Consider the following 144,179-nt stretch of genomic DNA (forward strand, 5'->3'; position numbering starts at 1 on the left):
TGACTTACAAAGCCATGTCTGACCCAGCTCTGTTAGAAATGCTACATCTAAAGAAATCCCAATCCCTCCACACCACATGCTCCAGAGACCTCAACCTCATTACCACAATCAACAGAACAAGCTGGAGGGACAGGTTCATAACCCAGAGATTACCTATGCTATGGAATAGACTTCCCATACATGTCAAGCGGAGCACCTTACTGTCCCTCTTCAAAAGAAATCTTGATGAGTGGATGGGAAATAAAAACTTCACCCCGGGATCACTCCAGTGGCTCTACTCAACAGAGGCACTGGGAACTAAGGTCAGGTGGCAGGATAATCCTATGGGCTAGGCTTGCAAAGGCTCCAGGACCATTAGCCTAGTACACACATATGAACCTATCATGAATCTGTTCCCTCAGGTTTTCTGTCTGGAGTGGTGGAGAACATCATTGCCATTGGACCAAAGAAATGATGGTACATGCTGGTCATGGCAATGCATCATTGTAATCATCATCCTGATGTCTGCCCAGGTCCTCAGAGTCAGACTCTGCCAGAAGCAGTGGTCTAGCACATCATTATATTCTTTGCTGGATAGGTGGACTAGCACAGGTCCTGCACTTTGTAACATGAGAATAATTGTACATCCTTACATATTCCTAAAACAGCATTAACAGTAAAAAAAAACAAAACAAAACAAAAAAAACTAGCAATATACACAGCAATATAAATAATTTATATGCTGTGTATGGTGTCTAAGTATTATGTATGTCATGTGTTACTAAGGTGAGAATTAATCCATCTGTATTGCTTTTGTTAAAATGTGCAATACTTCCATCCCTAATATGCTACAAACTTGTATGTTATGTAAGTCTGATGGTTATAGAAAACACATTTGCAATACATCCATATCATATGTAATGCATTCACATAACTGACTCAGTATATATCAATCAATGTCATCATCTCCTTATGTAGAAACACACATAATGTACATTGTGTGACAGTGTAGTGTCTGCCACTATCGGAGCTGTTTAGGAATACCTGCCAATAATAATATGTGAATTGGAAGTGTCACAGAAGAGAGCTATGAGACATCAGAGTACATGTTAGAGCAGCATATAAAATGGCCTGTAATGGAGGACACACACACACACACACACACACACACACACACACACACACACACACACACACACACACACACACATCAATATTGTAATCCATCTGTATGTAATTCACATGGCAAGGATTATTATAGACCAAGGAATAATGTCTGCAATACAATATGTAGTTACATGTAGCAAGGTATGCAAACATCATTGAACAATGACAGCTACACCATCTACTGAGTGCAATTAGTTGACATGTGCATGCAAATAAAGAGAAAAAATATATGATGTGCAATTAGCAACATTAGCAATGTCTATACAAGATGTGTATAATGATTGCCTAAACATTACTGTATTGTCTGGATGTACTGCAAGTGTAAAGGTCACATTGTTGGCCTGTAAAGATTAGAAAATGCAGAAGAAAAACTATAAAGGTTTACTCATCACATGCTGACATCGGGGCATATGCAGCAATGATATGATCACTACATATGTATAGCAATAATCTAGATACACCTACATAAGTGACTGCACATGTCCATCAAAATGTTAAACCAAATTACACAGTGATATCCACTGGAATAAAACACATGGGAAGATGATGACATCTGTTATTGCATATGCATGTTTGGCAATATCAGGATGTTGTATGTCTGCACAACACATGCACTCATGAGTGTTGTATATCTACAGCAGTCTTTAAAGATATGCTATGTCATGTTCTGCAGGTGGTGAGTAGCATTTCATGGTATTAATAACTGCCACATATAGAGAATCTGACTACAATTATTAACACACATATATGTTGAGGTGTCACTGCAACAGTAACATGAAATGATGTAGTATGTACAGCTTCTAATACATGTGGCTATAACCAGCGTCAGATCAGATATGTAATCTTATGAAAATCACATCATATACACATCCAAGCATATTGCTGAAATATTTATGCAAATGAGTTTAGCAGTGTTTCATGGGTAACACATGACATGACAACATACTTGCATCAGAATGGGAATTGAATGTATGGGTCAAATCTTTACACATTGCCAATTCAAAATACAACATGGACTTGCTATGCTGTATGTACACAAGAGACATATATATTACACTGACATATGTAGCTACCAGTATATGCTCATAATGAACATATGTTGTACAGGCACAGTAACACAACAAAATGAAGATTGGCATCTGAGACAGTAAGTTGCAAATATGTATGTAACGTAATGCTCTAACAGCCATAATTGTGCACCTAAATGTTGCAGCAAGAAGATTGGAACTCAAGTAGTTCAAAGCAGTACAACTGTTTCAACATTAATGATACTGACAGACAGCAGACACCCATTCAATAAATGAATAGACAAGGCATGCACACCATGAATTAAGCTGAGAACCACTACCATACACACAACATTGCTCACTGCATGTTGTTCAAACAAGTGAAACAATAACAGCTATGTCACATGTTGTTAGCAGCAAGGAAAAAAAATACATTAAATATACATAACTTGTACATAAACAATTTACATATAAAACCTTGTACAAGAAGAACACAGATTCCTATCATTTTGGTTGTGTAAGAAAACATCCACTAACCTTAATATAAACCATTAAATTTTGTGTGACATGTACAGATGCAGTTTACACAAAATCATTTGTGCAGCAAAAGTTATACACACTAAATTAACACTTAGAAGATATACCTGGCTGATGCATTATGGGAAGTTTGCCATCAAATTTGCAAGCATGGATATCATCTGAATAAAAACCTCATACTGGAGATAGATATATACTAATCATCTTACAGGGGGAAAACTAAGGTTGAATATAATACATACCTCTCTCCCTTCACTGCTCCTCAAGTCTGTGCATTCTCTCTATATACAGAGCACAGTTATGGGCTTGTTCCTCAGCATCTGCATGAATGTTCCTCAGCATCTGAATGAATAAAATAAGAAATATTACCTGACAGTAGTTAATGTTACATTAACTCTGTTCATTATGTAGTCAGAATAAATAAATTATGTGATTATGCAGTGTCATACAAGCTTAGGTAACAGTTTGCATAGATAGATGCTTATTTGAAAGTGCAATTATATATCACACACACTAGGATAACTAACTACAAACTAGAAGAAGCCAGATCCAAACCTATGGCATTCACCTGTATTCACATCAATGTCCAGACACCTACCTGTCTAGCTATTGGTTCAAAGCTACATAAGAATAAGTTAATGGAATTCAAACATCTTTGATACGTAACTGTGCAGTAGAAGCATGACAGACACTATCATGTGTTCCTGTCTACCCATGTGTAATGATATACAAGTTAAGCTTTGGATAAGATGTGAGACAGGCCCAATATAATAGCAAAAGAATAATGCGATCACCATTGTACACATTTTACAGTGATAGTAAACATAACATACAGCACAGAAAAAGACAAACACTACATATGAAGACACTTTTAGACACAAATATACATAGTAATGCTATCGTAAATGTATACTGTTGAAAAATGTAGATATCTTGACATATACAAACCGATGAAGACATATATAAACATACACAAAGTTATGTAAGTTTGTGTATAAGTATGTTATTAGTAGCTATATGTACATCTTTATAGATATTTATATGCATGAATAACTATGTATAATGATACCTCTACATATCTTAATCCAATATGTATATAGATGTACACATAGATATAAATAGACGTATGTATATTATATATATATATATATATATATATATATATATATATATATATATATATATATATATATATATACGTGTGTGTGTGTGTGTGTGCTTGTGTGTGTGTTTGTGTGTGTGTGTGCGCGTGTGTGTGTGTGTGTGTGTGTGTCTGTCTGTATATATATATATATATATATATATATATATATATATATATATATATATATATATATATATATATAATTCAAAAACGCCAAGTGCATGGAACGTCTGTGTAAGTGCACGGAATCCAAGTAATGCATCCAAAAAGAAAATCCAGCACTTTACTACAACAAATAAATCCAAACAGCCATGGTAAAAGAAGTATTTATTTAGGCATAGCCTGCCCAGCACAGACCGGTGGCCGGTTTCGCTTGAAGTCTCATCAGTGTGCACACTAATATAAATAAATACTTCTTTTACCATGGCTGTTAGGATTTATTTGTTGTAGTAAAGTGATGGATTTTCTTTTTGGATATATATATATATATATATATATATATATATATATATATATATATATATGGGTCTATGTCATTTCACTGAAAGCTCATGTCACTGAAACTCAGTTGCCTGCGCAGAAGTCACTGAAAGCTCATTTCACTGAAAACTCATTTGACTGAAACTCATTTTGTTGAAAGTTATATATGGTCTTTTCCCCAGTGTAGTGCGATCCTAGAGTTAATATATAAAGTAAGGGGGGTGTGGGGGGCACAGACCCCAACATAGTTTGGTTATATATTGTCTTCTGGAAAGAGTTATTCATTGGACTTGTAAGTATCCATAGCTATGGTTTTAAACATTTAAAATGGGTGGGGGGCTACGCTCCCCACATCCCCCAATGTGAGGGGCTGTGTCCCCCCCTTATGTTATATACTAACTCCAGGCTCAGTCACACTACAGTGGAGAAATGTACATATATAACTTTCCAAGAAATGAGTTTCAGTCAAATGAGTTTTCAGTGAAGTAGACCCATATATATATATATATATATATATATATATATATGTATATATATATGTGTATATATATGTGTGTGTGTGTGTGTGTGTGTGTGTGTGTGTGTGTGTGTATATATGTATATGTGTGTATATATGTGTGTGTGTGTGTGTGTGTGTGTGTGTGTGTGTGTATATATATATATGTGTGTGTTAAAACACACAGACAGTTCATTCAAACAGCAACAGCACTTAAATACTTTAATTAATTACTAAAACAACCAATCCTACCACTGAAAGTTAATTCAGCACTCAGCAATCAATTAATTACTATGGTTACGTTTTGCCCTTAGTTAATTGCTGAAGTCAAAAAAACTCTAACAACCACATGCACAAAATATAAAGACTAGAACATGTGGATAAATATAAATCGAATACATAAAAAGTCAATGAATAAATACATATACTCATGTTCTCCATTTAGTAACTACTTATATTTTTATATATTTTATATATATTTTTATGCTTATACCCATGCACATAAGTAGTTACTAAATGGGGAACATGAGTATATGTATTTATTCATTGACTCACCATTGTGTATTAAAAAAGATTTTACTTTGTTGTGGTTCAGCTTCTTTATTCCAGCTACCTTCCTACTGGGCACCTGTGTTTCAACATTTTCAACTTCTGGGCTGGTTTGGATTTATTTGTTTGCTGCTTATATATATATATATATATATATATATATATATATATATATATATATATATATATATATATATATATATATATATATATATATATATATATATATATATATATATATAGGGGTCTACTTCAGAATGTCGACCTTTCAGAATGCCGACTTTCATATGACACCATATGATCGACATTCCGAAAGACCGACATCCTGAAATAGCACCATTTGCTACCTGTAAACACAGTAAAACTGTGTTATGCAGGTGGAAAGCCCCCCCTCCTCCCCCATGTGCGGGGCCCCACACCCCCCTGCTACTTAAATATTCTCACTCCAAGATCGCACTACAGTGCAGGAGAGGAGAATCTCCCAGTCCCACACTGTAGCGGGATCTCCGCTATCATTTGTCGGTCTTTCAAACGTTCGCTCATATGGTGTCGGCCATACATACATACATACATACAAATGTTTCAAGCATGGGCATTAAAGCCCTTCTAGCTTGCCAATATGCCAGAACACTTGTTCCCATAATAAATGTTAAGGCTGCTCTTAAAAATATCTAAACTAGAACTTGCTTTAATGTAATTTGGTAGTCTGTTCCAAGCATCAGCTACTCTGTCAGAGAACCAATTAATACACTTCTCATTCTATGAAATCTTCTACGTAAGTTATCTGATGATTCTCTAGTACTTTTTGATAACCCCAAACATTCACAAAGGTAGTTGTCCCTAAATGCCCTATATACCTGAACAAGATCTCCTCTTAAATATCTGTAAGAGACACTGTACAAGTTCAGATATTTTAGTCTTTCATAATAACTTAGATTTTCACATCCATGGATGCCCTTAGTTTATTAATGCTGTACTCTTTCCAGTTTATTCATGCTTGCTTTCCTATAGGGTTTCCATATTGTTATTCCATACTCAAGTTTGGGTCTAATGTAACTAACAAACAATGACTTCATTACGTTTGATTTTCTAGACTTCACAAATCCTTTTATACAACCTATAGTTCTACTACTATCATTAGCCAATTGGCTGATATGATTAGAAAAACTCATAGCTGAATCTACCCATATACCCAGGTCCTTAAATGAGTCTACAGTTTAAATCATTGTGTGCTGTATTAAATATTCACCTTTCAGTTTATGTCTCCCAAATCTCATATGCTTAGTTTTTGATATATTTATCAACATATTATTCTTCTATGCCCAAATGATCAAGTTAGTCAAATTATTTTGCAGACATGCCTTATCTGTAACACTTGTAATTGGTTTGCCCAATTTCAGGTCGTCAGTATATAGACTGTAGAACACCTCAGATGAAAAAGTAAGATCTGAAAGATACAATCTAAACAAGTAAGGGCCTAGTACAGAGCCCTGTGGGACACCTTGACTGTAACCAAGGATTTCACCTGTCCAGTTAGTGTGTGATACTTGCCATGTCCTATTTGTAAGCCATGCAGCTATCCATCTTATCAACAGTACATCAATACCTAGTTGTACTACTTTATTGATCAGTGTTTTGTGCATGACCCTGTCAAATGCTGAAGTCAAATCTATATAAATCACATCACAGCACAATTTTTCATTCATAACTGTTATTATATTGTTATAGAACATCATGTTACAGGTGGTAATAGATCTATTTTCAACATATGCATGCTGATATATTGTTTCAAGTCCCAACCTATCCAGTTCTGACAATAACTTGTCCAGTATTACCTTCTGCATTATTTTTCTACAACATGAAAGTAGACTTAAGGGTCTATATGATTCTGGGTTTGCCCTACTCCCCTTTCCCCTTAAAGACAGGTTTAATAAGTGCATGTCTCCAATCTTGAGGAATCTCCCCATATTTATATGACCTAGTGAATAATAGATGTAATGGCCATATGTATTTCGGACATTTGAAAGTTCGAACAAATGAAGGGCTCCTGTATATATATATATATATATATATATATATATATATATATATATATATTTATATATTTATATATATATATATATATATATGTTTAACCGATTCCGGTACTGAATTTTTGCATGTCAACGGTTGAAATGTCGCCAAAACCACCAAATCAAATCATTTTCTGCTCTACATCCAAAACGAGTGCTAATATGGGTTACAAAAGGGGTGTGGGTTTGCGATTCGATACAGTTCCATTCGGCAATGTGCATATTTGCTGCACTCCTTTCGACCATCCGTACGTCGGTTATGCGAAGGTAAACCATATATATATATATATATATATATATATATATATATATATATATATATATATATATATATATATATATATATATATATATATATATATATATATATATATATACAGAGAGAGAGAGAGGGGGGCATGTGTGTGTGTGTGTGTGTGTGTGTGTGTGTGTGTGTGTGTGTGTGTGTGTGTGTGTGTGTGTGTATATATATATATATATATATGCATATTTTTCTGTCTACGGACATATACATAGCAAGATGCGATATGGAGAGACGTGTGTGAATGTGTACATTTATGACAAGTTAAAATCAATGGGCTCTTCTACACTGTGTTCTGAGAAAGATGCTGGCCTCATTCAGCATTATAAAGTCATTATTATCCTAAAATATTTTGGACATGGATGAAAAATTTTGACATCCACTGCATAATTGAATAAGGTATTACAGCATATACATCAACTCACATAAGATGCTAGTATAAAAAATGCCTAAATGTCTAAGAAACAGCAAGCTAAGCATTACAGGAATTAAATGTCTTAGAGGTTCATAGGAGGTTACTAGTCTAACAGCCCTAGAGCCTTTACAAGCCTAGCCATATTTATCCCATGTTGCCTCAATTGTCGATGGTTATGGGAGTGAAGTTCACAGAGGTAAGGGTCTATGGTAGTTTATACTGACTTCCTCTGTCCAGGAGAGATATGGACACCACACCAGGACTCAATTTGTGGTCACCCATCCATTGATCTAAGTTGCGTTTGTTATGTGGGATTTGAACTCATGAACACAAAATAAAGTCGGGCTACAGTTACTTATGATACCTACACTGCTAACCTTTCAGCTATACCACAGTCAAGGGATTTCACATTCACATTTGCTGTAAATCAAGTTTGATTACAGTACTCAAATGGCATACATAGTCCCCTCCAATACTGACATATTTGTCTAACCTGTAACAAAGGTAATGTATGTGAATGATGATTGATTAAAGGCTGAATACACATATTTCATTTTCATTTCAGTTTGCAATGGAATCACAAGGATATCTGAAGGAATAACTTAAATAGTATGGAACACTCTTGAAGTATTGTGGATAATGAAGAAATATGCATCCATGAAGTCTTGCATTACAAGAAAGAGATTACCTTTCATAGGTTATGAGTAACAAACATGTCTAACAAATAAACTGGGCATTACAGGGCTGCTGCAAGATTCAAACAAATGACCACAAAGCAAATAGGTGTTGAGTTACTGACATCACCTGGAGTGCTAACTCATTAGCTATATCACAGCCTAGGGGTTACATCTCCAAATCTGCTGTAAATCATGTATGATTACAAGACTCACTCATACTAAATGCACGATGAAATGTAATGCTCTTACAATTTTTTAACTCAGTCAAGAGGTAATGCATGTTAATAGTACTGAACATCTAAGACTAAGCTTACATATTTATCTGTCAATAACTATTGCAAGGCAGTCACACCCACATTCATGTTATGGAACTACTTTGTGTGGTACATTCTGGAAGTTTAGTGGATAAGGAAGAAATGCATGGTCATCTATGGCCTATGCCCCATAGGTGTTAATACACTCTGACAATTAATCACCTGTATAGATTATTTCATACCTCAGCACAAAACCATGCAACACACTCCTATTATGTGAGGTAACTTAAAAAACTATCCCCATAACTACTGTTTATATCAATGTTCTTGTAAGATTTGAACCAAAAATACAATTAACCTCCAGTTACAGTGCTATGTTGCCTAACTATTTGATCTAATAAACATCACAGTTGCTTTCAGGGTTGACTGGCTTCTGTTAATGATTATGTTAATGATTAATGCACTCTTAATGGAATGTGTCAGATACATGCAGTCATTAATAACACATGCTGTTACTTAAAAATGCTGCACACCTGCATCTCAGGCCAAGCATATTTGCAGATAACTTAGGAATATGCAGTTAGATGGCCATCAAAATTTAAATAGTGCATTATATTTTCATTACAATTACCTTACAGGTAAGTAATACATTTATAAATGGAATATCTATGGATCCCACTCCATCTCACCACGTATGCTCAGTAAATTATAGTGATTACTAGGTATTAAGGTGTAGATTATAGCATTTACTGTAGACATCTGGGAACTTGGGTCAAACATCTGCGATTCTGTTGTGAAGGTCAACCTTGTCCCTATGATGAAGATTGTCATATTGATGCTGGACATGCATGCAAGTCCTGTAGATCCCGGTACATCCTCGGAGCTCACTTGCAATCTGGTTCTATATGTCTGTCTGGACAAAGTTCCTCTGGCATTCCTACATCCTCTTCAGATTTCCCACACAGACTGTCAGCATCTGAAAGGTCTCCATTTTGATCCAGTTGGGCACTTGGATGTACTACAGCCTCCTCTTGGTTGACATCTCCTTGAAAGTGGTGGAAACGGTCAATAAAAATGCCTTCTGAAAATTGCTCACTGAGGTACCACTTAGTTCGCAAGTAGCAATGGTATGATAAGAAAATGTATCAATATCACATTTTAAAAGTAGCACACATAGGGTGGTAGCAGTCTAATAGTGGGCATTGGGCATAAGTTCAACATATCCACATGCAATGATAACTATTGGGCATTTCTACTGAGCACTGTACACTTATGCCAAGCTATTGGTTAATGCACCAGGATTTGAGAACTTCCATGGACTTTCACTGATATGATTTCAAAACATTGTATGCTAATGATGCTCATTAATTATGTTTGGTGCAAATGATAATAAATAGCTGTCTGTGCTGAGCTAACATCACTGTTATGTATAACTGCCTGACTGCAACGGTCAATAAGGTAAGCTATAATGAGGAAAGCTCAGGATCACTCTTCTCTGTTCATAATGTCCTGTGTGAACCTTCCAACCCAAGCCTTCACCAATACTCATGCATATGGATATATACATATCATTACTACTAAGGAGGTTTTCCTCTATGCAAATGAATAGCTATGATCACCTGCCCCAGTAAACTGCAGATATGGATGGAATCCACCCATATCCATTAGTTATGCTGTTTCACTTGTATGTCTTTATTGGGTCTATATTATATGTTTGAAGTTTGAAAACTTTGAATGTTAAATAATCGAAATTAAATGTTCAAAGTCTCAAACATTGAACATATAATAAAAAGAACAAACAAAAAAAAAAACAAACGGAACTTACCTGACTAGTGTAGGCAGGGGGGCAAGCCCCCCTGCATCCGCCACATGGGGGACTGCACCCCCCACACACCCCCAGACCCCCCGCTCTTCAAATATACCAACTCCGAGACTGCACTATAATGCGGTAAAGGGAAGATTTTCCTTACTGCACTGTAGTGCAGTCTCGGAGTTAGTATATTTAAAGAGTGAGGGGTGTGGGGGGGTGCAGGGGGACTTGGCCCCCTGCCTACAGCCATTAGTTTTGGGTTTGGGTTTTTTTTTTTTTACATATGTTTGAAGTTTTATAACTTTGAACATTTAAATTCTGTATTTTAATGTTCGAAGTTATAAAACTTCGAACATATGATATCGACCTGTCTTTATTACTGTCTGTGGATAACAATTATTTATGAGGTTATCTACAAACTGTACTTTCACAGTAAGCTTTGTAGATATTCATTGATGTTTATTCCTGCATTAGAAGCTGTTACACTTCTCAACAGGATCGGGTGAAATTCAAGACAGCTTAAAATGTAACTTGTTTGCTGTTTTTACATCTAGTCATTGCAGCTAAACTGTTTATTTTCATAAACTGCTATTGTCTTACTTTCTTCACACTTTCAGCTGCATATGTTTCTTACATTATCATAAATGACACATTTGTGCTGAACTTTGTGACTGATTACATTGACACATATGGTGTATCCCACGTGGTTGATTTGGTATGTATAGTTGGCTGTACATGTGACTGTGACAACAGCAGTTTTTTACGTTGAAGTAATGGTGCAGTAGTTTTTTGATGGGCTCTTAGCTGTCAACATTTCTACAGACCTGGATAATAATCTCACCTTTGAATATATGACATATCCTAAGATGTGGAATGAGTTAATTACATTGCACACATACGCTTTAGAGGTCATGATGTATATTTAGAAATTTATATGTGTCAGTTATGTTCCTTATGTTTATCTGTATATGATGGTAATAAACATACCATCAATTGTTTTGCATAGCATTGCACTGTATATGAAGGGCATTACATCAACATATGCTTTAAAGGTCAATCTGTCAATGACAGCACCTCCTGTATACCAACTGATATGAGCATATCACCTTTTTTCAGATGTTAAGCCATAATAATCACAACTTTTCCCACAGGGGAAAATAATATTATTCAAAGACTGTGGCAGCATGGCTGAAATGTGCTTGGATGGACAGGTGACACTGTTTAGAGATAAATGTGGGTGGACAAAGCCAACATTGTTAATGCTGTAGATGGACACAACTGCTCCAGGAAGGCCTGCCATCACCATTGCTCTGACATGATTCTGTGCAGCCAACAGACTTCAGTGCTATTACAGGGAGAGAAATGTCACTGGAGGTGGGGCACCATTGCCTCCTTGGATTAGACAACAATCTTCCTGGCCTCCCACCATAACACCTTCCAGGATCATCATATACCTGGGGATGGTCTATATTAAATAATTGAAAGCTGAAGTCACCGAATGATATTTCCATCGAAAATACCATTCAGCGAATTCTGAATATTGCGATCGCAGTACAGTGAAGATCAGAAAATTTGCCCTTTCCTCACTGTAGTACAATCTCGGAGTTGGTATATATAATTAGAGGGGGATGTGGAGGCTGCAGAATTAGCGGGGGGTGTGGGGGCACAGCCCCCACAAGAGCAAAATTGCTGAATGGTAGTTTTGATGGAAATACCGTTCAGTGAATTCAACTTTCGATTATTTAATATAGACCCACCTGGGGATGAATTGAGGCAGGTGTTCCAGGATGTACAGGTATGTCCACCATTCACAAACACAACAGCATAATCAAATTGTCATTCAAGGACGTTCATTCACACACCTTACCTTTTTTTTATGAATGTTTCAGCAGCATAGCCATGTTGTGTACACATGAACATTCAGAATACTGAAAGACATGTCTAATAGCATGATCTGATGTTGTCAATTTTCATTCTATCCTCAACCCACGGGTTTGGATCTCATCCCTCAGATCGGACCAGCTGTTACTATAGCTTGTGATAACAAAAAAGTGCAGTTTTTTACCTACCATAAATGTAGATGTTCGAGTGCTAATACAGCTGCAGTCATAACAGATGGGTTCTCCTGCCGTCAGGCGGGTCCTCGGTTGGCTGAATTCCAAAGTCTAGGTCCTGCATCGGTTGTCGTCGCTTCTTCCCTGACGTCAGTGCGACAGGGGTATAAAAGAACCAGCCGACGCCATTTTCTTCAGTTTTTCTTGCCTCAGATGTCAGGTGCCCCCCAGAAGGAAGGAAATACATAAATTAGTGTAATAAAGCAATGCCATATAATCAAAATACAGTAGTGCAAGCAAATACATCATGAATGAGTACCCCAATCTGGTTGCATGAGGATATGTCAGCCAATAGGCCTGTCCCAAGAGGGGAAGGAGGGAGGGAAACCTGTACTGCAGCTGTATTAGCACTCGAACATCTACATTTATGGTAGGTACAAAACTATACTATGTTCATCGTGCATACAGCTGCAGTCATAACAGATGGGTAGAATCCCAAAGCTAAGAAAGGGGTGGTAGGCACTAGGTGGAACTAGGAGGAGCCAGGATGCCCTGCAAGACTGCAGTGGCAAAGCCCGCTCTAGATTTGGAGTATAGTGGAAGGTGGTAGTGCTTGGAGAAGGTATGCACAGAACTCCAAGTGGCTGCTTCTAAAATATCTTTGGTAGGAACTCCTCTGAGAAAGGCTGCAGAGGTAGCCATGGCCCTTGTGGAGTGAGATCTGATGCTTGTAGGTACAGTTTTGCCATAAAAAGAATAGCAAAAGCGTATGCAGTGGGCTATCCATTTTGAGATTGTCTGTTTGGAAATGGGCTTTCCTTGAGCTCCTATAGCATAGGACACAAGGAGCTGTTCTGATTTTCTGAAAGGCTTTGTTCTGTCCAAATAATAATGCAGTTGTCTGTGAATGTCCAAGGAATAGAGTAATCTCTCCCTTTTGTTTTGAGGATTAGGATAAAAGGTAGGTAAGTGTATGGCCTGATTCAAAGCTACCCTGGATACCACTTTTGGCATAAAGGACGGGTTGGTTCGTAAGGAAACTCTGTCCTGATGGAAGATGATAAAAGGCTGCACAGCCATGAGAGCTTGTAGTTCTGAAACTCTACGAGCTGAGGTAATAGCCAGAAGGAAAGCTGTTTTCCAGGACAAATATTGCAAATCTGATGAGGCAGCTGGTTCAAAAGGAGGCAAGGTCAGTTTTTCCAGAATGAAATTGAGATCCCAAGCAGGTATTGGTTGTTTCCTTGGGGGGTTTAGATTCTTAGCCCCTCTGAGGAACTGTCTTAAGACGGGGTGAGAGAATAAGGGTGGATCAGTGTTGTATTCTGCAGAAATGGCTGAGGCATGGATTTTGATGGAGGAGAATGAAAGTCCACTGCTTAGCAGCTCAGCTAGATACTGTAATATTTGAGGTAAATTCAGTTTTCCAGGATCCTGGCCCTTTTTCTCATTCCAGACACAAAACCGTTTCCATTTTGCGGAGTAAGCTTTCCTAGTAGACGGCCTTCTGGCCTCCAAAATGACATCCTGCACCTCCTTGGAGAGTAGGGTCTGTTGTGATGCTAAGGAATCTTCCATGCGGCTAGATTGAGTGCTTTTAGCTGACTGTGAAGAGTTTTGAAGCTGTGCTGAGTCAGGAGAAGAGGCATTAGAGGCAGGGTCCATGGTGGGGAATGCGTCAGGCTCCTCAGGAGTGGGTACCAGTGTTGTCTTGGCCAGTCTGGAGCAATGAGAATCATCTTTGGTCTGTCTGCTCTGGTTTTCAATAGAACTTTGGGCAGCAGAGGAAGAGGTGGGAAGGCATAAACTGTCATTGATGTCCAACTGAAAGAGAGAGTGTCCACTCTCCAGGCCTTTGGATGGAAAATCCTTGAGCAGAATTTTGTCAATTGGTGATTTTTGTGGGAGGCAAAGAGATCTATGTCTGGCCTTCCCCATGCTTGGATTATCTCTGTAAAAACTTGAGGATGCAACTTCCATTCTTGTGGATCTGTCATATTTCTGCTTAGGTTGTCTGCCAGCGTGTTTTCCTTGCCTGGCAAGTACTGTGCTTGTAGTTCGATTTGTAAGTCCATGGCCATGCTCCAAAGTGACATGGCCAGTCTGCATAGGGGGTATGAATGTGTTCCTCCCTGTTTGTTTATGTACCACATAACTGTGGTGTTGTCCGTCCTTATTAATAGTTGACCTGATTGCAGAAGGTCTTTGAAAGCTATAATAGCATTTATTACTGCTAGCATTTCCTTTTGATTGATGTGAAGGTGCTTTTCTTTTTGGGACCATTTGCCCTGAATGCACCGATCTGTCATGTGCGCCCCCCAGGCGTAGTCCGAGGCGTCTGTTGTGATGACTTGATTTGCTTGAGGCTTGCTGAATGGGAGACCTGTGTTTGTTAGGCATGCTTGAGCCCACCACAGAAATTCCTTTTGAAGACATGGAATTAGTGGTATTATTGTTTCCAAACTGTGGCTGTGTTGAGACCATAGGTTTTTCAGGTACCATTGAAGTTTCCTCATATGCAGCTTTGCACATGGGATTAGTAAGATGCAAGATGCCATGAATCCCAGAGCCTGCAGGATTTTCCTTGCAGTCAGCCTGGTGCAATTTGCTAGTGCTCTGAAGTATTGAGTTAGTTGCCCCTGCTTCTCTGGCGTGAGGTAGGCCATCTGGGTGTTTGTGTCCAAGTTGGCAACCAGGAAAATTATTTTCCGAGAGGGTATTAGCTTTGATTTCTTTTTGTTGACTGTCTATCCCAGAGAGTTCAACAACATTATTACATAAGCCAGATGTTTCAGAAGAATGTGCTTGCTGTCCACTTGGATCAGGCAGTCATCCAAATAGGGGTATATTTGTATCCCTTGAAGTCTGCAGTAGGCAATTACTGATGCCAGGCATTTCGTGAATACTCTGGGTGCAGTAGATAAGCCAAAGGGCAATGCAGAGAATTGATAATGGGTTGAACCTGCAAGAAATCTGAGGTATCTTCTGCAATTTTGTCTGATTGGGACATGCAGGTATGCCTCCTTGAGGTCCAATGTTACCAGCCAAGACTCTTTGCCCAGCATGGGAAGAAGCTGCTGTAGAGTGAGCATCTTGAATTTTGGTACGAGTAGAAATGTGTTTAGGATGGATAGGTCCAAAATAGGTCTCCAATCTTTTCCCTTCCTTGGTACCAGGAATAGTCTGGAATAAAAAACCTTGACCTTGTTCGTGCGTAGGTACCTCTTGAATAGCTTTCATGTCTATGAGATCTGTAATTTGCCTTTGTGCCTCTGCCCTTTGATTGTGTGGCAGGTTTGGAATGCCTCTCATTTTTGGAAGGGTGTGAAAATGGAATCTGTAGCCTCTGTTTATAATGTCCAGGATCCATTTGTCTTTTGTGACAATATGCCAATTTTTTGAAAATAATGCCAGTTTTCCTCCTAAGGGTGCTGCCATTTGAGTCTTGCTTGGCATGCAAAGGGAAAGTCATTGGGCTTGCTTTCTGAATGGTTGCGAGTTATCCTCACCACCTCTTTGTGTAGGAGCTTCCCATTGTCTGCCTCTAAACGATCCTTGGGATTGTCCTCTGCCCCTCAGGCACCTGTATCTACCTCTTTGGGGTCTGTCCGTGGCTGGAAAGGACCAATTTTTGGAAGGCCAATTTCTACTGAAACGTGGGGTTGTACCTGTAGAAAATCTTTCACAGTTTGCATTGATTTAGCCTTTTCCTCCATTTTCCTTAATACCTCCTCAGCATTAGCACCAAATAATACATCCTTTTGTAGAGGGGCATCTAGTAATTTAGCTTTGACATGATCTGGCAAGGTTTGTTCCTTGAGCCAGGCATGTCTACGTATGACTGATCCTGTAACATCAGCTCTACATGAGGCCTCTAGAGCATCAAAACCACATTGTAAGGTATGTTTACCCACTTGTTCTGCACTATGCATCAAATCCTGCAACTCCTTCAAGTCTGGTTGTTCAGGTTGTGACATTTTACTTTTCAATTGTGATAACAAAAACTGTTGGTATTTTAGCATATGGAACTGACAGTTTAATGCCCTCATGGTTAAGGTAGCCGAGGTATATACCTTTTTACCCCACCTTTCTAAGGATCTGGAATCTCTCTCGGAAGGTAATGAATTTTTAGCAGTGGAGGCCTTAATTCCCTTGGGGCCCTGTGAGATGGTTTCTGGGTCAGCAGCATGGCTTTTGTATAGAAATTGGTGTGAGTCAGGAACCCTGTAGTACCTGTCAGGCTTGACTGGGGCTGGAGGTGGAGAATCCGGGTTAAGGCAGGCCTCCGAGTACACATCATCTAGTATGCCCAAGAAAGGAGGTATAGCCAGAGGCTTGTGCTGAGGTAGCAAGAGAAATTCCCTAAGCCTTTTCTTGGAATCTGAATAATCTTGGCCTTCCCAGTGGAAGTGTTCCCTTAAGGTATGCAAAGTTTCCCCAAATGAGTAATCCTCTGGGGGGGATACAGAGGGAATGGACTCCTCTGCATCAGAGTCTTCAAAAGGGGATTAAGAATGTTCCTGATCATCAGAGTGCTCTGAAATAATGGAGCCCTGATCAGAGGAGGGGGATTCTTCCTCCACTCTGGACCTTTTGTCCGGGGGGGGGGGGTTAAGAACCCCTGATAAGAGTAATTAAATCCTCAGCCATTTTAAGCATCTGTTTTTTAGGCATGGGGCCTGGAGATGGGCCCTGTGTAGCTTGTCTCTTAGAATGCATGGCTGCTTTAGACTTAGTGAAAGCCTTGATGGTAAAAGAAGAGGAAGGTCTGAAGACACCTTGACAGGAGGTAGTCCTGTCCACATTTTGAGATTCACCGCCAAGAGTGGCTTCGGTATCTGTAGTCGGGGTGTGGGCTGAGGAGCCTGTGACCTCGAGCACAGGAAACACCACCAATGAAGTGTCGTCGGTAGTCAGGGGCTGCGTAGGTGCCTCGCTGAGAACCAGACCACGTGTAGTCGGCTTTGGTGTGGTGTCGGTAGAGGCCGCGGACCTCATGTGTTGGTCCTTATCTTTGCACTTTTTAGACAAAACTGGAGTCGGAGTATCCGACGACATAATATAGTTAAATGTTTTGCCAAAATAATGCTGGGTGAACTCCGCCCGATGCTTAATTGTGTGTTTGTTGAATGTAGCACAAAAGCGACAGACCGAGACGTCGTGGTCTGGGCCTAAACAAGGAATACAGAGTGAATGAAAATCCTTATGCGGTCTTTGCTTCCCACATGAAATACAATTATTAACTTTGTCTGACATCGGTCTGAGGCAAGAAAAGTTTCCCCAACGGGGTACTTAGCTTTCAAGAAGACTCTGGTTTCAAAATTTTCGTAATTTCTGGAGCTGGCCGACCGGCACTTGCGAAATGCTTCTGCTTCGGGAATCGCGCGGCAAGAAAGACTGAAGAAAATGGCGTCGGCTGGTTCTTTTATACCCCTGTCGCACTGACGTCAGGGAAGAAGCGACGACAACCGACGCCGGACCTAGACTTTGGAATTCGGCCAACCGAGGACCCACCTGACGGCAGGAGAACCCATCTGTTATGACTGCAGCTGTATGCATGATGAACATCAACTCTCAAGCTTCTTCTTTACTCATCATGCTCCCTTCCTAAGTACCCCAGATCTCATTTGCCGCTATTCGTGATAGACATGGTGACCAGTTGCTCTCGAGCAGATAAGTTTATTTCATTGAATTTAAAACTTCCTTTTCTCTTTTAAATACTTTCTTCTTACATTTTCTCTGTTTTATCTTTAGAGTAGCTTATATCCCTTACCTAATGTCTGATGTTATTTTCCCTTTCCTTTCGTACGAAAGTATCTCTAAATACTATCAATAGCATTCTTTCCCCTTCCACTTAGTGCATTCCTTTTTTTTACAATTGTTGGCATTTCCCCTCCTTTTATCATCTTTCTTCCTATATATATATATATATATATATATATATATATATACATACAAAAAATAAATTTGCTATCTTTTTAGTTTTCTTACTTAACACTTTTCCTTCCAGATATGGCAGAAAAAGAAAAAGGACTGGCTCGCTTCAAAACATGTGAAAAATGTCAGAGGAAAATGCCTTATTCTGATACACATACTTTATGTGTATATTGCTTGGGACACCATCATCTCCAAGAAGATTTCTCTATCTGTCACACATTCAGCCACAGAGCCCTAGCTGAATGCAAAAACAAGCTGCTCTTAAAAGGTCTTATTCCATCAGCTTTCCATGAGACATTATCTGGAGCTTCCTCTTCTGACAAACACAAAAAGGGCAATTCAAGTTCGGGTTCCTATTACGTTGTCGAATCCTTGAAACTTCAAACCTGAGAACATCGAACTCAGATGTTCGAAGTTTCAAGAATTGAAACATAAAAAAAAAATAAAAATAAAAAAACCTAAAATCTACCCAACTGTTGTAAGCAGGGGGCAATCCTGGTCTATATTATAAGCATGAAAAGATAAACCGCGAACGCTCACATGAGCAAAAATGCCAGTAATCGAATTGCTATTGTGGGGGGCTGTGCCCCCCCCACCCTCTGCTAACTATATATTCTAATTCCGAGGTCGCACTACGGTGAGGAAAGAGCAAATATCCCACTCCTCATTGTAACATGACCCCACAATCACACTTTTGATTCCCGGCATTTTCCCTCCTTTGAGCGTTCACGGTTTAGTCTTTCATGCTTATAATATAGACCCGGGAAAGCTGCCCTGCACTCCCCCCACACACCCCGCTCTTTAAATATACCAACTCTGAGATTGCAATATAGTGCGGAAAGGGAAGATTTCCCTTTACTGCACTATAGTGCGATCTTGGAGTTGGTATATTTAAAGAGCGGGGGTGTGTGGGGGCACAGGGGGGCTTTCCCCCCTGCTTGCCAGACTTTATTCTTAGTTTTTTTTTTTTTTTTAGAGTTATCAAAGTTCTGACACTTCAAACATAAGGGCTTGACCTTATGGTGTTCGAAGTTTCAGAACTTCGATAACGTAATAGGAACCCGTCAACTTCATCTAGTCTTTTGTCGTCTTCATCAAAAACTTCTGAAAAATCCAAAAAGAGAATTCTGTTGGCTCCAATCTCTTTATCAGACCCATCTGGTAAAAGACCTAAACTTTTGGATCCTACAACCTCCTCAGATCTGAAAGTAAAAATGAAGAGACATATGGATCCATCCACTACTTTGGATCTGATATTGGACAAGGCAAAGCCTAAACCAGATCAGACAATTCATTTTACTTCTAGCCTTCCTGCTTTGCCTAGGACCACCCTTCAACTGATTCATTCCCATTTAGAGTCCCTTCAACCCCTTTTGGAAAGACCAAAGTCACCTTATGTAATGTATACCTGCTCTTCTAGAAGTTTGACTGAAGAGGACATGGAAATAGTGGTGAGAATGATTCTCTTTGTGCAGAGTATTCCTGGGGCTTCTTTTGCTCCTACCTCTTCAGATCAAGAGTTCTGTACATTGGCTACCCCTCCTTTACATTCTTCACTGACGTCTCTCAAAGCTTCAGAGTTCTTTGATCAGAGCAGCCCAGTGGTGTCTGCTTTGGATCTGAAGATACCTGTATCATCAGATCCGTCATTTTCTCTGAGTTCTAAGGTTCAGTCAGAGCCTGAGACCTCTCAGAGCCGTAGCTGCCTAGTTGGCTCTGAAGTGTTGGGATTGACCCTGAAGTTTTTTCCTGCACTTAGGGGCTTCAGCTCTGGTTAGTTTGGCTCTGGCTTTAGCCTAGGGAGGACTTTCTTTGGAGCAGTGAGGGACTAGGATCCAGAGGCTTGCCCTCTCAGATCCGGAGTCCTGCCCTTTGAGGTTTTGGAGAGAGCCATATCTGCTTCAGCAGCTCTGTTGACCCCTCCCCTTCCTCAGATCCTCAGCCCCCTTCTGTCATCTCTGTGTACAGAGTCTGAACCATTTTCTTCACAGGGACAGTGTGTACCGAAACCCCACGCTTCCCAGCAGGGTATTCTCACTTCTTCTAATACCTCCCCACAGCAACCCAATGAGGAGGTCCCTAGGTAGAAGTTGTGCAAGAAGAAGCACTTGGATGAGGACAAAAGGTCCCCAAGGTCACCTCCTGATGATGTCTCCTTTGGAGACATCTTGGAAATTTTAAAACAGAGAAGTGACTGGAAGCTCATCAATCATTTGTGTGAGGAGTCAGTGTAATTGGAGGCTTTTGGTATCCACCCATCTACTTCCTGGGTGACTCCACCCACCGATGAGCTAATTGAGTTGATCTCTTGGCAGGCATAGAAGGACCCCAATACCATTGAGCTGATTCCGCAGAGACCAGACAGAATTATTACCACACCTGATGGCAAACAATTTTGGACACAAGGGTTGCATATGGATGCCATGGTCATGGCGATGACCACAAAGAAGGAACTAGCTGATGAATGTTCCTCTAGCCATCCCTCAAACAAAGAGTCTTGGGTGATGAATAGGTTTGGGAAGCATGTCTGCTTCAGCAACCTTCTCCTTACGGTCACTGAACTATCTGGCACACTTCATTAGATCACAGAGGGATCTAATTAAAGAGCTTTTGGATACCCTCTCAGGATCTGTATCTGAGGAAGTACGAGCTTCACTCACTTCCCAGTTGGCTACCCTCCAGTCTATTTCTAACTGTTCCATGAGGTTCATTTCACATGAAGCTGAAGGAATGAGTAGAGCAGCAGGTTCAGGCATTGCCATTAGGAGGTGTCATGAAAAGACATACTATCAGCCCAGCTATCTGGAATTTTTGTAAATAATTATATGTCATTTGTGAATATCAACATGATTCACATGCTTGTGTTACAAATGTATTAGAACTGTATGTTATGTGTATATCAAACTGCTGGTACAGATGTGTGTGTTGAAAAGGGTTGCAAAGTACTGAGCTTTAAAAATGTAAATGCAGTGTACCCTACTGGAGGAGAACAGAAATGTACATACACTATTGTAACTGTTTAAATGTATATATTTTAACAATGGAAACTGGAACATAGGAGATTAATTTCAGAAAAATAGTTGAAAATTTAAATTACTTTATAACCATCTAATAAAACGATGTTATCTTTCAGTTTCAGTGCAGTAATAGACACAATGTCTAGAACTAGAGGTTCTCTGCATTGTCATGAAAGTGTTTTATTCTATGACTTCCAGCAAGTACCAAGATTCGAGGAAAAGCCCTTGTGTATGTATTTTCACAGGTAGATGCTAAATAATACTAACTGTATCAATGGTTGTTTTTTTACCTGGGATAGAGTCAGATGACAAGAAGTGATATCATCCTGCAAGCTATCCCAGGAGTAATATTTGGGTTATTAATTTAAGAGCTCTCTGAGAGAGACTGAGTATTCTGTATTTTGTCTTTGACCTGACAAGATGCATTCACCACACATCTGCCTTATTAAGAGTAAGTAAGTCTAGGGAACAGTATAATTCTCTTAGATTCAGTCAGGAATATAGTGAAGCATAGTTTAGATGTTTTTTTTTCTTTATTCGACACTGTTCTGCAATGTTGTTTTAAATATTTCCCGTGATTTTGAACTCTGATGTTACTGTGATTATATACTAAGAATTTTCTTGTTCTTTTATTATTTATTATTAAATATATCTAAACCTTTCATTGTGGCTGGTCTGTATAGACATAATTAAGCTGTGAGAGTACTTGCATATTTATTTGGTGACACCATGTAGGCCACTCCTAATAGCCTTGCTCTTGGTCAAACTACCATTTGTATTGATAGTAACATTACACAGTAAGATTAGACACCCTTTGTTAACGGCCTTAAAGTAGCTGATAAGGACGTCTGGGCAGAAGGGGACATAGCTAGTAAAGCTGTGCCAGCCTTTCCCAGGTGTGTGTGTGTGTGTGTGTGTGTGTGTGTGTGTGTGTGTGTGTGTGTGCATAAATCAAACCTCAAAGTGTGTGTGTGTGTGTGTGTGTGTGTGTGTGTGTGTGTGTGTGTGTGTGTGTGTGTGTGTGTGTGTGTGTGTGTGTGTGTGTCAGCTACTTGGGCAGGGACATGAAGCACTGATTGTACAGAGAGGGGGCTGGAGGTCTTGGCTTGGCCACTTAGCTGACATCTCAACCCTATAGTTGTGCCAGTAGGGAGTCTTACTTGGGGATCTGGAGAATGAGGGAGAAACAAGCCCCAGACTTACTGTGGTCTTTGTGTGCTCTTAAGGGAAATTGGACTTGATGCAGAGGGCTATATCTGGAAATACTGTGTGTGTACTTGTCATGCTCCCAGTGTATGTCCCCCACTGGTGATAGTGGTGAGGACTGAGGCTCCTTGATTACTATTGTCAGTGGTGAGGCATCACTGGAGACATGCCTGGATGCACTTGTGTGACTTTGTGGAGAATTCCAAGACTGCACTAGTCAATGTTCTGTTTGATGGCACGTCCTTATTCAGCCCTAAGGTAAAAGACCCATTATCCAGGTGTCAGAAAGATAGAAAGACCCTATCTGCAGTGGGCGTACATTTCTCCACTCCACAGAGATCCTTTTCCAGGAATCAGTGAAGCAGTGGAAAAATGTGGTTGAGAAAATACCAATGGTCTTTTCAAGACACACATGGAGGTAGTTCCCCTGGGGGAGAGAGGGGGACTCCAATGGTAGACGCCACCCATGTGGCAGTGGAGACCCACAGAACCAAGGTTCCAGAGATTCTTTCTTTGGTAGAGCCTTCCAGCAACCCTGAATGGAGGCCTAATTGCTCTTCTCTGGAGGCAATCAGGGGTTGATTATCCCTGCACCGGAAAGCCTGGATGGAAATAACTTCAGATACATAAATGCAGAGGATCATATCTAGAGGTTATATCATATCCTTTTCCCTTCCTCCTCCCTGATGCAGAAAAATACCTGATGTCCCACCTAGTCAGAGGGAACAAGCAGCTATTCAGGTACTCTGTACCCATGAACTACCACATAGCTGGTAGTCTACTTAATGCCGAAAATGTGATAAGAGACCTTAGGACACAGGTGGACAGTAGTCTCTCCTTTGATAATCACATTGCCACAGTGGTCAGGAAATCCTTTTACGTGGCTCATCTCATCACAAAAGGATTCTCATCCAGAAAAAAAGAGGTCATTGTTCCCCTCTAATCATCACTCGTTAGACCCATTATAGAGTACAATGCCCCTTTTGGTATGTACCTCACAAGACATCTACAACAACTGGAAAGACCACAGAAATACCTCAGAAAGAGGATTACTGGCCTCAAACAGATGCCCTATGCAGACCATCTCAAAAAGCTACAGCTTTACTCCATCGCATATCGCCTACTCAGGGGCGATCTCTGCCTAACATAGAAAGCTATGTCAAACCCAGAGCTGTTGGACATGCTCCACTTAAAGAAATCCCAATCCCTCTGAGCTACACGCTCTAGGGACCTTAACCTTGTCACCACAATAAACAGAACATGCTGGAGGGATAGATTCCTGCCCCAGAGACTTCCCATACTCTGGAACAGACTACCTATCTATGTCAAACAGAGCTCCTCATTAGCACTCTTCAAGAAAAATCTTGATGACTGGATGGGAAATGGGAAGTTCACCCTGGGGATCACTTCTGTCGCTCTGCTCGACAGGGGCACAGGAAAATAATTTTCTTGGGTGACGAAAGCCAGGGTACATTTTTTGGCTAGGCTTGTATGGGCCCTAGGGCCAATAGCCTAGTACCTATCTATGAACCTATGAACCTATAAAAGCTGCTAGAAAAATGAGTCATCCAAGAGGTCCCACCAGACCAGAGAGGATCTGGAACTTACTCAAGATTATGTTTAGTGTCAAAGAAAACAGGGGACTAGAGATCAATCTTAGATCTCACCAACTTGAACAAATCTGTTTGACAAAACAAATTCCGGATGGTCATGGTTCAGTCCATTCTTCTGTTTCTTGAAAAGGATTACTGGATGTGCTCGACAGACCTTCAGGATGCGTATTATCACAGAAAAATGAACAAATGATCCAGAAGGTACTTATACTTCTGGCTGGGAGCCAGTCATTATCAGTTCAGAGTAATGCCCTTTGTTCTCACCACAGCCCCCAGGGTGTTTACCAAGCGCATGGCAGTAATGGCAGCTCACTTGAGACTGCCTGGATTCCAGGTGTTTCCGTATCTAGACAACTGGCTCATTTCCAGAAGGGGAATTTAAAAGGAATTTGAGAAATACCTCAGACAAAAAACTTTGGGAGGAAGTTTGTGATGGAATTCTGGACAGATTGTTATCTCGTGGTTATGATCATGATCAACTTCTAGCTATAAAATGGAAGTTGTGTAAAGATCAGAAATTAAGGATGTGTAGATATGAGAACAAATACCATCCTGAAACCATCTCAGACTTGAATAAAATATTTTTCGTGTCTAGGTATTCCAGTTTTTCCATCACAATGGAGAGAATCATTAGAGGTTTGTGGCATGTGGTATGTGAAGATCCAATAATAGGTCATCTTTTTCCAAAGCACATCACTTTTTCTTATAAAAGGTATTCCAACTTAAAGGAAATCTTAAATAGAAAATTGGAACCTATGGTAGATAGTAATGTTGGGATGTATAGTTGTGGCTGTTGCTCAGTTTGTAATAAAGTTAAGAATATGCATGGAACTAAAATAAATGGAAAGAAATATGTTGCTTTTGAGAGATTTGATTGTAGGTCATCTGGTGTAGTATATATTTTGGGATGTGATTGTGTCCCACCTGTGTGGTATATTGGTCAGACCACTAGGAAGATTAAGATTTGCATTCTGGAACACTTGGGTGATATAAGAAGGGGCAATCTGGAGAGTCCGGTGGCTACTCACTTTTGTAACATACATAATGGTAAAAATGACAGTTTCAGATTTAGTGTACTTGCTAGACCCCATTTGTGTATAGGGAATTTTAAAACTGCTTTGAATAAACTTGAACAGAGAATGATTATAGGGTATCATACTTTATTTCCAAATGGAATGAATTTAGAAAATTGATGAAGTTGTAATTTTGAATATCATAAAGTATTTATTTCATATTTATATTTTGTAATTATGTATAATAATTATGTCAAAAATGAATTAACTGATTCTTAAAAATGGAAAACAATGTAAAATAACATTATATTTGAAGTTTTTGTATAGAAATGTTCAGTGTTGAGGGGGTTAAAAATGTTTAAAATGTTTGAAATGATTAATTGCTTAATTGATTGATTGATGCATATATATAAAAAGAACATTCAAAATGTCTAAGTGTGTGCCATTGAAGGCAAACTGCTGAGGTACCAGGACTGAATAAAGATGGATTAAGCCACTTCTGTGTTCCTTTCTCTGAATGTTCTTCGTGGTGTATTCTGAAGAAGTTGTGGTCTGTTTTTTGAGTATTATGGAGTCATTTCCACCCTGACCAGGTATCTGCTATTGAAGGCAAGAGACAACATTCTCCAGATGTGATTGCATCTACGGATAACTGTAAACTTCGAGGAATCCTATCTAGAACCCACTCAAAGTTTAAACTTTATAAGAACAATTCTCAACACAAAAGAAACAATGGCTTCAATCCCCCTGACAAGAGTGGAAACAATCAAGTCGCAAGTCACAAGAATAATCAGCAGCTACAAAATCTCTGATCGACTGGTTCTTCAGACCTTAGGATCAATGGCAGCAGCAATAACACTAGTCCCACTAACCAGATACCATATGAGAATCCTGCAATGGCTGTTATTGGCACAATGGTCTATCTTTCTACAACCAATAACGACTCAAATAAAGATCACAGATATTTGCACAAAAAATCTTAAATGGTGGATTCAGTCGGATCAGTTAATGCAAGGTCATCCATTTGTTCTTCCCCAGCCCAAGGCCACAATGACCATGCACACTTCTCAGCTAGGATGGGGGGCATTTTCTGGGCAAAACATCCAAGGCACTTGGTCCCCCACAGAGGCCAACTTGCATGTCAACATCCTAGAGATGAGAGCAGTGTTCTTAGTATTGCAGGCTTTCCAAGATGCTTTTCCCTTAAGTACAATTGCAATTCAGTCAGACAACATGTCAACAAACAAGGAGGAACCAGATCCTACCCCCTTGTGTTGAGAAGCTCTGAGAGTGTGGCAGTATGTGATCCCTTCCAACTGCTTTCTCATTGCAATGCATATTTCGGGGAAGTCCAATGTGACAGCAGACAAGCTGAGCAGGTGCATTCTTCTACCCCATGAATGGTCCCTCGATCAGAATGTGATGGAAAGGATATTCTGTCGATGGAGTCAGCCTTGCTGTGATCTTTTCACCTCTCTGCTAAACAAGTGCAACAACTACTTCACCTTGATCCCCCAAGTGGGGAGTCACCTAGGGATGCTCTTCTTCATAATTGAGTCCCAGGTTTCCTTTATGTATTTCCCAAGACTCCATTAATCCTGAAATGTATTCAGAAAGTGGCCAGGTTGAAGAGCAAAGTAATTTTCATTGCACCATATTGGCCTCAACAGATTTGGTTCTCCTTCCTTTGGCCTCAGTTACTTCATCAACTGTGGATTCTGGATCCAACTCCATACCTCCTGACTCTCCTGATGGGAATGATTCACCCAGACATGAGAGATTCACCCAGACATACCCAGTGTCAGGCTGACAGCTTGGCATCTACAATTCCATTAATAGCCAGAATTCTATGCTATTCCCTCCAGTCCAACACATACTCCTGTCTTCTCATAAACCATCTATGCATAAACTATATTCCAGTAAATGGAAAAAAAATTGTTCACTGGGCATACAAAAAACATTGATCCCTTCTCTGCTCTGATTCATGATATGCCTGATTTCCTAGTCCAACATTTCAATGAATGGTTGTCTTATTTGACTATCAGGATCCAGTTGGAAGCAATATCCAATTTTCACATTGGTTTTTAAGGTTCTTCAGTTTTCACATAAACTCTGCAAAGCATTTCTGAGAGGAACTCTCCTTTTAAAGTCCCCTTAGAAAAACCTTACTCCCCCTTGGGGCCTAAATTTAGTGCTGCAGGCCATTACACTCCCCTTTTGAACGAGCATCCAAGTATGACCTCAAATTCCTCTCCTGGAATACTGTTTCTTGGTAGCTATAACTTCTACAAGAAGAATTTCAGAAATTCAGATCTTATCTTGCAAATCACCATATTTATTTTTTTCACAAAGATAGAGTATCTCTCTGTACTAATCCATCTTTTCTACCAAATGTAGTATCAGAGACAAATATCAATCAGTTCATCAGTTTACCAGTATTTTTTCCAAAATTTGAGAACAAAGGTGAATACTTGTTACGTTTATTAGATGTTTACAGAAAATTGTGTTTTTACCTCCATAGAACCAAAGGTTTCAGGAAATCTGGCCGATTATTTGTTTCCTTCTCAGATGTTAAATTGGGTAAACCAGTCAACAAAGTAAGTAAAGGCAGTCTTTCTTGTTGCCATAATGCAATATAGTTGAGTATAGCTGTGACTTTTATGATTAGTGTGGTCTTATTCACTTGCATGGCCCATCAGTATCAGGCCACCAGTGTTACTCATTAGATAAGTGGCTCTGTAGGCAGGGTGACTACTAGCCTTTGCCTGCCTCTGCCTGCTATTATAACTGAGGTGTATACTCAGCTGTTGTTTGTGTTATACTTTAATGTATAGGTTCCTCGTTATGCCAGACTATATAGTTGCTGTACTTCAACATTGTTAAGTACAACTGTGATGACTAATGTGGTCTTGTTCACCTGCATAAGGCAATTGTAGTCTGGAAAACACCATCAGCCATCCAGTATATCTATATCTTATTTACTGTGTGTTATACATCATTTTCAATGTTACATGATGCTGTTTAAGTGCTTACTACTGAACTGTTGTCTACATGTCTGTTTTTACATAACAGTGAAATTTCAACCCTCACCACTGGCAGTAGAGTCACAGGAGGACAAGTCGGGTATGTTATCATTTATGCTTGTTTTAACAGTGTTCATCATATTTGTTTGATATGTGACTTACAGGTTTTTTCTCTGCTCTACAGGGCCATTGCACCACAGACAGCCATGCTGAACTAGTAAGTCTGTGTCAACATGATTAGTAAGTGTACTTAAATACTTCTTCAATGATGTCAATCATATCCTGCATCACTTGACTTCTGTACACATATACATCATGTCTCATCTATCCTTATTTGCAGCATGTTTATTTCCCGCCTCCTCCAGTAGCCTGTCCACTGATCCTGAGGTGGGATATGATGTGCCAAAACCTGATAGTATGGCCAATGGCATATGGGGCACTGCATTAGGTTCACTGTCCATCACAGAAGAGGACAGTCAGGTGTTTCATGGTATGGCCTTGGTGGAATAGTATGGCTGGCCATTTTGATAATGTAGGATCATGAGCTATTGGACATGATGACGACCATAACCTGATGTCCTATGTTGCTTCTGGTAGTGATGGTGACTCTTCCCCACAATGGACAGAATAGGGTCCATCAGACTACATATGGGAGTATAGCTGATGTGTGTGAATGCATATCAGAGGGTGTACATTTACTGTTGCAGGTGCATGAACATTCACAATAACATCATGGCACTAACCTGTGCACAGTTGTCCATGTTATCGAAAATGTAGCACACCAGATACATGTTTTACATAAAGGTCATTGTCTGTATTACAACATGCATGCACATATGCTGCTTGCCGATGTTTTCAGAACCCAGCAGTCATGTCCAGGCGGACACATCACAGTACTCACCCCATGTCTCAACCTGTTAGTGTCATAAAAACCAGCTCCTTGATATAGCAGTTTGGGCTGAGTGTTTCCGGACATGGCAGGGAGAGCCAAGACTGTTTTGTGAGTTGTCAGCATGGGCACCCTAGACTGCATTAGGGAAACATTGGCAGTTTATCCAGTGGGCATCTTGTTCAGCCATTCTAACCCCTTGGCAATGATGACTGCTGTGCTGACCACTGTCTACATCTTTAAGTGGTTTCTGAAATGTCTGATGCCACAGGCTTTTTCTGATCATTTACATAACTTAAGTGACTGGTTTCATGTTGTGTTATATTGTACATATTTGTCATTGTCATTGTTATATTTTACTTAAAATACTGACAACTGCTCTGTTATATGTGACAATGACCCTGCTTACAATTTTGCAGCTCTTGATAGTTGACATATAGTGAACATTTCTCACAATCATCAGCATATTACCTTATTTGTCCAACATTTATTGATAAGTTACACATTTCATTGTTGTCCATCATACCTGTATGCACAGTTATACCTCATTATACATGTGAAGATAGGTAAAGGCTGCCAGCCTAGACAGATAGAATTTTGTAGGTAATTCTGTCATTTGTAAATATTAATATAAGCTGCAGGCTTGTTCTCTTAAATGGGAAAAAAACGGTGTTAAATGTGGAACTGAAAAAATGTAATAACAGTGCACTCTGCTGTAAGAAAGCTGATAAGTCAATTCTTTGATGTCAAAACTCAGAGCTGAGATGTCTAGATAAAAGCATTCTGCCTATTGTTTTGAGGCCAGATGTAATGGCTAGAATTTGCATCTATAATTTCTTTTATTGCTCTGGTTCCTGACCAGCTGCAAGATCAAAAGGGCTATTAACCTCTGAGAGTCTGTTAACTTGGGAACCAGAAAGAAATGATGTAATCTGAAATGAATCAGTGGTACTATGTTATCAATTTAAGGACAGAAAGAATGAGAGCATTGGAGCATTTGTCTTGAAAACATCCAACTCACCACTCTGCCTGTGTCTATATGTAACTAGGATTTTAGAACTGTGTTTTCACTTAGATATAGCTAGGAAAAAGGAAGATTAGACTAGTTTGTTTTTCTGTGATGTCAGAACTTTTCTACTGTATTATTTTAAGTATTTCTTTGTGATCTTTGAACTCTTGACTAGCACTATGTAGTAAGAAGTATTGTTTTGTGTTTTTTTATTTACTATTAAATATTTTTAAAATTTCAACCGTGGCTGTTTTGTGTAGAGATAATTTAAGCTTTAAGAGTACATTGCATGTATACAGTGATACTGTACCAAGTCACTCCAAATAAGTCTTGACTGTTTGGTTGCACTTACCATTTGGATAATAATATTGCATAGTTTAATTGGACACTCTTTCATAAGGGCCTTTGAGTGGCTGATAAATATTAGCTGGGTGGTGGCATTGATTTCTACTATATAGTCTGTGTAAAAGGGGCACAGCTGGAGAACCTGTACCAGCCTTACCCAGAAGTGCCTGTGTGGTTGTATAAACTCTTATCTCAAAGTGTGTGTGTGTGTGTGTCAGCTACTTGGGCAGGGACACAAAGCACTGGCTGGACAGAGAAGGTGCTGGAAGTTTTTGCTTGCCCACTAGGCTGAGATCTGTACCCTATATCTGTGCCAGTGGGAAGTCTTATTAGGGACCTGGAGAGAAAGGGAGAAACCAGTCCCAGACTGACTGTGATCTCTGTGTGCTCTTAAGGGAAATTGTACTTTACTGTGTGTGTATTTATTATCCTTTCCCTATATGGATGCCCCTCACTGGTGTTAGTGGTGAGGATTGAGGCTCCTTGATTGCTGGGCCAGTGCATGGGTGTCACAATGCATGCCAGAGATACTTGTGGCCTTTTAGTCTGGTACTGCACATGTCTCTCCTTCAGCAAAAATGTACCTCTTTTAACATGTTCCCCATTGTTATCCTCTTGCTGATGTGTATTTCCCATGTGTGCCTTTTTATAATTACCTGCTTTATCATACATACATGCCTATGTTGCTGTATCCCATACAATGATGCATGGTCCATGGCTGATATGTATTGCCTGTCATTGATGCTCTGCAGAATTTAATATATGTCTTCATCTGACTGACTCATGTTATTGCACATACCTGTGCATTTTAGTGTTGCCTTATGTGTGATATTCTATATCAAGTATGTCCCATAATGCTTGTTTGTGACATGTCAGGTATGTTGGTTTTTGGCCTGTCCTTAGCATGTTGTCAGTATTTCTGCTTCTACTGTATGCTGCATAGTGTGGTGTGCAACACTATTACACATCACTATGACATGTGTGGTGCATCTCAGGGTTATTGTACCACCCCTACAATTAGATTATTTTGGTTATGGTACATTCCCAAACAATGCACAATCCTTTATTTAGTGTGGTAATGAAAATTGTACTGCTACCTTCACATGCTAATTTTATGTGTGATGATATCCTTCCTGGACAACAACACCTTCTGTTTTGCACACCTCAGGCATGCCACGCATATGCCAGTGTGGCCATCATTGGTGATGTACCTTGCATAAAGTGTGTGTGTGTGTGTGTGTGTGTGTGTGTGTGTGTGTGTGTGTGTGTGTGTGTGTGTGTGTGTGTGTAAGGATTTGTAGGTGAATATTATGGTTATGGCATGTATGATGTTCAATTTGGACATCTAATGGCATGTTTTATTAGTTGTGTTCTGAGCTTCTATCAGTTGGGTAACACTGTGTGCACATTGTTTTGCCTGTGTTCCTCTGTATGTATGGCTTGTCATGGATCAAAGATTGGAGCCAGATCCATCAACCAAGGCTATTTCTTCTCACTCTTGTTTCCTGCTGATCATCCTGTGACAGCTCTATAGCTCCATGTCAGAAATCTGAGGCTCTTGGGGAAGGTCACCAACAGCTGCAAATGGCAGGCCGCCGTGTTTTGACATTAGCATGTTATACAGCACGGCACTCACTTTGACTGTCTCAGATGACTTTTCTGGTATGTATTGGAGTGCACACTCAAATGTGTCCATACCTCTAAATCTTTCTTTCAGCACGGAAAACACACTCGGTGGTGTTCAGTGTCTGACTATGTGCTCTGTGTATGCATCCTCAGCTGACATTGATGAGGCTCTCAGACGCTGTCTGGCACCATAAGCCAAAGTTGCAATGTATAACTGCAGTCACCTGTTTGTAGGAGGATTAAAACACATATTTAGTCTTCATGCTTACAGTTGACATGTATAGATAATTCTTACATTATGCAGTGATCCTGTACTTATTGAGTAGGAGCCTTTCTGGAAGTTCACCATGCTGAAAAGCAGTACTCAGATCACTTTCCCTACAAACTGCTGTGTTATGCACACTACCAGGGCATGTTGCCATGATACTGGTAATGAGGCCATCTGAAGAGCACACAACCTGATAACTGAGCAATGGCCTCCCTTTTCTACTGATGTACTATTCAGCATCAGGTACCACTGGTGTTTTGATTAGAACATGGGTGCATAAAATTGCACTAAGGACATGGGGGAGGTAGGTAATGATATAAAACTCCTGCATGCCAGTTCTGCACTCCAGGGTTGTTGTTGGGAAGTAGATATATTCATCCACTTTCCTGCACATTACTTCCAGAAACTATCCTAGAATGCAACTGGCAACTGTCTGGGGCATTCCTATGGAAATGCCATATGCTGCTGAAATGTTCCAGAGGCCAGTATACCCAGATTCAGACATACTTTTGTTTATACCGGTACTGAGTTACCCACAGACTACATGCATGCATGTTGCATCCACACATCCTGTACAGCCTGCACCAGCTCTCTATCTAACTTGCATTTATCAAGGACTTTCTGGTCAGAGAGCTGGATTAACTGTAGATTAGCTCAGCACCTTGGTGGCTGCCTTCTAGGATGCATTGGCAGACTGTCCTCTCTTATGGCTTGTAGTACCCTAGATGTATCTTATGTATTAAAAGAAGCTTGCATTTTTTAGTTATTTCTTAGACTCAACAGGATTGCTTAGAAAATCATAGGAAAAGCTAATCACAAATGGCCTCCACCAAATGCTTTCATAAAATTGTTGGAACACTAGTCTGTCAGATTTTATTGTCATTAGGTGCACGCATTGTGTTTTGGAATATGGTGGGCATGCACAGAGTCTGCAGTTATCCTACTCAGAATAGATTAGAACTTGCTCTTGCTTTACTGTCTATTATGGGATTAGGCTCACCACTGATGAGTGCCTTCCTTTGGCTCACTGCACTGTTTGCAACTTTCTTTTGTACTCTGGCCTATACAGTTCTACAGATTGAACTGCACCGATAGAATTTTAAACATACCAATAGTAACAGAATTTTACATACAGAATTCAATAGATAACATTTCATCCGGTAGAAAGCTAAACCCAGAAATGTAGAAATAATAATAATTATAATGAAACAAGGAATTCTAAAAGTAGATTTCTACAAATAGAACTCTAAACACATAATACCACCTATAGAATTCTCAGAACAATATTCTACACATGGAATTCTAATCAAATAAACATACAGATAGGATTCTACACAGAAAGCACCAAGGATACAGTTCTTCAGATATAATTCAGCAAATGGAATTCTACATATAGCTCTCTGCAGATGGCATTCTATACACACAATTATAAAGACATGGGAAAAAACAAAAGGAGAATAAGAAGAATTCTACTGATAGAATTCCAATAAAGTATATCATTTTACAGACAATGTTGCTTCTGCTGATTTTGGTTTATGGAATTGTTGGGATGGATGATGTCCTTTTTGTGTATACAATAGGTATTTGCTAAGTAATATTAGGGGTATTATGTGGGGTCCTGGGTTTTGGTCAATGTTATCTTTATGGATTAATTGGTACTTACATATTATTGCAACCAGAATTTTGATGGGAATACTGGCTGGTTAACAATCAGGCAATATGTGTGTTAATGTTTTCAAAATGTTAAATACTGTGTTTTCTGTAACAGTTCTGGTTGTTTTTGGGAGTGTTGTCACTGAAAAGTAAAAAAAAAAACATACTGTGGTTGTTTATGCACTTGACTGCCAGCATGTAGGTTATTGCAAGTCTGCCCGCTGAACCTTCCTTTTTGCATGGCAGGAAAAGCGATATCTGCTAACCTAAGAAGGGGAGTGTAAACTCTTCAGTACTTCAAATCCTTGACAAAATGCATGCTAACACAAATGAACTGGGCACATGTTCCCCACTACAAATAAACAAAACCTTGTTGCCTTGATAACCATTTTTGAAAAACAGCATAGCAACTTTTGCCTTCTCTTACACTACACTTTCTGTTATGACTAATCTGAAAGTGTACAGCTATGTATGCAATATATTTATGTACACATGGACAGGAGGTCTCAGTTTCTTACCTCTACCATCCAAACTAATGGTTTCCTTTGCATGGACTGTAAAAATAATCACAATGTGCTAAAGATTATTAAAATGAGTGCGGCCTTCTTAGCTGGCAGAATGTGAAGCATTACCATGCAGGACCTGAAGAGCAAGCAGATATGACAAAGGTTGTACGCAAAGCAAGATTCACATTTCCGCTTACATTTAGGTTACGAATTTGGGACAAACAAGGTTATTCCCAACAGAAACCATCACATTGTACCTTACCCTTACTCCCACAGTCCGTTTTTTGGGCCAACAAGCGTATTACTGCAACCGAGAAAATCTGGTTGCGATAATACGTAAGTACCGATTAATTTTAATGTTGACAAGTAAAGTTTGGTTGCCTATCATTTGACCCATTTACAGAAGGCGTCAGTACCTTATAGATTAGCTTTGTTCTGATGAGTATCTACTAGTTTGTTAGACAAGGGGCAGGCATATAAGTTGTTGGCTATGCTTAAATGGCTTCTCTATGTATATGATTTGTAAATTTATACTCCAAGTATTTGAATTGAGAGTTGGGCATATTGGCTGCAATGCATCATATGTCTGTGATGTATAAGAAGCTTAATAGTACAAATGGATGACGGAAGTTCTTTCAAATATATTTTGTGACTTCATCATGATAACTTGTAAAGTACAATAAGCTTGCATAAAAAATTGTTAAGTAAAAATGTCATAGAGATCAGCAGGTAGGGAAGGTTATCAGATATTTGATGTCTGTAACTGTCATAATTATTTATAAAATTATTATTTTTATATGTGTTTAAGATAAAGGGGATATCTAAGAAGTATTGCTAGTAGTGCTGTTGGAAGATGATTAGACTGTAATATTGAATGGATTGCAACCATCAATGCACTCCAATGTGTGTGAGAACCACAGTTCAAATTAACATTTCTCTTTAGTGTTACATAGTAAAGGCAGTTCAAATAAGCAGATTTTTAAATCTTAAGAATATAATTATTTGTTTTCTTGATTTAAATGATGATTGCTTGAAATGTTATCTGGATTTTCAGGTCATATATACAAACTATGTTAACTACTGAGTGCAAAGTAGTTGTGTTTAGCTTTGTTTCCCTACAGTAATTTGTTCTACAGTTTTGAAAAAGAAAAACGGGAAACATAAGGCACATAAAAATATTTAAGTGCTTTTGTTCCTTTAATGACCAGAACTTCATCAGGAAACCATCAATGAACATTAAACCCATTTAAATAATCACCTTATACATGTGATGTCTTTGAATTGACCAATAAGAAAATAAACCACTTAATTAGAAGTACATAATTAAACACATTCTTCCTTCCTTTCTATCTTAAATACAATCTATTCTATAAATAAAAAATATTACATGTATAAATGTTCTATCTAAATGTTCTTAAATGTTAAATAGCTTTTTACTGAAATGTTCTCATTAATCCCAGGAATAAAATCAGCTCTTAGAAAAATCTGCCACATGAGTTCTTAGAACTCCAGATAAGAATTAAAAGACTCTACAAACTTCTGCTTGTTTTTCCATTACCATAAATTGAAATTTCCTAAAATTCACACATGTCCATGAATGTCAAGCTAATGTATTTCTGTTGTCCTTTTTTCTTGATGGCCAAAACATGTTCTTTATTCCTTTTTGTTAATTTGTGTATAACTTTGCCTATATAAAAATTATTACAAATGGAACACACTGCAGCATAAACCAAGCCTTCACTCTGACATGTGAATATATCTTTAGCAATAAATAAATAATGATTGTGTTCAAAATAAAAACTATCTACTGTTAAAATAAACCTACATTATGAACAATTATGACAAGGGAATGTGCCTAATTTCTTATTTTCTTCCAAAAATTTTGTTAAACTAAAGAATTTTCTAATAGTTGCTTCAAATTTTAAGTTTTTTATAAATAAATTTAGGTCTGTTTCCAATAATTTTAACTAATTCCTGATTTCCAATTAATATTTTCCAATTGCTGCTAATAATATGACAAATGTTTGTTCCTTCTACACTTAAAGGTATAGGGAAGGGACAAGTGAACTTGTTATTACTATCACTTTCTTCTACCAAACTTGAATTTTTAGAACAAAACCCTGCTTGTCAAATCGGGAAAATCTTCTTGTATCTTATTTCCACTAAATTATTAGAAATTACAGAAAGCTTGCCTAAAGTATATCATCTCTCTTGGAACAGATTTATTACTACATTCACTTCCTTAAGAAAAACTTCATCATCACTAATATGCCAATTTAACCTAATAATTTGCCCTCTAAATACATTGAGCTTCATAAATGGTGGATGAAAGCTATCATAGTGAAGGTAGTTGTTGATAAACATATCCTTTCTAAAAATATTACTAGAAAACTTCTTATCACAAACTTCCATAGTAATTTCTACGTCTAAAAATGAAAAGAAGTTCCCGTATTACTTACGGCAAACTTCAACCATGCCACACTACTATTGATCTGTTCAATAACTTCATTAAATGAAAATTTGTCACCTGCCCTGATGAAAAATAAATCATCTATATACCTTCTATAGAATTTAACAAATTTATAATTGGGGATCTTCCTTATATGTTCCTCCTCCCACCAACATAGAACTAAATTAGCAAACACTGGAGCTACTTTAGCTCCCATTGCAACTTTACTTGTTTCTGGAAAATATTGTTATTAAACATAAAAAAATGATCTTTTAAAACTAATTCTAATAATTGGCATGTTATGGTAACATCTTGTTTCAGCTGTTTACAATATGTGCTTAAATAAAGCCTAACAAACGCTAAGCCTTCCTCCTGCCCAATAGAGGTAGATAGGGAACAAACATCAATAGTTCACAACATAATTTCTTTACCTGAAAATGTATAATTCTTAAGTTGGTCTTAAAACAACCATGAATCTTTCAAATAAAAATGACTAGCTTAAACAATGGGGTTTAAAATCTTGTCTAAGTATGTAGATATTTTAACAGTTTTATTGTAAGGAGCAGACACAATTGGTCTAAGGGGGGGTGTACTGATTTTTTTATGTAGTTTGGGAATCCCAAGAAGAACCCCTAATTGTGGCTGTTCAACTGTAAGAAACACAAACAAACCAAGGGTAATATACCCCTTATGCAACATGTCTAATAAGCATAAATCAATTTCTTTATAACATTTCCTAACAAATTCTTTGGAAACTTTGTTATAACCTTTTTTTTCATCAGAAAGCAGCTCTTCAATAGCCTTGTTATATTTAGTAACTTCCATAATAACTATACCATGCCCCTTGTCTGCTCTCATATATCTTAAATCTGTATAACTGCCCAACTGCCTAAGTGCCTCAAATTATTGTTTGTCTAAGTTATAAAACTTCTTATTTAATTTTTTTATATTGAAACTTGTAAAATAAGTTATACAACTCAGTTTCACAAGCTGAAGCAAAAGTACTTAGTGTGTTAACTAATGTAGGGTTGAATGTACTGTATTTCTTAAAAATATTGTTGTTTAACTTAACATCATGTAAAACATATTTCAAATTTAATTTCCTAACAAATAACTTAAAATCCAGTAAAGTATTTACAATTAAAGCTCTATTTATTGGAAGGAAAGAAAAACCCTTTGCCAATATGTCCAGTTCATCTTTAGAATTTCTTTTTTTCACTTAAATTAAAAATATGGCAAGTCTCTTTCAACGACCTCTACTCTTGCCTTTTTTCTTTGTTGTTACAGCCAATGCCTCTTGATTTAGAGGTAAACAGACAGGATCTGTAATTTATGAAGAAAAAGGGAAGATGGAGCTGTTTCATTTGAGTCACTAGATTCACTGATTAAAGTCCCTCTATACTGCACATCATTTCCACCAGTGTTTACTTCCACAACCCCTGTAGCAGTGAAAGAATCCAACCTGTCAAGATTTTTAACCCCATCTTTCTTTTTGTTGTTACCAGTCTCTCCTTTAAAGTTACCTTTTCTTTTGAGCAGGAAAGCCTGCCCTTGTTGATAAGCTTTAATGTCTCTTGCTAATTTTCTCTTTTTCTTATTGATTATATTAGTAATATGTCTCTCAGCCTTTTCTTTTAAATTGTAATACAAATACTGAAATGCCTGAAAACTGGGATGCTGACATAAGTGTACATCCAATGCATTGATTTTCTCCTTTAAAACTTTAATTTTGTCAGCATTCCAATTAATAAGTACTTTCAAAACATTTAGGCCAGCATTATTGTATGTTTCCTGAATTTTTTCAAAGATGTTTTCGTTGGTAGTCACCCTGTTCAGAAATGCATATACTCAGCGACACCACTTTTAACTCACAACATTTACTCAGATAGTGATCTCTAAAATTAGACTTTTGTCCTTGAGAATCTTTCTTTCTAAATCAAAAAAAACTTTCAAAATCTGGTATGTTATGATTTTTGTTAAAAACATACCTAGTGGGCTGCCAGGATGAGGTGACTTCTGCAAACGGGTTGATATCCTCCTCATTTAAAAATCCTGTGACTGACTGCTTGGCTGAAACTGTCTCTTCTGCTACTAATGTCCCTTCATCAGATGAAGAGCATAACACATCGGACCTATTTCCAAATTCTTGGAGGGTTCCGAAACTGCCTTTCAGTTGTTTGAGCACTGTTTGTGCCTTACTGATGATGTCAGCCAAGTTCCTAGTTAGACATGCTATTCCTTCCAGTATAGGATGAATGGTAAGGTCTACATTTTCGTTTCTTTCCATTGCCATAGCTCTCCAACAATTTCTTAACAGTCCATTCCACACCAAGTATAAATCCAACTTTTGTTGTAATTCCAAACGAGTGCCTTAGTAACCACAAACTCCTGTGCTGTCACACATAAAAGCACAACACCAGCTGAAAAAAAAAACGATGAAAGAAAAACGGGAAACTTAAGGCACGCAAAAGTATTTAAGCACTTTTGTTCCATTAATGACCAGAACTTCATCAGAAAACCGCCAATGAACATTAAACCCATTTGAATAGTCACCTTATACATGTGATGTCTTTGTATTGACCAATAAGAAAATAAACCACTTAATGAGAAGTACATAATTAAACACAGTCTTCCTTCCTTTCTACCTTAAATACAATCTATTCTATAAAAAAATATACTTCAAATTAACATTTCTGTTAACTGTTACATAGTAAAAGCAGTTCAAATAAACAGATTTTTAAATCTTAAAATACAATTATTTGTTTTCTTGATTTAAATGATGATTGAAATGTTATCTGGAGTTACAGGTCATATATTCAAACTATATTAACTACTGAGTGCAAAGTGGTAGTGTTTAGCTTTGTTGCCTTACAGTAATTTATTCTACAGTTTTCTTACTCTCTGGGGTACCATTGTGTGAAGTCTGTGTTTACTTTCTGTTTTCCACATAAGTTTTCTCTGGCTATCCTGGTTTTGTCCCACGTTCCAAAGACTTGCAAGTGATAAATTTCTGATCTTTCAAGTTGCCAGACTATCTAAAGATGTACATGTTATTTTCATCGTGTGTGTGTGTGTGTGTGTGTGTGTGTGTGTGTGTGTGTGTGTGTGTGTGTGTAAGTGTGTTTTTGCATATGTGTACATGTGTGCATGTTTCTGCATCCTTTAAGAGTAGAGCCTTGCCCACTGTTAGTGTCTGCCTTGTACTAAATGTGGGGATAGACTCTGGTTCCTCCATGAATGAATATTAATTGTTGTCAAATTACCAACTTCTGGAAAGTTACTCAGCAGATGGCACAAAGAAGAATGGCAAAAAATTGAAGAATTCTGTATGGCACAGAAACCTGGGCAGTGAAGATAGAACCACTAAGGAAGCTTGAGCTGTTGGAAATGAAGTGCCTCAGATGGGTAGTAGAATGTACAGTGTGGGTCGCATGTAAAAATGAGTATGTCAGAGTAGAAAAAAGTAACTCTTAGTTGCAGAGAAGCACATGGATAATGTAGTAAGGCGGTTTGGACATATGTGCAGGAAAGCAGAATGTGATTTGGTGAAGAAGATTTGGAAGAAACCAAGAAAAATATGAGGAGACAAGGATATCCAGCCACATGATGGATGGGATGGGAGAGAGAGGAGACATGCAGTAGACAGGTATGACTGTTGAAGAAGGTAGGAGAATGGCTCTGACTCAAGCAATGTGACAACAGTTGACATGATACCCCAACCCATGTAGAAATGGTAAAATAAGGGTGTTGCTTCTGCTGCTGATTATGATGTATAGACTTAACTCATATATATTTTCATAGTAGTCTATGTCTTTTTTCTAAGCTTGCTTAGCCATATGCAGGCAGTGAAATTGTTTTTTAAAACATATTTATTGTTAGGTGAAGTGTTTCATGTAGTAGTTTTTCAGCCCTTATACTACATTGCTTTATTCTACCTTTAAAACATGATTATCTCTTTGTTGAAGCCCTTCATATATGCAAATGTGGGGGCAGGAAAAAAAATCTTAAGAACCCAGAATATAATACATTCATTCTAATGACTGACAATACACTTGTGTCTGTAATTGAAATAATTGTTCAAGTAATAACGTAATTACTTTAATTGTTAGCCAGTTAAATGAGCTGGTGAGAAGATCCTTTTCAACCATGACCTGGACCAAAATGAAAAACACATTGACAAAGACCAATTAACAGTCTATGCGTTACAAGCACAATGACAATTTAAATTAATATTTATACATAGGGGAAGACAAATATGAGGATGGGAATATATTACTGTTTTCTTTGAAGCAGTTTTTGACTAAGTGCACAGTAACCTGATTTTCTGAGTGGATAGCTTTGACATCAGGCATATATTTTTCTTCTCTGGAAACAATTTTGTTTTTCCTCTGTATAGTGTTACAGAAAAAGAACAAACTTGAACTTAAAAACTTGTATGGCTTACAAGAGAAATGACAAATGCTAATAATTATTCTCCATAACTCAGGAAGTTTTACTAATTACCTACTTTGGCCTATAGAGCACAACAGTGGTGGATACAGCTATAAGCAAGAAAGCACTTTTTCACTGTGAGTTCTAATTAACATTTCCATTAAGCAGTTAAACAGGAGTAAATTCTCATAAACAGAATGTTATGTTTTAAGGATATAATTATGTCTTGAATGATGGCTATGAAACAAAACAAAACAAGAAGCAAACAGCATCAGTAGAGCAAGTTTTATTTATCTTTTGTTGACCAGGTTAGTAACCTTTTTTCAGGGGAAACCTGAGGTAGTATACTACTATGGGAACTTTAGCTAAGGCATCAGCAAACTTCATCTACTCATTTCAATAGATGCCATCAACTGAAGCACATGGACCTTGGTTTAACAGTGCATCTCAAGAGTGGCACATTTAAGAGTGCAACTCACTTCTTATACTGTAGTGTCAGGAGTCAGTCTACCTGGTGTGAGAATAGAACCTACAGCCTTCTGCACTAAAAGTGAATATACTATCTGTTGTGCCACTGACACTTTATAAGGTTTGGGCACCAGTAGAAAAAATGATAAACATTAAACCAATCATACTGTTCACATCAGGGGACATATTCACAAGTGATTACCTGAACCTCTGCTACTAAAACTCTGGCAGCTGGAAAGCAGTTAGAAAAAAATATGACTTTGAATTAAAAATTTGTGGCTAAAATGAAAGTTTTTTTTTTCCTTGTATGAAGCATATTTTGCTTGTTTTAGGGACATTTGTTGTGTGCGTGTTTTAGCTTCTTGCACCAGTATGATTAGACTGATTGCAACTCTGGAATTTAAATATGAAACAATTAATGTTAAATGGCTGTATACAGAAGTTTGAGACAGGGAAGGTAAGCTTGTTTGTTTGGCGACAATGCCAGAGGCTTTGAGAAATTTTGCAAACATCCGAGAAGACAAATAAAATTAAATATCATTTTGTACTTGCATATGGTATGATGGTTATGGTATTTACCTCCCATGCGCAAGGCATAAAGTTTGATTTTGACTTCTGACCAGTGCCTGTTGGGAGGTTGCATGTTCTCCCCCACCTCTAAAAAAAACATGCTGAGTGTTTCCATCTCAAACTCACCAAAGAATGGAGCTGTGAGCAGCAGCACAGTCTTTAGATGGTGCCCTATAGAGGGAAGAGTCAAATAGATCAATCACTTTGGGCATCTACTGTGGTGCATTATTGTCAAGAGATGATAACACAGATCACAGACTGCACACTAAAGCAAAATGTGATTTGGTCATGTTGCCAAAATGCAGTGATAAGCAGCAGGTTCAGGACCTGACTATTCTGACCTACACCAGGAAGGCTGGTGTGTGCCTGCCATAAAGCCTAGTAACCCTGAGTCAATAAGCTGCTGGTATATGTTCTCTGACAATGATAACATGATGGTAAGGAGGAAACTGGGCATCCTATGGGCAGTGCAGCAAAGCCATTCTTCTTGGGATCCAGAATCGACTACTCAGGAGGACAGGCTAGAAAGAATAGTGCCAAGTGGTGTATTTATGGAGCACGTATTCATAATTGCAGCCTATGCCCCACAGCAAGGTTGTAATAGTGAGAAGTTAGATAAAGCAGGACAACAAGAATTAGAGTTGATAATGGTTGACCTTAATGCACATACTGGGACAGACAGAACAGGATCTGCATACTGCCTTGGAATAAAGAAGGAGAGAGGCCATTCTAGACTTCTGTCTAAGACTTCTCTGTGGAAATGGCTTGTTGGTAGCCAACTCAAGGTTCATAAAGAGAGACAGTCACAAGATCACATACATAAATGGCCAACACATAGGTAGACTTTCTCCTAGTAAGGAAAGGGCACTGGGGTAGAATCAAAAATCACAAAATAATCTTCAGTGAAACAATTGGCCCATAGTAAAAACCACTGGTTGCCACAATCAGCTGCAAGCAGTGGTCAGAGAAAGCTCTAAGTTCAACAGAGGCCAGGCTGAAGACTTGGAAGTTGACTGAAGAGAAAGCACAATACTTCAAACAGGGCTCTAGCACCCTAAGAAGAGAAGGAAATAGGTGGAGTAGAAGAATAGCACAGCCTCAAACTAGCATGTGCAAGAGCTACAGAACAGATATGCAGTTGAGCCAGGTATGGCTAGCAAAGAGGCTAAGGGAGGAGTTGCAATAACAAAGAACAAGGCATCAGAGGCACTCTATGAATTTCTGAAAAGTGACTCAGTGGATAGCACAAAGAAACTCTATCAGGTTGCAAGGTAAGGACAGAAAGATGAAGAAGATAGTCAGACAACCTTCATAAGGGATGCCAGCAACAATCTGCTCACCAATCCACAGGACATCAAAGGCAGATAGCAGCTTATGAATGAAGAAAACCTAGAAGTTGTACTATCCCAGGCACAGCCTATGATGAGGGAAGAGGAGGAACCCACCACAGAAATAGTAAGAATAGCACTAAGGAAAATAAATTCAGGGAAAGCAGCAGGCTCAGATGAGGTCACAACAGATATGATCAAGATGTTGGGGAAGATGCAGGAAAATGGTTCCTCTGGGTACTCATAGCAGTATGGAGAGAAAAGCATATCATGAGAATAAGCATACTAGTGCCAGTGGTCAAGAATAAAGGGGACAGTCACAACTGTGGGCAGTACAGAGGAATCAAACTCCTGCATGAAAGTTCTGAAGGATGACTGATAAATAAATATGCAGAGTAGTAAAAAGTAAGATGGAAAATGAGCAGTTTGGATTCAGATTGGGATGCAGCACAACCAACCTAATATTTGCAGTGAGACAGATACTTGAGAAGAAGCTAGAAAAAAGGAAAGAGTAAAACTGGGCATTCCTAGACTTGGAGAAAGGCATATGACAAGGTCCCAAGAAAGCTGATTTGGTCAGTCCTATGGTTTTTTGAAGTCCCAGAAACATTGCTAGAATTAGTGCAAGCTATGTACAAGGACCCAATGGCTTAAGTGTGGACAGAAGGGTTCCCAGTGGGAGTGGATGTGAATCACTGAGCCCACTGCTCTTCATTCTAGGGATGGACTACATTAGCAAACAGGTCAGAGGAGAAAGATCAACAATGTTGCTGTATGTAGAAGATGTGGCATTACAGGCAGACTCTGAGCAAGAACTTCAGCAAAGGATAGAGGGAATGGAATGCAAAACTGAAGGCACATGGTATGAAACTGAGTACCGTTAAAACAGTTGAAATGGCAGCAAATGGGGGAAATCAGAAGAAGCTGAGAACTGATATAGAAGGGAAATAGTGGAACAGGTTAACAGCTTCAAGTATGCGGGAGGGGTGGTTGAGGAGAAGGAAAGTCTGAATGAGATCAAAGCTAGAATCAGAGGAGCTGCAGCCATCTGGCACAGAATGTTAGGAGTAGTGTATGAGAGAAGAATTCCAAAGAAACTTAAAAGTAAGGTATACAAAACAATGATGCATCCAGTACTACTGTATGGTACAGAAACCTGAGCATTAAAGGCAGAGCAGTTGAGGAAGCTAGAGGTGATGGATATGAAGTGCCTGAGATTGGCGTTAGGATGCACAATGTGAGACAGACGAAGGAATGAGGACATAAGAGCAAAAGCCAAAGTAGCTCCAATTGCAGAAAAGGTGAAAGAGAACAGCTTACAGTGGTTTGGGCACATATGCAGGAAAGCTGAATGCAATCTGGTGAAGATGATTTGGGACAGACAGGAAGAAGGTAAGGGGAAATTAGAGCATCCAGCAAAGGTATGGATGGATTGTGAGAGAGAAGACCTGTGATAGTCAAGCATGACTGTCAAAGAAGGTAGGAGAGTGGCATTGAATAGGGAGAGATGGTGACAAGTGACATGACACTCCAACCTCATGTAGAAAATAGGAAAAAGGGGGTTGTTGATGATGATGGTGATTGCTTGGTTTCATTATACTGTGAACAATTTTTGTGCTATTTATTGTTTTTCTGCACTTATTTAAAGTTTAAAGCAGCATTTTCTAACTGCTATAAGGGCTGCTATTCTGTGTTTAAGAACATTGTATCTAGCGATTTTTAGTTACTATTAGGCATCTGTTTGTGGTTCCTTAACACTTGGGCTCCAAACCAGTCATTTTACATTAAGATGATCAAAGTATGCATTCTTATGGCAGGAGATAGCTGATTTCACCTACATGAGCTGGAAATTGTTGGTGGAAAGCTTATTGTGTGCTTACCTGATTGGCCTTAGGGCATAGTTCATGTAAAACTTGCATTTTCTGCTCATATGCAAGCCTCGTGTTTGAGCAAGTCTTGGCTCAGGCTGCTCATCATTTGATGGTGATATCAGAGTTAAGAAATGTTGCTAACATATGAAGGCATTCTTTGCAAGACAAACAAAATTAAATATCATTTTGCACTTGCGTTACTTGTTTCCATTATAAAGTGAATGATTTCTGGGCTATTTATTGTTTTTCAGCACTTCTTTAAAGATTAAAGCTGTATTTTCTACCTGCTGTAAAGAGCTGCTGTTCAGTATTTATATACATTGCTTCTAGTGATTTTTAATTAGTATTAAGCACCTGTTTGTGGTTCTCCAACACTTGGGCTCCAAACCAGTCATTTTACATTAAAAGGGTCAAAGTCTGCATTCTTGTGGCAGGAGAGGGCTAATCTCACCTATCTGAGCTGTGAATTGCTGGAGGAATGACTTATTGTGTCCTTACCTGATTGGCGTTAGGGTATACGTATTGTAAAACTTGCTTTTTTCTGCTTGTATATAAGTCTTGCATTTGCACAAAGCTGCTCTTCATGCAGCAGTGGTTAGTGATGCCTTGTATATATGCAATCACCAGAAGTTGAAATTTAACTATACAAATTACCTCAAAACTTACCTCAATCCCACACCTCTCACAGGGCAACTTTTGCATTGTTTGGACTATTTAAGTTTACATTACATTATTACAGCACTCAGGACTATCACTATTCAAAGAGCTTCTGGTTTGGGTGCTGGGCAGCATTGTTGGATAGGTTAGCTGTAGATTTCACCAAGTAAGCTCTCATTCCTTGTCTGGTAACAAACAGCCTCACTCCTATCCCTTACATCCCTTACAAAGTACACATTAGGACTTGCAACCATGGATAGGCACGTACCTCCTGTCTCTGCATCTAGCTTGTTGGACATGGGCACCATGAAGCAATGTAGCAATTGCCTTATATATACTGACAACTTAATTCTTGAACAGAAGAATACAGTATGTGACAGATGTAGTTATACATTGACACTGGAGGTTAGACTCTCACATGCAAACACAAAAAGCAACAAATAGTTTGTCAGTGACTCACACACACACCATTCACCACACCCACAAAGGACCAGACACTTAAACCCACATATGCAGAGGTGCTCACATGCAACTTACCCAAAACTCAAATGCTTCTGAGGCACATTCCTAAGAAACTCTGCATGCACCCAAAACAAGATGATTACTATCACAGCATATAAAGCTACATCTCACAACTACCAAGCCCAGAAGGTGAAACACTGAAGTACAGGCCAACACTAAGGTACTCTGGCTAACAACGTTTGCAGGTGACTGCAAACTTGGGAGCCATTATTGAATCCCCAAATGATGTGGATATTCTACAAAAGGGCCTTACAGAAACAGATGCTTGGTGCCAAAGTCATGGGCTCAAGCTCAGTGCCAAGAAATGTATAGCTATCCCCTTTGGGAAATAGGTGGCAGTACACTAAACACTGAAAGTATGATAAGAGACTTAGGGACAAAGGTGGACAGTGGTCACACCTTCGATAACCACATCGCCACAACAGTCAGGAAATCCTTCTATGTGGCACACCTCATCACTAAGGGCTTTTCATCCAGAAAAAAGAAGGTCATTATCCCACTGTGCTCATCCCTCATTAGACCCATTATAGAATACAATGCCCCACTTGGTATGTACCTCTCAAGACATTTGCAACAACTGGAAAGGCTGCAGAAATACCTCACTAAAAGAATCACAGGCCTAAAGCAGATGCCCTATGCTGACCATCTAAAAAAACTCCACCTGTACTCTGTTGCATATCATCTACTCAGAGCAGATCTCTGCTTAACATACAAGGCCATGTCAAACCCAGAGCTGTTAGACATGCTACACTTAAAGAAATCCTAATCCCTCAGAGACACCTGCTCCAGGGGTCTAAACCTTGTCATCACAATGAACAAAACATACTGGAGGGATAGGTTCCTGATCAAGGGACTCCCCAGACTCTGGAATAGACTGCACATATATGTCAAGCAGAGCACCTCTTTGGCCCTCTTCAAAAGGAACATTGATGATTGGATGGAAGATAGGAAATTCACCCCGGGGATCACGTCAGTCACCCTACTAGACAGGGGTCCAGGGAAGTAAATACTGTGGGAAGAAATAGTCAGGGAATTGTTATGGCTAGGCTTGTATAGGCTCTAGGGCCGATAGCCTAGTATCAATCTATGAACCTATGAACCTATGAACACCCCACGACCCAATATTTCAGTCATAGGAGACTCCATTGTAAGACACAGTGTTGTCCCTCTTACCTGGCTAGATAAGAAGGTTACAGTTACTTGCCTGTCAGGAGCCAGGACCCACTAGATCATGCAAGCACTCAGGTCACTTACCCCAAAGTACCAGCATGACTCAGTCATAGTTCTTGAGGAAGTTAATGACCCAAGATGGACCTCCTTAGACTATATGAAGAGAGACATGCCTGAGGTCTCAGAATATGTGTCACAGGCAGGTATGAGCTTAGCATTGAGCAGCAGTCTACCATCTCTAAGGATGATGCCACAATATCAACAGAAAATAATTGACTTAAACAATTGGCTTAGCTACTGGTGTCATTCTAATGGGGTTCAATACTTAGCAGCATTGGAGGACATAGTTGACAGGCCACTCTGCTTTACCAGCAATAGTCTTCACTTGTCACCACTGGGCTTTCAGATATTGGCCAAAAGATTATTGACCCCTATGGTGCCTTTTTAGACATTGCCCAATGTGCAAACCTTCCAAAATAGCAAATTGCATTTAATTTTACTGCATTTATTGTTTTTAAGCTACGCACTCAAGTGTGCTAGCTCGCACTTTGTTTAAGTGATTTTATTGCTGTTTTAAGTGTATTTTTACTGTTAAACGAAAAAATAAATGTTCTAGCTTGCTTGCTCATTTTCCCACCTTTTTCTGTTACTAGAATAGTCCGGATACAGATTTGTTGTATTCAGGACTGTATTGTAGTTTCTGAGTTCCCCAGATCTTTCTGTGATAGAGAGAAGCCTTTCTGCTTATCAGTGGGAGTGGTACGCACCGAGATAGAGGGAAGCCTTTCTGCTTATCAGTGGGAGTGGTAAGCACTGAGCAGCCTATCTACCGCAAGATGAGTGGTTTCCAGCTTTGAAATTGTACCTTATTGGGCGTTTGGGCTGCATTTCTATCCCTTTTAACTTTCTGCCTTAAAAGCCTGTGTTTGAATGGGTTTGTTCTTGTTTTATATCCGTGGATCCCATTTTGGTGTCCTGCAGACTACAAGAGCAGCAGAAAAAAGAAAGATAGACTTTGCTTGATTCTAAGTATCTCTGTTTACTTATACATGCTTAATATTGCCTATTGCACTTTATTTAAATCATTTTTTACCTTATTGCATTTCATTTTACTGCATTTACTGTTATTAAGCTAGATACTCAGGTGTGCTAGCTTGCACTGTGTTTAAATGATTTTATTGCTGTTTTAAGTGTACTTTTACTGCTAAATGAAAAAAAAAAATTCTAGCTTGGTTGCTCGTTTTCTGTTACTAGAATAGTCTGGATACAAATTTGCTGTATTCAGGACTCTTTCTGCTATAAAAACCTGCATATGCACTTTTGCACACCGCGCGGTGCCGGTTAGCTAGGGTTAACTATGCCTGGCTCCACAAAGTCTGCTGTTCAGTTTTTCCCTTATAACTAATAAGTCTTTCAGCCTAAGCACTCAGACCCACACTTTTTAGCCCAGCACTTGTTCTAAATCTGCTGCAGCACTAAATAACCCCCAACACTCAACCCCCGCACCTGCCTGGATGGAATAGTCTATATACTTCCCTACTTGACAACTACTTCCCCACTTGACAAAAGCAAACAGTCTTTACTACTTATTCAGACATGTCCAAGAGACAGCTCCTGGTGTACTCTCCAGCCTACCTGATGAACATGGGCATCATGAGGCAATGTTACAACTGCCCCATGTACACAGACAACCCTCTCATCCTACCATCAAACACTAATACATGCAAGAGATGCACTTATACAGCCAATCTAGAGGCAAAGCTCTCTCCAACCAAGACTGGAACAGACAGTCAAGAGGAGAAGGTAATAACTCACAGCAACCCACTCACTTCACATAAACCTACTAAACCAACCCCTCCAAAACCCACACATAGTAACACCAAGACATATACGGAGGCTCTGAATAAAAATCTAAATTTGCCTAGGCAACAGAGACCTCCAAAGCAGACACACAAGCAACCTCCTCCCACCAACACACCCCAAACAACACATAGCCCACAAACTCGGTGTGCCACAAAACCACAGCCCATAAGGCAAAACAACATACCCAACACACTAGTGATAGGTGACTCTATAGTCAGGCACACCAACGTCCCACTCACCAGGCTGGACAAAGAGAATGTTGCTGTCAGTTGCTTGTTGGATGCCAGAATCCGCCACATAATGCATGCACTCAGGTCACTACAAGGCAAGTACAAATATGACTCTGTCATTGTCCATGTTAGTATAAATGACCTGAGATGTACCTCCTTGGACTACATGAAAAGAGACATGGAAAAGTTCTCCGATCTTGTAGCCCAGGCAGGTATGACCCTAGCCCTGAGTAGCATCCTGCCTTCACCAAGAATGATACCACAGTACAAGGATAAGATGATTAACTTCGGCAATTGGCTAAGCTTCTGGTGTCATTCAAAGGGAATCTAGTATCTATTTGCCTGGGATGACATGCTTGACAGGCCATGTTGCTTCACCAGAGATGGCCTGCATCAGTCACCTCTGGGATTCAGGATATTGGCCAGGCTCTTGCCGCCCCCATATGTGCCTTTTTTAGGCAAGGCTCAAGAGACAAACCCACCACTGTAAGAACTACAGGTGACAATAAACTGAGGGCAATGCTGCTCAATGCTAGGAGTCTAAAGCTCAAAATGCACTCACTTGAGTCACTCCTCAAAATGGAGAACATCAATATCTGTGCAGTGACTGAGACCTGGTTCAAGACTCCCGAGAGCACCCTAGCACTACCAGACTATAATTCATACCACACGTTTTGGCCACAAAACCCAGACCGAAACATTAAGGGCGGAGGCGTGTCCATATTCATCAAGAACATCCACACCTCCAAGCTAGTTGCACAATACGATGCCTCTGAGATCATCCAAGTGCAACTAACCCTGGGAAAAAATACATTTGAAATTGTAGCTTGTTATAGATCCCCCACCATGACCCAGGACCCACACTCCTCATTCCCAGAGACATTGGAAAAAGAAAAAAATGACGGTCCAACCAAATACCATAATAATGGGCGATTTCAACTACCCTAACATAAACTGGAAAACTACTCTTGTACTAATCCCCTTACTCAATGATTCCTGGAATTTATAAACTCTAATGCCCTGGATCAATTTGTCAACACCCCCACCAGGGGCAACAATATTCTGGACCTGGTCATTACCAACATGGGTGATCGGTGCTCAATGCCCGAGATCAATTCCTCGCTTGTTAGATTAGACATAAACTAATCACCCTAGATATCCACATCCCAACCCCACCCCCGCACAAGAAAACCACCGTAAAAATTTTCTCCAAAGCGAACTTCACGCTGCTCAAAACTGAGGTGGCTAATTTTGCGATGCTCCTGCAGATGGATAATACAGTCATGACTGCTGAATCCTACACAAATGCACTCTACGAGCACCTGCATGAGTGCATAGATTGTGCTATCCCCAACAAAACCAAGACGCTATCCTCCAAAAAAAGGAAGCCAATCTGGTGGTCCCCTTCCATTAACAAACTCTACAACAGAAGGAAGAAACTGTTGCAAAAGAGAGTAAAAACCCAGGAATGGATGAACTCACTGATGGGCCTCAGTAAGAAGCTAAGATCCCTCATAAAATCCTCCAAAGTGAATTTTGAAAGAAAAATTGCCACGGATTCCAAAGATAACCACAAGACGTTCTTTAGCTATGTCATGAATCTCCATGGCAACACCCACATCTGCACTGAGCTACAACAGAATGGCACAAAATATACAGAGCCAACTGATATTGCCAACATCTTGGCAGATAGGTTCAGTGAAAACTTTACTCCTCTCTGACCCCCCAAAGAGCCTATAACTATACCATACGATTGTAGAGCCCCATTAATCACAAACACGCAGGTAAAAATGGCACTCTCTAAAGCCAAAAACACAACATCCATGGGACTGGACAACATCCCAGGCTACGTCTTACACAAACTCCAAAATGAACTAGCCCCCCACCTAAACTCCATGTTCAATCACAGCCTCACCACAGGCTATGTGCCCACTGAATGGTGCACAGCAATGGTTATCCCACTCCACAAAGGAGGAGCCACCACATACCCTGGGAACTATCGACCTATTAGCCTGACAAGCCTGGTCTGCAAGGCCATGGAGCGTATCATCATGGAACTCATAAACAAAGACATTGGTAACCTCCAAACTTTGGATGCTACCCAATTTGGATTTGTAAAGGGTATTTCATGTCTCCTAAACCTGGTAGACTTCTTTGAAACAGTTACCAAGGCCATAGATGAGAACAAGGTGGTCCACACAGCCTACCTGGCCCTCGCTAAAGCCTTCGACACTATCCCCCATTCAAGGATCATAGATAAACTCATCAATCTTAACATAAACCCTTACATCACGAGATGGGTGGCAAACTGGCTCACGGAGAGAACCCACATGGTGAGAGTTGCAGACTCCAGAACTGACTCCAAACCAGTAACAAGTGGAGTGCCCCAGGGTTCAGTCTTGGGACCTCTCCAGTTTGGTATATACTTCTCCAAAGTGCAAGCGAACACTGAGTGTCTATGGCTAACCAAGTTTGCAGATGACTGCAAACTGGGTGCCATAACTGATTCCCTTGCCAACGTAGACATCCTGAAAAAGGGCCTCACCAAGACAGATACCTGGTGCCAAAAACATGCCCTCAAGCTAAATTCCAAAAGTGCATTGTCATCCCCTTTGGTAAAACCATGGTACCCATGAATTATCAAATAGGGGGAAGTATACTTAACACAAAAAGTGTGATAAGAGACCTTGGGACCCAAGTGGATAGTAACCTCTCTTTTGATAATCACATTGCCACAGTGGTCAGAAAATCTTTCTACGTGGCCCACCTAATCACAAAAGGGTTCTCATCTAGAAAAAAGGAAGTCATTGTCTCCCTCTACTCATCACTTATCAGACCCCTCATTGAGTACAATGCCCCATTTGGGATGTACCTCACAAGACACCTACAACTGGAGAGGCCCCAAAAGTACCTCACCAAGAGGATTGCTGGCCTCAAACAGTTGCCCTATGTTGACTGGCTCAAGAAACTCCAACTCTACTCAGTCGCATACCGTTTACTCCGTGGAGACTTCTGTCTGACATACAAAGCTATGTCAAAGCCGGAATTGATGGACATTCTCCACTTAAAGAAATCCCAATCTTCCCGAGCTATATGCTCTAGGGGCCTAAACATCACCACAACAATAAACAGGACATGCTGAAGGGATAGATTCTTGTCCCAGAGACTTCCCATGCTCTGGAACAAAATTCCCATTTACATCAAGCAGAGCTCATCATTAGCACTCTCCAAGAGAAACCTTGATAAGTGGATGGGTAATAGGAAATTCACTCCTGGGATCATGTTTGGGGCTCTGCTCGATAGAGGGGCAGGAATTTAACACTACATGGGTGGCGAAAGCCAAGACACTGTTGGCTAGGCTTACTTTGGCCCTTGGGCCAATAGCCTAGTATCTACCTATGAACCTATGAACCTATTGTAGTTTCTGAGTTCCCCAGACCTTTCTGTGATAGAGGGAAGCCTTTCTGCTTATCAGTGGGAGTGTTAAGTACTGAGCAGCCTATCTACTGCAAGAGGAGTCATTTCCAGCACTGAAATTGTACCTTATTGGCCGTTTGGGCTGCATTTCTATCCCTTTTAACTTTCTGCGTTAAAAGTCCATGTTTGCATGGATTTGCACTTGTTTTAGCTCCGCGGATCCCGGTTTGGTGTCCTGCAGATAACAAGAGCAGCAGAAAGGAGAAAGAGAGACTTTGCTTGATTCTAAGTATCTTCATTTACTTATTCCTGCTTAATATTGCCTACTGCACTTAATTTAAATAGTTTTTTACCTTATTGAATTTAATTTTACTGCATTTACTGTTATTAAGATACACACTCAAGTGTGCTAGCTCACACTGTGTTTAAGTGATTTTATTGCTGTTTTAAGTGTATTTTTACTATTCTAGTAACTGAAAAAAAAAGTTCTAGCTTGCTTGCTTGTTTTCCCACATTTTTCAGTTACTAGAATAGTCTGGATACAGATTTGCCGTATTCAGGACTGTATTGTAGTTTCTGAGTTTCCCAGACCTTTCTGTGATAGAGGGAAGCCTTTCTGCTTATCAGTGGGAGTGGTAAGCACTGAGCAGCCTATCTACTGCAAGAGGAGTGGTTTCCTGCTCTGAAATTGTACCTTATTGGCCATTTGAGCTGCATTTCTATCCCTTTTATCTTTCTGCCTTAAAAGCCCATGTTTGCGTGGTTTTGCGAGACAAGCAGCACCACTAAGCTAGGGTAAACTGTTACCGGTGCCAGAAAGTCTGCTTTTCAAGTTTTCCCTTAGATCTTTGTAGTTCTCTTCTCTCCTGCAATTAACTAGCTTATTAAGTCTAGCACTTCATTCAGACTTCTTGTAGCAATTACTGTAGAACACTAACTGCTACCAGCATTAAACTTAACAGCTTCAGTACTTACTAATTGCCCACCCTCCAGGCATGCCCAAAGGCCAGTTCCCTGTGCTTTCTCCTATTAACCTGGTGAATCTGGAAATCCTGAGGCAATGTAGCAATTGCCTCATGTACACTGACAACTCTCTCCTTCTACCTCCCAGCACTCAGACTTGTGAGAAATGCACCTATATTTCCAAATTGGAAGCCATGAATTCTCCAGCCAAGACTGGAATAGCCAGTCAAGAGGAGGTCAACACTTGCACCACACCACTTGGAACACATAGCCCTCCAAAACTTACACCATCACTGCTCTTACATAATAACACAAACCGCAGACCCACCTTTGCAAAGGCTCTCACTAAAAATCTACCCAAACAGCAGAGACCTCCAAGGCAGAAATGCACTCGACCACCACAACACAGTACAGACCATGTGACACATAGCCCACCTGAGTAGTGTGCCACTCAACCAAAGCCCCTAAGGCAAATCAGCTTCCCGAATAGACTAGTCATAGGTGACTCAATAGTGAGGCACATTCATGTCCCACTCACTAGGCTGAATAAAGAGAAGGTAACAGTCAGCTGCCTGTCGAGTATCATCGTACCGTTGCCCCAAATTATACCACAATACAAGCATAAAATAATTGACTTCAACAATTGGCTAAGTTTCTGGTGTCATTCTAAGGGGATCCAATGTCTGTCTACCTGGGATAATATGACTGACAGACCTCGATGCTTTGCCAAAGACGGGCCTGCATCTGTCACCCCTGGATTCTGGATACTGGCCAAGGCTCTTGCCACCCCTATAGTGCCTTTTTTAGCAGTGTTCTAAAGACCAAATTACCACCAAAACAGCTACAAGTAAATGCAATATGAGGGTCATGGTACTCAATGCTAGAAACCTAAATCTCAAGATGCACTCGCTCGAAGCACTCCTCAAAATGGAGAACATCAACATATGTGCAGTAAAAGAGACCTGGTTCAAAGCAGCAGAAAGCACCCCTGCACTGCCAGGCTACAATTCATTCCACATCTTTCAGTTCCAGAACCAGGATCAAAGCTCTAAAGGAAGTGGTGTCTCCATATTCATAAAGGATATGCACACCTCCAGACTAGTAGCCCAATATAATGCATCAGAGATACTTCAGCTACAACTAACACTGGGTAAGACAACGATTCAGGTTGTAGGTTCATAGGTTGGTACTAGGCTATCGGCCCTAGGGCATATACAAGCCTAGTCATAACAATTCCCTGGCTATTTCTTCCCACAGTATTTACTTCCCTGGACCCCTGTCCAGCAGGGCGACTTACGTGATCCTCGGGGTGAATTTCCTATCTTCCATCCAATCGTCAAGGTTCCTTTTGAAGAGAGCCAAGGAAATACTCTGCTTGACATGTATGGGCAGTCTATTCCAGAGTCTGAGGAGTCTCTGGGTCAGGAACCTATCCCTCCAGCATGTTTTGTTCATTGTGATGACAAGGTTTAGATCCCTGGAGCGTGTGTCTCTGAGGATTGGGATTTCTTTAAGTGTAGCATGTCCAACAGCTCTGGGTTTGACATGGCCTTGTGTGTTAAGGAGAGATCGCCACTGAGTAGACAATATGAGACAGAGTATAGGTGGAGTTTTTTTTAGATGGTCAGCATAGGGCATCTGCTTTAGGCCCATGATTCTTTTAGTGAGGTATTTCTGCGGCCTTTCCAGAGGTACATACCAAATGGGGCGTTGTATTCTATAATGGGTCTAATGAGGGGTGAGTACAGTGGGACAATGACCTCCTGCTATAGATACCCTACCATGTCCCACGACTCTCACTCCATGTTCCTAAGCACCCTGGAAAATATTAAGGTCCAACCCAACAACGTCATACTGGGCGACTTCAACTACCCATCCATTAACTGGGAAATCTACTCATGTACCAACGCACTTGCCCAATGTTTCCTAGAATTCATGAATTCCAATGCTCTGGATCAGCTCATTCTTACCCCCAGCAGAGGTAGCAACATCCTTGACCTGGTTATTATTAGCATGGGTGACTGTTGCTCTACACCAATAGTGAACTCATCCCTGGTGAAATCTGACCACAAACTAATCGGGTTCTTATTATGTTGTCGAATTCCTGAAACTTCGAAGCTGAGAACATCAAACTCAGATATTCAAAGTTCCAGGAATTCGAACAAAAAAAAAAAATAAATAAATAAAAACCCTAACAGCTATCTAACTGTTGCAAGCAGGGTGGCAAGCCCCCTGCACCCCCACACCCCCCACTCTTTAAATATACCAACTCCGAGATCGCAATAGAGTGCGGTAAAGGGACAGTTTTTTGTTTTTCTTTTATTTTTCTTTTTTATTTTCACGTTGTCAAAGTTCTGAAACTTCGAACATAAGGTTTCGACCTTAAGGTGTTTGAAGTTTCGCAACTTCGACAACGTAATAGGAACCCAAACTAATCACCATGGAAATCCACATCTCACCCACACTCAGAGCAAAGGTAACCACTGTGAAAAACTTCTCTAAAACCAAATTTGGTCTTCTAAAAACAGAGGTGGCTAAATTTATGACACACATGCAAATGTAGAATAGGTACATGACTGCTGAATCATACACCAAAGCATTGTACGAACACATACACAAATGCATGGAATTGGCCATACCCAACAGAACCAAAATGCTCTCCTCTAAAAAAAGGAAACCAATCTTGTGGTCCCCTGCCATAAACAAACTCTACAACAGAAGGAAGAAACTGTTGCAGAAAAAGGGGACGTCCCAAGACTGGAAAAATACCCTTATTAGCTTCAACAAAAAGTTGAGATCCCTCATCAAATCCTCTGAAGCTAGCTATGAAAATAGAATTGCAGCAGATAATAAAGACAACCACAAGGCCTTCTGTAGTTATGTCAAGAATTTACATGGCAATACCCACATCTGCTCTGAGCTACTGCACAATGGTACCTCCTATACTGAGCCAACTGATATTGCCAGCATACTGGCCAACAGATTCAGTGCCAGCTTTATCCCTCTCCCTCCCCCCAAAGGACCAATCACAATACTGGAGGAATGCTAAGTACCCTGCTGCACAGGTTAAAACCGCACTGTCCAAGGCCAAGAATAAAGCATCAATGGGGCCTGACAATATCTCTGGCTGTATTCTGCATGAATTACAATGTGAAATGGCATCACACCTGTGTGCCCTGTTCAGTCACAGCAACACTTCAGGCTTTGTCCCTGCTGAATGACGCACCACTACAGTCATCATACTACATAAAGGGGGAGCAACTACAGACCATGGGAACTACTGCTCCATTAGCCTGATGAGTCTGATATGCAAGGCTATGGAGCACATCATCATAGACCTTATAAATAGGTATATAGAGAACCTCCAAACACTGGACCCCATGCAGTTTGGCTTTGTGAAGGGTAGAGCATGCCTACTCAACCTGGTTGCCTTCTTTGAGTCAGTCACCAGAGCTGCGGATGAAGGCAAGGTAGTTAATACAGCCTACCTTGATCTAGCCAAGGCCTTTGATATCATTCCCCACTCAGGAATTATAGATAGGCTCACTAAACTAGGCATTAACCCCTTTATCATTAGGTGGGTTGTAAATTGGCTCACCAATAGAACCCACACTGTGAAAGTAGCGGACTCCAAGTCAGACTACCGACCACTCACGAGTGGAGTCCCACAGGGATCGGTCCTGGGTCCTCTCCTGTTTGGCCTCTACTTCTCTGAAGTCCAGGACAACACAAAGGGACTCTGACTGACCAAGTTTGCAGATGATTGCAAGCTGAAAGCCATTATTAACTCACAAAATGATGTAGACATCCTACAAAAGGCCTCACTGAAACAAACGAATGGTGTCAAAACCATGAGCTTAAGCTCAATGCCAAAAAATGCATTGTCATTCCCTCTGGGAAAAACTCGGTGCCCATGAATTACCACATCGATTGTAGTCCACTGAACACAGAAGGCTTTATAAGAGATCTGGGAACACAGGTTGATAGCAACCTCGCCTTTGACAACCACACTGCTACTCTGGTCAGGAAATCCTTCAATGTGGCACATCTCATTACGAAGGGTTTTGCATCTAGGAAGAAGGAAGTCATCATCTCTCTCTACTCTTTCCTCATTAGACCAATTATAGAGTATAATGCCCCATTTGGCATGTACCTCACTAGACACCTACAACAACTGAAGAGGCCACAAAAGTACCTCACAAAGAGGATCCTTGGCCTTAAACACATGCCCTATGTGGACAGACTAAAAAAACTCCAGCTATTCTCTGTCTCATATCACCTGCTTAGAGGCTATCTCTGCTTGACCTACAAAGCCATGTCTGACCCACCGCTGTCAAATATGCTACATCTGAAGAAATCACAATCTCTCTGTGCCACATGCTCCAGAAACCTCATTACCACCATCAACAGAACATGTTGAAGGGACAGGTTCTTAACCCAGAGACTGCCCATGCTCTGGAACAAACTTCCCATGCATGTCAAGCAGAGCACTCACTAACCCTCTTCAAGAGAAATCTTGATGAGTGGATGGGAAATAGAAAATTCACTCTGGGGATCACCTCTGTGGCCTTGCTTGATAGAGGCACTGGGAATTAATGTCGAGTGGTACAATGATAGGGAAATCCTATAGGCTAGACTTGTAAAGGCTCCAGAGCCATTAGCCTAATACACACCTATGAACCTATGAACCTAAGACAATTTAAAGGGGTTACTGCTCAATGCTAGTAGTCTCAACAAGACACTGTGCTCTCTAGAAGCTCTCCTCACCATGGAGAATGCTGACATCTGTGCAGCTACTGAAATGTGGTTCAAATCCATGGAAAGCACTCCTGCAATGCATAGGTATGATGCCTTTCATACATTCTAACCACTGACAGAACATGAAAGAGCAAATGGTGGAGGTGGATCTATCTACATAAAGGATAACTACACATCAGGGCTGGTCAAGCAATATGGCATGCCTAAGCTACTACATGTCCAGGCAACCACAGGAAAAATCCATCACCGTATTCTTGCTAACTACAGGTCCCCTAACATGAACCAGGAAACCCATATATTATACCTGAAGTTACTTGAATTGCTCACCATCCAGCCCAATACCATACTTACTGGTGATTTTAACTACCCCTTCATTAACTGTGAAGCATACATACCTACTAACATGCAATCCCAAATATTTCTTTACTTTGTAAACTCAAATGCCCTGGAGCAGCTAGTCTGCATTCCCACTAGGGGTACAAATATCCTACATCTGATACTCACAAATATGGGAAAGTGCTGCAACCTCCCCCACGTCTGATGTCCTTACTGGTAAGATCAGATCTCAAAATGGTCTCCCTTGAAATAAAGGTAAAACTAGATGCTCCCAACCTAACCCCCAAAACTTTAACAGCTTTTCTAATGCAAACTACCTCCTATTTAGTGGTAGCATAGATAGTTTCCAAGCTCCTCCAAACCTAGAAAACACAGCAGCCTATGCACAGGCATACATAAAAGCCATGTACGACCATATAAATAACTGCATAGAAATGACAATACCAGACCAAAATAAGGCCAGGTCAAATAACAAAAACAAGCCACCCTGGTGGACCCCTGCTATTAATAGGTTGTGTAACAAAAGAAAGAAAATCCTGTCAAGTAAGAGGGAATGTGCACAACAGAGCAAAAAGTCCATCATTTGTCTAAACAAGTGAATCAGAGAACCAGTCACATCTCTGAAAGCAGAATTTGAGGTAAAAATAGCATCCAAAGCTAAGGGTAAACATAAGGCATTTTTAGTTATGTTTGCAATCTTAAGGGCAGCTCCCAAAAATGTGCAGAATTAGTTGTAGACTGCATCATCTATACTCATCTAGAAGATATAGTAAGCCTGCTGGCTGATAATTTCACTTCAGATTTCACCTCTCCATCACTCCCAGTTCTCCACCAAGAAATACACTACTTCCCTGATAATTATCATCAAAGAACAGGTTGCCACTGCACTCTCTAAAGCTAAAACCACAGCTTCAGTGGGGGCCAATAATATACCAGGTTGTCTTAAACAGCTTGAATCAGGACCTATCAGGCCCATTAGGATCTCCATTTAACCACAGCCTCTGGACCAGCTTTGTACTGATAGAGTGGAGGACAGCAACAGACATCCCTCTGCATAAAGAAGGACCATCAACTGACACAGGAAATAACAGACCCATAAGTTTGACTAGTCTTATATGTAAGTCCATAGAAAGAACAATCATGGACCTGATAAATAATGACATAGGAAACCTCCAGACACTGGATCCAACACAATTTGGCTTCATCAAGGGTAGGTTATGCCTATTAAATCTGGTGGACTTCTTTGAGAAAATCACTAGGGTCATTGATTAGGGTAAAATAGTGCATACCACCTACCTTGACCTGGCTAAGGCATTTGACACAATTCCCAGTCAGGTATTATAAATAATGCAGAAAACTGGGCATAAATCCCTACATCACCAGATGGATAAGCAATTGGCTCATGGACAGGACCCATGTGATTAATGTGGTTAAAGATTAGAATCAGAGGGGAGAGTTCTAGGTACATAGATAGCTAGCTATTAGCCTGAACTTTGACCGCCAGGTGTCCACAGTGGTGAGAAAGTCCTTCTATGTGGCACAGTTTGTAAGTAACAGTATGGCATCCAGATTCAAGGAAGTTATAGTCACATTGTATACCACTGTATTCAGCCCTCATTAGACCAATAATCGAGTACAATGCTTCATTTGGCATGTATTGACTAGGCACTTACAACAGCTGGAGCAACCTCAGAGGTTCCTCACAAAGAAAATGCAGGGTGTTAACAACATATTCTGTGGGGATAGACTAAAAGTCCTATCCCTTTACTCTGTCTCCTACCAACTATTAAGGGGTGACCTATGCCTAACCTACAAGGCACTCACAAATTCAACCCTGAAGGAACTGCTACACATCTCCAAGTCAGCGTGAGGGTCACCCAATCCAGGGATCTAAACCTAGTCAGTGACTCAACATGATGGAGACAAAGGTATGTGCCTCAGAGATTACCCCTTCTTTGGAACAGGCTTCCTGTTCATAAGCCCTTCCCTGGCCCTCTTCAAATGCAGTTTATATCAATGGATGGGGAACTGCAATTTCACACCTGGGGTAGTGTTTATGTCCCTTTTGGACAAGGGCAGTATGTAAAATACTCATGGCATAAGCACAAACCCATGCTATCCTCTTGCCCCTAGGGGCCATATATTGGATAAAATTGGGTTATACTGACTAGGCTTGTAAGGGTTCTTAAGCTGTTAGCCTAGTAATCTCCTATGAACCTATGACCCTATGTTGGCCGTTGCTACACCAATGAATCAAACTATATAAAAGTGGCTGTTTTATAGAGGCAGCTTGCTTTCTCTTAGTGGCAAGTGTGCTACTTTCTTTAAGCTCTGGCAGATTTAGAGTTAGTTATATGTCTATAATTAATACCCCCCTTTAGTTTATAGTTCCGTCCTTTCTCTGTGATTATATTTGATGGTCTCTTATTGGTTAAGATTTCACCTGTCTGCAGGATTCAGAATTCAGTCCTGACCTCTGGTCACTCTCTGTATGGAGTTTTTGTTCTTCTCTGTCTGAGTTGGCTTTCTCCAAGTACTACTTCAGTTTTTTCGTACCTCGAAAAAAAAATGATGGCTGGTTGTAATCTAGGCTACTACTGCCTGTATATGTTGTACTCTAGGCTATCTACTGCCTGTATATGTTGTACTCTAGGCTAACTACTGCCTGTATATGTTGTACTCTAGGCTATCTACTGCCTGTATATGTTGTACTCTAGGCTATCTACTGCCTGTATATGTTGTACTCTAGGCTAACTACTGCCTGTATATGTTGTACTCTAGGCTATCTACTGCCTGTATATGTTGTACTCTAGGCTAACTACTGCCTGTATATGTTGTACTCTAGGCTATCTACTGCCTGTATATGTTGTACTCTAGGCTAAATACTGCCTGTATATGTTGTACTCTAGGCTATCTACTGCCTGTATATGTTGTACTCTAGGCTATCTACTGCCTGTATATGTTGTACTCTAGGCTATCTAATGTCTGTATATGCTGTACTCTAGGCTATCTACTGTCTGTATATGTTGTACTCTAGGCTATCTACTGCCTGTATATGTTGTACGTGTTACTGAAGTGAGCTCAGGATAGGCCAATTTACTTACCTGGTTAATTACAGAAATAATTAGAAAAATACTACGTGATACTAACAAAATATGTTGGTTTTAGTACCCTGTTAGTCCTAAACAAGAAAAAAGAATGTGCAGTGACATAGGTCCCTTCATAGCCATGTAAATGATATATAATGTATTTTTCATCAGGGCAGTCTGAGGAGCAGGAAATAGTTATTAATTAGAAGCAAATAATGACTAACGTAGACTGGAATTTTGCATGCTACTATTAAAACATACTAAAAAACAATTATTTGTAATTCAAACATGGAAGCAGCAGTTAATGGAAATGCAACTATATGGTACAGCACATAAAGAGGAATTTGGCAATAAATCAAACTAAGCTTCAGTACTTGACTAACATTTCCTGTAAACTTTAGATGCACTTAAAAATTAATACAGGAACTGAATCGTAAAATAAATCTTTCTCAAGTTATTTTTTAATACCTCTAACCTTTTGAGAAACTAAAGTAGGTATAAAGCCATTTTGTCATTTAGCCCATTATTTGCTGATATTTATTTCATTTCCAGTTGAGTAGGATTTATCAGCCATGTCTCAGATAATCTTATCTGATGTATCTAGATTCCCATAGCCTGTTGAACAGGGATGTATATAGCAAATAATAAAAGGGAAGTAATCTTAACATTAAGTATTAACCCCAGTATAACCTTTGCTGGTAAGACACATGGTGAGTAACAGTACATGATTTGCGAAAACCTTCTAAGGAAAATTGCAAATGGTACTGTGATCTTTTACTTGGGAAGTATTTGAATATTACTGTATTAACACCACATATCATATCACATATTTGGAAGCACACGTCTTGATATTTTAAACTAGTAATAAAATAAATTATTTTTTTGTTTTATACTTTTAGCAACACAGAAGTGGATAAGTCCAGTTAGAAGTGTTCCAGATTTATGTGTGAAGTTCAAGCGTGAGAATAATTTGATTTCGGAAATGTAAATGCAAACATGGAGATGTTGACATAATTTAGACATTTTAGGAAACCTTGCAAGACTCCATATCAAAAAGGATAAACAAAAATACTATATCAACTGTGATGACCCACCACTGGACCAGTAATCAAGCAGACTCAACCCTTACCACTCGCACCAGTAGGGGACGGAAACTGGGAGGATGACTGGCACACACACACTATTTCCAGATGCAGCTCTCTGCATCAAGTGCAATTTCCATTAAGAGCACACAGAGACCACAGTCAAGTCTGGGGCTGGTTTCTCACTCCTCCTCCAGATCCCCAGTAAGACTCCCCACTGGCACAGCTACAGAGAAGAGAACTCAGCTGAGTGACCAAGCCAAGACCCCCAGCACCCTCTCTGTCCAGCCAGTGCTTTGTGTCCCTGCCAAAGTAACGGACACACACACACACACACACACACACACACACACACACACACACACACACACACACACACACACACACACACATGCTCGCAGACACACGTACACATGCACACACGCACAGACCTGGGAAATGCTGGAACAGGTTAACTAGCTATGCCCCCTTCTGCCCAGACTATAAGGTAGTTATTACTGCCACCAGACACTCCTTATCAGGTACTTTAAGGCCCTTAACAAAGGGTATCCAATCTTATTGTGTAATATTAATATTAACACAAATGATAGTTTGACCAAGAGCAAGGTTATTAGGAGTGGCCCATGCAGTGTCACCAAATAAATATGCAAGTACTCTCAAAACTTAAATATCTCTACACAGATCAGCCACAATGAAAGGTTTAAATATGTTTAATAATAAATAATAAAAGAACAAGACAATACTAAATATACATTCACAGTGACATCAGAGTTCAAAACCATAGGAAATATGTAAAACAACATTGCAGGACAGTCTCAAATAAATAAAGAAAAACATCTAAATTAAGCTTTACTATATTCCTAACTGTATCTAAGATAATTACTATAACCTAAGAATTTACTAATAGAGCAAGGCAGATGTGTGGTAAATGGTTCTTGTCAGGTCCAAGACAGAATGCAGAATGCCCTGTCTCACTAAGACACTTCTCAAAATGTTGTTGTGTCTTTCGGCTTATCCCGGTTAGGGGTCGCCACAGCGGAACTCTGGTCCACTAATGTTTGGTAGTGGATTTTTACGTGCCAAGTTACCAGCCCTGATGCACAACCTTCAACGAAGGCACACCCATTCACACATGCCTCCACACAGAAGATGCTCTAGCTGAGAATCGAATGTGACAACGTCTTGCTGTGAGGCGACAACGCTACCACAGCACCACTACCGCGGTTCTCAAAATAATATCTAAAATATTACTTCTGGTATAGCTTGCAGAATGACATCATTTCTTGTCATCTGGCTTTTAGTTCCCAGGCCCAAAACAACCACTGATGGCAGCTGGTAGCATTTAGCACCTACCTGTAAAAGTACATAGACAAGGGCTTCTCCTCAAATCTCTGGCAGATGCTGGAAGTCATAAAACAATTGCATTCCTTCATGCTTTCAAGATAAAAATTAATTCACCCTTATGACAATACATAAAGTTTCCTAGTACAGACGTTGTGTCCGTTGCTGTATTGAAAACTGTGAGATACCATCTTTTATGGCCTAGCCATAAAATAATTTAATTTGAGGTAGTTTTCTAAAATTTACTAGACTGAGTTTAACCTCCTGTATCCTAGTTTCCACTGTTAAACTAAATACATTTAATCAATTACAATAGTGCATATACATTTCTGTTCTTTTCCAGTAGGGCACACTGTGGATCTATTTTAAACACAAGCCTTTTGCAAATACCCTTTTCAACACACATGTTTGTACAAGCAGTTTGATACACACTAGACATACAGTTATAATACATTTGTAACACAAGCATCTTACACAAATCATTTTGATATTTACCAATGACATATAATTATTTACAAAATTCCAGCTAGCTGGGCTGGCAGTATCTCCTCTCGTCACACCAAACCAACAAGACAAACATAAAAACAACCCTAAACTTTTTTTGGTCATCACTAAATAAACTACTCCACCCTGGCAAGTACATCACTCTCTGTCCAAAAACAGACAGTATGACAGACTCTATCCCTACACAGTTTAATCAGTACTTTATAGAATTAATATTATCTCTCTTAGATACTAATATAGCTGTCCTCCTATCTCTATCCTTGTGCAATCAAAACCATTCCCATCACTGTGGAAATAATCTTACATCACACCACTGCACAATGGAGGTACATCTACAGAGTTTAATAACTACAGACTGATAGCGATTCTCTACCCTTCTACAAAATATTAGGAAAATGCATCCATGTGCAGTTGATTCAATACCTATCCTGAAATAGCCTGTTATCAGAAACACAGCACAGCTTTAGGCCCTAGCACAACACCAGTACTGCTCTACTACATATTACCAATATATTAAACCAACACAGAAACAATGGTCTGCTTGTGTCCACCATTTTCTTAGACTTGTCAAAAGGCATTTGATATTGTCTCATCCCAGCAGCAGTTCATTTGACTCCTCAATAGGACTTTCACAGTACTCCTTGTTGTGGTTTCTTAATTACCTATCTGAAAGACAACAAGTCATTAAATGGCAACAAACCTACTCATCCTTTCAACCAGTCATTACAGGTGTCTTTCAGGGTTCTATCCTGGGTCCTCTCCTGTGCATCAGGACCGGTAACCTGGTAAGTAAAAATCCACTACCAATCATTAGTGGACCGGAGTTCCGCTGTGGTGACCCCTAACCAGGAAAAGCAGAAAGACACAAACAAATTAAGAACCTTCACACCTCCGCTTACCATGCTAGTTTAGTTCATTATGCAGATGACTCAACATTAATATGTGTGTCCTCAAAAATAAATAAACTCCAAGACATTACCACAAAATCTTTCTCCTCTGTAGAAACCTAGCTCAAAGAATCAAACCTCCTACTCAACCTCAAGAAAACTAAGCTAATGTTTTTTACCTCAAAAAGTTGCCAAAATCAAAAGTAATGTTTTGCTATAAAGTCAGCAAGTACTGTAATTCTGTCATTAAAACTGCAACTCACATTACACTTCTAGGCATTATAATGGATGGCACTCTCAAATATGACCAACATATACTGCACACCATTAAATCTACTCACCAGAAACTAGGCTCCCTTTATAGGATCAATGGATTCCTTACAGATACTGCAAGAAAAATTCTAGCCACCACATTCTTATTGTTAACTGTCTTATATGCTGCTCCTATCATGTCAAACTTAAACAATACTCAAAGAAAGAAACTTGCCTCCTGCTACAATAGAATAGCTATATTCAAAGACAAATAAACAAAAATAAATCAATAATGATAAAGTTGCCACTATCACCTTAGAACTCAAACTGAGAAAATACAGATTATAAAAGGGCCACATCCAAATGCCCATAACTGATAGTAAAACAAACACAATACTGAGGATACACATAAAGTGCAAGGGGCAGATAAAAGCAGAGGGACACAGTTCAAGAGGAAGATGTGGAGAGGGAGTGATGGAAGTGGAAATATCAGGCAGGTGTGTAGTGTCATGTAGAGATGTGTGTCATGCACACAAGTGTGTGGTGCCATGCAAAGATGTGTATCATCCACACAAGTGTGTGGTACCATGCAGAGATGTTTGTCATCCACACAAGTGTGGTGCCATGCAGAGATGTGTGTCATCCACACAAGTGTGCAGTGCCATGCAGAGATGTGTGTCATGCTTACAAGTGTGTGGTGCCATGAAGTGATGTGCATCATGTGCAAATGTGTGTGGTGCCATGCAGAGATGTGTGTCATGCCCACAAGTGTATGGTGCCATGCAGAGATGTGTATCATACATACAAGTGTGTGGTGCCATGCAGAGATGTATATTACACATATAAGTGAGTGGTGCCATGCAGAGATGTATGTTATGCATACAAGTTTGTGGTGCCATAGAGAGATGTGTGTCATACATACAAGTGCGTGGTGCCATGCAGAGATATGTGTCATGCATACAAGTGTATGGTGCCATGCAGAGACGTGTATCATGCATACAAGTGTATGATGACATGCAGAAATGTGTGTCATGTACACAAGTGTGGGGTGCCATGGAGAGATGTGTGTCATGCACAAAAGTGTGGGGTGCCATGCAGAGATGTGCATCATACATACAAGTGTATGATGCCATGCAGAAATGTGCGCCATGCATATAAGTATATGGTGTCACACAGAGATGTGTATCATACACACAAGTGTATGGTGCCATGCAGGGATGTATATCATGCATACAAGTGTGTGGTACCATTCAGAGATATATGTCATGCATACAAGTGTATGGTGGCACACAGAGATGTGTATCATGCATACAAGTATATGGTGCCACACAGAGATGTGCATCATGCATACAAGTGTATGGTGCCATGAAGAAATGTGTGTCATGCACACAAGTGTGGGGTGCCATGCAGAGATGTGTGTCATGCATACAAGTGTATGGCGCCATTAAGAAATGTGTGCCAAGCACACAAGTGTGAGGTGCCATGTAGAGATATGAGTCATGTAAACAAGTGTATGGTGCCACAGATATATGTGTATCATACACAAAAATGTATGGTGCCATGAAGGGATGTATGCCATGCCCACAAGTGTGTGGTTCCATGAAGAGATGTGTGTCATGCACACAAGTGTGTGGTGCCATGCAGAGATGTATGTCATGCACACAAGTATATGGTGCCACACAAAGATGTCTGTCATGCACACAAGTGTATAGTGCCATGCAGAGATGTGCATCATGCATACAAGTGTATGGTGTCATGCAGAAATGTATGCCATGCACACAAGTGTGAGGTGCCATGCAGAGATGTGTGTCATGCACACAAGTGTAGGGTGCCATGCAGAGTTGAGTGTGATGCATACAAGTGTGCGGTGCCACACAGAGATGTGTATCATGCACACAAGTGTGGGGTGTCATGCAGAGATGTGTGTCATGCATACAACTATGTGATGTCAAGCAGGGATGTGTGTCATGCATACAAATTTAAGATGACATGCAGAGATGTGTGTCATGCATACTGTGATGCCCATGTACTGGCCCAGCAGTCAAGGAGCCTCAGTCCCCACCACTAACACCAGTGAGGGGTGTCCACATAGGGGAGGATAACAAATATACACACAGTAAAGTACAATTTCCCTTAAGTGCACACAGAGATCACAGTCAGTCTGGGACTGGTTTCTCCCTTTCACTCTAGATCCCCAATAAGAGTCCCCACTGGGACAGCTATAGGGTCCAGATCTCAGCCTAGTGGTCAAGCTAAAACCTCCAGCACCCCCTCTGTCCAACCAGTCCTTCGTGTCCCTGTCCAAGTAGCTGACACACACACTTTGAGATATGAGTTATATACAAACACTCCTGGGGAAGGCTGGCACAGGTTCTCCAGCTATTTCCCTTCTGCCCAGACTATGCGATAGTACCACTTGCCACCAACCACTAATATCAGCTACTAAAAAAGGCCCTTACCAAAGGGTGTCCAATTATTACTGTGCAATATTTTTATCCAAATGGTAAGTGTAACTGAACAGCAAAGCTTATTTGGAGTGGCTTAGTACAGTATCACTATATACATGCAATGTACTCTAGAGCTTAAATTATCTCTACATAAAACAGTCACAGTTGAAAGGTTTAAAAATATTTAATAATAAATAAGAACACAAGGCAATACTTCTTACTACAAAGTGCTAGTCAAGAGTTCAGAGATCACAGGACAATGCTTAAAATAATACAGTAGAAAAGTTCTGACATCAATACAGAAAACAACTAGTCTAATCTTCCTATTTCCTAGTTATATCTAAGAGCAAACACAGTTCTAAAATAAACTTACATATAGAGCAAGGCAGTGCTGGTGATGTTGGATGTTCTGAAGACAAATGCAAAATGCTCTGAGTCTCTCTCTCTCTCTCTGTCCTTAAATTGATAACACAGTACTACTGACTCATTTCAAATTACATCATTATTCTCTGTTTCCCAGGCTAATAGAAACTCAGAGTTTAATAGCCCTTTTGATCTTGCAGCTGGTCATGAAACAAGAGCAATAAAATAAATTATACATGCAAATTCTAGCAATTAACGCTGGTCTCAAAAGAATAGGGAGAATTCCTTCATTCAGACATCTCGGCTCTGAGTTTTGAGATCAAACAAATATACGATGCTTGACTTATCAGCTTTCCTTCAGCAGAGTGCAATGTGGTTACATTTTTGAAGTTCAACATTTAACATTTAAGAGAACAAGCATGTGGCTTACATTGATATTTACAAATGACAGATTTATCTACAAAATCCTATCTAGTTAAACTGGCAGCCTTCACTTATCTTCACATATCTCCCCCCCCCCAGAGAACTCAAGCTAGTTTTTCAAGTGACCCTTGAGAAATGTTGCTTGAGATGGTTAGGTCTATCTGAGTATACCTTACCCCATTCCCTGTCTTGAGAGCCCATCTGTGTTGGCATTGCTAATCTCACTGCAGTGCTGCACTGACATGTCATATGCTTGCAACCCTAGGCTCCATCTTAGCAACTTGCCATTTTTCTGGCTGGCTCTGTGTAACCATGTTAGGGGATTGGGGTTTGTAACTACAGTGAATTTTCTTCCATACAGATAAGGCTGAAGTTTCTGCAGTGCCCACACTATGGCTAGACATTCCTTTTCTACAGCTGCATAGCATTCCTCCTTGGGTTGGAGCCTATGACTGAGATAAACCATTGGGTGCTCTTCTCCCTCTGATGAAATCTGGCTAAGTACAGCCCCTACCCCATGGTTCAAAGTATCCACCTGCACAACACATTTTTTACTGTAATCTGGACTGGCTAACACAGGGGGGTCCTCCCAAAGCTTCTTTAAGCTTTTGGAATACCTGCTCACATGCTGGGGTCCACACTACCTTATCTGGCCTGTTTTTTCCTTGTCAGGTCTGTGAGGGGAGCAGCTACGGTACTATAACTGGGGGAGAACTTTCTGTAGTATCCTGCTGTCCCTAAGAAAGCCATCACCAGTTTTTTGGTAACAGGTGCATGTCCCAGGTAGGAGACCTCTGCCATACCCACCTGACATTTGCTCGGCTTAATGGTCAACCCTGCCCTGTGTAGTCTGCCCAGCACCTCCCTGACATGTTGAAGATGTTCCTGCCAGGAATGGCTGTAGATGGCAATATCATCTAGGTAAGAAATGGCAAACCCTCCTGCTCCTGCTAGGATATGATCTACCAGCCTCTGGAAAGTCACTGGGGAATTTTTCATCCCAAAAGGTATCTTTGTGAACTCATACAAGCCAAAAGGAGTCACAAAGGCTGACCTCTCTCTAGCACTGGGAGTCAAAGGGCACCTGCCAGTAACCCTTGGTAAGATCAATGGTGGTAAGATACTTAGCCCCACCCAGCTTATCTAGGGCCTCATCTGTCCTAGGCATAGGGTAAGCATCTGACTCTGTGTGACTATTTAATTTCCTGTAGTCCACACAGAACCTGGTGCTGCCATCCTCCTTTGGCACCAGCACCACTGAGGAGGCCCAGGGACTGCTGGACTCTTGAATTACCCCTAGTTCCAACATCTCCTGTATCTCCTCCCTCAGAATCTGTTTGACTCCCTCAGGCACCCTATAAGGGGCCTGCCTAATAGGCTTTTGGGGTCCTGTATCCACCTGGTGCTGCACCGGGTAGGTGCACCCTGGTTTTCCACTGAACATGTCCTCAAACTCCTGTAACACTGCTCGGATTTCTTGAACTTGGGTAGGAGATAGCTGCTGGGGGATTCCTACCCCTTCCACTGAGGTGTCTGTTCAAGCCTCACTGAGGAGATCAGCCACCAGATCTCCCTCAGACTCCTCCTCCTGTAATCCACTGCAAATACTCAGCACAAGGGCCTCCCTATTATGGTAAGGTTTCATCATGTTAACATGGTACAATTTGTGCCCTTCCCTCCTACCTAGCAGTTCTACCATGTAGTTAACATCGCTTACCTTTCTTACCATCTTGTAGGGTCCCTCCCAAACTGCTTGCAGCTTGTTGTGTCTGACAGGAATGAGAACCATTACCTGCTGCCCTACAGCATACTCTCTAGCTCAAGCATTCCTATCATATCATACCTTTTTCTATTGTTGAGCTTCTGCCAGGTTCTCCTGTGCCAAGCCCATGAGTTCTCTGAGCCTAGTCCTGAGGTTTAGGACATATGCCACAACAGACTACTTGTGAGGTTCACACTCACCTTCCCACTCATCACTAATTAAATCTAGAGGTCCCCTCACACTATGTCCATACAACAACTCAAAGGGTGAAAAACCTGTGGATTGCTGGGAACCTCTCTGTAAGCAAACAACAGATGGGGAAAATATTTGTCCCACTCCCTCTTAAACTGGTCTGCAAACACCCATAGCATGGACTTGATTATAGAGTTTAACCTCTCAACCAGGCCATTAGTCTGGAGATGGTAGGGGGAGGTCTTCAGGTGCTTCAACCCACAGTACTTCCACAGACAAGCCAGCAGATCTGACATGAAATTGACACTTCTGTCAGTCAGTATTTCTTTTGGGAAACCTACTCTGCTAAAAATCTTTAACAAAGCATTTGCTACCTTTTCCACCTCAATGGAGGACAAAGCCACTTCTGCAGGGTATCTTGTAGCATAATCTACTACCACTAGGATATACTTTTTCCCTGTGGAACCTGGAGTACTCAGAGGCCCCATATCCACAGCTACCCTCTGAAATGGCTCCTCAATCACAGGCAAAGGCATCAAAGGAGCTCTCACCTTGTGTCCTGCCTTGCCTACCTTTTGGCACTGTTCACAGGTCCTGCAGTATCCAGTTACATCTTTGGAAATTCCAGGCCAGTAGAAGTTCTGTATAATACATCTCTTTGTACATTTTATGCCCATATGACCTGCAAAAGGAATATCATGAGCTATGACTAGAAGCGCCAGTTGGTAGGGTCTAGGCACTACCAACTACTGTATTTTCTCACATTCTAGCCCTCCCTCAGAGGTCCACTCTCTATACAATAACCCTTTGTCCCAGTATACAGATTCCCCCTTCCCTTGAGAATCAGGTCCCTCACTAGCTACCTGCCTCAGTCCTTGCAGTGTAGGATCTGAGAGCTGAGCCTGTTTCAAGTCTCTCTTTGTAAACCTTTCCAACTTCCCTTCCACAGGAAGCCTGGCATCCTCTGACAGTGGTGCTTCACTGTCAGCCTGGGTACTACTACTCACCTCTGCCTTTGCAGTCAGTCTGTCCAATGAAACATCAGTACCCACAAGCAGCTGTGGCTTACCTTCAGTCTCACTGCTACAGCATAGCTTCATCCCCGAAGTAACCACCTCACCAGTCCTGGCTGCAAGTATGCGGTCTGTCTGGGTCACCCCATGCTACCAGACCCACATGCTTGTCTCAAAGCCTGACTGCATGTAACTGTTTTACCACATAGTGCTGCCTCATCAAAATCCTTCCCTATCAGGACATCTGCAGGATGGTAGTTCGGTACCCCTTTTGTCTCAAAACAACCTCCTATTGGCATTTTGTCTTCCCCACTTACTGGCTGTCTCACATTTTGTTCCCCACCTTGCCTCTGTGGACATCTGTATGCCACATGGCCCCACTGGTTGCATTCAAAACATTTAACCATAGGTCTGGGACATGTACCTGAACTAGTGGCTTCCCCTACTACTGGCAGATTCTGTTGGGGCAGTCTGGGTAGCCCACCATGGGTTCATTTAGATCCATGAGCAGTACTTGTGGTCCCTTTCCTGTGCAAGAATGCCCTGCTTGCTAGGTAGAGGTCTCCCTTCTTCCCCAACTCATCTGAAGTAGCACATTGTCTATCAGCGAACCAGATCCTCATGTCCTCAGGAAAAATTCTAAGGGTTTGTTCCCTCACCAAATGTCTGCCAGCCCTTCAAAAGTGGTGACCTGACATCCACTCACACACTTATGGAAATAAGTGCTCAGTTCAGCAACATATTCACACACATTTTCATCTGCCTTGCGTGTATGCTCACGGAACTTTTTCCTATAAGTTTCAGGTGTTACCTTAAAAAAGTATACCAAGCAATTCTAAACAGCAGTATAATTAAAACAGTCAATGTCAGACATTTTGGACAAAATAGTTACAGCTTTACCATGGAGTAAGAGGGTCAGAAACCATACCCAGAGTCTTTGGTCAACATCATACTATTTACATACCCTCTCAAACATATGAATGAAACTATCAATTTTATCCCATTCTGTAAACTGCAGAAGAAATTTACTGACCTTTTGTGCTTCTGGGGTCCAGTGACTCCCTTCCCCATTACCTCCATGACTCTGGCAAAGAGTCAGCATCTATTTTCATTCTGCCTCTACCTTTCCTTCTCCTCAGCTTCCAGGCATAGCAGTTTCTCATTCTCCTCAGCCTGTAGATGTCTCACTTGCTCTGCTGCTTCTATTTCCAAATGCCTGGTCTCCATCTCAAATCTGTTTAGCTCCAGATGGATTTTAAGTCCTCTGCAGAAAGGTTGAGCTGTCCATTCTCTGAGTGTTGTACAGCTCCAGTCTGATTGCCCTCCTGATTGCTGTTTTCTGATGCAGCTGTGACCAAAGCTGCAATCATGTCTGCCTTAGTCAGATTTCCATGCCACAGTCCTTTAGCCTGGCACATCTCAGCCAACTGGCACCTTGACAGCTTGCCATCCTCCTCTGGTGACATGCTTGCCTGCTCACCCTGACTAACTAAGCTAACAAAAGAAATAAAGCAATTGTGATCTGAACTCTGAATATTCACTGCGTGCCTGATTTAGAGTACAAAAACACCTTCAGTGATCACTGTATACAAGCTACAGGAATCCACTATCCACACCACTACAAGCCAATTGCCACCCAATTAATATGTGGTGTGGATATCCCACCACTGCCAAACAATTAATATGTGATGCCTATGCACTGGCCCAGCAATCAAGGACCCTCAATCCCCACAACTAACTCCAGTGAGGGGCGTCCACATAGGGGAGGATAACAAATACACAACACAGTAAAGTACAATTTCCCTTAAGAGCACACAGAGATCACAGTCAGTCCAGGGGTGGTTTCTCCCTTTCTCTCCAGATCCCCAATAAGACTCCCTACTGGCACAGCTATAGGGTCCAGATCTCAGCCTAGTGGTCAAGCTAAAACCTCCAGCACCCTCTCTGTCCAACCAGTGCTTCATGTCCCTGCCCAAGTAGCTGAAACACACACACTTTGAGAGTCATATACAAACACACAGACACTCCTGGGGAAGGCTGGCACAGGTTCTCCAGCTATGCCCCTTCTGACCAGACTATATGGTAGTACCACTTACCACCAACCACTAATATCAGCTACTAAAAAAGGCCCTTACCAAAGGGTGCCTAATTATTACTGTGCAATATTATTATATAAATGATAAGTGTAACTGCACAGCAAGGCTTATTTGGAGTGGCTTAGTACAGTATCACTATGTACATGCAATGTACTCTAGAGTTTAAATTATCTCTACATAAAACAGCCACAGTTTAAATGTTTAAAAATATTTAATAATACATAATAAGAAGACAAGACAATACTTCTTACTACACAGTGCTAGTCAAGAGTTCAGAGATCACAGGAAAATGCTTAAAATAATACAGTAGAATAGTTCTGACATCAATACAGAAAACAACTAGTTTAATCTTCCTATTTCCTAGCTATGTCTAAGAGCAAACACAGTTCTAAAATAAACTTACATATAGAGAAAGGCAGTGCTGGTGATGGATGTTCTGAAGACAAATGCAAAATGCTCTGATTCTCTCTCTCTCTCTGTCCTTAAATTGATAACACAGTACTACTGACTCATATCAGACTACATAATTATTCTCTGTTTCCCAAGCTAACAGAAGCTCAGAGTTTAATAGCTCTTTTGATCTTGCAGTTGGTCAGTAAGCCAGAGCAATAAAATAAATTATACATGCAAATTCTAGCAATTAACTCTGGTCTCAAAACAATAGGGAGAATTCCTTCATTCAGACATCTTGGATCCGAGTTTTGAGATCAAACAATTATACAATGCTTGCCTTATCAGCTTTCCTCCAGCAGAGTGCAATGTGGTTACATTTTTGAAGTTCAACATTTAACATTTAAGAGAACAAGCATGTGGCTTACATTAATATTTACAAATAACATAATTATCTACAAAATCCTATCTAGTTAAGCTGTCAGTCTTCACATATCTTCACACATACCTCTCAATTTCTTTACCGAATAATTTTGAACAAAATCTAAAATAGTTTGGGTAGAGCATAAAGAGCCAAAAACAGAGACCAATTTTAAATATTGCTTTTATAAACTTAGAAAGTTGTTAGGATAACATGTTTTTATTAGCACACATTGTTGAAGGATTTGAAATTTAAAAGTCCAATGTCTGTCATTATTTAATGACTGCGATCCTCAATGGTTTGTCAGAAAAACACAGATTTTTTTATGTGGAACAGACAAAAAATATGAGGCAAAAATATGGACTTTTGTGAAATTTTGGACAAGCTGACATTTTTTGTGCTGTTTATTGGTTTATTTTACATTCTGCAAATGTGCACCATGTATTACTTTTATGTCTTGAAAATATACATTACATATAAGTGGTGTGTGTGTGTGTGTGTGTGTGTGTGTGTGTGTGCATTTGCGTGTGTGTGTGTGTGTGTGTGTGTGTGTGTGTGTGTGTGTGTGTGTGTGAATATGTGAGTGTTACATGCCAGGAGGAGGATCTAGATTTAAAGCTGCCAAATATATACATAGCAGCTGGAGTAAGTCCCTGTTGAGAGTGTCCAAGGATTATAGAGCACTGGATGTGTACAGACTATATTGCAGCACAAGCACCTATAATACTATGGAGTAAATGGCATTGACCTATACCTGCTGGGTTTGAAATATGGACATAGGTTGTATAATTGTGATGAACAATGCCCAATGGATATACCATGGTTGGAGTCTAAAGGCTTGATGCATAGTCTGTGTTATCAGCTTGGATACAGATGGTACAACACATGCAAATAGGTTAGCAGCATAAACATCTTACTGTGAGTGTACACTTACTGATTGCTCAGTAGGTAGTGGATAGTACACCCAAACAGCCTTGCATGAACCTAGAATGTCAGATAGCTAGCAATGGCCTCAGTCTAGTCCATTGCACTATACATTGCATGGTTATCAACAACGTTTTTTATCCACACATCACTTGGATGATTATGGCTTCCCATTCAGGTGGATATTCTGCAGGTCATTCGCCCTGTATTGCTGTATGTTGTGTACATCAGTGTGGCAATTGACACAGTGCTGCACCTCATAAGAGCCTGCAAGTGGCTGTGCCACAACTCTATTATATTCTGTGTTCACAGATTTCTGACTCAGATTAAGTGTTACACTGACCAGAATGGAACTATATACAGTGGCACAGCCCTAGTACCCTCTCATCATGGCCATCCAGATATGTAGTTCTTAGCAAAATACCTGGCTATGGGTGCCACTTTCCATGGCAATATCTCTGATAGGTCCTTGAAAGGCAGAGGAATGCTTTTGATAGGAGGTATTCTAGAGCTGATGGTTGCTTCATCCCCTGCATCAAACTGAGTTCCCTACAAGAAGTTTTGTCAGTCCATAATATTGGACTTGACTCCAAAAACATTATGAAAAATGTAAGAGGCTCCAGTGATGGCTACTGTCAGTGAATGTGCCCCTGATGCTATTCAGTAGAGCCCTTTCATAGTCCATTATCATATATGGCTGTCATATTGTTAATGGCTATACTTAAGCCAGTTCAGCCACAGTATTGAACAACATATTGTAGTCTACTTGCAATTTGCAGGAAATGAGTGTGACACATAAGGGCAACATATTTCTGCTGTCAGTGCAACACACCTGCTGTGTATCTAATACAGCTTGTGGCATTCGTGACTGGATGTGGCAAAGGTGCCATATATCAGCAACATGTCAGGACCAGGATGGTGATGTCTTGAGCAATATCCTTTATTATGTGGCTTATTAATTCCCATTCTGAAGTGGGAACATGCTGGGCTTAAAGTCCCTCACTACCGCAACACTATCCAGTTGGTGCTTTGTCCTTTTTTCCTAGCTCACATCACTACATGGAGTAATGACTTTCTGGAAGACAGTGTCTATGCCACACCATTGATCACCTCTTACAAGGTGTCTTGCACAACTTTGCATGGGATGTTGTATATTTTCCGGTTATGTTGATAAAGACAACCAGTCATACCTGTACAAATCACATTTTCTGGATTTGGGGCAAGAAGGTGGCTGTGGATTATACCATTTTCTCTCCATCTGACACTGACATTGTGATGGTGCATCCCTTATAGTACTCTCAGTTATTCCATCTACAACACCACAATGTCTTACCATTGAATACTTTTTCACTGTAGTATATGTACCCCTCTATAAAGAACTGAATAGTGCCTTTGTGAGGGATTATAGATGAATGTTGACCTCTTGGTAATGTGTTATGATGCAGCAGTCTGTTAAGGTACCCTTTTTTTTGAATTAAATGACTTCATGGTTTGTTCTGATACTGTACCTGACACAGGTGTGATCTTGCCTTATGGTAATGCCATGCTCCAGGATGACTGCCTTCTGACAGAGTCGAGGTGTGTGTTAGGTAAGTGAGTGTTTTCTGCCTGTTTAGTTTTTCCACTGGCAAGGACCCTCCCTCCCTTGGTGGCCTCCAAGGTTATATTTCTAGATGACAGTGCCCCACTAACTTGGTGCTGCAGGTGCTGTTTGCCTGTGGGGACCTTCCACTATGTCCTATTTGCCTTAAATAAGCTGGTGCAAAATATATTTTGCCTGTAGACTGGGGTGGGGAATCTTAAACTTTGCTGTGCTCTTGTTGATTTCTGTAAACTACTGCTATATGTGCTCAGCCTGTATAATGGATTGGGTTGGAGCCTTTAGCTATGTCCTGCCCTCCTGTACTTCTTTACTCTGCCTGTTTGTGAGTTATGCCTACCTGCATGGTGGAGAGGGCAGCCTTCAGCTGTGTCCTGCCTCTTATGTGTTTCTTTTACATTGTTTATGTCTAGGTTCTGCCTGTTTGCTTTTGTGAGGAGATTTTCTGAGATGTCCTGCTTATGTTTTGCTTGTGTACACTGCATACCTACACATTTTACCTGTTTGCAAGGGGGAGATATTCCAATGTGTACTGGCCAGTTGATGGTTGTGGGCTGTATCTACTTAGGATTGCCACTTGTTAGTTTGGGTGTACGTGTGCTACTTGTTTGCCTTATGGGACCTATAGAGTATTTTTCCATGATTACATGGCTTTTCAGAGGTGAATTTCAGTGATGCCATGTTACCTCAGTCTTATATTACTTCCTGCTTTGTGCTGGCACCTTTCTAATGCATTACACGAACGTATCTTCTCACTTTTTGTTTTGTGGTTCTGAAACTCTCAACAGTAGCACTTGCATTTGTGATATAGGGAGCACAATTACAGTATTGCTGCCTTTTTTCAGGTAGATCTGTGATGAACTCCTAAATCTTGAAAAATAGTCAGTAGCACAGACGTTACTAAAAGACTGAAGAAAATATGTATTTATTCAATTAACTGTATGTGAGGGTGGGATAAATTCTTTAGACCGTTTTCAGCAACAGATCAGGAGACTGCAAGAGAAAAAGTGCTTATAAAAAAAAAAAGAAAAAGAAAAAAAGTCATAGTACAAAGCCAAAGTAAATACAAAACAGAAACAATAATATAAAATAATCATAGTAAAATAGTGTTTACTAGGGATGTATTTTGAAGTGTGCACATGTAATTATGAAGTCAAGAGATGCCAGATGTTATTCTTTGTAGCATATGTGTTTTGCTAACTTTTAAGTTTGAAGAGAAATAAGGAAAATAAACAGAAGTGTTTCTATGCTAAGGAAGGTGCTTCTATTTAACTTTTCAGCTTCATTTTAAATTATAAGCAAATTATGTATACAACAGTTATGTTTACAGCTTTTAAAATTAAACCTGAAGCAGTGATGTTTACTGTTTACAAAGGTGCTCATTTGTGTTTGCAAAATCCTTTTTTTCACACTGTTATGAGGTCCGGTACATGCTTTATTCATTTGTGTGCTGTCTCCATGGCAACACTGCTTATCAAGTTCTGTTGTGTAGACAGGACAGGGCAACAACCCTGTAACTTGTTTTATTTTGGTGTGTGACAAACAACATTCATGCAATATAGCACATTAATGAATCTCAGAGGCTGTTTTTAAATGAAGGAAATGTCTAACAATTATTCTTCATGGAGTGCAGCAACATATTTTTTGTTATCTTCAAGGTGGTAGCAGTGTCAACACAGAGCAATACAGAGAGTTGCTATTTCTGGTGATGATACATTTAAACTGATATGAATAGGAAAGTTATAGGTACAGAGAAGGGTGCAAAACAGGAACAGTTTGTTTTGTTACTAAAGTGCTTTTATAGCTCACTGAAAAATGCAGATAATGCTCTTTGAAATGCATACAATTTCTCTAAGGGAGAAGAGGAACAAAGGGGCAGACTACGACAAGAAATAACCTTATACTATCTTGTTGACTCTGCCAGCCACAGGCCCAGGCCCTTTGTCAGAGAGATAATTTATATAGTAAACTGCACCAAAATAATACAGAAAGTATCTAGTTGACTCTGTCAGGAAAAAAAACTGCAGAAGGTATCTGGTTGGCCCTGCCAGGAAAAAATACAGAAAGTAAAAAAACTGAAAACTTACCTTAAAGTTTAAACACTAATCCATTCAGGTAATCTCCCATTGGTGAGAGCATGACAGTGTCACTGGGAGGGGCAAGGCAAGTTTGGTTGTTATAACAAGTTTACAAGTTTGCCTGTGTGCTCTGTGCTCTACAGGAGCTCCATTACTGGTAGAGAAAGAGAGAGAGAGAGTGTGTGTGTGTGTGTGTGTGTGTGTGTGTGTGTGTGTGTGTGTGTGTGTGTGTGTGTGTGTGTGTGTGTGTGTGTGTGTGTGTATATGTGTATATATATATATATATATATATATATCTATATATCTATATATCTATATATATATATATATATATATATATATATATATATATATATATATATATATGTGTCTGTATGTGTGTGTATGTAAACATATGGGTTCCGTTTAGACGCTCGAAATACTGAAATCTCGAATTTCAGTATTTTGAGCCCAAGAAGCTGAATCCACATAATAGCAAAAGTTTAGAAGCGTGAAATTCAAAACCTCGAATACCGGAGGTTTTGAATTTCACGCTTCTAAAGTTCCGCTATGGTCATGTATTCAGGTAAGTATGTGTGTGTGTGTGTGTTAAGGGGTTTGGGTAGGGGCTGTGGTGTGTCTCAGTGTGTTTTTTTGCTGTGATGTGTGTGTGCGAAGAGAACGTAGCTTGTATGGTGGTGTTTTGTGTGTGTTTGTATGTAGTGCGACCTCGGAGTGAGAATATTTAAGTAGGGGGGTGTGGGGGGCTTGCCCCACACATGGGGGTTGCAGGGTTTCATGTAGTAGAGTGATTGTGTGTGTTTGTGTGGTGGATGGTGTGTGTCTGTGTGTGTGTGTGTGTGTGTGTGTGTGTGTGTGTGTGTGTAGTAAAACCGTGAAATTCAAAACTTCTGGTATTCAAGGTTTTGAATTTCGCGGTTTTAGTTTTCTTTGTTTTGTGGATTCCACTTCTTGGACTCGAGATACTGAAATTCAAGATTTCAGTATTTCGAGCTTCTGAAGTGAATCCGTAAACATATACACACACACACACACACACACACACACACATATATATATATATATATATATATATATATATATATATATATATATACTCTGCACAGATGGAGTACAATACTCACATAATGGATAAGACAGCATGCAATGTCTAACCCTGGTTTGCATCTTCTTTTATGAATCACAACACATTTTAATACACCAATCTATGGTATACCAAAGATTGCTGTATGGCACACAATGTTTATGAATAGTGCCCATATACTTTAGCACACAACTCATATTTGTAAATGTTATGTCTATTAGTTTGATTATTTTAGGGAATTTGGAATAATGGGTTATTGGCAGGATACACAGATTATCTGAATTAGAAGAAATGTTTGCCTTATCATCTCCATAAATGATCTGGAAGTGGGTATGCTAGCATCTTTCATATTATTGTTTTGCTATTCAATTCAGATGGCAGAGCTCTGCATGACTTGTTCTATCAGCATCAAAATTTCTAGCTAATGCACTGTATCTCTTGTTCTATCTTTTTTTGTTCTGTCTTCATTGGCTGTAACTGCTACATAATGACACATAGGATCTCTCTTATTTTCAGTTTGCATAAAAAAGTCTCCTAGCAAACTTCCTAAGCTTGTTAATAAACTAGAACAGTGAGGCATGATATCACAGCAGTAGCTTTGCCAAATATCTGAGATGTGTATGATGGTATAGTTGATGGTTTACACATGCAGTCTTTGCTTTTCCTCTGTGGATTTGTTTCACCAGTCATTGCTTATCACAAAGCATATGACCCAGATTATTTGGAGAATTTTCTTATTTAAGTATTACTGTTTGAAAAAGGAGCTTGTGTTCTTTATATTTCTAATCCCATGTCAACAATGTTTGAAATAATGAATCTAACAAGTGGGCAGAATAGGTTACAAATATGCACATAGATCTGAGACATTTACTTACAGCTGTTTAAAGAAAAATATTGCATTCTGCACTTGTGTCTGTTTTGAATACTACATTATATCCTTTAAGTCTTATCATTTCTTTCCAGCAATCTGACTTGCCCTGGTGTTTCAATGTTTTCAGATGCATTTATTTTAGATTTCATAGTGCCAAGACTGTTTACTTTCCTACTATGAACTATATGTTTGTTGATCAGCCATGCAATTTCTTTTGAACACATTTGCTTTTGCTTTTAAAAATATTAGAAACATATCCTTTCCTAGCACAGATTCTGAAGGATTAGTTAAGTGCAGAACATATAAACAGTAATAAAAAAAAATAAATAAAAAGTAAGCCACCAAGGCAGTATTTGTGTGAAACACTAGTTTATTTAACATTAAACACTATCAAAGTAAAACCAAGTGCTTTCGCCAAGAAACATGAATTGGCATCCAAACATTTCAAATTTTTGTGTCATAATTTAACTCACAATTTATTTTGTACATATTTCCTTAATTAGTTTTTTTTTTCTGTTCTCCCTGCATTCGTGTGGGTTTCCTTCCACATTCCAAAGACGTGTCTGGAGCATTTCTCCCCAGGCCTCTGCTGAAAATAGGCTTTGCCCTAGTCAAACTTTCCTGGTCAACAAATAATAAATACATAGTAATTTCATTTGCTCTGTGTACTTCTGTGGCTTTTGTTAAAGTCTGTTTCTCTTAAAAGTTTGCCTCTTACTTTATCCTTTACAATATTACAATGCATTATTTTTTCTTATTAGAGAATCATACAACTAACAAAATTCACTGTCCTTGGCTCTACTACTAAACTCAATAGGTATCATAATGATCTCTAGTCTCTGTAGGATCATGTGTTCTTGTAAAGAACAAATGTTCAAAACAGAAATTTCTTTCTGTGTTGACAGTAGTTACTAACTTTTTCCCTACGTGTTGCTGATTTGTCTTTCTCTTTTTAAGACTCATAAAATAGTTAAATACCTTTGCGGCTTCTTCCACACCAAACAAGCTAGAAAGCAGCAGCCTGTGCAATTTCAGACTTTTTAGTTAATTCAGTTTAGGGTTCAAAGCTTCTAGTTTTAAGCCAAATTTCCTTCTAGTGAATGAATTTCAGGATGGTGCAATTGAAACAATTCTACTCTGAATTATACTTCCACATGTCTAAACATATAAACTCTTGAAAGAAAATATACTTCTTTACTTCTAAACAATTCTGGTAAATATTTTGTAACTGAGCCAGCATTTCTTCTCAAAGGATTTAACAAATAAACAAGTGCAGTAGAAGTATCCTCATGTTCACGAGGTATATACTCCATCTGAACTCAGTGGAATAACTGTGTACCTTATTACATGAAAATCTCTGTAAGTAGCACATTAGCATTAAAGCTACATACCCATATATGATCAACTGTGAGATAGCAGATTATGTATTTACTGTGTTTACTCCATTGTTTCTCCTTTTCTTATGGCTGTATGACCATGGAGTTAAGGGTGAGAAGTTCCCCACCAGAGAGTTAGAGAAAGATTGCTCTTTGCAAAAAAAAAACAGAGTTTTAAAGTTATAGGTTTGTATATTTATAATTTCTTACTAAGCATAAGCCAAAAAAAAAAAATCAAGGAAGTCAGATAGATCATTCAGTACTTGTTGAAGAGTATTAGTGTCAGTGGCATAGCAGTTAGAACACCTATCTTTGGTATAGAAGTATGTGGGTTCTATTCCTATACCAGGTAGATGGATTGCTAACATTGCAGTGCAGCATAAGGGGGTGCTGTATTCTTGAGTGTGTCTTCTTCCAGATGAGGCATTAAAGTGTTGTCCCCTCTGCTTGAGTTGGTTTGAAGTTAGGTGGATGTACATGATCGCACAGCACATATTGAAAAGAGTAGGAGGAAGTGCCCATAGTAGTATAAATGCCACATTGGGTCTACATCCTGAAAAGAGACTATGGGGGTTAACCTTGTCAACAAAAGATAAAATACAAATTGTAGAAAGAAAGAGATCACATCACATATCCTGATGCTGAGAATGTTTTTCTATTTAATTAATTTTGTTAACCAGGTAAAGTTACTAGCTACAAGTTTGTTTTTAGGTGCAAACTGGTACCACTTTTTGCTTAGCAACTCAACCCCGTAACTATAGGATGAATCTCATTAACAGCCCATAGACTTAATCCTGTATGATAAACTAAGATGTAGCCCTCATGTCCCCAAAAGCAGATACTCTGCAGATCATGACTGTGCCATGACAGTCTGTTTATTTAGTTAGTTTTATTTTTATGTTAACATTTATGAGCAGATGGGTGATCCGCTGTGGCGATCACTAACCAGGAAAAGCTGAAAGAGGAAGACGGTTAAGGTAAGTGGTCTTTTCCACAGACATCTTTCAAGCATGACCTAGGCTGTAAGGACTGGTGTAAATACAACATGTAAACATATGGGCAATTTAGTGCGGTAAATGAAGGAGTATAATTTGGGGAAAAACTGGATTATCTAGAGGAAACCCCTCACTGGAAGTCAGAACTGAACCCAGACCCTGGACATGAAAGAAAGAGAGATCTTTCCCCTTAGCTGCCATGCACACCTCAAGTTTTCTCTTTTTGGGAGGTATTGCTCAATCATGTGTGTCTGTGCAGTTTACAGTTGGAGATTTTCCTTCAATTGTTCATTGCTGGGGTATTTGCTGGGGTATTTGGAACTTTTCTCCCCGGCCCTCCGCTGAAAATGGGCATATATCAAGTCAGACCTTACCAGTTAACAAATGGAAAATAAAATAAAATAAAAATAATAAATAAAAAATATTAAATTTTACTGTGTAAAGCATGCAAAGGAAGCATTCTTACAGCCAGCTGAAGTAAACTGGTTTATTATCCAAAGCTAAGAAGCAGAATAAAAACTTTCTGTTATCTTAGTGAATACTGCTTCTGTTGGCAGTCATGCAGTCTAGTGTTCTCTATAAAGAGTGACTGAGCCAGTCAGAGAGACAGAGCATCATTGGAGTTTGACTTCTGTGGGCTATGACTTGGATATAGATGGTAGCACAAAGTAACAGAAATGGTGGATGACGGAAGATTGAATAATGATTTATTCGGTCAGAAAAGTCATTGCCTTAAGGTATGTTAATGATGAAAATTTGATTCTATGTGTGAAAAAAGTACTGTGTGGTTAGGGAAATACTGCATATGTGTGCCATCAGGTAGGCAAAATAGTAAATGTGGGCTTAACCAACTAGAGATGCTGGCTATGAGCCCCACAGGTACTTTTCTCCTGTGTTACCATATTGGTGTTGGTTTCTTTCAATGAGCTTGTCTAACTGTACATCTTTTAAATCAACAGAATATTGATGCCAATAGCAACAGAAATGATAATTGTAATGTAGACCAGATTCCTGTTAGTAATCACAAATTTAATCAGTAGTAAGAGTAATTAATGCTGTTGGAAGAGGACAAAATAAAAGAGATATTTATTTATTTATGTATTTTATATTTTATTTTATTTCACATTTGTTAACTGGGTTATTCCAAATGAGTTTGCAAACAAACCCATTTTCAGTGGAGACCTGAGGGGAAAAGCCCCAGCAAACATAAGTAAAGATAAAGTGACAATATTCAAATATTAAATAACAATCACAATACAAAATAATTGTAAAAAGAAAAGGTTATTAGCTATATGCATTGGATTGATAGTAAGCAATCCATTTTCAGGGGATAAGAGGATTAGTTTTTAGATTAGCAAAAGAGACATTGACAGGATAGTGATCACTTAAAGGAAAAGAATATAGACAGAAACTGAAACAAACAAAAAAAAAACATAAGACCAGATTCAGAAAGTCCTATACTTAGCCACAAGGGAGAATTGTTGGCTACACAGGAAGAAAGAACTAACTGAGCTTAAAGTGACTATTAGACATGATCAGCTTATGAGTTACTACTAGTTGTTTGTGCTAGTGATACATGAGGTTTGAATAAGTGATTCAAAAATGTTATGATACAAAAACTAAACCATGCGCATGAATCATTGCTCCATATTGAATAATACAGCATAACATTAAAAAGCTTACAGCAGCTGTAATTCCAGGTCACACATTCTATAGCTGCAGCCACAATGTGCCCTTGCAGTTGTTTGCAGTGCAGCGTCCTCTTCCAACAGCATTAATTACTCTTACTACTGATTAAATTTGAGATTACTAACAGGAATCTGGTCTATAGTGAATCTTCCTTAAAGCAGAGCAAAACTGTTTGTCACCATATCCCTTATTTTAACCTCTGAACAATAGTCAGTGCTACTTTTTATGATCCATCTGACTCTGAGCACAAAAAAATGTTCTTTCACAAAAACTCTCCATATAGTAAAGACTTAACCAAACTGGTGCACTGGTAGCACATAGAAAGAGTCTATATCTGTAGGTTTAGCACATAAAGTTGTGCATATTCTGTTATTAATAATAAAAACTCTTAACATCCAAATAATTTATATATGTTAATTGTATATTAAAGGTAAAGGAGACTCCAAAATAATTTATTTGCATCCTCTCAAAAAAATTTAAAAAACAAAAACAAAAACAACTTAACCCTGTTCTTTAATAATAATGAACAGGTCACCTATTGTATCTCTTATACAAGATGACTTTATCCATAAAATACATGTCATAATACATGATCTCATTTTCAGACTTGCCCATGAATAGGTTGACATATGTGGAGGTAAACGTTGCCCCATTGCTATTCCACATATCTGCCTAACAAAATTCCCACAAAAAAAAAAACAATCATTCTTTAATCAAAATTATATTAACCATAAAGCTTCCCTTTTCATTGGATCATCTCTCAAAAATGTATTCAATAGCTAACAAACTCAAATCATACCAAATCAAGGAATATAAGCTACATGTATCAACTGGTATGAAAATATAGCCATGTTGCCATTGCACATTTCTCAGCATCTGCAAAAATGATGTGCCCCCAGCATAAGAACTCAGTTCTGTAACATATGACTGAAGCAAGAAATCTAAAACTATCCCCACCCTTTATGTTGGCCCTCCTATTTCAGAAATTATAGGTCTACCTGGAGGGGAATCTTAAGCTTTTGTACACCTTGTGTAAGGTATAAACGAAGGGAGGCATCATCTCAGCAATAACAACTTTTGTCACATTTTATAAGTAATATCCTGCTCTTGTACCAGCCAGTCAATTAATACTTGTAAACTACCTTGTATTGCTATTAAATGACTACCTAACAATCTGTCAGATTCTTTATCATTAAAATAATATCCGTTTGTCAACCAGGTAGGCTGACTGGACAAAAAGTCTCTTTTTAGGGGTGATCTGGGAGCAATGACTGGTTAAGTGACTTGCTCAAGGTCACCCAGTAGGGAAATGAGGGCTGAGGCAATCAAATCTACATTGTTAAATAAAAACCTGTCAATATCAATACAGTATTTCTCACTTTATTTTCAGGTTTCAGTACTATATCCTTGTTTTTCTGTAATTGTTTTAAAACTAATCTTTCATCTGTATTCAAATTATATCTAATGAAAACATTTATGCAAATATTCAGTCATTGTGTTTTTTACTATATTATAGTACACTGATACACATTTATTATTAAAGGAGGAAATAAAATGTTTTTGACATTTCAAACATGCCTTAATTATTAACTTGTGTTATTAAAGTCCATCAGCGCCATCAGTTTTTTTCCTTGCTTGCAAAACAAATGTCATATTTGTAATTTTAATAAAAATAACAAATCCAACTTCAAGATATCTTAGTAGTTAGCGTAAATCAGAAACCCTCTTGCAGTAAATGCTCAGTCCCCTCTGCCACTAATAAACTCCCCAAGCTCAGGAGTAGCCAAGAATCACTCAAAGATGCATTGAAACTGGCGGAAACATCTTCCCTTTTATGAGTTCTTGAAACAGAAGTTGATTTCCCTTATATTTGTTCTTACTTTTTTGTTTAGTCACATTTTGATTCGGGTGATTTATCTCTATTTTCAGCTGCTCAATATTTCAAAGCACGGTGTTGTCATTTACATTTACTTTCTATTCCTCCCGTCATGTATGAGAAGAAGAACAGGAAGAAGAAGAAATTCTCTTCTCGTGTTGTACTTTGCCTCACTGCCTAGAAGGCTCTTCCATGAATCACTCCCATAACATGTGACCTACATAGAGGACTTTGTCATGGAAACCAGGAAGAATCCTCATATGTTCTAATGTCTCTTTGTAATAACATTTTTGAACAGTCAGTCTTTCCTCAAACTATTCAGCTTTTGGAAACAGTTATTTAATTTATTCTTCCTATAGCTTAATGTGATCTGAAACAGTAGTTGCTTTATTATGTTAAATTTAATTGTAATTAATAATATGTTTATGTCACAATAATACTTGTTTTGTAATTTTGTAATTAATATTGGAGCTTTTCTCCCTGGGCCTCTACTGAAAATGGACATATATCCAGCTAGACTAGCCCAGTCAACAAATGTAAAATAAAAAAAATAATAAAATAATCAATAGTTCCTAAGAGGCTATTTAATTTTATTGTGGATAATTATATCTGTCTCCTATCATACTCAATGCGAATTTTAATAAACTCAAGAGTGTAGTTCAAGGAAACAATCTCCCATTGTTGTTTTAAATCCTGATGGTCTGGCCCAAAGGGGAAAGAAGGCTTTATGGCATACAGACACACTTTGCTTATTTTGTATTATTAGGACACACAGCATCAATACTGTATTTGTTATAGTAAGCCTCAACAAAACATTAAAACATTGCATGCTTTTATCCTTCAAGTACAAATTGCTTCAATTCCTCTTTTTAGAAGAGAAAAAAATAATACCTTATGAAAGAGAATCCCCCTTTTGTAGTAGATACAAGCCTACATCTGCATATCAGATTTAAGGTTATACTTAATGCTGAAAGTTAATGGTTAATGGTAGAGAAAATGTTAGTTGCAAAACTAATGTGCCTCATATGCGCAAGTGTTGTTTCAAGAACTTTTTAAAATGGAGATGTTTCAGAAACTTTAAATGTATCTGAGTGATTCATGGCTCTTGAGTCTGGGGGCAGGCTGTTAGTGCAATTTACTACAAAATGGTTTGAAACTTTATTCCAACTGTTAAGTTATCATTAGGTTTCACTGGGAAATTCATTTATGTTATAACGTTTCACACAGACAGTAAATAAAAAAAGCATTATTTTAGATAGGTATCACTGAAGAAGTTATTCTTTGCACACTTTTTCAGATTGACCATAATCAAGTATACAAGTTTTATACTCTTGGACTATGAGTACATTGACATTGCTATAATGCATAATGATGCTCTCATTCATGACAGATAGTAATATCAGTAACTTGGTATAAAGCCAGGCAAAGCATACCTCTCAACCTCTTAGAGCAAGAAGTTTGTACAAAGTCATAAATAAAAGTGGGACAAAGGCCCAAAAATACAATTTTTTTTTAATATTGCTCTTACAAACTTAGAAAGTTGATAGAATAACAGGTTTTGTGTTAACATGAATTTTCTGAAGAATATGAAGTCTGAAACTCAAATGTCTGTCATTATTTTTAAACTTCAGTCTTCAATTATTTAGTACTAATTTGCCAGAGAACCGCAATTTCATGAAGAACGGACCAAAAATATGAGGGCAAAATCTGGACAGTCTGTGAAAATCTGTACAACTGAGAGCTATGAGACAAAGACTGCTTGGACTTTTCATAGGATTACCAATTAACAAGTGATGTGGGAATTATTGCTTTGTACTACTGGTGCCACTTAATGACATAGTGACTGACTCAGAAATTTCCTACAGAGGTACACAAACACTCTTGTACTTCTTTGCAGGCCAAAGTTAAAGCTTTTGGTGGGATGATGCAGTTACTGATTCACTTAAAATTTGCATTTGTTAGCTTGCTGGTGATATACCATTTATGGGGTCTACAATTTCTTTTTTTCAAAATTTCCACTGACTTTGCTGAATCTTCAGTGTAACTATTTCCCATATGGATAGGGAACATAAATTCTGTAAGTTGCAATTTGAACACCATAAAAAATAGTTTTTAGAAGGAGTCAGAGCTTCCATATGACAAAAAGTTGAATACATAACTTGTACATAACATGTTCTGCACTATAAAGATTCTGAATAAATGCAAATATATTCTATATGTAGCATGTGCAACTGTGAATATTTATGTACGTGTATTTACATGCATAACTGTAAATATGTAAATATACGCTTTATTTCTAGTTTTTGATATATAATATTATAATCTATTCAGGACTAATGCTGTTTTGCCTTAAACATTGTTAAGATTCTGGGTTCTGCTTATGCCATTCGTCTGCTACTATACTTGGAAAGATACAGGGCCAGACTCAATAATGCCTACACTAAGTGTACACGATATGTATTGAAAAACACTCCTACCACATTTTTTGTGCTTTCTGTTCACTTAGAAAGATTACAGTAAGTGTACATGTAGTTTACACTTTGTAGCAACAGTTATGAATCCCTGTCAATATTTAAAGCTGTAAAGAAAATCAGAAGGAAAACTAAAATTACAAGGAAAAAGGTATGAGTTATGCCTGTGTTGTCTGTTCACTCAAAATGGTATACACTTAGTGTGGCATTATTCAATCCCGAGGACAAAGTCATTGCTCATTGTAAACTTGATATATAACTGAAAAGGGTCAGAGGAATAGTCTACTCTTCCAGTCAAGACAACCAGAGCCAGAAGAAAATCAACATTTCTCAGTGTGACATGGGGCTTGTTCTGGAGTCAAACTGCAACAATAACAGTTAAAGAATTGTGACCAATAAAATGAGGACATAGAAGGCAGATGGCAGTTACAAATCTGAGAAAATCTGAGGCAGATGATGTACAAATCTTTCAGTGCATTCAAAATGTTGCATTACATAAGGCTCATATATATTGGCAATTATTTTATCTTTGTTGACGGCTGACTCATTTTTTTTCCCTTTTCATGCCTATGTGTAACATTAAATGTTTTTTTTTCTAGGTCCATTTTGCCCCATGCTTGCAGACCATTCCCTCAATAGGTTCAATACACTCATTTCTCTTTCTTAAGGACATCCCAGTACCATGTGAGGGGGCTAAAATTACCCAGTGAAACCATTTTATCAGCAGGTTGCCATGAGAGTTGTTTATACCCTTGCTGGTATCTTGGTAAAGGAAGGTTTATGTCAAGGCTCTAACCCCTACTCCCTTGTGGTAACATGAGCACCTGCAGCACAAACATATTGCCTATGCCTCTCTATCCCGTGCATGCACGTGTGCTTTTTTACATGGGGCAGTAAGGGTTACTGTCACTAGCTTGGTTACCATGGCTCGTGTTCTCTCTGTACTGGCTCTGTGCTGTGTCCCAAGCCTTCAATTTGCCTAGAGCCACAGCTGTACCAGCTGGTAATCAAATCCTCCTCCCTGAATAAACATACCTTCCTCCACTGCCTGTGTAATCAAGCACCCACATCCCTAGTCAAATCTGATTCACCTGGACTATACTCTGCATTATCCTTCAATGCCACCAACCCAGGCTAATGGTAGTATATATTCTACTTACTAATGTCAGGAATGAATAGAGTGTATCATGTTCCATGCAGTAAGTCTGATGCTTCTGTATTAACATAGTATTTCTAGAAACATTGTTGCATTATGGAAAATTAATATTTTTGCAGATTCTAGGTACACAATTAACAATTTTTGCTTTGACGTTTATTTTTTTTCCTCTTTAGAAATATTGTCTTGTTTAATTTTGCTACCAGAAATATTTCAAACTGACTTGAGTGAAGTACTTCTATACTGCTTATGCAGTAGCAGATTGCCACTGGGTAGAGGCATTATTTTATGAAATACAATAAAAATAAATTTTCCTGTATGATAAGTATCTGCTAGCTAATATGAGACTGGTTTGGAGATAAAACAATTAATTATATATATTTGCAGGAAGGCGTAATGGGCTACTTCATTCATTTATTCTCTGATAACCATACTGATAGGTAATATCCAAATACAAGCAACAGGAATAGAAATGTTTGTATGCAGACACATGGGCAGGACAACTTGTAGTAAAAATGTCTGTGTGGAGTCTGCATGTCTTCCCTGTGGTTGCGTGAGTTTCCTCCGGGTACTCCGGTTTCCTCCCACAACCCAAAGACATGTTGTAGGTGGATTGGACACTCAAAATTGTCCCTAGGGGTGACTGCATGCATGTGTGTGCCTTCTGTGGAAGGTTGGGCACTGGGCTGGCAACTCAACACCATAAAAAATGCCACTGCCATTCATGAGCGGACAGGTGATCCACTGTGGCAACCCCTAACCAGGAAAAGCCGAAAGAAGAAGAAGAAGAAGACTTTTCAAAGGTAGCATTCTACTTGTTCATTCATGTCTTTATAAACTTACCAGAAATAACAAAAAAGTCTGCTTCTTTTTGTCATCCGTTTATATTTATATATATTAGGTTACATGCATGTGTGGATGCTACAAAGCTGGTATGGCTACCCATGTTTGAGTGCCAGTACAAAATAATATGATTATAACTTGCCTTGCTGCTTCAGTTTACTTTACAGATATTATCAGCTGATTCAACCTGCATGAAGTATTGTGATATCCATGCATTGACAGACAGCTTTTGAGTGGTGGTGTTATTTCTTGTGGAGTAAAAAAAAAATGTTTTCCTACACAATAATAATAACATGGAAGTCTTGGTACAAATGTCAGATCTATACAAAGAACAGGCTATAGCTTAGCCAAGAAGGTGCAGTGGTGCTTAGTACTGGTTTGGAAAGGTACATCTCAGCAGCTATATGTTTAATTTAAGAAGGAATGATGAGGAGAGTGACAGAAGTAGAAGAAGGGGTAGCTGTTTATGCAGTACACAGGAGGTAAAAAGAAATGCAAAACACATCAGAGGAAGAAATAAGGGTGACCTGATGCATAGCCTGGCAGTCTGATTCTGGAGTGAGAAGAATGTGAGTAGGAAGACTGAGGAGTTGGAAGCAGTGATAAAAGAAAGGAAGGTAGCCATATGCTTTATCACATAAGCAAGTGACAAGAGGGAGTGGGACATGGAAGTGTGTGGGTATTGACAGCTGAGGTAAGAGACAGAGAAGGGAAAAGGTGGGGTGAAACAACAATCTGTGTGAAGGAATGCATCAAATGTAAGGAAGAGCACCATACCAAGAATGGAACAGAGTCAGAAGTCAGAAGCTATGTTAAGTACTCTGGAAGTTTGTCAGCTAAGGTAGAGGACTTGGATAGAGCTGCTGACTTGACACAGTGTATTATCCACCAGGCATAACAAGAAGGGATGATATACTGGAAAAGATACTAAAGCAGTAGGGTAGGATGGAAATGTTAAGATATATTTATTAATTTATATATTTGACATTTGTTGACCGTGTTAGTCCAACTGGACAGCAGTCCTTTTTCAGCTGAGGTCTGAGGAGAAAGCTCCAAAAAGTGCAAGTGACACAAGTAATCACATGACAGAGTTATAGCTAAAATTATAATAATTACAATATGTATGAGATGTATGTTGAAACAATATGCTAGAAAATGGTCATTAAACTGAAAACATAATATAGCATGAAGTTTCATACAATTGTAAGCAGAATGCAGAAAATATAGATAAGTTTGTAAAAAATAAAGTAAAAAATATATAAACAGGAGATAAGCCCAGAGCAAGAGCCAATTTCTAAGACTCCAGCTGTAGAAGCTGTAGAAACTACTGACTATTAGTAGACTTTATTAGAAGCAGAGGCAGAATGAGGTGAGAGAAATGGTTGCTGCAATAATATTATAGGAGGGGAGGTGGATTAAGTTGGGTCACAGCACAAGCATGTCCATGATATACGTAGAGTTTCCTTTAGTGTTGTTTTGAAAGAGTTGGGGTTACAGATCTGACTAACAGTGATAACTTATTCCAGGCATTTGCCACTGGGTAGCTGTAAAGGAGTTTACCAATGTTTTTGTTGGGTGCATAGACCTGCAGAAGATGCTGTTGGGAGCTAAGGAGAGTGTGGATGGGAGTATAGGGCTGGATCAGAGTAGAGAGAGAGGGACAGAAGGAGGGTTCATGTAAGATAGAATGAGCTATGAGAAGCTAGTATAGTAGGATTTGATGATGAAATTCCAGCCACTGCAGGTTTTTCAAGGCTAGGCAGTGGTGAGAGCAGTAGTGTTGGTCAGAGGCAAATCTTGCAATTTTATTATAGGTGACTTCCAGTTTCGACAGAAGATTGGACTGGATATTAGTGAGAAAAGGGGTGGCATAAAGAAGGGTGGGGAGTAAGAATGCTTGTGCAAGTGAGAGCCTAGAGACATCTGAGAGGAATTTTTATGCTTATATAGCAGGCCTAACTTTTGATGTACTTTTTTGATGCACTGCTGAATATGGAGATCTAACTTTAGTTGGTCATCGATAATAACTCCTAGCAATTTGGCTTGAGCTTCAACAGAGATGATGGTGTTGTTAAGGGAGCAGACAGTAAAAGTAGCTTTATGATGTTGGACAGATTTAGGGAGGAATAGGAGAAGTTTTGTTTTATTAGGGTTAAGTAGCAATTGGCTGGAAGTTAGCCATTTTTCAACTGAGTGCAGAGACTCTTGGGTGAGAGTGTGAAGGTGGGTGACATTAGAAGAGGAAATGGTGGAAACATCAGCCTATTGTATGACAGATTAGAGTGGACAGGAAGAGTGTAGGTGATTAGTAAAGATATCAAATAATAGGGGTCCAAGGATGGAGCCTTAGGGTACCCCAGTTTGTACTGGTAAGAAGGGAGAAAGGTTAGCTTGCCATTTAGCTGCCTGGAATCTGTTGTAGAGATAGATGGAGAACCAAGAAAGGGCAGAGTTGGAGAGATTAAAGGTAGCTATTTTGGATAGAAGCAATCAGTGGGAAAGAGTGGGAAAGAGTGGCAAAGGCTTTGGAGAGGTCCAGAAACAAACACGAGATTAGCTTGTTGTCAATATAATTTACTATAAAATTAATGAATGATATCAGAGCAGTAGCTGTACTGTGATTTTGGCAGAAACCATGCTGTGTAGGGGTAAGCAGATTGTCTAGGAAGAGGTGATCGAGGATCTGTTTGTGCATGGACTTTTTTAGAATTTTTGACAGGGGAGATAGAATGGCAATGGGCTGGAAATTTGAAGGGTCAGTTGAGTTGCCACTTTTATGTAAGGGTATGACATAGGATCTCTTCAAGATTTTGGGTACAGTGTTTTCTTTGATTGACCTATTGATTAAGATGGAGGTAGGGTATGCAACAGAAATGGTGCAAATTTTAGGAATTGAAGAGGTAGATTATCAGCTGATGGAGAGCATGTTTTAAGTTTGCTAAGGAGTGACTTGATATAAGTTGTGAGGATGGGTTTAAGAGAGAAGGGGGTTGGGTGGGTTGATGAAGGAGGTGTGGGGTAGGTGATGGTGTCATTTTTGGTTAGATTGTGAATAGAGCAAATGAAGAAGGAATTAAGAAAGGTAGCAGTATCAGTGGGAGAGCTGTTAGGACACGGATTAAGTGGTGAATTGTTTATTTACTGATTGACAGAATTTTTTGGGGTTGGAGTGAGGATTATGTAGAGGTTTTTGGAAATAGTTTTTCTTGTCAAGGGTGACTTTTTTAGTTAAGTTACAAAGCTCTCTGTAGGACTGAAGATCAATGGAAGTATTAGATTTTTTTCCCCATTTTTTCCGTGCACGATCTCTTTTTTGCATAAGTGTAGGAGTGGCTTATGTTAGCCAGGGGGCATATTCTTATTTTCCTGATGGAGCCAGGGCATTAAATGTGTCTAGAAAGATGTTGTTAAATGCCAGAACATGCTTCCTCCAGGGGGAGGTCATAGAGGAAGGACCAATTAATTGTAGAGAGTGAGTGGTTGAAAGCATCTGGTTTAAAGTTTGAGAGCTTATGGCAATCTTTGTATTGCTGGGATTTGTGTAGTAGGGGGTGTGTGTCAAAGTATGAAGGTGGGATGGTGATCACTTTGGGTATCAAGTAGATTGGAGGGGTTGTGATAGGAGTTAGGGTTGGAGGTAAGGACCCAATCTAACGTGGAGCCAGAGTTAGTGTGTTTATTTAGATGAGTGGGGGCAAAGATTAGTTGGGAGAAGCCAAAGAGATTAATGGAGGTGATAGGGGAATCAGTATCAAGGGCATTCCAATCGATGTTAACGTCACCCAAAATAACAGTTTCATATGAGAGAACCAGGAGAGAAAGAGCTCTAAGATAGGGATGTTGTATTCTGGGAGGATATAGATGGAGGCAGTTGCTAGTTTCTTGTGATTATTCAGTTTACAGGTGACAAGAACTTCTGCTGGGTAGAAGTTTGGAAGAGTAATTGATAGAGGGTAGAGGGAGAGCTGATTAGAGTATAGAATTGCAACCCTGCCACCTTTTTTCTTAAGTTTATCTTGCTGGAAGATGTTATAGCCTAGGGAATAAATTCTAAGTCAGATATGGGAGGCTTAAGCCAGGTTTCATAGAGGGTGAGAATGTCAGGGGTGTATAGGGAAATACAGGCATGGAATGAGGAGATTTTATTCATGATTCTCTGAATGTTCAAAGATAGAATAGATAGGTTTTGGATGGAAGAGGATGGGAGGGTCTGCAAAGTAGTACTGGGAGTGGAATTTAGGGGGTGTGAGGGATGATCACAGAGAGAGGAGCTGTGGTTAATTCTCTGGTTGGGATGCATGTCATCTGATAGTAGTTGATTTAAAATGAGTATTTTGAGAGAATTAAGTGGTTGTATTGGAGGTAGGTTTTTGGTTTAGTTTTAAGAGGGAGTGTGAGTAGTTGTAATATCTTGATTCTATACAAGGTAGTGCCAGAATGAAGAAAAAGTGATGGGGTTATAGGGAAAGAATAGGTGGTGAAGAGTATGGTTTGGGGGAAGGTTATAGTAGGTGTAGGGTGTATGTGTGTTAGGGTGCATTGATATGCGGTAGCGAGGGAAGTAAGGATTAGAATGGGTGAGAGAAGGAGAATAACTAAGAAGCTGTTAGAATATTTAAGATTTGGGAGAAACATATTTTGGTAGTCTATTTGGAAATAACATAGGTTGTTGAAATATTACCTGTATGTTAACAGGTGGGGGTCAGGGACTATGCAAAGGTCTTTAATATCACAGGTTGATTAAAGTACAGAGGATGTGAAGTTTGACTGGAGGGCCGGAAGGAGGTTGGGTGGGGAAAGGGGATGTGGTTATTGGGATAGAATATAAAGGTTTTGTAGGCAGGGGTGGGTGGGAATGAGGGTAGGGTAGAGGAGCTGACTGAGCCCAAGCATAGCGTGGGCAAACAGAGTGGGTTGGTAAGATCTCGACAGACTTGAAGCTGAAAAAAACAAAACAATCAGTGAAATCATAACTATCTTTGCAGGGAAACATGACGGGTTTGCAGTGTCAAGGAATAAACTCAAATATAGAGATAGTAAAATGGGGGGGTCAAGTTATGGAGAAAAAAATAGACTATAGGATCTGGAACAAAAATTGTGCCAGGTAGGATAGTATTTGAATCAAGCAAAGCATCATGGGAGAAGGCATCAGAACAGAGTTAAGGGGGGCAGAGAAGAAGAAGAAGAAAACCTAAGAGTTAAACAAGGATAAATGACACCCCAGAGAATGAGACCCAGCAGCTAACTACTCAGAAAAAAATATCAGTGAGGCTGCAGCAAATCTATTTACAATGCTAGTTATAGTGTCAGTTAAGTATTGGGTAAAAAGTAGTAAGATATATAAGGGTACATTTACAGCTTATAAAAAAACAGCTTATTGGTGTTTTGTGCTCCTCTTTAACTAAGCACAGTGGAATCAGAAACTGTTGCAAGTACAATTCCTAACTAAAATAAGCTGGGAGGGGGATGGGGGGTGTGCACACTACAAAGATTGCAAATGTAACAAAACATTATATTAAACACAACAGTTCAATCTGAATAACATTGCATATTGAAAAGCTGATTAAAGGGAAAAACATTTATACACACTTTCTTATTTATAAAGTGTTTTGGCAGGTTTGCAGAGAGCTTGCAGGTGAATTTTATTCTTTGAGCCCTGAGTGTTTGAATTCATCCAGGGGAGCACCTAGTAGTTTAGAGATGGGAAGGTGGCAGAATTTCTTATTTATAAAGCATTTTGGCAGGTTTGCAGAAAGCTTGCAGGTGAAATTTGCTGTTTGAGTCCCAAGTATTTAAACTCATCCAGGGGAATACCTTGTAGTTTAGAGATGAGGCGGGGTAGCAGAATTTCTTATTTATAAAGAGTTTTGGCAGGTTTGCAGAAAGCTTGCAGGTGAATTTTATTGTTTGAGTCCCGAGTGTTTAAACTCATCGAGGGGGTGCCTTGTAGATTGAGAAGGGGGATAGCAGAAGTTCTTATTTATTATTTATAAAATGTTTTGGCAGGTTTGCAGAGAGTTTGCAGGTGAATATTGTTGTTTGATTCCCAAGTGTTTAAACTCATCTGGGGGGGGGGGGGCTTGTAGTTTAAAGATGGAGGGTAGCAGAATTTCTTATTTAGAAAGCATTTTGGCAGGTTTGTAGAGAGCTTGCAGGTGAATTTTGCTGTTTGAGTCCCAAATGTTTAAACTCATCCGGGGGGGTGCCTTGTAGTTTAGAGATGAGGGACATAGCAGAAATTCTTTTTTATAATATGAGGATCTCAGTCTGCCAGGAGCAGACTGGGAGAATCTGAGATCCAGGTTATACAGGGAATTGGAGGTCATGGAGATCATAGACCACGAGGGGATTATCCAACTGCTGCAAGACTATGCAGTAAAGAAGAGAATCATGGATGTTTGTGTAGAGGGTGTCTTGGATATCTAGGCTAAAGCACTGTTAATGAACAATAATCATTTCACTGTGTGATTTAGAATATGGGAAAATAATATTAAAAATGCAAAGATTATGGTGTGGGATTATAGAACAGTGGATTATGCTATTCTGTAGAGATGATCAAGGAAGGGTTGGTAGACTTGGATCAAATCAAGAGAACAATAAAACAAACAAACAAACAAATGGGAAGGGTCAGGGATGGAGAACTTGGACCTATGGACAAGGATGTGAGAAAAAGTTAAAAAGGCACAAAGAGAAGAAAGATAATGCAGATATATAGGTACACGAGGATAGCAAAAAGGGCAAAAATTGAAGTAGAAAGGGGAGACGGAGTATACTACAAAGATGCATGCAATGGGCAACAAAGACTAAAGATGAAAAGTAGGTACTAGAGGGGACCAAAAAGGGCTTTTGTAGTTACATAGCCAGAAAAAAAGGAAAGGAGATACAGAACTGGGCAGGCTAAATAACTATGCAAATGAGACCATAGAAGGCTGAAAAAAAGCAGGGGTACTGAATGAATACTTTCCTTTAGCCTTCAGAAAGGAAAGAAGGGAAGGATGGGATGCAAGACAGAATTGTGAGAACAATGGGCACATTCCAGGATATAGAGTAATGGCATGGCTGAACAGAGGGAAGATTAAGGAGGAGGACTGGATGAGCCATCTCTTGGCATAACCAGAAATCTGAAATTTTATTTATATAACCAGAAATCTGGCCATTGTATTAGCAGACCCTCTTGATAACTATTTTAAAAGTTCACTAACTAGTGTACAAGTGCCAGAGAACCTGAAGAAAACAAATGTGTATGCTTGTACAGAAGGTTGAGGGTAAAAAAAACTTCAAGCTTCTTAGATTAGCAATGCTGATAGGGAAAACTCAGGGAGATAATCCAGAGGAGAAAGCTCATAACATCTGTATAGGATAGCAGTCCCCAGGACAGCAACCAACATAGATTCATGACAAGAAGGAGCTGGCATTCAAACCTGATCCTGCACAGTTTATGACTGGAATAGGTTCATAGATTCATAGGTGTGTACTAGGCTAATGGCCCTGGAGCCTATATAAGCCTAGCCCAAGAAGATTCCCTAGCATCATGCCATCCAAAGTTAGTTCCCAGTGCCCCTGTCAAGAAAGGCCACTAAAGTGATCTCCGGTGTGAACTTCCTATTGCCCATCCACTCGTCAAGATTTCTCTTAAAGAGTGCCAGTGAAGTGCTCTGCTTGACGTGAATGGGAAGTTTGTTCCAGAGTATGGGAAGTCTCTGGGTTAGGAACCTGTCCCTTCAGCATGTTCTGTTTATTGTGGTAATGAGGTTTAGGTCCCTGGAGCATGTGGCATGGAGGGATTGGGATTTCTTTAGGTGTAGCATATCTAGCAGCTCTGGGTCAGACATGGCTTTGTAGGTCAAGCAGAGATCACCTGTAAGTAGGCAATAAGAGACAGAGTATAGCTGGAGTTTTTTGTGTCTGGTAAACTCGATAGGGGGAATACCAGTATCTATCTATCTTTTTGTTTACCGGGTTAGTTCCACTAAATTAGTGGCCTATTTTCAGAGGAGACCCAAGGTGGTATTTACAATACTAGGGGAACTCTAGTCATGGCATTGGTAAACTTCTCCTACTGTTTATGATAGGTGTCACAGGACCTTTTACATCCACCTTAAATATCACCAACTCAGGCAGATAGGAACTCTGTTTAATCTAGCAGAAGCATATCGGAGTCAAGCAAGAATGGATATCAAACCACAAGTGGATAAAAATCAAGCAGCAACTGAATGTGCCAAAAAACAAAAGAAAGAATATAAGGTGAAGGACCAGATGAGAAGGCAAGAAATGTGGAAAATGCATAAATATAGTTGCAAATATAGAAAACTTCTGGAAGAAACTCATGTTGATTAGGAATGAATGCAGGAATGGTTAAGGAGAGGTGAATTCAAACCAAGAGATGAAAGGTTAATATTGGAGGCCCAAGATAGTAGGCTGCGTACACACTCGTTTACAAAGTCCATTGAACATGTGGGAGAAACAGACAAATGTAGGTTTTGTAAAACTGAATTGGAAACCATCACACATCGTTGCTGGTTGTGACATACTAATGGGAGAAGGACTGTATATTGAAAGGCATAATAATGTGGCAAGACTTTTGCACTGGGGATTGTGCAAACATTATGGTACTGAAGTGGCTAAAAACACTAGAAATGAGCCCCAAAGCATCATAGAAAATAATGAAGTTTACATCACATGGAATAACCCATTACCAACAGTTCAAAAGATTGATGATAGGAAACCGGATATAGTGGTCCAAGAAAAGAAGACAAAAGTAGCATTAATCATTGAAATCACCACACCTAGTACTACAGTCTCCTGCATAGAGAGAGACATAAAGTCATAAAATATCAGATTTGCAAGCAGAAATGAGAGCAATGTGGAAGAAAGATACCCAGATAGTTCCAATAGTAGAAGGAGCAACAGGTCTTATAGAAAAAGAGTCTACAATCATATATAGATATGCTACCAATATATGTAACTCCATACAAAATGCAGAAAGAGTTATTACTGGGCACATTGCGGGTGCTGCAAAGAGCACGTCTGGCCAACATCAAAGAGTGAAACAATATTAATTTCATGAACTTTAATTATACATTGACTTAGGAATGGGGTCTATTCCCATCATGGTATTAGAAATTAAAAAGGGAGAGACCTCTGTTTAACATCTTATCTGAAGTATGACAAACTTAGGAATGCTTCTTCTTCTTCTTCTTCTTTTGACTGTTCCCGTTATGGGTCACCACAGTGGATCATCTGTTTCCATTTCTTTCTGTCCTCTGCATCTTGCTCTTTCACACCAACCACCTGCATGTCCTCTCTCACCACATTCATAAAACTTATCTTAGGCCTTCCTCTTTTCCTGTTACCTGACAGCTCCAGCCTTAGCATCCTTCTCCCAATATACCCAGCATCCCACCTCAGCACATGTCCAAACCAACGCAATCTCACCTCTCTCTTTGGCTCCAAGCCATCCAACCTGAGCTGACCCTCTAATATACTGATTCCTAATCCTGTCTATCCTCATCACATCATCACACCCAATGCAAATCTTAACATCTTTAACTCTGCCACCTCCAGCACTGACTCCTGCCTTTTTGCAAATGCCACCATCTTCAACCCATATAACATAGCTGGTCTCACTAACCTCTTGTAGACCTTCTCTTTTACTCTTACTGGTATCCATTTGTCACAAATCATTCCTGACACTCTTCTCCAACCACTCCACCTTGCCTGTACTGTCTTCTTCACCTCTCTTTCACACTCACCATTACTCTGAGCTGTTGATCCCAAGTATTTAAACTCATCCACCTTTGCCAACTCTACTCCCTGCATCCTTACCATTCCTCTAGCCTCCCTCTCATTCAGACACATATATTCTGTCTTAGTCCTGCTGACCTTCATTCCTCTCCTCTTTAGAGCATATCTCCACCTCTCCAGGGTCTCCTCAACCTGTTATCTACTCTCACTACAATTTCATCTGCAAACATCATAGTCCACGGAGACTCCTGTCTGATCTTATCTGTCAACCTGTCCATCACCATTGCAAATAAGAAAGGGCTCAGATCTGATCCTTGATGTAATCCCACCTTCACCTTAAAAGCATCCATCACTCCTACCACACACCTCACCACTGTCACACTACCCTTATACATATCCTGTACCACTCTTACATACTTCTCTGCCACTCCCTACTTCCTCATACAATACCACAACTCCTCTCTAGGCACCCTGTCATATGCTTTCTTTAAGTCCACAAAGACACAATGCAACTCCTTCTGACATTCTCTATACTTCTCCATCAACATTCTCAGAGCAAACATCACATCTGTAGTGCTCTTTCCTGGCATGAAACCAAACAGCTGCTCACTAATCATCACCTCCTTTCTTAACCTAGATTCCACTACTCTTTACCATAACTTCATGCTGTGACTGATCAGTTTTATCCCTCTGTAGTTACTACAGCTCTGCACATCACCCTTATTCTTAAAAATCGGTACCAAAACACTTCTTCTCCACTCCTCAGGTATCCTCTCACTTTCCAATATTTCGTTAAACAATCTGGTTAAAAACCCCATTGCCATCTCTCCTAAACACCTCCATGCTTCCACAGGAATGTCATCTGGACCAACAGCCTTTCCACTCTTCATCCTCTTCACATCTGTCCTTACTTCCTCCTTGCTAGTCCATTCCACTTCCTGATTCACTATCCCCACATCATCCAACCTACTTTCTGTCTCATTCTCTTTATTCATCAGCCCCTTAAAGTACTCTTTCCATCTGCTCAACACACTCTTCTTATTTGTAAGTATGCTTCCATCATTATCCTTCATCACCCTTACCTGCTGCATACCTTTCTCTGCTCAGTCCCCTCTGTCTAGCCAATCAGTACAGGTCCTTTTCTCCCTCCTTAGTATCCAACCTTTCATACAACTCTTCATACGCCTTATCCTTAGCATTCGCCCTCTCTCTCTTTGCCATACACCTCATCTCCTTATACTCCTATCTATGCTCTTCATCTCTCTGACAGTCCCACTTCTTCTTTGCCAATCTTTTTCTCTGTATACTCTCCTGTACTTCCTCATTCCACCACCAGATCTCCTTGTCCTCCTGTCTCTGTCCAGATGTCACACCAAGCACATTTCTAGTTGTCTCCCTTACCAGCTCTGCTGTATCTACCCAAATTTTTGGTAACTCTTCACTGCTACCCAGTGCCTGTCTTAACTGTTTCCTGAACTCCATCTCACAATCACCCTTTTTCAGTTTCCACCATTTGTTCCTTGGCACTGCCATCACACTCCTCCTCTTCCTTTTCTTGATCACTAATGTCATCCTACAGACCACCATCCTATGCTGCCTAACTACACTTTCCCCTGTCACCACTTTACAGTCTCCAATCTCCTTCACACTGGCCCTCCTACATAGGATATAATCCACTTGTGTGCATCTTCCTCCACTCTTGTACATCACCCGATGGTCCTCCCTCTTCTTAAAATGCTTATTCACCATAGCCATGTCTATCCTTTTTGCAAAATCCACCACCATCTGACTTTCTGAATTCCTCTCCTTAACACCATACCTACCCATCACTTCCTCATTCCCCCTGTTCCCTTCACCAACATGCCCATTGAAATCCGCTCCAATCACCACTCTCTCACCCTTGGGTACACTCTCCACCACTTCATCCAACTCACTCCAAAATTTTTTTTTCTCATCCATCACACACCCAACTTGTGGAGCATATGCACTAACAACATTCATCACCACACCATCAATTTTCAGCTTCATAAACATCACTCTATCTGACACTCTTTTCACCTCCAAAACACTCTTGGCATACTGTTCCTTCAGGATGACCCCTACCCTATTTCTCCTCCCATCCCCACCATGATAGAGCAATTTGAACCCACCTCTGATACACCTTGCCTTACTCCCCTTCCATCTGGTCTCTTGCACGCACAGTATATCAACCTTCCTTCTCTCCATCATATCAGCTAGCTCTCTCCCTATACCATTCATACTACCAACATTCAAAGTTCCTAGCCTCACAACTGCACTTCTAACCTTCCTCCTCTCTTCTTGCCTTCGGGGATGCCTTCCCTCTCTTCTTCTTCTCCTTTGGCCAACAGTAGCCCAATTTCCACAGTACTGGTAGTGGTCGTTGTTAACCCAGGCCACAACCAATCTGGTATGGAAATCTGCATTGTTGTCTACAATGTTAGCAATCTAATCTGCTGAAAATGGTTATTACCCAGTCGGACTTTTCCGACAAACAAAGACAAATAAATCAATAATTACCTGCATTGGGAATGGAGCCCACAGCCTTCTGGCCTTCCAGCACCAAAGGTAAGTATTCTGCCTGTTGATCCACTGTCACTGCATGTAGAAATGTAGTCTATCTGGCCTTCAGTAAAGCCTTTGACTTACCCAGACTCTGCCACAACTTGCTATGAGGGAAGGGTTAGTTTGCTGTTGCTTTCTTGTATTTTGTTGTACTTTTGTATTACTTATTGCATTCTTCTATATTGTATATTGTAATTTGTTTTCTTTACACTGTGTTTTGCTTGTATTCTGCTTTTAATTGCATATTAAAACTAGGAAAGAGATCACAATTGTGTCTCTTGTACCCTAGTGGTGTTGTGCTCTTAAACTTAACTGTCTTTCTAGTGGCCTGCCCCTTATGTTAATCTGACCACATATCTCCTTCCCTCTTCCCTTTCACTTGTTGTTGTGAGTAAGCACAACATTATCATTTTGTGAAATCATCCTCCTTCAACTATTTAAATTTATTGGTTATCCCACTGTATTCCATAGAACCAGAATACAAGGTACCCACCCCTTTCAATTTGTCTTGCTCTTTTGGCTCCCCACTTATACAGCTAAAGCTTGAGTTACCCCCTCTTTCATATGTAACTGCTCAGCGCACACTGCAGTGCTTTGGATATTAACCCATTTTTCCATCTTACCTGTAAAATCTGCAACACCTGTTGCAAGACCACCAATTATTGGAGAGCCCATATTCTGCCTCTTAGTAGTCATCTTGGGATTAGTTTTTCTTTTTTTTCTCCTGGTGAGAGAAGGAGCACAGAGACATTATATCCTGGAGACTGCTGAGCACCAGAAACCCTAATAACTGCTTCATATATTACAGTTTGGAATTTGTGCTTATATTCTGATCCTGATGAGAGAAGGAGCAGATTACATAGATTGGTCTGATTGCTATTCAAGGCATATACCAGGAAAAGGCTACGACAATGGACAGGCCCTTACATCATCTGGGACAAGACTGTGATCACCAAACAGGCTGTGACCTGCTTCTCATCTTGGGATTGGTGCTAATGTTTTCCTTCTGGTGAAAGAAGAAGCAAAGGAGCATTGCATCCCAGCAGAGTGAAGCTGTGGTGAGACCAGCACTAGTAGTAGCCAGGCAGGAGCCACTCATGCAACTCCCCTCTTTTCATCATTCTTGACAAGTTAATTTTTTGGTTTCCGTAAGGACTCCTTGATTTGTTTCTAATTTCAGAATATCTGCTTAAATACTTCATCCTTAAATTTTCATGGTCTACTTATTAGTTTCCCCTCAAGTGTTTGACAGTGTCCTGTATAGGCACAGACATCTTGAGTGACATTTTTTCTGTAAAAGCATAATTGAAGTTTCACCAATGCCTAGCAGCACACATGACAACTAGTTTGCGGTGACAGGCACTGTTACAAGAGTTGCAAACTCGATACACTTGACATTCCTTTATATTCTCACTCCAACTGTCTAATCGATAAAAAGGTGCCTGTTGCCATGGAAATGCACTTTCCCACTATCTCTATTACCAGCTTGGTGGATATGTGCATCCTGAGGCAATGTAGAAATCGCCTTATGTTTACTGACAAACAGTTAATTCTCAAACAAACCGATATGGTATGTGAGAGATGTATTTACACAATTACACCGGAGGCAAAGTTCTCACATAAAAGCACTCCTAATGTCAATAGGGTTATCAGTAGTACACAAGCTGCGCCCATCACACACAATTCAAAGCAGAGATATAGACCCACATATGCTGAGGCACTTAAATGTAACCTTCCTATACCCAAAGACCTCCTAGATGAAGTACACAAATACCTTCACCAGCCCCGAATGCTCTTCAAAACAGCACGCACATCAACACATACAGTCACATCTCATGGAGCCTCTACTTCTAAGCCCATAAGGCAAGCCACCACACAATCCAACATTTGGCCATTGGAGACTCCATCTTGAGACACACTGATGTCCCTCTCACCAGACTGAGTAAGGAGAAAGTCACGGTAAGTTGCTTATCAGGGACTGGGATCCACCACATTATGCACACACTCAGGCCATTGGACCACAGGTGTCAGTATGACTCAGTCATAGTCCGTATGGGTGTAAATGACCTGAGACATACCTCCCTAGACTATATGAAGAGAGCCAACATGGAGCTCTTGGAATGTGTCCCAGGCTGGTATGAGCTTAGCACTGAGCAGCATTTTACCTTCTCCAAGGATGATGCCACAATATGAACAAAAGCTGACTGACTTTAATAATTGGCTTAGTTTCTGGTGTCATTCTAAGGGGATGCAATATTTGTCAGCATGGAAGGAGATGGTCAACAGACCACATAGCTTTTCCAGAAATGGTCTGTGCTTCTCCATTCTAGGCTTTTAAATATGAACTAAAACATTGCCTTCCTCCATAGTTCCTTATTTAGGCAATGCCAAACTGAAAGTACTTCTGACTTAGCAAATCAAAACCAAGAAAATCTAAAGGAATTACTGCTCAATGCTAGGAGCCTAAACAAAAATCTTCACTCCCAAGCTTTCTTCACCCTAGAGAATGCTGGTGACGTGGTTCAAAGCTGCAGATATCACACTGACAGTGCAAGGTTGTAATGCCTTCCACACATTTAGACAGACTAAAGGTGGAGGTGTCTCGATTTACATTAAAAATAAATACACCTCAAGGCTGGTCAAACAGGACAATGCACTTGATCTACTCCATGTTCAAATCACTATAGGCAAAATACAATACCACTTCCTTGCAACCAATAGGTTCCCCACTATGACCCAAGTATTTAAGTTTGTTGGAAACACTCACAATCCAACTCAATACCATATTTATGGGTTACTTTAATTACCCCACTATTAACTGAGAATCCTATACCACACCAAATGTACAGGCACAGAGATTCCTGGAATTTGTAAATCCAAACTCCCTGGACCAGTTTGTCAATACACCAGTCAGGGATGCAACCTTACTGGATCTGGTCTTCACTAATATGGGAGACTGCTGCACACCCCCTGTTGTAATGTCTTCCCTGGTAAGGTCAGACCACAAAATGGTCTCAGTTGAAATAAAAATAAAACTTAGATGCCCAGATAACCCTGGAATATTCAGGAACTACTCTAAGGCTAGCTACCTGCTATTAAATGATAATCTGACAACATTTCAAAGCCCCATAAACCCTGAGAAAGCTGCTGCCTATGCAGAACTGTTTACAGAAACTCTATACAAGCACTTTAATAGCTGCATCGAGGCAGCTGTACTCACCAGGAAAAAGTACATAAATAACTCATAAAACAAGCCACCCTGGTGGAATCACAAAATCAGTAGGCTATATAACAGAAAGTAGAAAATCATGGCAAAAATTATGAGGTGCAGCTTCCATCAGGATAAAAGCACTCATCAAACTAAACAAACAACTCAGGGGACAAATAAAGTTTACCAAAGCTAAATTTGAGGTAAATTTAACATCCCTGGCCAAGGACAACCACAAGGCATTTAGTTATGTCTGTAACCTTAAAGGCAATACACAGTTGTCAGCAGAGCTCATTTTAAATGGTGACATCTATATTGAGCCAGAATATATAGCAAACCTACTTACTGACAAATTTAGCTCCAACTTCTCTCCTCTTTCCTCCTCAACCTTTTCTCAAGAAATACCATCAAATATAACTCCACCTGCTACCACTAGGGAACAGGTCTTTAATGCTCTCTCTAAAGCCAAGAACAATGCATCAATGGGCCAAACAATATCCCAGGATGCCTTCTAAATAGTAAGAAACATGACCTATCAGGCCCTCTGGAATTGCTATTCAGCTAAGCCTTCAAACAGGCTTCATGCCTCATGAATGGAGAAAAGCAACAGTCATCCCTCTGCACAAAGGTGGGCCATCTACAGACCCTGGAATCTACAGACCCATAAGCCTCACTAGTCTTATATGCAAAGCAATGGAAAGAATTATTATGGACATAATCAATAATGATATAGTAAGCCTCGAGACTGGATCCAACCCAGTTTGGTTTCATCAAGGGCAGGTCATGCCTACTCAACCTTGTGGACTTGTTTGAGAAGTTCACCAAAGCAATGCATGACTGCAAAATGGTTCATTCTAGCTACAATGATCTCGCCAAGGCATTTGACACAATACCCTACTACGGCATTGTTGACAAACTTAGGAAGTTAAGTACAAACCTGTATGTCACCTGGTGGATAGCCAAATGGCTCACAAACAGGACTCAGGAAGTTAGAACTGTTGGGTCCACCTCTACAAAGAGGCCAGTCACAAGAGGAGTCCCTCAGAGATTGGTCCATGGACCGTTCCTTTTTGGCATTTACTTCTCTGACGTTAAAGTCAATTACTAAATTTGCAAATGATTGCAAATTAGGAGCAGTCATTAAATCCCATACTGATACAAATGTGGAAGGGCTGACACTCACAAACAACAGGTGTCAGAACCATGAACTAAAACTAAATGCCAAGAAATGCATGATAGTATCCTTTGGGAAGACATCCATCCCTGGTAACTATCATATTGAAAACACACCCCTTAGAGTTGACCCAGTAGTTAGGGACTTATGGACACATATAGACAGTAATCTATCCTTTGACCATCACGTGTCTACAGTAGTGAGGAAATAATTCTATGTTGCACAACTTATAAACAAAGGTATGGCATCTTGCTCCAAGGAAGTCATTGTTCCACTATATTAGTCATTCATCAGACCTATCATTGAGTATAATGCCCCCTTTGGTATGTACCTAACCAGGCATATCCAAAAATTGGAATGTCCACAGAGGTTTCTCAATAAAAGAATACAGGGCATAAGTAAAATGCCCTTTGCAGACTGACTCAGGGCCCTATCCCTGTATTCTCTCTCCTACAGGCTGTTGAGGGGAGATCTATTCCTGACATACAGGGCATTGTCAGACCTCCTGCATATCCACAAAACAAACAGTATCAGAAATACCTGTTGTAAAGACTTAATCTTTGCCTGTGATATAAATAGGACCTGCTAGAGACAGGTATGTATCCCAAAGACTATCCCATCTCTAGAACAGGCTCCCCAGTCAGAGCTCCTCCCTAACCCAATTCAAGTGTAATTTGGTCAATTGGATGGAGAACAGGTAATTCATCCCTGGCTTGGCACCTGTGTATCTAATGGACAGAGGCAACTTGTAAATGGAACATCTCTCAGGACTCTGCTTGTAAATGTTTCATCTTCCAAACCCTGCTTACACTTATTAAGGGTACCAGAACTTGTCAGAGATTTGGGATGCATGGCTGGGCTTAAAAAGGCCCTTGTGGTCATTAGCCTAGTAAACACCTATGAAGCTATGGATGTTGACAAGAAAACTGGGTGGATAGGGATTGGTGGTAGAACCAAGACTGAAGAACTGAATATCTACATAGCCGACCGGTAGGGTGTGGAGGGTTATAATGAGATAGATAATGTCAGAAATTAGGAAAGTGACTAGTGAAGTACCACAGGGGATCTGTCTTAGGTCTACTGCTCTTTATTGTGTTTGTCTCACATGCATCAAGGAGAAGCCTCTTTGCTGATGACACAAAGATAAGTACAGCAGTGGAAGGTGATAGAAAAGTCTAGTGAAGGATTTGGAAAGGCTGAACAACTAGGCAGAATTGAGTCACATGAAGATCAGTAGAAATAAATGCAAATTACTGCACTTAGGGGACAACAAACCTGGTGTAAAGTATCATGAGGAGGTGGCACTGATTGCTGCAGAGCAGGACAATGATTTGGCATTAATCACACCTTCACTGGACCAGCAAGAACAGAGTGAGAGTATAGTGACAGCAGCAAACAGAATGCTTGGCTGTATCTTCAGGAGGCAAGAATCCAGAAGTAAAGATGTCATACTTCTACTATACATGACCTTGATTAGACTACAGCTTGAGTACTTTGCACAGATCTGGTGACATGTAAGGAAAGGGATATCCAGAATGAATTCAGGAGAAAGCTACAGGAGGATCACTGGAATGGAGGGATAGGGAATATGATCAGAGGCCAGAGGAGATAGAAATCTTATTAACTGAGGCCAGAAGAGATACAGGACATGATTTTAATGCATAACATCATATCAAGGAGATGTGAAGGGATTATAATGAACAGGAAGTACAGACGGGAAAAGAGTTGATGCAGGCAGCAGATTAGTGAGAATAACCATTCCTTGGATATCTAAAAGTACTTTTTTTGTCACAGAGAGGGTTGTAGAACTTGCAATTGAATTTTAGAATGGGTGATGTAGTGAGTCATTTGACAGGATATGGGACATGTGGAAAAGGAGAAAGTTGGGATGAAAGATGTAGAATATTAAAGTTGCATAACAGTTCACATTAGACAGACACAGACTAATTGCACCCTTCTGCCATTAAGCAAATGTGATGTAATATAGATTGTTAACTAAAAGCAGACCAGTTTTGGAAATGAACTAATTCGTTATATGTGTTTGCAGGAAGGCATGGTGGAGTACATTATTCCTCCATTTTCCAGTACCTGCTAGTGAAAAGTAATAAACAAACACAGACAACATGACTATTTCCATTTATTTTACATGGTGCAGTTATTTCCATAACAGGGATGTGTGCAGACAAATTATTCTAAATATTACAGTAATTCGTACAGCCAACCAGGAAGTAGATAGACCTTAAAGTATACATTACATGATAAGCACTAGATTATGACTTTAATAATCTTATGTTCTACAGCTTGCAAGATGCAGTTTATGCAGCACTTTGCACATTTAGTATTGCTTATCTTTGGTTATACTAAAATTTAGTGTCACACACCATACTGAGTGCACATTTCTTCCAAGCAAGCATAGAACTTCCTGTACTGATGGTTCTCCATTTGAGGCAATTAATTGTTGACATCATGTACTTCTGCAAATGTTGCAGATTTATTCACAATAAATTATTTACATAACCACATAAAATTACAGAGGGAAAAATGGGATGCAGGGGCTATGCTTTTGTTCATATAGTTTTCAAGTGAAAATAAGTAAAATCAAACTTAGAATGCACTTAGAGCAAATGAAAACAAGAACTGTTAAGCAGGAACTGATGTAGAGTTGTACACCACTGTTTACACCTTTTCATCTCATATAGGCCTGACAGAAAGTTCTGATATCTTGGTTGCAGAATGTATAACTTGCTCTGTGAATAAAATTATTTTCCTTTGCAGAAAAGAGAGGCAGTTAGGATTAATAAATGCAAAGTTCATAGCATACTTTATTACAAAGGTGGTATTAAATATTAACAAGCTGTCAACTTTCGCTTTCAGTGTTTTTTATATATTTTATGCTATACTTAGCTGGCACACGATGAGTAAGTCAGTGGCTTCTTCTTTCACTAACTTTTAAAACATGTGCTGTGAAGATAGAGTAAGATAAAGGGTTAGATTCAATAAACCCTACGCCGCTTGCTAAACCTTTGTATGTTTCTCGCTGTGACATGCAAATGGTAGCGCGCTGATTTGAATTCAGTAAGCTGCTCTACATGGCTTGTAGAGTCACACAAACACGGTAAACATTGTGGTATGCTAATTACAACATAAGGAGCTGAATTGTATGCTAGTCAACCAATCCAAGATGGAGGAGCTATTCAGCAAGGTATAAAGCAATCGTGCACACAGTGTAGGTTTTGACCTTGAATTTCACAACCTATTGGAATACAACCCTGGAAGCTACACTACATGGAAAGAATGTCAGAGGCTGCTGCTGCTACTCTTTTGCATGTGTATGTGCAACAGGCTCAACTCTATGCTGCTGCTGCCAATAGACCTTGGCCAAGAAGGAAAAGGGTGTTTAGACCCCATTTAACTTTTCATGGTCTACATGTTGTGGAAATAGTAGAGTACTACAGGGTGGATAGAGACATAGTACAGGAACTCTGCAACCTCTGTCATCCTCAACTGAGAGCAAGGCAAACCAAGGGGAACCAATACCCACGGAGACTAAGGTATGTGTAGAACTTAGAATTCTAGCTACAGGAACCTTCCAGAGACCAACAGGTGCCATATTGGGGGTGTCACAGGCATCAGCATCCAGGATACTACATCAATTCCTGAATGTTACTATATGTTACAGCATGCTAGTGACTACATATATTTTCCCTGTACCACTGAAGACAGAACTGCAACTATGCAGGATTTCTGCTCTGTAGCACACTTCCGTGAAGTCTTAGATGTCACAGACTGTATGCACATTAAGATCAAACCATCACCAGGGGAAAATGGAAGGGTCTGCATAAACAGAAAGGCTTCCAATCTCATTAACAGTCAGGTTGTATGCAATGCTAAGAGAATCATCCTGAATGTGTGTGCTGGCAACTCTGGCAGTTATCACAACTCCTATATCTGGCATAACTCTCAGCTCTACCAGAGGTTTTCTAGGGAGGATATTCCACAAGGTCATTTACTGGGGGATGCAGGGTATGCACTCTAACCATGGCTGATGATGCCCATCAGAAATGCACACATACCCACTGAATAATGCTATAATGAAGTACAAGGTCAAACAAGAAATATCATAGTGAGTGTGTTTGACTGCTGAAGTCATGGTTCTGTTTGCTAGATACATCGGGGTGGACTTGCAATATGATCCCAGTACTTGTGCTGAAATTTTCACTGTCTGTGCTATTCTTCACAATATTATCCTGAGCAAACAGCTTCAACAGGAACACCAAGGGGAAGGGGTACACATCCCACCACCACTGGCAAGGTCACCACAGCTGCACACAGGGGAGGGCTCAGAGGGGAACCACCAGCCACTGTGAGTGTAGGTAAGCATAGGTGTGCACAATATGCCCACTTCCTGGCCAAGAGGCAATAAATAGCACACATGCTGATCACCTAAGAGGTACAACTTTCACCCTATGCACATACATACCGTAAAATGGATGTCAGGTGGCACTCACAACTTTTACTTAACCATTTAATCAATATGTACGGCTAGCATGACACAGAGTCAGCCACAAATTAAAACAGTTGTAACTGCAGGACTATCAAGCTAAGTGTTGAACCTGGAACAGGAAGATAAATGGGTAAGAAAACAAATGAACAGCAGATCCTTGCATACTGTTACTTGCTAATGTACATAAGCAGAAGGAGTGTGAGTTTTATAGTAATGATATCACCATGTGACATGACTGACTTTTGTGAACAGATATCTGATCTGCTCTTTATCAAGTAATAGGCCTCATGCATCAAAGATGCACATAATACAAAAACCTGTAAGAAAGCAGTGCAATTTTCAAAATAGCATCACAAACACATATACACTAAGTACTCAAGTCAGCTATGCACCTTGTGCATCAGAAAATAGACTTATGTATTCCTGAATTCAAAAGATAGAACCAAGGAGATGGCACAGTTATCAATTTTAGTTATCAATTTGTACAGGGTGTTGTTTAGGGAAGCAGGAGGCCAAGGCTGCCACAAAAGGTAGTGAATCCATGTGAGTAAGAAAGACAGACAGGCAGAAATTTAGCTAATTATGAAATGGCCAATGAGACAGAATGAGCTGCAAGCTTCACAAATGACCCACGTACCTGTTATGTGTGTGTCTATGTGGGCACCAGAGGTGAAACGTATGTGTGAGTGTCTGGAAGGACACAGCCAAAATCTGTGCTAGCTCTACATCCTGGCATGTTGGACAGGTGTGAGCTGTACATAGTAGAGGTAACAGTTCATTGTCATTGCCCCCAACTGTAAGAACTGGCTCTGCCAGGAGTTGAACTGGCACAACCATGCCCATGGTCAAAGGTACTGGTGCTACTTGAATGTGACTAATGTCTTCTGGATGAGCTCTGCTTATGATTAAGCCCAGGGCCATGACCCTCTGGCCTACCATTTCTGTGTGGGGACACCTCAACTACTGATGGAGCAGTGGAAGTGGTGCCACTACAGGAGCATGATATGGCATGCGCACATTGGTTAACAGCAGATGCTGCTGCTGAACTACATCCAAATGGATGCTGTTCACCTCGCAGCAGACATTCCATCGCAGACCATGCCCATTCCATTGTGTCATTCATCTGATCCATTGAATCATCATCAGAGCTTACAGATACCTTGATATCAGGTGTTAAGAGTTCTACACTTCCACTGACTGTCAGGATTACCTGTGATAATAAGCAACAAACACAGGAACAAAATTACTACTGCAATAAATATTAAAACAATTTATATGATAATAAACTAACACTGGTCCCACTATCACAGATGGTACAGCAATACAGACACTCATTATACCCACCTCACACATACAGATAAATGCATATTATATATATATATATATATATATATATATATATATATATATATATATATATATATATATATATATGATGAATGGTCATCAATAAGCAAAAAAAAAAACATTTGTTTACCATGTGCAGAAAACTCCACACCTTGTAGGGAAGTTGGTACTGGGAGAAATGAAGCAAGGGAAGGATGCCAATTAAACATCATAACTGGAATAACACAGGGGGACAGTGACTACACAATGTCCTGTAAGGATAGTTGTAAATGAAACTTGACTGACACGTCCACCCATAGCCATTGTGTAATAAACAACTGTGTTGTATAAGTCTATTAACTTATCAATAGGTACAGCAAAAAGAAAACTCTCCAAGAAGTATTACTCAAATTGCATGCTTTACTATATAAGCAAATCTAGAACTTGCAATATGTAAGCTTGCCTGGAGGCTGCTCCTTCCTGAGATGCAGTTGTCACCCCCACCCCCAGATAGATCTACACCATCATCAAGCACATGTTGGTATGGAGTTTCCGCTGAGCTGTCTGTATCACTGAGAGTGGACATAATTTTCAATTGATGCCACTGGGGGCTCAGTAGTAGCCCCCCCATAACTAGCTGTTCACAAGTAAGTGCAGCTGCTCAATGAAGGTTTGTACAAACCAAGGAATATCATAGAATTAAATTGGTCTCTATGCTTTCCACACAATTATAAAAATGTGTACACATTTACATCAGAAAAGTCAATTTATGATTGCCAGTCACCTCTCACTTTGCCCACCACTCCCCTGGAGGTGGCCCTGCGTCATCTCAGAAGCATAGCACCTGTGTCAGTGACACCTACATTACATTTCTCTACAATAACATAGAAGAAAGTAAAATGCACTTTTAACAATAATACTTGTAATGAAAGTTAATAACCTGTCTATCTGAGAAATGTAAATGCCTGCCAAAAATGCCTATGCCAACAATGAAGTATAAGAAGTGCATAAAGATAAAAGTTCAGTTTTTTCCTGGATATATAAGTTCCTGTGTAACAAATTACAAAATTTAGAATGTACCTGAATAATACAAGTATACCTTAGCAAAATTAGAAGCCTTCTCTGCAAATAAACCACCTTCAAAGGAATACCAGTCTTCTGTTTTGTCCAAATACACAAGTCTTCTCACCTTCAACTTCCCTAGCTACACAGTTATCTTTTTATAATGTAGATTCAGGCCTCCGAGCATGGTGAAAATGCAGATAGGTGTGAACTCATTAGAATTGCTGAATACTAAACTTTTGACTTCATGTAAAATAAATGGAAATAGTCATGTTGTCTGTGTTTGTTTATTACTTTTCACTAGCAGGTACTGGAAAATGGAGGAATAATGTACTCCACCATGCCTTCCTGCAAACACATATAACGAATTAGTTCATTTCCAAAACTGGTCTGCTTTTAGTTAACAATCAATATTACATCACATTTGCTTAATGGCAGAAGGGTGCAATTAGTCTGTCTAATGTGAACTGTTATGCAACTTTAATATTCTACATCTTTCATCCCAGATGTTAGCATAGTGTATGTTCTTCAATACCGTTAGTTGCTAATGGCTTGCAACTGTGAATGATTGGTGGGAGACAGAAGGAAGACACAGCAGCAATTCAGACTAGAAAAATTACTGGAACCAAAGTGAATAGAGGTAGCCTCAGATGTTAAAAATATGTATTTTAATAATCCAAAGAAAAACAAATGAATGAAAGGATTAAGTGCTTCCATCTGCAAACATAACCAGACTTCTTCAGAATAAATTATACACATTCATAGTAACCTTTTAAGTACCCCACTGATAATGATCACATGTTCAGTCCCCTCCAATGAAAGCTAAAATGCATTTAAAATATAATTGGAGTGCAATTAAAACCTGAACAGGTGTGAAAATCAGGAACCAAGCAATACCAAATGCAGTTTAAACATAGTAAGACTTACACCTAAGAACCCTGGCAATAGATGGATATTCATTAAGACCAGGTAAAACAGTAGCATTCAGCTTTAGTTGCCAGTGTAATTCCTCTTTTTCAATATAATCTTCCCAAGGCCCACCCCTTGGATTCCTGAAGATTTATTTTAAACTACCCTGGTCATCATTTTTTTGTTTTTTGGATGACATTTTTCTTATTTGAAAGCATTCTAGTACTCATTTGGTGAAATTTATTTATTTCATTAATAGTACTACTGGATTTCTTGTTTTTATCTATGAATATAGGGATCACTACGAGATACCAAAATTCCACAGTCCCGAGATTCTAAACCTAGAGGACCAGAATCATGAGAGTGCAGAATCTAGAACATTAAAAAAAAAAAAAAATAAAAAGTAAAATATCCAACAAACTATTCTAACCTGTGTGTAAGGGGGAAAGCCCGCCGCATCCCCCACACCCCCTGTAACTTAAATATACCAACTCTGAGATCGCACTACAGTGGAGTGAATGGCAAAGTTCCCGTTCCACACTGTACGGCAATCCCCATTCACTACTTTCGAGATTTTGCAATCTCGAGATTCTGGTCCTCGTGATTTAGAATCTCGGGATTGTGGAATTTCGGTATTCCGTAGTGATCCCGAATATAACAATGCTGTTATATAATTTCTTGATGTGTTACTAGAGAAGGATATGAATACTAAGACATATGTAGCGAATATTTATAGAAAGCCTACTTATTCCAATGCTTCATTTTAATAGTACACATCCACCTCATCAAAAGAGGGCCATAGTTAAAGGGCAGTTTGTTAGGGCTGCCCGTATGGTTACAAGAGAGTCTGATTTTTTAATGTGGCTTTTGCTACTTGTGCAGATATATTATGGTGGGTAAGGAATGCATGCTCAATGATAGGTTTATCAAAATGAAGAGTAATTACAGTTCCCTTTCAAAAAATGTGGTTTATGCTGCTTCATGTCAAGTGTGTTGTGCATATTATATAGGAACATGGAGCATATGTTAAAACAGTGTATTTATGAGCATGTGTATGATATAAAGAATAAAAAGAACACCAATACATTAGCAAACACATTATCGCCAACACTGAACACTATTTTAATTTTTGTATGCAGGTCATACCTAGTGCTAGGGGTGGCTGTCATTCTCTCCGACTAGAGGTGAGAGAACTTTACTGGCAACTTTATTTTAATGTTTTTAGTTACCCACAACTGAATGAGTATTGCTCTATCACTTGCCTTTTAAAATTAAAAGCTCTGGATAGGTAGATTGTAGGCGCATTAATAGTTTTTTAAATTGATTTCATGAATTGTAAAAAATGTATATCTCTCTCTCTCTTTCTCTCTATATATATATATATATATATATATATATATATATATATATATATATATGGAAACACTTTATAATCTCGAAATACTGAAATGTCAAATTTCAGTATCTTGAGACTATAAAGTCGAAGTTTGAAAACAGCGAAAGTGCATAATCCGAATTCGCGGTTATGGTTTTAAGCTACTTAATGTTTGGGATTGTATGTGGATGGTGTGCAGTGCTGTGTGTGGATTTAGGTGTTATGTCAGGTAAGTGAGTGTTTTGTAAGGGTTTTGGGTGGGGGTTTGAAGTATATGTGAGTGTGCTGATATGTGTGATGTGTGTGTGAGGGACTGTAGAATGTGCGTGTGTGTGTGTGTGTGTGTGTGTGTGTGTGTGTTTGCTTTTGTTTACTGTTTGCAAAATCTCAGAGTTAGTATATATAAGTAGGGAGGTGTGGGAGGTGGAGGGGGGCTTGCCCCACTGCTTATTTATGTTATAGGTTTGTGGATGTGTTGGTTTGTTTGTTTATGTTGTGATGTGGGTGTTGTGGTATATGTGTGGTCTGGTGTGTGCTGTGTTTTATGTGTTTTGAATTTCGTGGTTTTGGGCTTCACGGTTTTGGTGTTTCGTTGTTGTGTGGATTCGATTTCATGGTCTCGAAAAACTGAAATTCGAGATTTCAGTATTTTGAGATTATGAAGTGAATCCAGTCACACACATACATGGTTAACTGAAGTGTAGCACCACTCACACTTTAATGTGTCTATATAATCAATGACCATGTCTGACAAGTACTTCTGTGAACGAGGATAAAACATCTATGTGGAAGAATATGTATTCTGTATTTCCCACATTGTACAAATTACTTTTATCAGTGTGTAAGGCCCCCCAACTCTTAAAATTTATACCCCCAAGTCATGTCTTAAAAGTCAAGTCATTAAACAGGTATAGCAGCAGATAAGCCATAAATTCATTCCAACTGTCACATTACCCTTCTTATGTCATAAACTGCCTACCTCTCTGTTTGACAATGTTGCTCTGTGCACATCATCATGCAAACACGGTTGGCATGGTTGTGTGGGTTTGCGTACTGGCCATAAAATGCGATATAATGAATTGGCGGGTAAACACTTTAACCGTTGTTGGATCACCTGTGCAGACATGGCAGGAGTTGGCAAGGATGGCACCCAATTCAGGGCTCAAAGATGGGGTTTAGTCAAGTGAAGTGAAGAATATTCATTGCACTCCTTGTAAAGAGCTACAGCCACAGGCTGCTGCAGGGAGACTATACCGGGTCTCACTGTAAATCTGAGGCTTGGAACAGTCTAGCCAAGGCTGTCTCAAGTGCGAGTGGCATTCCACACACTAGACAGCAATGCAGGCATCATTACAATGACCTGAAATTGTGCAAGCAGGCACAACTCAACCTGTGGCTGGATGAATTTAGGACAGTTGACATCCCACAGTTGTGTAAGTACACAGACAATGAAACATTAACTGATGTAGAAAGCTGTATATAGACAAGACTGGTTTGCACAGTGCTTTCATGTATGTTTTTCTCTCAGTCTTTATTTTTCAGCTGCTCAGGAGATTTCAGTGAACAGGGAAGTCCATGATGAATGCTTAAAAACACTCAGAGAAGCAAGGGGGGTTCATAGGTTCATAGGTTCATACTAGGCTATCTGCCCTAGGGCATTTTTAAGCCTAGCCAGAGTGTGTTTGGCTTTCACCACCCATTTTAAATGAATTTTGCGATGCCCTTTTTCGAGGTTAGTATACTGTGCCTCTAACTAACAGTGACACAGAAGTGATACCCAGGGTAAACCTACGATCTCCCATCCACTCATCAAGATTCCGCTTGAAGAGAGTCATTGAGAGACTCTGCCTAACCTGGACTGGGATTTTATTCCAGAGTGAAGGGAGCCTCTGGGTTATGAATCTGTCCCTCCAGCATGTCCTATTTATTTCAGTGCTGAGGTTCAAGTCTCTCGAGCGCATAGCTCGATGGGATTTGGATTTTCTGAGGTGCAACATGTCCATTAATTCCGGGTTGGACATGGCTTTATACGTCAGGCACAGATCACCTCTGAGCAGGTGGTATGCCACTGAGTAGAGCTGGAGTTTCTTTAACCGGGCAGCATATGGCATCTGTTTGAGCCCTTTGATCCTATTGGTGAGGTACTTTTGGGGTATTTCCAGTTGCTGCAGGTGTCTGGTAAGGTACATCCCAAAAAGGGCATTGTACTCAATTATGGGCCTGATAAGGGATGAGTAAAGAGACACGATGACCTCCCCTGATCTAGATGTGAATCCCTTCATGATTAGGTGGGCTATATAAAATGTTTTTCTAACCACTTTGGCCACGTGGTTTTCAAATGAGAGATTGCTATCAACTTGGGTCCCCAGGTCCCTAATTACTTCTTCCGTACTTAATGGATTACCACCTATGTGGTAATTTGTGGGCACTTTGTTTTTGCCAAAGGGGATGACTTTTCACTTTTTGGCGTTTAGCTTGAGGCCATGGCTCTGGCACCATTTATCTGTTTCTACGAGGCCCTTTTGTAGGATGCTTGTGTCATCTGGGGAGTCGATTATGGCGCCTAGTTTGCAGTCATCTGCGAACTTGGTCAGCCACAGTCCTTCCGTGTTGGCCTGTACCTCCGAGAAATATATACCAAACAAGAAAGGTCCCAGGACTGAGCCTTGTGGGATGCCACTTGTAACTGGTTTGGAGTCTGACATGGCTCCAGCAATTCTGACCATGTGGGTTCTGTCCTTGAGCCAGTTTGCAACCCATCTAGTGACATAGGGGTTTATATTTAAGCTGGTGAGCTTATCTATAATGCCCGAGTGGGGTATTGTATCGAAGGCTTTTGCGAGGTCCAGGTAGGCTGTGTGGACCACCTTCCTCTCGTCAATGGCCTTGATGACTGTTTCAAAGAAACCAACCAGGTTTAAGAGGCAGGATCTGCCCTTAACACGCAGCACAAATTAACATTAATTTATTAAAATTATTGCTCTCCCATATATTACTAGCAGATTAAGCATGCATATCTTAACTATAAAAGCAACCTTGCTTGCTCTATTCTGTAGCTCAAGGTAATTGTAGGTGTCAAATGTAATATTATATTCAGATGTTGTGGGTTCAAATCCTACAAGTAACAAATACATACTAATAAAAAAATATTTAATATTAATTTTAACAAAATTGGCATAAATGCAATGTTGTTAACTTAATCTGTATTATATTTAAAAGCATGTATGCAATATATGCATATTGCAAGGATTATTTGGAACAATTCTTAGTCCTAATTTGGATTTTTAAAAAGTATAGCTATTTATAGGTAAAATATATTTTTATTGCACTAAATTTTTATATGTTACATATAATGGCTCGAATTATCTTTTTTTTTTGTTACTCCAACCCTTATCTAGCTTTTTTATTTTCTATGTATGATCACACCGTTCTGATATCATAATTTTCTGACAACAGCCAAAATGATTTTGAGCACAGAGAGGTAGGCCAACCACTGAGAATCAGCCTGCTACCCCTCTAATGGCTGCCACATCAATGCCTAGCACATATGGAACACAAAGCCTCTGCAACCCCTGCACTACTTGGGCCCTCAACATCAGGTAGCATTGCCCAGGCAGCTGGTACATTGGTACCCTCTAGGAGTATTGGTGGAGGATGGGATTATGTCACCCACCAGGACTTGACAAGCATGCTATGTGAGGTCTTAGAAAATAGCCTTGGTGCATGCCTCAGCCATCTGGAGAAGTTGCTTGTGAGAATGCAGAAAAAACTCAAGCATCAAAAAATCCAACAGGCAGCAGAGGAAGAAGACAGTGATGGTATTTCTGGGGGTGAGGACTAGATTCTCACCATTCCCATGCTTGATGGGCATTTGCCTCCAATGTCTCCTCCCTATCCCCAATCATGGTGCCCCCAACTTTTTGTGTCCCTCACCATCCCCGTGTCTGTCTTGTTTGTCCTATTTGTCTGCACGTGCTTTTTCACCTACCTTACTTACCGGACCCTGACAGTCCTATATACCTTTCCCAACATTCTTCTCTTTCTGAAATAAAATAAAAAAATGGGCACCTGTCCCACAAGAAAAAAAAAAAAAAGTCGTATACATAGCACTCCACTTCGCACATGTATCTTTTCAACACACGTGATTCAGTCCAATTGGCTATACAATATGATTGTGTTGTTGTCAACTATCTGTGTTGTGGTTGCAGTAAGAATTCATCCAATTTGATATATATGCTCATATTACACTGTTGAAGTAGATAGCTATGGTTCTTTCCTAATTCCCTCATGCATATTCCTATATTGCTTCCCCTTTGTTCTTCCTCCTGCTTGCCCCCCCATTTCACTACTTTTTGCACTACTTCACCCTATTTTCACACCTTTACTATGGTCAAAAATAGAACCACACAGACATCACAAACATAGGAGAAATGCCCCATAATCAAGCCCTTCACTTTTTGTCTTCTGCATTTGCGCAGAGTTTGGCATCATGCACCAATGATGAGCGATGGTGAATGGCTCTTCATGTCCTATGGTAAAAACTATTGAGTTTTTGCCATCGGCCGCACTACTCCAGTTGTCTCCATACAATGCTGCTTAAACTCGCTGCACTAATGGAACACAGAGTTAAAGCAGAATTAAGGCAGTACTTTGAAACATTTACTCTGACAGTTATTTAGACTGCTGATTGTATAAAAATGCAAATCCATATGTGTAGTGTTGAAATAAATCACTTGTCTGATGTTTATTTTTATACAGTACTTCACTGTAGTCTTTGCTTCTCACATTTGCAGGAATTATCACATTTACTTATGTAATGCCATTCTGAAACCATGGGTAAAAAAGTTAGATTGAGTTGGATTCCGTGCCTGTGTCCTTTGTGCTTTTAACATGAGCTCACTGCTCTTACACATGCTACCACATGGAAAGCTAGGCAGCAGGTATATCGTTTTACCCTCAGTACTGTCCAAAGTGCTAATGGCAATGTCTTGCTGCTTAGCATGTTTGCGTGAATAAAGGTGAACCAATAGAAATATTACTATGAGGAAGGCAACAGTAACAGTTCTTAATGTCATCAATATAAACTACAGTATGAGCACCATAGTATCTGTCGACTATTTCTCCCCTAGTGTGTATGCATAACTACTTCTCAAGTTCATGTTGCATTCATTAAATGTGAATCTCGCATGTGCAAACACTTTGCCATTGTTCGTGTAAACCAGTTGCTCGGTTTTGCGCTATGTAAAGAGATGCTTGGCATGTATTACTATGTTTATTGCCCAGTTATTCTTCATCCCATCAAAATCCATGTAAAAACACAACCAAAGGGAAGGGACTTGTTATTGACTGAACACATATTTACTCAGACTCATGTGTGCCCTGCAACCATGCACTTGAAAATGGATATGTCAGTAATAGGTCTAATGTCAGCTACACTACAAAAATAAATAGCACACCTGCATTGGTACATTATTTAAAGCATTATACCAACAATATACATTGAGATTGTCTTATACATGTTGTACTGTGGCCATAAATTCATCACAATATGAACACACGTAGAACTGCATCCATGCTGTTCACAAAATGTGTGTGTGTGTGTGTGTGTGTGTGTGTGTGTGTGTGTGTGTGTGTGTGTGTGTGTGTGTGTGTCTGCATCTGAAATTATGACCACTCTGGGAAACAGGTGCATGTATTTCTCAGTTCTGCAACATGCATTCATGACAGCTTATTGCATATAGTTTAAGAAGCTGTCTTTTAAATTATATCTGCACATTGCAAGCAAAACAGAAAATCCAAAGTCCACACTTTACACACATGTCTCATAACAGTTAATGTTATCTACATCATATATTTGTGTTCAGTTATCTGTCATTTTAAAGACAGTTTTATAGCAGCATATGAGACACTCCTAACACCTTCTTTTCAGAACACACTGGTGATGTCCTCTGCAATAAAGTGCCATCTGGTACTATGAAAACCAGACTTGTGCTGTGGCACTGTGTTCTGTACGTAGATTGGGGTTCTAGTCTCACAGCAATTGTGTGCATGTGTGTGTGTGTGTGTGTGTGTGTGTGTGTGTGTGTGTGTGAGACAGTGTGTGTGTGTGTGTGTGTGTGCGTGTGTGTGTGTGTGTGTGTGTGTGTGTGTGTGTGTGTGTGTGTGTGTGTGTGTGTGTGTGTGTGTGTGTGTGTGTGTGTGTGTGTGTGTGTGTATGTATGTATGTGTGTATTTATTGTCAGTTAGCTGTCATGGTGGAGACAATTTTACAGCAGCGTGTCAGACACTCCTCTTAACATCTTCTTCTCAGCAGTTATCAGCTATAAAGTATTTTTTGATACTATTTAAGTCAAACTTGTGCTGTGTTACTAGTGTTAAGTACTGTGTTCTCCAGCTTCAGTAACTAGATAGTTAGGGGTTCTAATATCACAGCAGTCAACTTGAGTGTGTGTTCAACCAAATAATATTTTGGAGACAGTTTTGCACCAAGATGTGATTCCACATGTATGTCAGACACGCCTCCATACATCTTCTTCTCAGTATACAGTGATGCTATCTGCTTCTATAAAAGGTACCATGGCACTGTTATAGTCAGATATATGTGGTGGTGCTAGTTTTACATTGTATGGAATATAGCTTCTATACCTACCCAGGTTTAATGCCCAAATCTGACTTCAGTCAACTGCTGTGTGTGTGGTTAGGGACTCCCACTATGGTAAACCTTTAACATAGCCCCATGAATCCAGCATCCTCTTTTTCGCTATGTCCTCATAACATCCTTTTTGTAGGTTGGAAGATGTCATCATCTCAAAGATACATACACACATCATGCAACAGAGTCCTTCCATGACCCTATGCAAGCCAGCACCAGACCACTGGATGTGTGATTGGTAATTCTGTCACAGGATGATGCACAAGTTACATATGAACAGAGTCAGTATGTAATACAATCAAACACATACACACATACCCTTATTATCTTCTATTATATAGATAAAGCAATTGTTGTTTAAATGCCATAATATTGGTTAGAATTTTGGGTCTATATTAGATCAGCGAATGCTTAAAAAAGCGAACGCTGATAGATCGAACTTATGTAAGCGAAAGCTTAAAATATCGAAGGAACAGAAACCCAAATTTTTTCCTAGGGAAAGAATTTGGTTGTCCATTTCTGTTGCTTCGGTATTTTCAGTGATGTGGTGGAAAGTTACGGGTCGGGTTCAGGTAAGTGTGTGATTGTGTGGATGTGAGTGTTAGGGCGGGTTAGGTGAGTTAGGGTAGGGCGCGGGTTAGGTATGTGTGCGATTGTGTGGATGTGAGGGTTAGGGTGGGTTAGGTGAGTTAGGGTTAGGGAGTGGGTGAGGTGAGTGTGCGATAGTGACGGACCTTACGGTTAGGGTTTGGGTTAAGGTAAGTGGATAGTTAGTGGTGTGTTCTGACAGTTCGAGACTGTAAGCTTTCGCTTACATAAGTTTGATCAATTAGCATTCGCTTTTTTAAGCGTTCGCTGATCTAATATAGACCCTAGAATTTTATGCAGTGTTGGTTGTTAGCCTAGTAATGTCCCATGACCCTATGAACATTGCACATGTCAATGTTCCTATCATCCACATGTGATAAGTTGAGGTGTCGATGTATGGTAGCCCTACAACACTGCATTCCAATCTATGATATGAGGTAATATATTTTTGGCCACTGCTCTCATTTGATTACACGTTCCTACCATAACAATTGTATTAATATGCCTCCTGATACATGGGATGAAGCTATGTGTATTGTTTGCCTTACTTAGGCATGTGTTTTTGTAGTGGAGTATATAAACATTCTACCCAGTTCTCATTCAAGCATCACAGTGCCACCTGCAGTATGGCACAGATGTGCATGTATATACCTACTATCATTTCATTAAATACTCTGTGAGATACATCTGTGTAATGTCATACTGATTACATGGGCACAAATATTTTGTTTCATCCACATGTTGTAATGCCCTTACATACACAAACATATAAGTAGTTCAGATTCAGTTGCAACCTTGGTGAATTCATTGTATGCACAATTGTCTTGCTATTCACAAGGATTATTGAGGTGGTCCCCTGCAACATTGTGTGACTGTCAGCATTTGTATCAGAAACTGTTCTGCATGAACCACATCCACTTCATTTATAATGTGTCCATATATGGTATTAGGGCACTTGCACACAGCTTTCCAATGAAAAGCATATTGGCATGTGCAATTGATGTAATTATGTGACATAGGTAGAGATGTATGACTGTAAACACTTCCTCTGTGTAGCATGTGATGCATACCCAAGACTGTATTTGGAGATATTGTCAAAAATAATTTTTTAAATAAGTATAAAATATTAAGGGGAATACACAACTAAGCACAGAGCTGTTTATAGATGGCACCACCCATATTCAACAATAGGAAATCGACAATCTTCTAGCTGACAGATTTGCATCAAACTTCACCCCCCAGCCACACCGCACATCACCCAAAGTATACATGCAAACATTACTAAGCTTATTTTCTCAAGAGAACAGTTCAACTGTACACTCTCTAAGGCTAAAAACACAGCATCAATGGGCTCTGACAACATCTCAGGTTGCCTTTTCAATAACTTAAAACCTGACCTAGCAGACACAGTTGGATCCTTATTTGACCACAGCCTCCAGGCAGGCTATGTTCTGGCAGAAGGGTGTACAGTAGCAGTCATCCATCTGAACAAGTAGGGACATTCACCTGACTCAAGGAATTATAGACCCGGAAGTCTGAGTCACCTCATCTGTAAGGCAATCAAAGGGATCATCATGGACCTTACAAAAAAGGCACGGATAATCTCCCAACTGTGCACCAAACTTATTTTTGATTTGTTAAGGATACATATATCTGTTGACTCTGTTTGATGTCTTCAAAAAGATCATGAAGGGCATGGATGAGGGAAAGACTGTGCATCCCACCTAACTAGATCTAGCCAAGGCATTTGGCACAAATCCACACTCTGGTATTACAGAGAAACTGTCTCAACTGGGCATAAACACATACATCACCAGGTGGGTAGCCAGATGGGTCACCAACAAGACATGTACTTTTGAAGTGTGTGAATTCACCACTAGCAAGAGGCCAGTGACCAGGGCTGTACCACAGGGTTCTGTACTAGGCCCTTTCCTATTTGATATTTACTTCTCAGAAGTCAAGACAAACTTAGACATCCTTTGTCTTACCAGCTTTGTGGATGACTGCAAATTATGGACAATCATTGAATCCATGACCACTATTGATATACTGCAGAAAGTATTAATGCACAAAAATGATTGGTGCCAGAGCCATGGAAACACACTAAATGAATATAAAAGCATAATTATTCCCTTTTGGAAAGAAAATACCCAAGCTAGTTACAATATAGACAGCACACCCCAATGAGTACACCCAGTGGTACGTGATCTGGGTACTCAGTTAGATAGTAATAAGAACTTTGACCACCATGTGTCCACAGTGGTGACAAATCCCTTGTATGTGGCACAACTCATAAGTATGGGTAGGCTATCCACATCAAAGAACATTATAATACCATTGAACGTGGACCTCATCACACCAATAACTGAGGACAATGCACTCTTTTTCCATATACCTCACCACACATCTGCAATAACTTGAGCAACCCCACAGTTTCTGTACAATGAAGATACATGTTGCATACAACAAGTCATATAAAGGAAGATCAAAAGCCCTATCACTATATTATATATCCAACAGACTAATAAGGGTTGATCTGTTTCTAGCCTACAGGGCACCCTCCAATCTGGCCTTGATGGAAACGTTCACATTGTTAATGCAAACTGCACAAGGATCACTCATTTCTAGGATGTTTACCTATCCTCTGACATAATAAATTATGTTGGAGAGATAGACACATCTCTCAGACACTACCCCTTCTCTGGAACATGCTTGCCATTCATGTAAAACAAAGGTCTTTCTTGACCTTTCTCAAGTGCAACATAGATCAATGGATTGTTAATCATGACTGTACTCCTGTTGTTGTGCCCATGCCCCTCATGGACAGAGGCAGCTGGTATTAGACAACACGGCATAAGCACTTACCTGTGTGAACATTGTTCACATAGCTATTCAAAACTGTGTAACTCATGTTAAATGTGGTGAGGCTTTTATGAAATCTTGGGACTTTAGCCTAGTACTCTCCTATGCACCTATAAACCAATGAAGTTCAATTTTATCCTAGGTACAACTTAGCATGACTGTACAGCATCATGGACATAACAGTACATCACGTCAGTGTTACAGTTTGTTAGTTTGCATGCATGTCAAGATTTTATGGTAGTAAACTTTTCCACATTAGTGTCAGGGTAACAGTGATCATGTGGCACATGTCTTGGGTTTGACATTTGCTGATAGAAGCTGTGCTCCATATATTGTTTGGTATGTGAACAATATCACAGCGACAGCTTCCTCTCTCATTGATGCCAGACTTTTTAGTGCTGTAGTTTCTGTGCACATGGGCATAACTGATGCATTGTCATCAGTCTCACATAGTGCTGTAACATTCATTACAATGGATCACTTCTTAATTCACACATCAATTGCAGATGCTGCAGACAATATCCATTGCTATTAAACATGGCAGACGCACATGATACTCGGCTGTGTGTATGGAATCTACTGATAATAGTGGGTTGTTTTTAAGTGTTGTTATCCACATGGCCAATATCCATATCACCCAGGGATGCTTTATTCAAGTGTATCACTTGGCACAGTGAGCTCCCTCTTTAAGTGTTGTTATCCATATGGTCAATATCCATATCACCCAGGGATGCTTTATTCAAGTGTATCACTTGGCACAGTGAGCTCCCTCATAACATCTCCATAAATTGGTAATTTTTGAGGAAGGTGTATTGAATTCCCCTTATAGATTACTGATAAATCATTGCAGTTGTACATGTGTGTTCCTGCAGAACATGCATAATAACTTACAATCACATATTTTATGTATGTATATGGATCTGTGGTGACCGATCAAAATGAAGAATGTCAAAATGCAATTGGTCAAAGCCAGTATGTCGATCAATCAACCTATCAAACACTAATGATTAAAAAAGTAAAACAAGCAGTTTCTTTTTCCAATGAGTTAAAAAAAACATTAACTCGAGACATAATTTGTCTGAATGGTGGTAATATAGAAAGGTTTTTTTCTAAGCTAAGGTGTAGGGTTTGGATTAGGGACAGAGTTAGGGTGGCACACTTTTAAGTTGAACAGGGGGGAAAAGAACTTTATCATTTTTCTAAATGTTAATTCTCAAATTGTGGATAGTATAATCTTGAGGTAGTTGCTGTGAAATTGATCAATCCACATTGTATGTTTTGATGCATTTTTTTCTTCTATTTTTACATGTGTCATATAGATTGGAGGCTTTGTGAAATGGATTCTTTAGAACTCTGGTTCATAGGTAGGTAGGTACTAGGCTATTGGACCTAGGGCCTATACAAGTCTAGCCAAAAAGGTACCCTGGCATTCGCCACCCAAGAAAATTATTTTCCTGTGCCCCTATCAAGCAGAGCCACAGAAGTGATCCCCGGGGTGAATTTCCTATTACCCATCCAATCATCAATATTTTTTTGAAGAGTGCTAATGAGGAGCTCTGTTTGACATAGATAGGTAATCTGTTCCAGAGTATGCAAAGTCTTTGGGACAGGAATCTATCCCTCCAGCATGTTCTGTTTATTTTGGTGACAAGGTTTAGGTCCCTAGAGCATATAGCTCAGAGGGATTCTGATTTCTTTAAGTGGAGCATGTCCAATAGCTCTGGGTTTGACATAGCTTTGTATGTTAGGCAGAGATCACCTCTGAGTAGGCAATATGCAATGGAGTAAAGCTGGAGTTTTTTGAGATGGTCTGTGTAGGGCATCTGTTTGAGGCTGGCAATCCTCTTTGTGAGGTATTTCTGCGGCCTTTACAGTTGTTGTAGATGTCTTGTGAGGCACATACCAAAAGGGGTGTTGTACTCTACTCTATAATGGGTCTAATGAGTGATGAGTAGAGGGGAACAATGACCTCTTTTTTACTGGATGAGAAACCTTTTCTGATGAGGTGCGCCACATAGAAGGATTTCCTGATCACTGTGGTGATAAGATTATCAAAGGAGAGACTACTGTCCACCTGTGTCCCAAGGTCTCTTATCACACTTTCGGTGTTAAGTAGACTACCGCCTATGTGGTAGTTCATGGGTACAGAGTTTTTACCAAAGGGGATGAAAATGCATTTTTTGGCATTGAGCTTGAGGCCATGGCTTTGACACCAGGCATCTGTCTCAGTGAGGCCCTTTTCTAGGATGTCCACATCATTAGGAGTTTCAATTATGGCTCCTAGTTTGGAGTCATCTGTGAACTTAGTTAGCCAAAGACTTTCTGTGTTAGCTTGTACTTCAGAGAAGTAGATACCAAACAGGAGAGGACCCAGGACTGAACCCGGTGGAACTCCACTTGTCACTGGTCTGACGTCTGATTAGGAGTCTGCTACTTTCACAGTGTGGGTTCTGTCAGTAAGCCAGTTCTAACCCATCTTGTGACATAGGGATTTATACCTAGTTTAGTGAGTTTATCTATAATTCAGAGTGGGGGATGGTGTCGAACGCCTTGGTGAGATCTAGATAGGCTGTGTGAACCACCTTACCCTCATCTATGGCTTTGGTGACTGCTTCAAAGAAGTCTGTCAGGTTAAGGAGACATGATCTGCCTTTTAAAAACACCTAACTGTGTGGGGTCCAGAGTTTGGAGATCTCCAATGTCTTTATTTATGAGTTCCATGATGATACATTCCATGGCCTTGCAGACCAGGCTCGTCAGGCTAATGGGGCAGTAGTTCCTGGGCTCTGTCGTGGCTCCCCCTTTGTAGAGTGGGATAACCATCACAGTGCGCCATTCAATGGGCACAAAGCCTGAGGTGAGGCTATGACTGAACATGGTACTTAGGTGGGGTGCCAGTTCATTCTGTAGTTCATGTAGAAGGCAGCCTGTGATGTTGTCAGGTCAAATGGATGCTGTGTTCTTGGCTTTGGAGAGTGAGGTTTTTACTTGTGCAGCCATGATTACAGGAACTGTGCATTCTTCCGGTATAGAGATGGGCCTTTTAGGGGTGAGAGGGGGGTAAAGTTAGCACTGAACCTATCTGCCAGGATGTTGGCAATATCAGTTGGTTCTGTATATTTAGTGCCGTTGTGCTGTAACTCAGAGCAGATCTGAGTGTTGCCATTGAGATTCTTGACATAGCTATAGAATGCTTTGTGGTTGTCTTTAGAATCAGTGGCGATTTTGTTTTCATAACTAGCTTTGGAGGATTTTATGAGGGATCTCAGCTTCTTACTGAGGCTAACCAGGGAGTTCATCCAATCATGGGATTTTACTCTTTTTTGCAAGAGTTTCTTTCTTCTGTTGCAGAGTTTGTTTATGGCAGAAGACCACCAGACTGGCTTCCTTTCTTTGGAGGATAGCATCTTGGTTCTGTTAGGGATAGCATGATCCATGCACTCATGTAAGTGCTTATAAAGTGCATTTGTGTAGGATTCAGCAGTCGTACCTCTATTGTCCAGCTGCATGGGTATCGTGAAGTTTGCCACTTCTTTCTTAAGAAGCGTGACGTTGGCTTTGGAGAAATTTTTTATGGTTGTTTTCCTTATGGGGGGTGGGAGTGGGATGTGGATGTCTAGGGTGATTAGCTTGTGGTCGGATCTGACCAACGAGGAACTGACATCTGGTGTGGAACACCGGTCGCCCATGTTGGTGATGACCAGGTCTAGGACATTGCTGCCCCTGGTGGGGGTGTGGATAAGTTGATCCAAGGCATTGGAATTGCTGAATTCCAGAAAACATTGTGTAAAAGAGTTAGTACATGAGTAGTTTTCCCAGTTAATGGTGGGGTAGTTGAAATCACCCATTATTAAGGTGTTGGGTTGTACCCGAATATTTTCCATTGTATCAAGAAAAGAGGAGTGGGAATCCTGGAGCATGGTGGGGGGTCTGTAGCAAGCTACAATCTGGATTGCGGTCTTGCCCAGAGTTAGTTGAACTTGGATAATCTCGGATGCATTATGCTGAGCAACTAGCTTGGAGGTGTGGATATCCTTAATGAATATGGACACGCCTCCACCTTTAGTGTTTTGGTCTGGGTTAGGTGGCTGAAAGGTGTGGTATGAATTATAGCCTGGTAATACAGGGGTGCTCTCTGGAGCTTTGAACCAGGTCTCAGTCACTGCACAGATATCGATGTTCTCCATTTTAAGGAGTGCCTCGAGTGAGTGCATTTTGAGGTTTAGACTTCTAGCGTTGAGTAGCATTACCCTCAGGACTGTTTCTGGTGTAGTGCTGTTATATTTATTTTAAATTTTCTTCCTTTCCACTTTGTTGTGCATATTTCAGTTTGGATTATGTGGTAATAAACTGACTGTAGTATCAATTACTTTTTCTTCAAAATTTCTGGTTATTGAACACACTTAAGGAACATTGTGAATTAATTAGTCCTCCATTTTTATTTATTGTGTTTGTTTACCAAGACCACTTTTCAGTGGAGGCTAAGGGAGAAAAGCTCCAAAGATAAATAATTCAGAAAAGTAGAACAATAAATGGTATTATAGTAAAGGTAGTGATAAAATGTATCAAAATAGATTTACAGCAGTCATTTGTATAGGTATTACAATATAATAATTGAAACCTTTATTACAATAAGAAACATTCATTAAAAAGTATGAGAAAATGGTAATTTGTAGGTATGGAGTGGTAAAGAGACATAATAAAAGTTACTTCAGCATATTTTTGAAAAATGTCATCGGTAATATGTATATTAACTTATCTCGGAAATGCCCTCAAGATTATATCCCCTTTAGTCACACACTCAAATGGCACAAATCACAATTAATAAAAAAAAGTAGAATTTAACTTTTGTAGGAAATCTACTTAGTAGAATCATATTTGATTGAAAATTAGACCAAATGCTTTATTTCAACTATAAGGTAAATGAACAACTCCAAGGGTAAAGAGGCACAAAACCACAGGATGAATGCCCTGCCTAAGAGAAGAACAATTCCAAATGCACAAAAATAGACAGAGCAAATGAGGGCAGGGCCAGATCCATATAAACAATTTATTAAAGATCCAAAATGTAAGCGCTTTCACAGTTTGATGAAGCAGTTGTAAAACTGTGAAAGTGCTTACGGTTTGGATCTTTAATAAATTGTTTCTACGGATTTGGCCCTAGTCTCGTTTTGCTCTATATATTTTTGTGCATTTGTAAGTGAACAAATGTCAAAACACAGAAGGCTGGAAAAGTGTACTGCATTTATTTATTTATTTTTTTGCAAGGGTTGAGTCACCCTGAACCCACTGATGTGGGGGTGGTGGTAGGGCAAGACCCCAGATTCCCAAACTTATATATTGTATGGGTATTCAGTTTAAGTAAGCTTAGCAATGACAAAATGTATATTTGCATGTATATTGTGCTGGCAGCAAAGTGGCTCCTGATATCAAGGCAGCCTATCTTTGTATCCATTCCTGTACATGCATTTCACTTCATATGGAAATGGTATGGCCTGTATAGAGTATATGGTAGTCTATGGTGTTGGCTACAAAATTGTAATGCCTGTATTTGTATATGCCTCACATTTTAGTGTCATATAGCTTTGCCACCTATGTTTGCACAGATGTGCTCCAATGCTGGCACCAGGGATGACTTCCTTCCCATATACGTACTTCTAGATCCTAATAAGGAAGATGGGCTCTACAGAGAGTCCATGTGTGTCAAACTGTGGCAAGTGCATTAGTCATATGTGTTGCCATCTTTCCCTTGGACTTCAATATGACATATCCCTGTAGCTACCCCTCACCTATAGTATGGCATACCTAGGTGCCTTTGTCTCTGTTACTGTCATCCTACTAACAGTAGATAGTCTATAGCCATGCCTCTTGCATTCACAGGTGTCTGCATATCCAGGGGGTTGAGGTAGGTGGCAGAGGCTGTGCAATTTCAGCCCTGCTGCAAATAAAACCCTGTTACAGGCATTCGGGACTGTTTGGGGAGATGGGGTGCTTACCAGCCATTACAGGACAAGTTGTGGCAGTCACTGATCCACACCAGTAATGCTGAGGGTGGGTGAAATTGCACATTGCAGCAATAGTAAGCATATGACTTACATGCTATGCTATGCCAAGGGAAAGATATTTTCCTAGCATTTGAGTGACTGGCCACAGGATAGTACTGAGAACAGAATACTAAGAAACCCAGAGAACTTTCTGGTATCTGTGCAGGTGGCCAGCTGTAATGAGATCATCCCTGACAGAGTGGACACTAGCATTAGTAAGGAACAACCTCTACACATCTTGATGAATGATGCTCCAGGTTAGTAACATTTACAAAATATTACCGAACAGCACCAGTGCAGACTGATAACACCATATGCTGTCTACATCTATCACTGATACACCAAGTATCAGATATGTTAGGACATCAGTAGAATTAAATTGAGACTGTATTGCTCATCTTGTGTGGATATACTTAGCATGCATGCATGCAACATAATATCAACATATGTGGGTGTTACTACATTTGAACACACTACATATGTAGCCATATACATTAACGTTAGCTTCAGTACCTACGTTTGCTAACTAGATGCCTCTGTGGAATGCCCCCTTTACAGGAAGGTGCAATATAGTTAATTTTTCTGTCAGATATGTGAATCATGCAGACCACCTGTGTATTGTGTGAATACATTGATAATATTCCCACTTGGATCACACTCTACCTGGTAGTTCAGAGAATTGTTGGCATTTTCTGCTCACAAATATTTGTTAATGTGAGTGAGGTGGAACCTTTATTGGTACATATATGCAATCGCTGGCACCCAAAACCTTAGGGAGGTGTGAGTTGTCATAGCAACAACACTTGTGGAGTGCTATGAAAATGTATGTACTCAACCACATGTAGAATTATTATTATTTTGAAGAACTTTTTCAACATTCTAGAGGCAGAGGCCTGAGAAAGACAAAACATCACTGCTGGACTGTGAAACAACCCTGTATCTATAACAGAAACACCTGTACATACCTTGATCTTCACAGGTATGGGAATACTACACATTCCAATAGATTTTGCATATCGACAACATGTCAGCCTAGGTCCACCCAATGTCTTGATCTACGTACCCCTGAACAATAATTTCCTGGACAGTAAAGCTGTGGTATATTACCCGATCCTGGTTTTCTTTAGTGTTAGATGCTCCCTTGTGTATACAGAAAGTGCCAGTACTAAAGGCAAATATATGCTGCTGCATGAGTGATGCTAACATTAGCAGTTTTGCTGTCTGCAATTCTGATATTTCTGAAGGTTTGCCCTTTTATTGTAACGTGTGTATTGGTGCACATTTTCTTCCAAAAATAACTATGACTCACAACTATACAATTTTTTGCGCACCATTATGCTGCTAGTTACATGTAATATCTGCAGACTATGAATTGGCACTAGCCTGTATGTGACTGCACAGTAGTACACAACGTTTATATGAATTCGGGCCTGAGGCGTGAAAGAGATTTAAAACTAGATCAAATGAAAAGTATGACTGAAGATGTTGAGCAGAATGATGCAATACTTAATGACCAGTTTCCATTACCACTCATAAGGATGATGAAAGAGGCATGCAACTTTCTTGGTACAGTGTTCTAAATTATTTAATTTGAATTCTTTCCCATGCTGTGATTTAGGTCTTTCAAAGCTGAAACAGTATTAATTACTGAAATCTCAATTTTCTGTCAAGATCATTTCCAAGTTCCACTTGGCATTGAGTGTCAGAAGCATTAGGAAAATCTCACTTCAAAAGATGCAGCATTTTACTGTTTTGCTATTCTCTTGTAGAGTGGTATAGTGACATGAACAACTACTGATAACATTTTATTTTATTAGATGCAAAATTAATGTGCTATATACAATTCTATGGCACCAAAACAGACTTTTATAAGTAAACTAAAACTCTAGCACCTAAAACTCAAATTGTTACTGAATTCTTTATTGTGAGAACACATTTTACTTCTTAACAAAATATTGAAAGGTGGAGTATTATTAGCTGAACAATTTACTTCCAACACCACTGACACCAAACAGGCAGGTATGCACTTGCACACATTGATGCAGGATGTACACACACACACACACACACACACACACACACACACACACACACACACACACACACACACACACACACACACACACACACACACACACATATTTGCAGACTAGTATAACGCTCTTGCCCAAGAAATATCAACTGTTCACATATGCCAGGTCTCAAAGACATTTTGCTGTAGTATAAGACCAAGACTGTTTTTTTTTACATATATTGTCAGATTGCACTTCTTGAAACTGTCTAAAGCAACAATTTAGTTATGCATTATCCACATGGAGGGGATCTGTGCTCAAACTAAACCTTTATACAGTTGCACAGCAGCTGTAATTCAAATGGTTTTGCCATTGTTTTTATCCAGTTGTAATTGCCTAATGAAAAGGTCACTAGGAGATAAATACTACCATTCTACCAGGCTTACTTTCTGATTTGTCAGCTTGCTAAGTGAACCATTTTTTTCCACAAATCCTATTAAGCCACTGCCTAGGCTAAAACGGTTAACATGTTTGATGCACAAATGACTGATGCTCAGAGGAGCGATCACTGAGTGTCAGAATTGAAACAACGATTCATACTTCTTGTCTCTCTCTTAAAGCATTTTGCAAGCTGTCATCCCCTCTCCTAATATCGGCAATGTACTCCCGGCACCCTTACTACTTAAAATAAACTAACTCTCACATTGCTGAATCTCAGAGAAAAGTGAGTCTAAACTACAGAAATCTTGATCTCTAAATTACAGATCAAACAGAATTGTACATTTGTGATCACAAATTCCACATTTGTCAAACACAAATTTACCAGAATTAAGCCCTCATTTCTCTGTCTATTTATCAATCTATCTATCTATCTATCTATCTATCTATCTATCTATCTATCTATCTATCTATCTATCTATCTATCTGTTTATTGTGTCTGTGTGTGTGTGGTCTCTCTCCCTGTAAATATATATGTGTGTATGTTTGAGTGCGTGTATGTTTATGTATGTATGTACATGTGTGTTCAAGCACCCTCAGACTGAAAAACAAACACATTCCCTGCTAATTATATATACCAACTCTGAGATCACAATACAGTGGGGGAAAAGCAAATTCCCAAATCCCCACTGCGATCAGCTGATTTTCAGTCAGCTGTACCGGCTTTTCTTACACTGTGATAAGTTGACTTCTCTATGGGCTGAATATAACCCATATATATATATATATATATATATATATATATATATATATATACACACACACACACACACACACACACACACACACACACACACACACACACACACACACACACACACATATATATATATATATATATATAGACGGGTCTATATTACATCACCGAATGCTTAAAAAAGCGAACGGTGATTAATCGACCCAATGTAAGTGAAAGCTTACAATTTTGAACTGTCAGAACAGCGATTTTTTTCCTAGGGGAAAAAAATCACTTTTTCAACAAAAAAAAAAAAAATAAAATAAAACACTTTAAACATTAACATGCCCCCTCACCCCCCCTAATTAAATATACCAACTCCGAGACCGCACTACAGTACTGAAAACGGCAAAGTAACAAAACAGCCAAGCGAATTCTTTCCCAGGGAAAGAAATTGCTTAAGAGCTGCTTCGATATTTTGCCGTTTCAGGCTTTTGAGTTCGACCAAGATGCATTCGAAAGAATGCGTCTTCGGTCTTCTAATAGGGACCCCAGTACATATATATATTTATATACATATATATATATATATATATATATATATATATATATATATATATATATATATATATATATATATATATATATATATATATATATATATATATATATACACTTACATGACACGTGTGTGTGTATATAATATATATATATATATATATATATATATATATGTGTGTGTGTGTGTGTGTGTGTGTGTGTGTGGGTGGGATCCAGAGTTTGGAGGTTACCAATGTCTTTGTTTATGAGTTCCATGATGATACGTTCCATGGCTGTGCAGACCAGGCTCGTCAGGCTTATAGGTTGATAGTTCCCAGGATCGGTGGTGACTCCCCCATTGTGGAGTGGGATAACTGTTGCTGTGCGCCATTCAGTGGGCACAAAGCCTGATGCGAGGGTATTATTGAACATGGTGCTTAAGTGGGGAGCCAGTTCATTCTGAAGTTCGTGTAATACGCAGCCTGGGATGTTGTCCAGTCCCATGGATGCTGTGTTTTTGGCTTTAGAGAGTGCACCTTTTACCTGCGTAGTTGTGATTACAGGGACTCTGCATTCTTCCTGTATAGATATGGGCCCTTTAGGGGGTGAGGGGGGTTAAGTTAGCACTGAACCTATCTGCTAGGATGTTGGCAATATCAGTTGGTTCTGTAATTTTTGTGCCTTTGTACTGTAACTTAGAGCAGATTTGGGTGTTGCCATCAAGATTCTTGACATAGCTATAGAATGCTTTGTGGTTGTCCTTAGAATTAGTGGTGATTTTGTTTTCGTAGCTAGCTTTGGAGGATTTTATAAGGGATCTCAGCTTCTTACTGAGGCTGACTAGGGAGCTCCTCCACTCATGGGATTTTACTCTCTTTTGCAACAGTTTCCTCCTTCTGTTGTACAGTTTGTTTATGGCAGGGGACCACCAGATTAGCTTCCTTTTTTTGAAGGATAGCATCTTGGTTCAATTTGGGATAGCACAATCCATGCTATAGAGAGAGAGAGAGAGACAGGAAAGCTATAGCTATATATAGACAGATGCAAATTATATATATATATATATATATATATATATATATATATATATATATATATATATATATATATACATACAATGTAGCATAGAGTGGAGGGTGACTTGGTAGAGTACAAGTGACTCAAAGGTATATTAAAAAGGTGTGCAAATAATTTCTATAGCAATTTTATTAGGAGTCCATTGTAAATAGATAATATCTATAGCAGTTTTATAAAGTTCTCATTGCAAATAAATAATCTTTTGCAGTTCTATACAGAGTTCATTGTAAATAAATTGTGTCTGTTGCAGTTTTATATAGAATTTTTGAAAATAAAAATGCAAAAATCATGAACTGCACCAAACTGTTTAATGAAGAGCTGAAAGCTCCCAAATACTACACGCTTTCACCATCAACTGATGGCTTCTTCCACTGAAGAAGCCATCAGTTGATGGTAAAAGCGCTTAGTATTTGGGAGCTTTCAGCTCTTCATTAAACAGTTTGGTGCAGTTCGTGATTTTTGTGTTTTTATTTTCATTAGTCTTTACCCTGTTGGGTATAGTCTGTTTTATTAGTTATACAGAATTTACTGTAAATAATGTATATTGCAGCTTTACGCAGAGTTTATTGTAAACAGATTGATGTGCCTGATAATCAAGAAGTAAAAGTTCTATGAAAAGCTAAAAATTTTGCACCAGTGGGTCCTTACATCCATGGTTGTATTTTAAACACTGGGGCATGTAATGAGATCATCCCTGACAGAGTGGACACTAGCATTAGTAAGGAACAACCTCCACACATCTTGATGAATGATGCTCCAGGTTAGTAACATTTACATAATATTACCGAACAGCACCAGTGCAGACTGATAACACCATATGCTGCCTACATCTATCATTGATACACCAAGTATCAGATATGTTAGGACATCAGTAGAATAAAATTGAGACTGTATTGCTCATCTTGTGTGGATATACTTAGCATGCATGCAACATAATATCAACATATACGGGTGTTACTACATTTGAACACACTACATATGTAGCCATATACATTAACGTTAGCTTCAGTACCTATGTTTGCTAACTAGATGCCTCTGTGGAATGCCCCCTTTACAGGAAGGTGCAATATAGCTAATTTTTCTGTCAGATATGTGAATCATGCAGACCACCTGTGTATTGTGTGAATACATTGATAATAATCCCACTGCATCACACTCTACCTGGTAGCTCAGAGAATTGTTGGCATTTTCTGTTCACAAATATTTGTTAATGTGTGTGAGGTGGAACCTTTATTGGTACATATATGCAATCGCTGGCACCCAAAACCTTAGGGAGGTGTGAGTTGTCATAGCAACAGCACTTGTGGAGTGCTATGAAAATGTATGTACTCAACCACATGTAGAATTATTATTATTTTGAAGAACTTTTGCAACATTCTAGAGGCAGAGGCCTGAGAAAGACAAAACATCACTGCTTGTCTGTGAAACAACCCTGTATCTATAACAGAAACACCTATACATCTTGATCTTCACAGATATGGGAATACTACACATTCCAATAGATTCTGCATATAGACAACATGTCAGCCTAGGTCAACCCAATGTCTTGATCTACGTACCCCTGAACAATAATTTCCTGGACAGCAAAGCTGTGGTATATTACCCGATCCTGGTTTTCTTTAGTGTTAGATGCTCCCTTGTGTATATAGAAAGTGCCAGTACTAAAGGCAAATATATGCTGCTGCATGAGTGATGCTAACATTAGCAGTTTTGCTGTCTGCAATTCTGATATTTCTGAAGGTTTGCCCTTTTATAGTAACAAGTGTATTGGTCCACATTTTCTTCCAAATATAACTATGACTCACAACTATCCAATTTTTTGCGCAACATTATGCTGCTAGTTACATGCAATATCTGCAGACTATGAATTGGTACTAGCCTGTATGTGACTGCACAGTAGTACACAACGTTTATATGAATTCGGGCCTGAGGCATGAAAGAGATTTAGGACTAGATCAAATGAAAAGTATGACTGAAGATGTTGAGCAGAATGATGCAATACTTAATGACCAGTTTCCATTACCACTCATAAGGATGATGAAAGAGGCATGCAACTTTCTTGGTACAGTGTTCTAAATTATTTAATTTGAATTCTTTCCCATGCTGTGATTTAAGTCTTTCAAAGCTGAAACAGTATTAATTACTGAAATCTCAATTTTCTGTCAAGATCATTTCCAAGTTCAACTTGGCATTGAGTGTCAGAAGCATTAGAAAAATCTCACTTCAAAAGATGCAGCATTTTACTGTTTTGCTATTCTCTTGTAGAGTGACATAGTGACATGAACAACTACTGATAACATTTTATATGGCACCAAAACAGGCTTTTATAAGTAAACTAAAACTCTAGCACCTAAAACTCAAATTGTTACCGAATTCTTTATTGTGAGAACACATTTTACTTCTTAACAAAATATTGAAAGGTGGAGTATTATTAGCTGAACAATTTACTTCCAACACCACTGACACCAAACGGGCAGGTATGCATTTGCACACATGGATGCAGGATGTAGACACACACACACAGACACACACACACACACACACACACACACACACACACACACACACACACACACACCCACCCACACACACATACATATACACACATATTTGCAGACTAGTATGATGCTCTTGCCCAAGAAATATCAACTGTTCACATATGCCAGGTCTCAAAGACATTTTGCTCTAGTATAAGCCCAAGTCTGTTTATTTTACATATATTGTCAGATTGCACTTCTTGAAACTGTCTAAAGCAACAGTTTAGTTATGCATTAAACACATGGAGGGGATCTGTGCTCAGACTAAACCTTTATACAGTTGCACAGCAGCTGTAATTCAAATGGTTTTGCCATTGTTTTCATCCAGTTGTAATTGCCTAATGAAAAGGTCACTAGGAGATAAATACTACCATTCTACCAGGCTTACTTTCTGATTTGTCAGCTTGCTAAGTCAACTATTTTTTTCCACAAATCCTATTAAGCCACTGCCTAGGCTAAAATGGTTAACATGTTTGATGCACAAATGACTGATGCTCAGAGGAGCGATCACTGAGTGTCAGAATTGAAACGATTCATACTTGTTGTCTCTCTCTTAAAGCATTTTGCAGGCTGTCATCCCCTCTCCTAATATCGGCAATGTACTCCCAGCACCCTTACTACTTAAAATAAACTAACTCTCACATTGCTGCATCTCAGAGAAAAGTGAGTCTAAACTACAGGAATCTTGATCTCTAAATTACAGATCAAACAGAATTGTACATTTGTGATCACAAATTCCACATTTGTCAAACACAAATTTACCAGAATTAAGCCCTCATTTCTCTGTCTATTTATCAATCTATCTATCTATCTATCTATCTATCTATCTATCTATCTATCTATCGATCTATCTATCTATCTATCTGTTTATTGTGTCTGTGTGTGTGTGGTCTCTCTCCCTGTAAATATATATGTGTGTGTATGTTTGAGTGCGTGTATGTTTATGTATGTATGTACATGTGTGTTCAATCACCTACAGACTGAAAAACAAACACATCCCCTGCTAATTATATATACCAACTCTGAGATCACAATACAGTGGGGGAAAAGCAAATTCCCAAATCCCCACTGTGATCAGCTGATTTTCAATCAGCTGTACCGGCTTTTCTTACACTGTGATAAGTTGACTTCTCTATGGGCTGAATATAACCCATACATATATATATATATACACACACACACACACACACACACACACACACACACATATATATATATATATATATATATATATATATATATATATATATATATATACGGGTCTACCTGATAACACTGACACTCCAAAACACCGACAACTAAATAACTGACACAACAAAACTGAAAGTTCAAAAACACGAAACTTCACATGCCTGACAAACCACAATCCCGACAATCAACAAAACAAATAACTTTCCCAAAAAACACACACACAACACATGCACACCAAAAACCTTACAAACCGGCACTAAACCTTACATACACAACTATATATGCACTAACCTTAACCCAAACCCTAACCCT

This window comes from Protopterus annectens, chromosome 7.part1 (assembly GCF_019279795.1).
Source record: "Protopterus annectens isolate FY-2018-M chromosome 7.part1, PAN1.0, whole genome shotgun sequence".
NCBI lineage: Eukaryota > Metazoa > Chordata > Ceratodontiformes > Protopteridae > Protopterus > Protopterus annectens.